General features: G+C 48.6%; 1 protein-coding gene across 1 annotated transcript; it reads left to right on the forward strand.

Annotated features, from left to right (window-relative positions):
* The first annotated feature begins 680 nt into the window (after nt 1-680).
* Nucleotides 681-106,217, forward strand: SYNDIG1 (synapse differentiation inducing 1). The gene is made up of 3 exons (XM_069496266.1): nt 681-1,183; nt 36,383-36,520; nt 106,027-106,217. The coding sequence occupies exons 1-3, from the start codon at nt 704-706 to the stop codon at nt 106,183-106,185; spliced, it is 777 nt and encodes a 258-aa protein (XP_069352367.1). The 5' UTR covers nt 681-703; the 3' UTR covers nt 106,186-106,217.
* The last annotated feature ends 37,962 nt before the right edge of the window (nt 106,218-144,179 follow it).

A 144,179-nucleotide genomic window follows, 5' to 3' on the forward strand; every position in this document is an offset into this window, starting at 1 on the left:
TTCAGTAGGTGCAGGTGGGACTGAAGATTCTGCATTTCTGACAAGCACCCGGGTGGTCCTCAGCACTGCGCTGGGGGCAGGCTGTAGGCCACCCTGAGAGACCTAAACTGTGTCTGTCTCGAGATGCCTTGCTGTGGGGTTCACATTTGAGACCTGACAGCTCAAGGGGATCATCACTAATTAGGGATTATTCTGATCACATGATTTCCTGCTTGAATGAATAGCCCAGTACTTGGGAAGAGTCAGTCTCAGATCACAGATTTGCAGTCTCATTTCCCTGTGGGCAAGTCGGATGCTAATGTGATTGGGTTCACCCCTGGGCTACAGGGTGGCTGCTGGCAATCAGGTTCCTCTAGGGCTGCAATGGATCCAATTCCTGCAGAGGCTCCTTCCTTTGGAAGCAGGAACTGTATAACATGCAGGTAATCAATTGCTGGCTTACTCTGGCTGGCCACCCCGACAGCCTTTTTAAAAGTCACAGAATAGGTGGGACTGCACATCACCTGACTCCCCCAGCTGCTGTGCATCTCGGTTGACTAGTACGATCTGAAACAATACGGGTCTGGGTGATTAGCACATTTTTTTCCAAATGTGATTTTCTTGTCTCATCTCTGTTTCCTCCTCCTCCAGCAGAAATGGGCCCCATGAGGCCAGTGTGACTTACGAGTCCAGCCCGCCAGCCTGAGCCCAGCCTGGGAGGACCATGGATGGCATCATTGAACAGAAGAGCGTGCTGGTGCACAGTAAAATCAGCGATGCTGGCAAGAGGAACGGCTTAATTAACACCAGAAACTTCATGGCCGAGAGCAGGGATGGTCTGGTGTCCGTTTACCCAACGCCCCAGTACCAGAGCCACCGGGTGGTGGCCAGTGCAGTGCCGGCTGTCCTGGACAGCAGCAGGAATGAGCCCGTGCAGCAGCTTCTGGACCCCAACACCCTGCAGCAGTCGGTGCAGCCCCACTCCCGGCCCAACATCTTCCTGTACTCAGAGGGCCTGCTGCGCTCCTGGGGCGATGGCGTGGCCGCCGACTGCTGCGAGACCACCTTCATCGAGGACCGGTCCCCCACCAAAGACAGCCTGGAGTACCCCGACGGGAAGTTCATTGACCTCTCGGCTGATGACATCAAAATCCACACCCTGTCCTATGACGTGGAGGAGGAGGAGGAGTTCCAGGAGCTGGAGGTCAGCAGCCTTCTGGGAATGGGCGGTGGGGATTCCAGGGCTAGGGGGACAACTCATGAGCGCCCGGCGAAAGTTAGGGAGTGAAACTAGTGTGCACAGAAACTGAAGGCGTTCAAGTGCCCTTCCCTGCTGAGTGTCTGTGGAAGGTGGAGCAGTGGAGAAAGATTAGATGAACAGCAGTGACCCTGGTCAGAGATGACCCGAGGTGATGGCCGTCGGAGGGGCCTGCAGGCGGCAGCACTGATGAGCCCGCTGGGGGTCCTTGCTGTCCATCACCCTGTGAGAGGGAGAGGCCGTGGACAAACGTGAGCAAGATGAGAGGGACACCGATCCCAGAGCCACAGAGGCTGGAAATGTGTGTGTGGGGACAGTCTGGGAAGTATTTCTGCTGTCACATGTGGGCTCCTTGATTTTTGCATTCCAGAGTTTCTACTGAGAGGTTATAGGTTCTTGGTAGAGCTAAACCTTGCTGGAAGAAATAGTAGACATTGATAGTCTAAAGGGAAGAGGAGTTAAATTGCTAGATGAATCATTTCTTCCGTGGACTGGCGAGCAGGTAAGGGCATTTGAACTGCATTCCCAGAAATGTGCATATTGGACATGGTGTGACAGGGCACAGCAGTTGCCGAGTGTGCAGCACGTGTGACCCTTCAGAGCAGCAATTGGCCAGAGGGCGAGAGCCACTGCTCAGGGGCATCAGCCCTCGCCTGCAGAGTCATCCCACTGCAGTGAGGGTAGAAGGTGCTCCCCCCGGACGGAGTGGCAGAGAGGGACAGGCCAGCCCTTCCACCAGTTTGGTAGGGCAGGAAACTATGGAGCGGGTCTGACCTCCAGGAGGCCATGTGGTCAAAGGGAAGGGGTGTTTGTTTCTGGCTAAGTAGGGAGAACATTTTTGTAGGTGGTGGGAAGATGTTCAGAGCAGAGGATCCAGGGTCCTGGGGAGGAGACGGGCCGCTAGCAGTCCTGGAGGGCTGGCCTTTCGGAAGTCAGCTTGCGCTTGCCTGAGACAGAAGAGGGGTGGGGGAGGAAATGAGGGGTTCATGTTGGCTGAGGTCAGCATGGTGGGGGGACTTAGGGGCATGAGCAGATTGGAGACAGCTCAGAGCCATGACTTGGAGGAAGTGATGATTCTAGAAGACTCCTGGAGGAACTTTCAAGCAGCATTGTTAGTTTGAGAATTTAGTCTGACTGGGGCTCCATGACTTTCCCCAGCAATGTGGGGCCATCGTAGCAGCTGAGGCTCTCTTGGCGGGGTGTGCTCTGGAGGGGGAAGAGGCAGGAGGAAGCAAGAGGGAGGAGGTTGGGAGCAGAATCAGACCCCACAGGGAAACCACAAGGGCATGACGGGCCAAGGAGACCAGCAGGTCAGGCCTGGAGATACCAGCGAGGACCCAACACAGCTGCAGGGAGACAGCTTTAGTCGGGAAGAGATTCAGAAATGGTAAACTCAGATGTCAGAGCAGCGCCAACCAGTGGAGCCCATGGAGCCCAACTGGCGGTGGGTGGGGAGTTGTTGGCAGGGAAAGGGCCCAGGACCTGAGACACCCAGACATCTGAGGAGGCCCTCACAACCCAGATGGCACCTGTGAGGGGTGCACACTTATGCTCTGGCTGGGGGAAGTGGGAGGGTGCTTTGGCTTCTGTTCCGAAGCCTCTGTTAAGTGTCTACTGTTTTCTGAGATCTGAGGGTTTTGCTGAAAGCAGAAGTATAAATGCTGTCTGACCTGTATGAAGTTAGGGAGGCAGAAGAATGAAAATGCATTTTTGGCCTCACACAGGAGTTATGAGGACTGAATGCCCAGTTTGTTCTGAAAGCATCCAAAAGACGGGATGGGGCTCTGAGCTCTATGTGGAGGGTCAGAAGTTCATTGCAGAGGCAGGACCCACCCCCTCTGCATCTTGAGGATTAGGAAAGGAGGCTTGTGGGGCAGTGGCAGGAGAACTCCAGTGCAGGAGGACATGGGAGCCACAGAGGCAGCCGACCTGGAAACTCTGCAGGGAAAATAACTGGTTAGAAATGCTACGACCCCTCCCCCTGCAGATGGCGGACAGGGTGGGGGAGACATGACCGAGAGGGAAGTGGGGTCCCATCACCGAGGATCTTGTGAGCCACCTAAGGGAGACGGGACATAGGCAGGGTCACAAACGCAGACACCTGCAAGATGGGAAGGGCTCCAGTGAAAGAGTCAGGAAGGTGCCCGGAGGAGGGTGGACTTAGCACCTGGAGAGCCCAGGCCCCACCAGACCTGTCGTCCTCTCTGGTCCAGCATGGCGTGGGCCGTGCTGCTAGGCATGCTGAATGGATTTGTTAGAGTATCTGAGAGTCAGAATGCTCCCAAATTTAATTCACAAGACAATCCAGAGTGAATAGGGTGTTACATGGAAGAATTGGGAACTGCGGGCGGCAGGCCTTGACCACGGGAACCATGGAGGGGTTTCAGGCGGGAGGGCTGTGGTCAGACCTGCGTCTTCAGAAGCTGCCCTGGCCAAGGGTGGGATGGAGATGGAGGGGAGATGGAGGCAGTAGAGGGCATGGGGCTAAGACCACACTCGATGCACCCCCTACCCCCATTGGGGGCCTGTCAGATGAGTTTGGGACATTAGAAGGGGGACAAAATACCTAAAAAGTGAAATTTGCTATTGATTGGAGATGAGGAGAGAAGAGTGGCAAGGAAGGAGTCAGAGGCGTCCCCAAGCCCCCAGGTGGCCAAACTGGCCAGCAGAGGATTTTCAGCTTTGTTGTGAGTTTTTGGCAAATCAGCTCCAATATATAATAAGCCCCAGCAATAGCTGAATATCTCCATAATTCCTTTCTTGCTGTGTGGGTTTTATCCCCCTCATTATACCCCACACTTTCCTTGAACAGCTACGCTATGTCGGGGTCAGTGGGAGATGACCAGGTGATCAGCACGTCTTCTTGGTCCTCAGTTAACTTCCCTCCTGTTGCTGTACAATGAATGGACTGTACTCAAAAGAATTCTGTTACTCTTTCTTTGAGATTTGCATGGGTTTCTGATTAACCTTGCACATGAACACAACCGATATTTAAATGCAATTTTTTTATTCCTAGTATGTCCAAAAATCTACATTTTTGGCAATTACTGAATCCATTTCATTGCAACCACTTTTCCCATAATGACCTCAGCAGGGAGATGCACGTTTTGGAACTCTACAAACGTCTGAAATCTGCTCAGAACAATCAATACCTTAAATTAAAGTTAGGAGGTAGTGGAGGTGGAGACAGACTCGTCTATCCTGGTGGGTTCAAGGCTTTGACAGGTGGTGCAGACTCCCAGGGAGGTGGGCTCTCCCACCCAATCTTGTTCCTCTGTGCTAGCAACAGCAGTGTTGGCACAGCAGAAACAATTCTTTTAATAATACAGCAGCAGGAATCTTTATTTATAATAATAGAACCTATTCTACATTCATATTTTTGTAGTGACTTTTGATTGTAATAGTAAGATAGAGCATGTTAGCATTTATATTTTGGCCAGAAAAGGTACTTCCCAATAACATTAATGGAACAGCAAGTTGTTTAAAAAATAAGCCGCTTCTTAGGCACTTAGCGAGACTTTCTGGTGGACATCCAAGGAGCTCACCACACCAAGAAATGGCTCCTCCCACAGCCTCTGAGGAGCAAAGATAAAGACACAGTGTGGCTGCTGCCATTCCTACAATGCTGTTTAGGACACCAGTGGAGGATTTCAGGGGGTCACCAGGAGCGGTTAATTTGGTCCTTTGGGAATTCTATGAAAACAAAGATATTTTCTCAGAAACATTCTTACAGTATTGCCATGGTGATTTTTATTCTATTTTTTTGTTTGTTTTTGTAAATGAAGAAAAACTAATGACTGACTAGAAGTGTCCTTGTACAAAATGTAACTGTTCTATGGTTTACTCTTTTTTCCATTCTATTAAATAATAAAGGAGCATGTATCAGTCAGCATTCACTGCATAACAAATTGCCCCAAAATGCAGAGGTTTTAGTACAATAACTCTATTTAGCTCAGGATTCTGAGGGTCACCAAGTGGCACTGGGCTCAGCTGTATGCTTGTTCTGCTGGCCTCACCCGGGCTCAGCATTTGTCCGTAGTTAGCTGCCGACGGGTGAGGCAGCCCTGCTAGAGGGTGTTCGCTGGCTGTTGGCTGCAGTGACAGAGGTGACTGCATTGCCCAGCAGGCTGGCCCAGGCTTCGTCACATGGCAGCCATGCTGGGATCCCAAGAGCAGCAGAGAAGGTGAGTCCTACTGTATAAGGCATTGCAAGTCTTGGCCTGTGTCCTGCATGTTATCGTCTTACTGGCTAAAGCAAGTCGCAGGGCCAAGCCCAGAGCCAGTGTGGAAGGGACTACCTGGGGGAACAGTATAGGAAAGCGACAGCAAATCGGGTGCCAATACTACTACCAAGAACAAAAAAGTGTAGACTCTGGCATAATTTTTTTTAAAAGATCATGTAATTAGACAGAGTGACAACAGCCATGATCGTATTATTACTAAAACAAAAACAGTACATATTGATCTGGAACTCTTTCCAGAAGGCAGTTCCACTTCAGAAAAGGAAAAAAAAAAAAATGTGATTTTAATGTCTTTAGGAATTCTACAGCTTCACTTGGTCTGTAGCAAATCGATACTGTTTTCTGAACTTGCCCTGGTTAGGAGCAGGCCCCTCTCGCTGGAGCTCCTGTCTGCCGGGTGGCCCGGCCAGCCCCTGCCCCGTCACACCGCCAGGGGAGCCTCATCCCTGGCATTTAAGCAGACTTGCCAGATCCACAGAGGTTTTGCTCACCTGGCACGCGTCTTTGCAAGAGCATATGGAGTTTTCAGTTTGCCTTGGCGGTTGTGGTGGTAACATGAACAGGTTCTGTAGCTACGTTTGAGAATATTTATGGAAGGGCCGCAAGTGTTCAGCAGGTGTTGATGATTTGTCCTGCTCCACCTTAAATCACTGAGTGGAGCGGGTTGTGGCTTGATGTCAGACAGGAGGATCTAGGGGGACCTCTGAGGGCTCTGCAGGAGCTCAGAGGTGACACTCATTATCAAGTGTTACTGTGCCCAGTGTGACTACACAGGCACCCACAGGGGTGCCTGTAGGACACTCTGGGTGGTGATAATTGGGCCTGGTGTCCCGTGGCCCAGGGCCTCCTCTCTGGTATGACCACTGCTTCATCCAATTCCCAGCCAGGAGCTAAAAACTGCAGCCTCCAGGAACACCAACAGCAGGAAACCACCTCCCCTTTTCACACAAATAAACTCAAACAGAGAGATCTCAGGGACAAATGATAAAGCAGTTCTCAAAATACACAATTTGAGTTTAAAGGTATGAAATCAAGTGGCTGGAGTCCACGCTCGAGGCCCGACAGCCCTCCTGCTGTTAGAGATGATGACCGGATGTGGAAAGGCACATTATTGCCCACTTACTTGTGACAGTGCAAAACCTTTTAGACCCAGAGCACATGGACTGTCATTTCTGAGAAACAGTGCCCACGAGGGCCGAGCCTGTCCTTCACTGAAGGAAGAAAGGGGAAGGGAAACCTGTGTTATGGAGCACCTTCTCTGCTGGGCGCTCCGCGTGCATTTTGCCATCTATCTGATCCTCAGGACGCTGGGGACAGGTGATGTCACTGTCCTCTTCCTGCATGGGGGGCACTGAGCTTGGGCTGTTTCCAAGATCACACAGTTGGCTTTGCTGGCAGCCCTTGGATCTGAGACAGGCCCGCTGACTTTAGACTCTTGTCTCCTAATGACAATGCTGTTCTTCCTACATTAGGGGGAAAATTACAGTCCACAAACAAAACACGGAGAGACAGAGCTAGGATCGTCCCAGGTCACTTTACCTCTGTGAATGCTCAGCTAGGCCTCTCCAAGACCTTGGAGTCTGTCTTCCCATTTACAAACTTGAAACCTGTTGGAGGACATAGAATTTTATAACCTCAATGTAGCACTTACATGTGCTTCATTCATAAATATGGAAAAAGGAGTAGCGGGGGGGGGGGGGGGGGACTCTCTACATTTGAAGAAAACCCAAAAGCATGAATGAGACAGAACAAGTAGAGAACAATTGACCCAGAGGAAACAGAAATAATTCAGAAAATAGTAGACAGCATTTTGAAAATTATTTTTAGTATTCCCAGAGAATTTGGGAGGCTGATTTGGGTTGGAGGGATTTTTTGGTTTTTGTTTTGTTTATTTGTTTGTTCATCTCATTGCAGTGGCTTGAATCTCAAATACAATGTTGAGTAGAAGTGGAGTCAGTGAACATCTTTATTTTGCTCCCAATCTTGGGGAAACATTTAGGCTTTCATGAATAAGTATGATGTCAGCTATGCTGTTTTTTAGACACTCTTAATCAGGTGTAGGATGTTCCCTTTACTCACTGCTTCATTGAACAGTTTGCTTTTAATCAAAAATGGGTGTTCAATTTGCCAGATGGCTTTTTTCTATTTCTATTTAGGTTATCATGTGTGGTATATATATATATATGTTTTTTTCCTTTATTCTTTTGTCCTTTAATGATATATATATATTACAGTAACTGCTTTGCAGATATTAAACTATCCTTGCATTTGGGGATAAATCCCACTTTGTAATGGTATGCAGTCCTCTTTAAATGTTGCTAGGTTTGATTTTCTAGTAATTTGCTAAGAATTTTTATGTCTGTGTCCATGAGGGATATTGATCTGTGGTTTATCCTTCTTGTGATATCTTTTCCTGGCCTTGGTATCAGGGTAACATTGGCCTCATAGTGAGACACAGAACTAGCAGGTACTGCATTAGGAACAGCTTTGGGCATTGCTTTGGGCATTGCTGCTGCACTGCCTTACTGAGTCAGGAAGACTTAAAGTTTCAAATTGCCCAGATCAAAACAGGAGGGAGGGAGGGCAAGTTCCAACTGGTTAGAACCAAGATGGTGGAGGAACACCACCCCTTTCATGAATGTGCCTCCCCTTGTTTAGCCTATAATTAAATCATAGCTTAAATAGAAAGGCAGCAGAAACCGGAGGCGGTTCTCTTATGCAGAGAGAGCTAGCCTCTACTCTGTCTGTGGAGTAGATTTTCTGTAGTTTCTTAATAAATCTCACTCTCACTGTACACCGTAGGCTCACTCCTGCACTCTTTCTCGCTCAAAGCCAAGGACCCACTTAGACTTCAAGTGGCTCCTAGCATTGGAAATCACTTTTCTGTGTCAGTAGAATAAGTTAGAAACTGTTCCCCCTGTTATTTTCTGAACAATTCTGTGTGGTATTGGTACGACTTCTTTTGAAGTATTTGTTAGAAGTCACCAGTGAAGCTGTCTCTGCCTGGGCTCTTTGTGGGAAGATTTTCAATTACTGAACTAATTATGTTACTTTAGTGTTGTAACTCTGTTGTTTTAAAGAAAATCTGAAGATGTTTCTTTATTCTTGACTCAGTTTTAGTAATTCGTGACCATCTTATCTAAATTATCTAAATTGTTGGCATAAAATTGTTCATAATATTCTGTTTAAATCCTTTTACTTTCTATACGGTTGGTAATAATGTCTCCTCTTTCATGCCTAATTTTGGTAATTTGAACTTTTCTATTTCTTCCTTGGTCAGTCTTCGCTAAAAGTTTATCAATTTTGTTGATCTTTTCAAATAGTTGACTTCTGGTTCTATGATATTTTTTTCCCCATTGTTTTTTCAGTTTTCAATTTCATTAATTTTTACTCAGCTATTTGATATTCTTCCATTTCCTTTTGCTTAAATTTGCTCTTCTTAATCTAATTTCTTTAGGTGAGAACTGGGATTGAGGTTTGTTTCTTTTATAATACATGTGTTCAAAGTTGTAACTTTCTCTCAAACACTGTTTAACTGTGTCCTATAAATTTTGATATGTTGTGTCTTCATTTTCATTTAGTTCAAAGTATTTTTATATCCATTGTGATTACTTATTTTACTACTGAATTCTTTATTAATGTGTTGTTTAATTTCCAGATATTCAGGGATTTCCCACATTTTTGCTATCATTTATTCCTAATTAAATCTAATTACAGAGAAGGACATATTTTGTATTATTTATCTTTTACATTGATTGACACTTGATAGTGGCCCAGTATATGATCTGTCACGTGGGAAGAATGAGTATTCTTCCATCATGTGAAGTGTCTTATAGACGTTCGTTAGGCCAGGGTGGTTAATCGTACATATCTTTTGTCCTTGCTCTTTATCTGCCTAGTTGTTCAATCAAGAGTGGAGCATTGGAAATATTCACTTTTGTGGAATTGTCTATTTCTCCTTTCAGTTTTTTCAGTTCTTGCTTCATGTATTTTTGGATTCCATTGTTGTGTGTATATTTATAATTGTTACATCTTGCTTAACTATTAACCTTTTTATTATGAAGTTTCCCTCCTGTGTCTAATACTATTTCTTGTCTTAAGTTCCATTTGGTCTGCTATTAATATAGCTGCTGCACTTTCTTATTATTACTGTTTGCATGATATATCATTTTCTATCTTTTTGCTTAGAATTTATTTTTGTCTCTGAATTTAAAGTGTGTCTCTTGTAGAAAGCATGTAGTTGAATCTTGTTTTTTTAAATTAAGTCTTATAGTCTCTGTCTTTTGATTGAAGTATTTAGTTCATTTGCATTAATGTATTTTTTATATGGTTGGAATTACGTCTGCCATTTTGATTTTTGTTTTCTACATGTTTCTTGGTTTTGTTGTTATTGCTTCTGTTTCTTCTTACTGCCTTTTTCTATGTTAAATAAATATGTGTAGGGTACTGTTTTAATTTCCCTGTTGGTATTTTACTATATTTTTTGTTATTTTCTCAGCAGCGTCTCTGCAGATTACAATAAGGATCTTAATTTATTCAGTTTACTTGAAATTAGAACTAAATTTATTCTAGTAAAAGATAGATATAGAAACTATGCTCCCATATAGCTCCATTTTCTCTCTCCTTTTTTGCTCTTATTGTCATGTATATATTTCATACATATGTTATCTATCCAACAATACTGTTATAATTATTGACTTATATAATTGTCTTTTAAGAATTATAAGAGAACAAGAGAAAAATATACTTATATAGCAGTATGTAGTTACCTTCCCTCTTATTTACTGTTTCTAGTGTTCTCTCTCTCTCTCCCTGTGAATTCAAATTACCATCTGATGTTGTTCACTTTCAGCCTGAAGACTTCTTTTACTGTTTCTTGTAAGACAGGTCTGCCAGGAACAGATTCTCTCAGTCTTTATTTGCTGAGAATGTCTTTGTTTTACCCTTGTTGGTTTTGTTGGACATGGAGTTCTTGTTTGACAGTTGTTTTGTTCATTTTGGATGCCTCACTCTGTTGCCTCCTAGCCTGTATTGTTTCTGCTTCTTAGGAAAAGTTAGACATCAGTTGTACTGATGTTTTCCTGATCAAGATGAATCTTTTTTTTTTTCCTCTTATTTCTTTCAAGATTGTCATTGTCTTTAAACAATTTGATTGACATGTCTTGATGTGGGCCTTGTAGTATTTTTTTCTATTTGGGGTTCATCAAGCTCCTTGAATGTGCAGATATTTCCCTTCATATTTGGGAAGCTTTGGACCATTATTTCTTCAACATTTTTTTTTCCTTTTCTCTCCTCTCCTTCTTGAACTACCAATGCAAATACGTTGCAAAACATCCCACAGATATTTTGTTATGATCATTTTCCGTTAACATTTTTCTTTCTGTTCTTCAGGTTGGATAATTGAGCTGTCTTTCAGAAACATGGTTCTTCTGTCATGGCAAATCTGCTATTGAGATCCTCTTGTGAATTTCCATTTCAGATTATACTTTCAATTCTATAATTTCTGTCCAGTTAGTTTTTATGGGGTTTCTGTGCCTTTATTGATATTATTTTGAATCATTGTCATTGTGTTTTCCTTTTGTTATCAAATATGGTTTAGTCTATGAACATATTTGTAACAACATACTGAAGTCTTTTTCTGCTAAATCCAACATCTGTGTCCATTCAGAGTAAGACAGTTTCTATTGACTGCTTTTTTTTTTTCTGAGTATTGGTCATATGTTCCTGTTTTTTCACTTGGCTTTTATTTTTTGTTCTGGATAAAAACTAGATAAGACATTTTTAATAATATATTGTAACAACTTGGGATTCTGACTTTTTCCTCTGAGATCATTATGATTGTTACACAGTCTTTTATTGTTGTTGTTGTTGTTGTTTTGGGTTTTTTGTTTTATTTCATTTTTGTTTTCTTGGTGACTTATCTGGACCAAATATGTAGATTCTTTCTCCTCTATAGTATTCAGCCCCTCATGGAGCTCCTTAGTTTTGTTTTGTTTTTAACCCTTATTTTTATTGTTAAGCCTGACTTCCTGGGTCTACATGGCTTAGAGACCAGCCAGTTAGTTGTTGGTCAAAGGCTGAGCTCAAATAGTAGATTAGGTTTCCACTCTCTGCCAACAGATTGGTTTGTGGTTTGCGGAATGCATTCGAAGTTCAGGCAATTTTCACGCCTGCTCCACCTCCTACTGTCTATCTGGCTCTCTCCTGCCTTCTCTGTGCATTTTTGTTCCCACCAGGTCAGCCAGGGATGTGAGGAGAGCTTACCCAGTCCCTCTGTGGTTCTCTTATCTCTGGGGGCTCCCTGTTAAGTTCCTGGGTTATACTCTAGTTTGCTGTTTGATCCAACCAGGACTGTAGTCTTAGGCTGGGAGAGCTGCAAGCTGTTCCCGTTAGTAGCAGGGCACAGGTTTTCCACCCTCTGTCCCCAGTTAGTTCAGCCTCTTCCATTAGTGAAGCCCCTTGTGTCTATGGCTAGCCCCATTCTAGTAGCAGTACTTCATGTACTGCTTCAGCTTGGAGCTGCCCAGGGCAACAACACTACAGATGCCCACTCTACTTACTTGAGATTCAGCAGTTTTTTATAAACACTTTTTAATGTATAGTTGGCCATTAATCGGTTTGAGAGCCTGGATATGGCTGTTTTTGACAATTTTGTTCAGTTGTTCCTTGAGGACAGGATTTGTCTACTTCCTGACTGCCCTACAAGGAGTCTTGCCAGGATATTACCTGAAGTGATGGACATGCATTTCCCAGCACACACTAGATATGGACAAAGAATATGTTGATTCCCACAGATAGCTTGTGGTTAAGAATTTTAATCAAATTAATTATCTGTAAATAATATATATACTTGCATATGGCAGTAGAAATTACTCATTTCTCTCTCTTGAACAGTTTGTAAATAGAGAAATATATTTAGAATATCCCAGTTTCCTTCAGATCTATGTGTGGATCACTCACGTAAGGGGAACAGTTTTACCTCTTTATACATATATCTCATTTTGTGTGGCCCAAACTACAGCAAACACCTTATTGTGTGAAGAGCCACTGCTTGAGTAACATTGGCTCCTCCAGAAATTACATTTACTTTCATGAAATAAATATTTGTCATCATTGAGGACATGCCAAATACTCAAAGTCTCCAAAGAAAAATTCAAAAATATTTTGTGAAATACAAACATGACCATGACTGGTGTGGTAGAATGACATCTAATGTTTTAATTTTCTGTATGGAATATAACTTGTGTTGAAAGGTATAACTTAAGGCATGTTTCTCAAAAAATAAAAATCGATGTCTTTACAGTATCATCTTACATGTTCTCATCGTGCTCGTGTGAAAGGCATGTGCAGTGTGGTCACTGGATGGGAAGGGGAGAGTGGATGGCAAGTCCGCCTGTCGTAACAGTGCAGATCATTCCTCATATTCCTCTGAAGTACTTTTTGATGAGTAAAGGGGTGAGGGCATCGAACCAAATGTGTATGCTAAAGAAAGAAAAGCCTTTTTAATTCTTCAAACTTGTTGTAGCTTCTGTGCCACTAGTCAAAATAGTGGGTGAGTAGAGAGACCTGTTATGTCTGTGACTGCCTTAATAAAGGGAACCATTGCCAGAGAATTGAATCTTTTGTCATTGTAAGGCTATAATTATCGTAATGGAATCTGGCTTTCCTATATTTACATGTAGCTGTGAGCTAAATACTTTCTGACATGAGTAATGGTGACAAATGTAGTTTGAATAACAATGAAGAGAAGGCCCATAACTTTGAGGAATCTCTTCCATACTCAGTTTTGAAGAAATACTAGTTAAATTTTGATTCTAACTCAAATTGTAGTTTCATAAAGTCTCCCCAAACTTGGCTGAAGGCCCTCGTGCCTCAAAAATACTCACTTAAACAAAATTCAATACGAATAAAAATATCCTTTCGAGTCTCCAGTAGATTTGCTCAATGACTTATTAAAACCTCTCTCTTCATGGCTTTGCCACTGTCTTTAGCACTTTGGTAGCTCTATAATATGTGTATAAAGCATATTTCTTCAAAGCTTAGCCTAAGGCCTTGGGAATTCCATTCTACTTGACCAATGTTGATTAAAAAATTATCTCCTACTTATCATATTATCATATTGCAAGAAAAAAAATGATAAACATTAAAATTAAAGAGAAAGGAACACATTCTTTGAATTCAAGATATTGGTGATGACGACGTATTGCTTTAAAGGGGTAACGAGAAACAAAGTCTTCACAGTACCTTCCAGTTCAGATATCTAGTGATCATGCCACTGGGAACAAGGACAGAATGCATCATTGAAATCCAAAGATGAGCCCAACTTTTATTTTAACCAATATTCTTCTTTTTTTTTTTTCTGTAGCAAATCATTTCCTAAAACCATTTAAGAAACCACATCAAAAACATAGGTGTTCTGGGGTGCATGATGAAGCTTGCATAGAAAGAAGCTGTAGCAGGTGGTAGCCACACAGATCTAGTGACTCTCAGTGTGCTGGGCTTCACAAAGTTAGATTTCCGGAACAGTAAAAGGGGCATTTTATTTGTTCAAGAGTGTGTTCCTGTTGACATCACTAGAAGGGTGAGGGACACTCTGTCCTTGAGGATCAAGAGCAAACACATGGATCTTCAGCGGAACCTGGTAAAATGGTACAGGTGATCGGTGCTTCCATTCATTTAGAAAAGAGAGACGTGGGTGGGGGTAAGAGGGAGGCCCTCACTGGGTGATTCCTGTCTGGGCTCATCTTTCGTGTAGAATGTTGTCATTCTCACACAGAGAAATGACGAATAACTGCTACCTGGGCCTTCCTAGGAGTTGGAGCTGGCTGAAGATCCCAGGAAGAAAAGCCATTTTCCTCCTGGATAATGGAATTCACGTTGTGTCCCACGTATCAGTCCCCAGTGGAACACTAGACTGTGTTATGAAAAATAGCCTCTGTCCACTTTAAGAAAATAAATCTTCAGAACAAGAGGTACATGCTGTTGTTTGGTGGTGTTAATTGAAAAATGTCCCCTTGGTGTGGTTAATCTAAATCTTCAGTAAGTTTTTATTGTACCTCAAACTCATTTGTAGGCAAAAAGTAAGCCAGCCTACAGTGGTGCCATATGTTAGAGGACAAATAATTAGAAATCTCACCTTTGGAAAGGTGAGAACCACCAGGGATATGGTGGAAGTCTGTGTCCCCATAAAACAAATAGAATATGTGAAGGAAGAGAACATTCCTCAGAGTTAAAAGGAGTATATTTAGAAGCAGAGCACATAGCTCGGAATCTTATAACCTTACATAAGACATTACCCATAGAGGCCTAGACTGTAAAATATAGATTCAAGAATGATTCAGCAGAGACAACAGTAGTGCTTCAAGGAGGCCCAGTTGGGAGGGGCTGGTGTGGGGACCAGATGGGGCACCTGTACCTCGAGGTCCAGTCACAGAAGGCAGCCGTCCTCCAGCAGTCTGCCCACTGCTCTGCAGGCCCGGGCCGGTGGAACTTGGGTGTGTGCTCCAGTGGGGTAGGTTGTATGGGTTTCCCTCTCATGCTTCCTCTAGAAAACAGAGGAGCAGGCAAGCCATTGGGGTCGATTAGTCAGTTGTGTCTCTTCCTCTGGCACTTTTGCTTTTTCCTTTTTAAAATCCCATCAGGTAGCAGATCTCCAAACAGCTCCATAAAACCCAGATTCCCTGAGGGTGACCCCAGGGGCACTGCAGCCTCTTTCTACTTCACAACCACCATGTGGGCTTTGTCACCGCAGGGCCTTCCGAATGCCTGGAATGTTCTTTCCTGTGCCCTTTGCTTGGCTGGCTTATTGTCACCATCCAGGTACCCATTTAAATACCATTATTTATGTGTTTGTTCATTTATTTGTTTATTTTCTGCCTTGTCTGACACATCTGTCTTGGGCCACATTTCCCAGAAGCAGACACTGACATGAGCACTCAGGAGCAAGGGGTTTGCTAACAACACGCTCCCAGGATGGACCAGCAAGTGAGCGTGGTAAGTCAAGCAAGGGATGATTTCAGGCAGAGTTCCACAGAGGGGACCTCAGCCTGATCCTGCAGGAGAGTGTAGGTTGTGGCCGTGATGGCCCAAGGCCCTCTGCAGCCACCAGGAGCTGTACAGGTAGTAATTCACAGGTGGGTAGCTCACAGGTACAGGTAGGTCACAGGTGGTAATTCACAGGTACAGGTAGGTCACAGGTGGTAATTCACAGGTGGTAATTCACAGGTACAGGTAGGTCACAGGTAATTCACAGGTGGTAGTTCACAGGTACAGGTAGGTCACAAGTAATTCACAGGTGGTAGTTCACAGGTACAGGTAGGTCACAGGTGGTAATTCACAGGTACAGGTAGGTCACAGCTAATTCACAGGTGGTAGTTCACAGGTACAGGTAGGTCACAAGTAATTCACAGGTGGTAGTTCACAGGTATAGGTAGGTCACAGGGAAGTAAGGGACAGAGACATAAACTCCTAGATACATCTCCAGTTCTTAGCCCAGAGCTCGGCAGGCATACAGTAAGCACATAATTAATATTTGTGCCAATTCATCTAAGGAATAAACAAAACTATCAGAGAACTCCAAGCTAAATTTCGTAAGTTTTTTCTTTTAATGGAAATGAAGCCAAACTCTGTGTGAGTGCCCTAGTACCTTGAGAGTCTTCTCAGTGAGAATCTTAGGTGACCTTGACTTTGTTTAGTAAAGGGCTTTAAAAAGTCACCTATGTCCAAGGCAAGAAGCAGAAATGGAACTCGGCCTCCTGGTGCACAGCTGGCTCCTCAGGGCCTTGGCAGTAGCACCTGTGTGTCTCCTTGTCTCGGGGTAACAGGGTCAACGACACATTTTAAATTGCTCCCAGCAACATCCTGCACTGCGTTGAAACCCAAGAGAAGATTGTGTTTTCCACAAACCACAAAACAAACACAGACTCCAAGTAAGGAATAAAAAGAAAGCAGGACATGAATATTACGAATGACACGCCGTTGGTAGTTTATTAACAAAAGAAATTCCCCAGTCATTCGAGCCAGAGCACTCTTGTCTGTGAGCTGTGAAGTAGGCAGAGCAGAAGACAAGCTGGAGCAGCTGGAAGGGGTGGAGGGGGTGGCCGGGTGGGCACCGCTCTCTCCCGGGCCTGCCCTCGGCCAGAGCCCGCATGCTCAGCCTTGGCCATGTCCTCCCTGCCTCTCTTATTAAACACATTGATGCAGTGGGTGTACCCCAAACCAGTTAGGTCAAGATCTCTGGGGTCAGTATTTTTCTTAAAGCCCTGCAGGTGATTCTGGTGTAAGCACCATGTGTCTAGGCGGTAGTGCCGTGATCTTGATCGAGACCAGCTGTTCTGAAGCAGTCGGCTTGTTGTATAAAGAGCTGGGCCTGTTCTGAATGAATTTGGATGCAGTCACCAACCCTTGCACAAGGCTCTAAACTCATGGTGCTCACCAGAAAGTTACAGCCCCACAAATCCCAGAGGTTAAAGCCAGACAACACCCACCTGTTTGACTAACTCAGTGACTCCTGGATTAATGTGACCCTGATCCTTTTTGTTTCAAAATGCCACTTATGGTGACTTCGTGAAGCAGTGTGTCACAGAGCAGACTTTGGGCAACACTCCTGGCCTAGCCGTTCACAAGCTGGCGGTTGGATGCTGGAGAGGAGGAGGGAGCAAAGCGCCTGGTGACAGCTGCACCAGTGACCCTGGAAGGACCTTGCCTCACATCACAGGAGTAAAGCCACATGTGTGCAGGCTTGGGCCCCCGTCACATGTAGAAGTCTGTCCTGTCTTTGGGCACCATGCAGGGCCTGAAGGCAGCTAACGATCCCAGCACTGGTGCAGCCTGGAAGGATGGAGCCTGAACTCAGAACGGAGGACAAAGGACGCTGTGAACAGCTGGTCCAATAGTTCATAGTCCTCCTCCTCCATGTCATTTGTTTGCTGAAGGGGAGGCTCGACAGAAAGGTGAGGGGACCCTGAAGTGCCCTGGGGGAGAGACTCTCAGCACGAAGGCACCATCCCCAGGACCCCGCACCAGCATGCACGGGAGTCCCCTGGCTCTGGTTAAAGTGTAGGTCCAGTGGCAGGCAGGTGGCCAGAGTCTGGGTTCCTCACAGCTGCCAGGGGACCCCTCCCTGAGCAGTGAGGACATGGACCTTCCCCACAAGGGGTCCAGAAGGCGTGTTCTTTGTCCACTTCAGGGACAGAGGAGTATGAGACTGAGCTTTGCTGGGATCGTTGTTCTCCTCTAGTGACATGGCTCTGCCCCTCATAGCCGCTTGGAAACCCCGGAGCCACACCTGCCCTCCTCTAAGGATGGCTCTTACAGGCTAAGACAACCCTCACGTCTGCACTTCCCGCACAAGGGTGCCTTGCCCTGGACAACACACTCCCAACCTCTCCACTGTCTCCCACTGGACAGCATCCTACTCTCCTTGCCCTCCCAGTGGCTCTGGATCCCTCTTGAAATGAATCCAGAGATGCTCTGACCTGTGAGAAGCAGAGTGCAGCCTCCTGCCTCCTCCTTTCTGGGTACTTCCGCCATGATCTCAGCCTCCGAGCACTGCCCCTCCCTCTCCTCTGTGGTCTCCCTGGTAGCCAGGCTCCTTCCACAATGGGAGGGCGGGGCAGGGAGCCACACCCACTTCATGCTGGTGGGGGGTGCGGTGTTGGGTACAAAGCAGGGTTGCAATCTCTGCACCATCTCTGTGCTTCTGGGAATGCAGCACCTGGTCCAGTTTTATGGAAGAAGTAGGTGAGATCCTTGCACAGCAGCTGCTGGAGACATGTGCTTTATTTTTGCTCCGGGCAGTGACCTAGAAGAAATAAATGTACTCGTAAAAGGGATTTGGTTCTTTCCTTGGTGAACAGAATGGGCCATTTGTTCCGGCTGGAATTGTCCCCTTGTAACAGCCCCATCTGCCTGTCATTAGCCTGGCAGGGGGAGAGGTGTGAGAGCATCAGAGTCCCAGGACTGGGGGTCATGGGATGCTGTCTCTGCAGTGGCGGGCACGTACTGTCCTGATAATTTCCATGGATGGGAAGTGGGAGACAGGATTTTCAACGCATGACGGATAAGGAATTCCTGTTTTTCCACAAGCATTCAAAATATGCTCTCAGGGGTCAAAGGCAAAAGGCAGTCACAGCATTTGGTGTTAAGGGCTGAGAAAAGACGGTGCGCAGAATTTTCTTAAAATCCTTTTTCAGAAGATTTGCTTCAGTGTAAATGTGTTCACCTGAACAGAAGGTGGTCCTCTACCTCTTCTTAGAGATGTCATGAGTCTCCATCTCCACTCATGCTCTGGGGTTCTCCGAGGTGGTGCAGGCCTGTAACTACTTCTGAAGACCTGAGCAGCTTTGTAGGGCATGGCAGAATTCACATTTGCTAGCTCGTCACAAACCTACCTGTCAGGAGATGGAAAGTGCATGTGTCCTGCAAGAGCCCAAGTGACGTGGTACCTACTGGTGTCAGAAACATAACCTACAGAAATTATCATTCAGGAGCTGCTGCAGTTTCTACAACCTGACACCTATTCCCCTCCCTTACCTTTGACTATGATGTGACCACAGGAGGAGAATTTCTATATGGAGCAAAAAGAAAGGCAAGAAGAAAATATTTGACATTCAGGCAGTGTGTGACAGGAGAGTGATGCATGTGTCTACGTCTAATGCTTTTCCTAGCTGGGAGGTGTTGGCATCCCTCTTTTATAAACGAGGAATCTGAGATTCCAACCAGTGGTTTTCCATCTTATCTGCATGTTAGAATCACGTTTAAAACTTAGAATCGCAAATAAAATCACTGAGAAAGTTTCTGATGCCCAGAGCATCAGAGACGGGGCATGAGGAGGCTTGAAGTGAGTCCCGAGGTACAGCCCACCCAAGGACATTGGTGACTTGCCTGAGGGTCTCCCAGCTAAGAAGGGACAGACCAAACCTTAACTCCAAATCTGCAATTGTGACTAGTCTGTATCTTAAGGTCACGTGGATCCAAATTATCTAAATCAGAACCAAGAACCCCCAGGTTTCTATTAAAAACCGGTTTTGTAAATATTACCCTAGAAAAAAGTGCCAACCACTATTGAACCCCTGTTAATGATGTGCATGCTGAAGGGTTTAGGGGTGTGTACTGATGTCTGCAGCTCACTTGGAAATGCATCCAGGAAAGTAAGAGGAAGTGATGGGTGGACAGGAGGATGAACAGATGGGCAGATAATGATAAAGTCAGTGTGGTAAAGATGCCAATAGTAGAATCTAAGAGATGGATACATGAGCATTTGCCATATAATTGTTTTAACGGGTCTGTGTGTTTTATCCATTTGAAGTGTGTGTTGATGCAAGGAATGAAACAGGTGTCATCTCTGCACCATTTATTGACTAATCTATTTTAATTTATTGCTTAAAAATTATCATAAACCAATTCCAGTGTTGTATTTGATAATATTATAGAGTTTATAAGGACAGGCAAAAGTATTCTTCTAGTGGAGTTAATTTACTGAACAAATGTATAGCAATACTGCCCTGAAAAAGAAATGGACTATCACATTTGCTTGGAAAATACATAACATTGAAACTTTTGGAAGAAAACATAGAAAATCTCTGTAACCTATAGTTAGGTGAAGAGTTCTTAGATACAACATCAGAAATATAATTCACAAAAGGAAGAATAGATAAATGTGACTTTATTAAGATTAAAACCTTTTGCTCTGCAAAAGACACTGTCAAGATGATGAAAAGACAAGTACAGACTGGGAGGAGAATATTTGTAAATCACATATCTCACAGAGAATTTGTATCTGGCATATGTGGGGGGAAAAATCTCTAAATTGTGAGAAATTAAATAATCTGGTTTAAAAATGGGCAAAAGATTTGAATAGACCCTTCATCAAAAAGAATATGTAAATGGAAAATAAGCACACAAAAATATATTTGCCATCAGTTATCAGGGAAATGCAGAATAAAGCCGTGATTAGATACCACTACACACCTTAGAGTGGCCAAAATCCCAAAACCTGACAACACCAAGCGTTGGTGTGGGCGCAGGGCGGCCAGAACTCTCCTGTGCCGCCGATGGGAATGGAAAATGGAACGGCCGCTCTGGAAAACAGTTTGTCTGTTTCTCATAAAGTTAAACAGGCACCACATGACCCAGCAATCCCATGCCTGGGTGTTTACGCTCAGGAAATAAAACTCCACAGTCACCCAAAAATCTATATGTATGTGTCCATAGCATTTATTTTTAATAACCAGAACTGGAAATGCAAATGCCCTTCATCTGTGGATGCACGAATAACACATGATGGTACTTTTTTACCACGAAATGTCACTCAAGCAAAAGGGGAATGAACTACTGATACACCCAGCAACCTGAATGAACCCCAAGGGGATTGTGCCGAGTGGAAACGGTCAGTCTCAAAAGGCTGCATACTGTATGCTTCCACTCCTATGACATTCCTGAAAAGACAAAACTGCTACAACAGTTAGGACAACAGTGGTTGCCAGGAGTTAAGGATGGGGGGAGGGTGAGACTATAAAGAGGTAAACTGAGGCCACGTTTTGGAGGTGATGGAATCCTTCTGATTGCTGTGTGGTTCCATGAATCTATATATGCAACAAAATCCATGAAACTCTACACTGCAAACACACACACAAGAGTGAGTCACGGATAAGCTGGTGAGATCTGATTAAGGTCTGTAGTTAGAAGTGTAGCACCAATGTCACTTTCTGGGATTTGATCATTGTACCAGGTTATGTAAGAGGAAGGCAAGGGTACATGGGAACTCTGTTCTATCTTTGCAGTTTCTACAGGAACTCTGTTCTATTTTTGAAATTTTTATGTAAGTCTAAAATTATTTCAAAGTGTGTATATATATATATACACACACATAATATTTCAAAGTATATATATACATACACTTTGAAATCATTTATACATATATACATTGTATAAAGTCATATTTAATGAATTTTAATATTTTTTATATAGTCTTCAAGCTGTAACTAAAAATATAATTTAAATACATGCTTTCCTTTCAATAAAGCAGAACATTTCAGAACAGTAAAGAAAAAAAGTGAATTAGCGATTTTTAAAAGTGGTTGATATCCAACCCCGGCCTGGCCCTTGATACATAACCAGAAGTTTACTGTAATTGGATTTACACAGAGGCAACCTTCCAGGTGTGTGGGGGGGCTGTGTCAACAGTGAGGGGCTCAGAGAGACTGGGCAGGAGGTTTCTGGAACCATCCGAACATAGGACTGTCCTTTTCCCACGCCTTGGGCAGTTGGCGGTTCTCCTCAGTGCAGGGATGGAAGATGTAGATTCAAGGCTCTCCAACTGCACAGGGCTGGTGACTTTGGCCACTGTCTGGAACTTTGAGAGGGTGGAGGAGACATTGGGCTGGTCAGGTGGGGGACCCACACTCTTCCCACTCTGGAACAGGACAGACACGGTTCTCACTCAAGCCAAAGAGGCTTCTGGTGCCCTAGACTGGAGGGCAGGGTTGGGCAGGATATGGGCATACTTTGATTAAGTGTCTGGCTTCTTGTTTGAGATATAATAAACTAAACTTTGATTTGAAATTGGACATTTCATATTTAATGACCTAATCTATAATTCGCAACCTTTCGTGTCCCATCTGTGCTGTCTACTCCATAGTCACAAAGATATTCTCCTATAGTAGAGATGGCCACTGGCCTCTTGGTGGAAGGGACGCAGTGGTGCTCACCTGTGCCCCTCCTGCAGCATCTGGAATAATTCCTGGCACTTACAAGGGGCCCAGAAACCATTAGTTGGGTAGATGAATGGTGTGGACAGATGGATGTCAGGTTCCTTCGAGCTTGCCCTTTGTTCCTGGGAGGGGCATTCTACCAGGCTCCTTCACCTCTCAGCCCACATTGTCATCCTTGTCATTCTGGAGTTTTCCCCATTGTTCTGCTGTGAGGTCCTTCCAGCTCTGAGCAGTGGGTCTGCTCAGCTTTTGAGGTTGGGCATCCTGTGAGTAGCATTGCTGTGGCACAGTGAGCCGTCCTCTACCAGGTCCGCCCGGAGCCATTTGCCACGTGGGCACAGTTTGCCGTGGTCACTCTGTGGCCTGGTCCTTTGAGAAGGTGCCTCTGACTACACAGGGTCCCCATTCTGGGTGGGGAGGCCAGAGCTGCCTTCGGCTTGTTTGGCTCAAACACACCTCTGTGAAGTGTTTGACATGCGTGTTCCTTTGGGCAGGCATGTGATACTGAACACCACTGAGCAGCATCTCTGTGAAGACATGAAAACAACAAAGGTGATGATGAAATGCTAAATTGCACTGTTAAATGAATTATTCATGTATCATAAAAAGTATATTCAATATTTTTTCATTTTTTCCAGTAATGCTCACGGTATTTCCTTCCATTAGAGCACAATCGATGAGAGAAAAAATTGTACCCAATGCTTAATCCCCAATGGAAAAAAAAATTCAATTTAAAGTATAATTTTTCTGCTAAAATGGCACACTTGTGACTTTTTTTTTTTTTTTTACTTTTTATTCATTTATTTTTCTCTGGATAACAAGTAATTTATTCTAGATAGATGGCAATTTTTTCTTTCATATTAGGGAACAGCCATGACTTCAGCAAATGTTTTTAGTCAGGACTCTTTTAAATTTATAAATGGACACTAATATTTTTTCTTTTTATTGTGAATAATTTCAAACTTACAGAAAAGTTGTAAGAACTCCCATGTACCCTTTACCCAGACCACCAATACTAAATATTTTGCCAATGTGACTTTTTATTTTTTAAGTAATTTCAGACTTACAGAAATGTTGCAAGAACAGTACAGAGAATTCCTGTATACTTGTCTCCAGTTTCCCTCAATCTTAAGAGTTTACTATTCTTTCTTTATCATTCTCACTACTGATACGCATATTTTTTCTAAGCTACTGGCAAGTAAGTTACAGGCATGAAGTTCTTCTACCCCTAAATGAATCATATATTAATATATTTTCTAAAAGCAAGTTCAGTTATAAAAGTCAGGAAATTAACATTGTTACAGTACTATCATTTACTCTATAGCCCTTATTCAGATTTTTCCAGTTCTTTCAATATTGTCCTTTACAGCAAAAAGAAAAGCAATTCAGGTCCAGGATCCAATTCGGGATCCCACATTGCATTTTCTTGTCACACCTGTTTAGTCTTCTTTGATCTGGAGCACTCCCTCTGTCTTTCCTTGTTTGTTGTGACCTTGATGATTTTGCAGAGTGCAGGTCAGTTATTTTGTAGGCCATCTGTCAATTTGGGTTTGTCTGATGACTCCTTGTGATTGGATTCAGGTTACTGCATTTTTGAGAGAAACCCCACGGAAGGGACTGTGTCCTTCCAGTGCGTTGTATCAGGAGACTCATGTCTATTTGCTCCACTGCTGGTGATGGTGACTCTGATCACTTGTTTTGGTGTCTGCCATATTTCTCACTGGCCGAGTGACCATGTTGCTTTGTAATTAACCAGTATCTTGTGGGGAGGTACTGTGAGACTGTGTAAAAATGCTGTTTTTCATTAGTCATTACCTACTAGTTTTAGCATTCATTGACAAATGTCTAACCCATAGTTCATTCTATGTTTATTAGTTGACATTCCACTATGGGGAAGAGCATTCCCTTCTCCTATACTTATTTTTTACCCTTTTATCACTTTATCAGGTTAGATCATTAATTCTTCTTTGTTCAGAAGGTTATTGTTAGTATTTATTGTGCTTTTATTGTGATGTTGACCTTGTTCCAGATTTGACAGCAAGAGCTCCTTCGAGTTGGCTTCTGTGTCCTTTGTAGTGCATCATTCTTTAATCGTTTTTTATTATCATTTCCTGGTACAGCAAGGTGTTCCAGGTGCATCTTTTTTTAAAAGAAAATTTATTTTTAATTATGAGTACATAATAGTTGTGTATATTTATAGGGTGTATGTGATGCTCTGATACAGGCATACAATGTGTACTGATCAAATCAGGATAATTGGGGTATCCATCACCTCAAGTATTTATCGTTTCTTTGTGTTAGGAACATTCCACCTCCACTCTTTTAGTTATTTTAAAGTATACCTTGACTTATTGTTGACTAAAATCACTTTATTGTGCTATCAAATACTGTTCACTCTATCTATCTAACTATATTTTTGTACCCATTAACCACCTCCACTTTATCCCCCCTCCCCACTACCCTTCCCAGCCTCTGATAACCATCATTCTACTCTCTGTCTCCATGAGATCAATTGTTTTTAATATTTAGCTCCCACATATGAGTGAGAATAGGTGAGATTTGTCTTCCTATGCTTGGCTTATTTCACTTAACATAATGTTCTCCATTTCTATCCATGTTGTTGGGAATGGCAGGATCTCGTTGTTTTTCATGGTGGAATAATATTCCATTTTGCATGTGTACCACAATGTCTTTATCCATTCGTCCGTTGATGGACACTTAGGTTCATTCCAAATCTTGGCTATTGTGAACAGTGCTGAAATAAACATGGGAGTACAGGTATCTTTTCAATATACTGATTTCCCTTCTTTTGGATATATACCTAGCAGTGGGATTGCTGGGTCATATGGTAGTTCTATTTTTAGTTTTTTTGAGGACCCTCCATACTGTTCTCCATAGTGGCTGCACTAATTTACATTCCCACCAACAGTGTAAGAGGGTTCCCCTTTCTTCACATCCTCACTAGCATTTATTATTGGCTGTCATTTTGATAAAAGCCATTTTAACTAGATTGAGATGATTTCTCATTGTAGTTTTTATTTGTATTTTTCTGCTGACTAATGATGTTGAACATTTTTTCATATACCTGGTGGCCAGTTGTATGTCTTCTTTTGAGAAATGTCTATTCAGATCTTTTGACCATTTTTTAATCATATTATTTGATTTTTTTCCTATTGAGCTGTTGGAGCTCCTTATATATTCTAGTTTTTAATCCCTTGTCAGACGGGTAGTTTGCAAATATTTTCTCCCATTTGATGGGTTGTCTCTTCACTTTGTTGATTGTTTCCTTTGCTTTATAGAAGCTTTGTGGCTTGCTGTGATCTCATTTGTCCAGTTTTGCTTTGGTTGACCATGCTTTGGGGGTGTTACTCAAGAAGTCCTTGCCCAGCCCAGTGTCCTGAATCATTCCCCCGTCAGTGTTTTCTTTGACTAGTTTCAGGTCTTAGATTTAAGTCTTTAATCCATTTTGATTTGATTTTTGTGTATGTCAAGATATAAGGGTCTGGTTTCAGTCTCCTGCACATGGACATCCAGTTTTCCCAGCACCACTTACTGAAGAGACTGTCCTTTCCCCACTGTATGTTCTTTGCACCTTTGTCAAAGATAAGTTCACTACAGATGTGTGGATTTATTTCTGGGTTCTCTATTCTGTTCTGTTGGTCTGTGTGTCTATTTTTATGCCAGTACCATGCTGTTTTGTTTCCAGGTGCATCTTGTACATTGCCAGCCTCAGCCTTGAAAGCAGCCATTTCTCTAGAGCTCTGGTTCCTTTCCTTGGAGAATGGTCTTTAGAAAACAAGATCTGTGTGCGAGGTGTGCTCATTGCAGCTTGGAGGGGGTCACAGTTTCTAGGTGGGGAAATGCATGCATACTTAAATGTACATAAATATATCTATGTAACAACATATGCATATACATCTATGCATATATATTTTCTATCTATAGAAGTGATACCTATCTGTGTTCAGTTCCAATCCAGTCAGTTCATGTTGCTCACTCTCCTTAAGCAGCATTGCCTTCCGTTGTGTGGATGGGTCACGGTTTATTTAACTACTCTCCCTTGAATGAACATTTAGGTTGTTTCCAGTGTTTTGCAATTATCCGTAATGCTGCAGTGAATAACCTTGTGCACATGTATTTTTATGTTTTCAGGATAAGTTACTAGAACAGAGACTGCAGACCCCCCAAAAAAACCCCACGTCTGTAATTTTGTCACATGTTGACAAATTTGCTTTCTAAAAGTTGTACCATTTACATTCCTATCACCCTGTTTCCCTCCAGTCTCAGTAATAGTATGGTTAATTTTTGACAACTTGATAGGTGAGAATCATACCTTGGTCTGGTTTTCAGTTTCCTTTCTCTAAGAACAAGTGAGGTCAGGCATCATTTCCACCTGGACTCAGATGAGGCGAGCAGAGCACCTGGGGCATGAAATTTAAGGAAGAGCTCAGGCTCCAGTGCCAGCTGTGCACCTGCCTGTTCTGAGTGAGACAGACCATAATGAAGAAGGCGGGACTGTGAGTAGGCGTCCTCATTTCCCTTTTACCTTTAAGCCACTCCAAATCCATGGTGCTAAAACTGGCCTGGGCTTTGCATCTGGAAACTGCAAAAAACACAGTGGGTTATGTGCTGAGTTCTTCAGGCAAACATAACATAAACTGGAGGTAATATGATCTAAAAGGACAGTCATCACCTGAGGCAATAATATATTGTACATAGCTTTTTTTGTTCAGAGAATCACCCATGCAAATAATGCAGATTTTAAGCAAGGATGCACATTTAGTAACTGGATCAACAGTTAATGGTAACTGGACAGTCAGTTGTGAAACCAGCTTCTCTGGGTTGGTCATAAAAGGCTGAGTCCCTATTTATTTCCCAATCGCTTAGGTTGATGTGGAATACGCTCTGGTTTTCTCAAGCAGTGAGAAGTGGTGGGTATAAGCAGGCACCACCCTGCTCCACCTGTGCCATGCTTTCCTACTGTCCGTAGCCCTTGTGTGTGCGGAGCTCACTCCCGACCCGGGGCCTTTGCACACATCCCTTTACTGAGCAAGGGGCCACCAGACAGGGGTCTCAATTTCTTCATAAAACCTGAAGTCCAGTGTACAACACAATTATATCCAAGCTACAAAAATAAAAACATATGAATGGGAAAAAAAAACAGTATTGTCAGCAACATACGTTGATTGCCTACCATGCCCTGGTCACTTTGACCTGAATCATACAATGATCTTTATGCCAAGTCTTAGAAAGCTTTGGCCAGTTCTGTCTTTGAAACGGCATTTGTGTGTATTCTTTGCACCATTTATCTGGCAGTGTGATGAGGTTTCTTATCCTGCCTGACCACGCTCCTCACGTCTCCATCTTCTCGCTCCCTCAGACGTTCCCCGAGTATGGTGATCTTGTTCCACATAGGGTTGCCCTGAGTGAAGTGTTGGGGTGTCCAGCACCCCCACTTTCTCCACAGGCTCTGCAGCAGGTGCCCCCACACTCTCTCAGGTATGAATTGCAGGAGAAACCCCCTGAGCCCGGCTTTGCCTACCTGAGGATTTTCTCTGAGGATCTGAAGTCTGCCCTGCAAAGGGTGGGAGAATCTTTGCCCCCAGGAGACGTCCTCACTGATGACTGATGGAGGTGGTTTATGTCAGTGGGATGACTCCCTGTGGTCCCCAGAAGGTGCAGCCTCTTGGTGCCCACAGAGATTCCTGACTCGGCAGCACCTCTTTATTGGCTGTGTGTCCTGCCCTTCCCCTCAGCTCCCTACCTTCTTTCCCAAGATCACCTCCCAAGGAAACAATTGCACCTGAGCCCTTTACTCAAGATCTGCTTCTAGGGGAACCCAAACTAGGACAGGGCCCAAGGAATCATTTGCTAAAATTGCCTTCCCAGGGCACCTGAGCACTTCCAGACCACAGGAAGAACTTAGCCTGAGAGATCAAGTCGTAGAGGGACCTTCTTATACTAATCTAACTGTTGGATTAAATACCTATAGCCAGTTTGAAAACAGGTCTTAAATTAATGCAGGAATGTTGAATAACAGTCCTCTAATGCAGAGATCTCCAACCTATGGTGAGTTGTATAATTATTTCATTATATATTACAGTGTAACAATAATAGACATAAAGTGCACAATAAATGCAATGAGCTTGAATCATCTCAGAAGCATCCCTGTGAGGAGGATGCTCTGTGGCCAGCACGTGCTCTGGCGCAGGCTTCGGAAATTGGAAGAAAAGGGGCGTGGCAGCAGGCAGGTGAGACGTGCTCTTTATTGTCAGGGGGATACAGCAGTGGCGAAAAAGCATGGCTGAGAACATGGCGAGAGCTTATATATGGATCTGAACCGTAGTGGCAACACGCCATGGGAAAGTGTGATCACATAGGTTCACATAGGACATGACACCTTGGTTACATGAGTATCCTGACTCATGCCTCCCCGGAAGGCCGGCTAGCCAAGGGGCCAGGTCAGGAAAACCACTGTGGCAGTCATCTTAGTTTGGCCTAAGAAACCTATTGCCTGTACAAATGCAATTTCCCTTACAATCCCTCATCCATGGTCCGTGGAAAAATTATCTTCCATTTTCGAAATGGTCCGTGGTGCCAAAAAGGTACCTGCTGCCAGATAATGATATGTCTTATCACACTCCACCTTCACAAACAAAGACAAAGCAGGAGCTACACACACGGGTGAATCTTCATGGATTTTGATTCATTTGGCTCCTGCTTCTAGAAGATTACAGACTCCTCGGGCCACAACCATCCTTAGATGTTAATTAGATACTTGTCAGTGGAGAAATGCCTTTGCACTTTGCCCAGGATAAGTAACCGTTTACCATTTATTGACAGCTGCCCTGTATGAATGGACACCTGTCCCCAGAGCACTGTTGACAGGGCCAGGGAAGCCTTGGTTGTGCAACCCCAGCCTCAATCACGTGCTTGTGGTGAGTTTGGTGTCTGACAAAGGTGGATGCCGAACGCAGCCCTGCAGGGTTCTTCCCTAGAGTTGCCTTCTGGGAGCTACTGCCTGCCCGAAAGGGCTGAATGCTTTTCAAAGGGAATTCAAATCTCCCACGAATCATGTCTGTTGGGAATATAGTCTTTATGGGGATATGGTAGGAGCTAAGACCTAAAGTAGCCACCACAAAGGAGTAAAACAAAATTTGAAGAAATGGAACAAGGAGCACTTTTCCTAGAGGTGCTCCACAAAGGGGTGTGTGTTTAGTTTTTATAGTTCCACTTATCCACCCTGAACACTAGTTTATTCCCTCAGACGCTGTTTACACATAAACTATTTCAAGTATTTCCCTCTTTCAAATATAAATCCCTCTCAAATCATCCACTCAGGCCCCAGAATGAAACTGGGAGCCTCCAATAGAGAAAAGCAAGTGTTCATAACCACTGAGGGTTGCCAAACCATGTGTGCCTTATGGATAAGATATACCCCAAATTGTGGACAATGGGAACTTTATCTGACTTGTTCTAGGACTTTGAAAACATTTGCATTATATTTGATTTCCCTTGTGAGTTAACTTCATTTTTTCCTCTGTCTTTAGAAAAGTTTCATATTTTATGCACGTAATTGGATTATCATTGTCTAAAAATACCTCACTCCTCAAGGAATATAAAATGATTTAGGAATAGTGGACTAGATATTACCAGGAGGGAAAAAAATGTTTACTTTTGAGTGATTCATCAACTTGCTCATCTTTAAAGTTTACTTATTTCTTTGCTTTAGCTGAGAGCCATTCCTTTTATAAAAGATTGCCTGGAAACCCAACATGTAAAACAGGGAAAGGCTGAGCTGTTTGGGTCTAGGCAGGTTTGGGGACTCAGAGCTATTCAAGCCCCTCCCACCCCAGGCCCTAAAGAGCACAGTGGAAAGCCACCACATTGACTACAGCTGGGGATGTTCCTCTCATTCCGTGACAAATGGCATTAAGACCTGGATTGTCATGTCCTCTGTGACGTCCTCCAAGATGCAAAAGGAGACCAACCAGTTACACCAGACCCACTACGGGTGTCCCAAGGGCATCTTTTCCCCGTTTTCAGGAACATGGGCTGCATAGATCCTTGCTACTATACCAAAAATCAAACATGTTGCATTTAGAAATACATATTTATTATGAAATCTGGTGTTTTCATTGGTTGAATCATCTGATTCATGAAGAGTTGATTAACAAAGAATAACCAAATCCCCAGATTTTAGGAATTGGAATAGAGAGTGAAGTAAAGTTGACATTTTACATTAAATGTAAAGTAAATGTAATGTCAAATTTACATTAAATTTGACATTATTGGAGTGAAATAAATTTGAAAGTTTACCAATACTGCACCTGATTTTGCCCTTTTGGGGGATGACTCAGCGCTCTAGTTTGGGGCTGATGACTGTTGAGTGTTTCTGTTGTAGCTGCTTTGGGCTGTTTCAGTGTGTGATGGGGCAGAGCTGACCTGTGTGTCCCCAGCATCACAAACCAGGAAGAGGCTGGGGGCCCAGCCAGGCCTGGCCCCAGAGCTGCTTTGCCCCTGCATGGCCACTCCTGAGCTGTGAACTCACACGTCCTTCTCTGAGCACTGGGCACAGATGGGATGGCAGTAACAGACATGGACTTGGGATTCTTTATGGGATCGTCTCTACTCATGGGTGGAGAGTACCAATTGTCCCAGTGCCTAGAATACCCCACAACCCTGCTACCTCGCCACCCCCTCTCTCTTCTCTCTTCCCTTCCCAATTCCCTTCCAGCAACTCCCCACTCCCAAACCCCCCACCCCACCCAACAGATGTCCCTGGGGATTCCCAGATCCTCAATTCTTTTAGGAAAGCCATGCAGCTCCTCCCACCTTTCCCCATTCTCCACCTGACCCTCCAAATGTGACAACATGCTCAGCAGACAGGCTCTTTAAAAGGAGGCAATTTCAGTTTTAAAGTAGGGGGGTTTTGTTGGGTTGCTTTTGCTTTTATCACACCAGTATGTGAAATAGCCTCTATCCACAAGAAAACTAACAGCTAGTAGGAGAAACTAAAAGTATATGTACCCAAGATGATTAGTAAAAAATTTAGGGCAGTGTATGTTCACCTACTAAAATATGGCTTTGCAGTATTCTGTGTTATTGAGCCACGAGATCTCCACACAGCTGTGTATCTGGAAGCCATGTGTGCATCACTCACAGTGGGTCCTCACGAGACCTTGGTGGTTTTCATGTGATCTGATTTCCAGTAAAGGAGAGACTGGCGGGACCTAAGATGTTGGGGAGGTTTGCTGCAGGGAGGAAGGGAGAAGGATTTGGCTGAGCACAGAAGGGATCACGTCTCCCGCAGCCAGACAGCCCACAGAAAACCCCCAAGTGGACCCAAGTGGGCCCCTGGGGCTGCCCCGATGGTGCAGGTGTGGGGAGATGGTGCAGGTCTGGCCCCACAAGGTCTTCATGGCTCAGAACCCAGGCCTTGCCCACGGGGCTCCCTAAGAGTTATTTCCTCTCGAGTAGTAGAAGGTCTTGCCTGGAGGCACCAAAGGCAGCCAACTCCACTTCTACACTCCTCGGATGTGGACAGAGGGGGTCTCACTCCATGCTGGCTGCCAAGAGCAGAATGTTGGTGTGCCTCCCACGGGCACAGGAGGCTTGAGCTGCATCCACTGCTTGCAGCCGCACCAGGTGTTACCCTTGGTTCTGCTCCTCCACTGTTCTGGAGCCACACAAGTAGCACAACCTACCTGGCCAAGTCATCATTCTCACCCCAGCTCAAACCCAGGCCCCTCCTGGTGGTCTCGCCTAGTGGACGGTGAAGGTGCTTGTCTCGGAGAGCACAGGACAGACTTTCAAGGCTGAGGGGGGGAGCAGAGGTCAGGCAGCCGGGCTGAATGCAGTGTACTGTGGGCAACGATAACCCCAGATGAAGGTGAATGTGCTGGTGACCCCTGTGTACTCTGCACACATTCTGGAGGCTTTGTCGCTTTAGTTAATTAGTGTTGTTCGTGTTGGCTAAGGCCACAGGTGAATTGCTGTGCATTCATTCAACAAACGTGCATTGGGTCCTACTGTGTGCCAGGCACTGTTTGGGTACTTGCACACAGCTGTGAACAAAACGTGCACAGATTTCTGCCCTGGGGGTGCTGATGGGAAGGGGGTCAGGCGGTAAACAAGCCAGTACTACCTGGGGTGCAGAGGCGAGGCCCCTGGCAGGCAAGGGATGGGGGTGCTGGAAGGCGGTGGCAATCTTGGAGTGTAGGGAGGACTCTGTGGAGAGGCGGCATCGAGCAAAAGCCCAGAATGAGGTGTGGAAGCGACTCTCATGTGTATCTGGGGGAAGAGTCCCTGGCTGGCGGGACAGCAAGTGGCAGACACGGGGCACATCCAGCACACGGGAGGAACAGCAGACAGCTGCCTGTGCGTGGAAGAGAGTGAGGCCAGAGTCAGTGGGGTCAGAGCCCATGGGGCAGTGTATTCCAACAGGACTTTCTGAGATGATGGAAATGCTGTCCCGTGTGATAGACACTAAGCACCGAGGTGGCTCCTGAGCACTTGCAATGTGGTGGTGCGACTGAGGATCCAGTTGTTGGTTGTGTTTAATTTTAAGTAACGTAAGTTTCAATAGCCCTGGGTGGCCAGTGGCTGCGCTGCTCCTCAGCGCAGACTTGGCCAGTGGGGAAGGCTCCTTGAGGACCACGTGTGAGATGCTCGCCGGCATCAGTGCGCAAAGAGAGGCCAGGGGTGAGGGCAGCTCGAGGCCCAGAGCCTGCTGGCAGGACCCTGAGTGAGACCCAAGGATGCAGCCGAGCCCAACTTGGCATCCCTAAAGCAGGCACCGCCCACCTTGCTCACGGAGCTGCAGCGCATGTCCAGCATGTGATGTGCAAACACTTAGCGCCCGACACTGTGATTACTTTGTTCAAATATCCCGAGGAAGCAAAACCCAAGGGAACTGAGAGCCGGCTCTGTACATGGAGGTGATGAAAATGGCAGCCACTCGGGGCAGTGGGTGGGCCAGCAGGGCACTGGCCGAAGACTCCCTCCTCCCTCTGCCCTCACTTCTTCCTCCAAGGGTCAGCTCAAAGGGTGGACCTCCGCACGAATTGCAGACGCCTTTGGAAGGCTGTCAGCCTGCAGATGTGCCAATTAAATGACCCATGAGGAGGATCTTTAAAAACAGCTGCTGTGCACGATGAGTCTTCCTTGGTGCTGGTGGTTGTATCTTTTCTCCACGTGGTGTGTTGGTATCTACGTAGCCTCTCCCCGGCCGGCTCCTCTCCTATACCCCTGTGGCACGGCAGGGTGCCCACGGCCCCTGTGCCCACGAAGCACTCGCTGAGGGAAAATGAATGAATAAGGAGCCAGGAGGTTTCTGTCTGCCCTGTGCTTTGTGTGAGTTTTGAAAATCTATTTCAATCACAATTGACTAAATATTTTGGTGCCATGGAGCCACAACTTTGCAATTTACAGAGTGTGGTTCCTTTATGCTTCCAAATTAAGATATGTGAAGATTTTGGGGGTGTGCCCTGAAACCTAATTCTTTACTTCTTGAGGACTGTGGTGTAATTCCACAGCAGTTTCCAAAGACGGAAGTCGACACAACGTGTCTGCGTGTGCCGGGACAGCAGTTCAGAGAGTGGTGACTGACTGATCCGGGAGAAGTCACTGCCACTGGCCTCTCTGTCTTACCTTAAAACAGATCAACTAAGAAGCAAAGTCATCAGAATGCTTGGGTGGGGAGAAGAGGAGGAAGACCCCTTGTCTCTGGACTAGACGGAGTGAAGACGGTGGGTCTGTGTATAGCAAGATCATCTGCGTGCACACTGCACACGGCACAGGCTTGGAAGGGGCAGCCAGTCACGCAGAAGCAATTCTAGACTCCAGAGGCCACGAACTGGGCGGCTTTGTGATTTGACAAGTGTTTTAACCCTCAGAGCCTCTGCTTTGTCCTTTGTAAAATGGAAATGACAATAAAAATAGTAATAACACCTATTTCCAGAGAATCCAGTGAGCTTAGTTATATAAAACTTAGTTACATAAAACTCTTTGTAAACAAAGAAACAAAAAAAGAAACTAAACTCTAAAACATAGACAGGCAGATCTGTCCCTTGTATACGAGGCTGTCCATCCCAACGTTGTGACCAATGTTGCTGGGCAACGTCGCTCGGTGGCTCCTACAGTCGGGGTCTGAGCTGAGGGCTGGGAAAAACGCTGTCCGCCTGCCTGCCTCTCTGCCTCTCTGCGGGGTCTTTGCACGCGGGTGGGTGTGTCACAGATGGGACCTCCCGAGTGCCCTTTTCTGCAGCTCAGCTGTTCCAACCTGAGTCCCCGACACCCCAAAGCCACATTTTCTGTGAGGCGTGTGAAGACTGAACGCCGCACATCCTTCCTGCAGATCCAGTGGCGGGGAGGCACGTGTGCACCTGGGTAGCCTGGCCCCCGCGTCTCCCGTGAATTATGCATCCCTGTGGGCCGCTCCGTTTTCCTTCCCTGGTAGCCATAATGATGATAATTTTCATTTCCCTTCACTGTTCTGGAGACCGTGTGGAGGACGGTGCGCAGAGTAGGGAGAATAGAACTTTCACAGGCGCGGCTCTGTGGACGGCGCCTTGTGGCCCCAGACGCACGGAGGAGCCGCCACAGCAGCTGCAGTGACTTGGCAGGCGGTGCCGGGAGGGGAGACGAGGCAGGGAGCTCAGACCCCTGCCCCACAGGCCTGTCTGTGTGTGGTGGGTGGACAGAGGGTCCAGCTTCCACCCAGGGCCACCTGGAGAAGGCCTTGCTTGCATTTGACTGAGCCCATCAAAACTGGCCCATTTTCCTTGGTCGCCAGACAAAAGCAGAGTCCTCCCAGGAGTGTTCCTTGTCTCACTGCAACCCCGAGGCCATCTGTGCGATGATTAGAGGCTGGTTGGCAGTTTTATGTGCATTTAATTAGCAAAGACAGGAAAGCACACTTGGGGATCTCCTCAGCGTGTTTGTGAGCAGGAGCCTCTGGGGGTCTCAGGTGCCTGTGGCGGGGGCTGGGCAGGCCCATATCCACGCAGGCGTTGCCCTCACAGGGCGCACCCACCTTTGTTTTTGTCTGGCACCTCAGGTGACCGCCTCCTTCCAAAGCCACGTGCGGAAGTGGCCAGCCTCACCTCGCACCACGGCGTGTTCCCAAGTGTCTCCCGCCCACACCAGGAGCTGGTGTTTAGCAGCTCCGGCAGCTGGCAAAGGGAGTTAGGGAGCCGATGACCCTCCTTCAAGAAGAAAGGCACCATTTGTTTTTTGGGAAACCGTATCTGGAGTAAGATAGGACTCCATCCTTGTATAATAAGCGCATAGAAATAGAGTGACTCCGGTTTGGGGACGAGCCAGCGTGCGCGTACCGTGTTTTGATGAGGAAAGACAGTCGCGCTGGGAGCCCCACCACGTGGGATAAGCGGGTGGAAAACTTCCTCTGCACTGGAGCTCCCGGGGCGGGGGAGCCTCAGAGGCCCCAGCCATTTGGCGTCCCCGGGCACTGTGCCCCCCGTGGGAGGTCCGGGCCGTGGTTCTCACTGCCAGGTGAATGTTGGAATCACCTGAGCAGCTGTTTAGAAACTCCTGTGCTCAGTTCCCCAGCCCCCAACACGGGCCCCTCCTCCATCAGAGCCCCCAGGAGGTTTCCAGTCAGGCTGGGGACAAGCCCGTCTTTGTGACCGGACCACACAGCTCGGTCTCAAGGCAGCTTACAAAGCAGTCGTGGGTTCGGAGTCAGAGGACAGGACAAAAGGGGATTCAGGGGACAGTGTTCTTCCATCCACACCAGCCCTGCCTCGTCTTGTAAACTAGTGGGGAGTCTCGGATAAAAAGTAAAGTCCTTGTGGGGTCTATACGCCTTCTGAAATCCCCACTCCCTCTTGGCTAGATCTACCTTTATCCCTAACATCCGGGCACTCAGTGCCCACATATCTTAGAAATAATTGGTTTCTGTAGGATTTTATCTACTGGGGAGTGACCCAAGAACCCTGTGCATAGGATATTTTTTCTTTTTGTCCTTGGTAAGGGTTTCCTTGAGAAAATCCTTTTTGTGAGGCTGTACACTTGCAGCGATGACAATGACACTCACAGTATCAGCAACCGCGGCTGCCTTCCCAGAAGGCCTGCTCCAGCCAGGTGCCATGCCCCCGTCCCTGGCATCCCTAGAATGATTCCGTAGTAATCTTCTCTCCTCTCCTGCCCTGTCCGTGTCCCTCCTGCAGAGCGACTACTCCAGTGACACTGAGAGTGAGGACAACTTCCTCATGATGCCGCCGCGGGACCACCTGGGCCTCAGCGTCTTCTCCATGCTTTGCTGCTTCTGGCCCTTGGGCATCGCGGCCTTCTACTTGTCCCACGAGGTAAGGCCCCTGCCGGGCGGTGGCACACGCGTGGCGGTGTTGTTGCAGGCCCAGGAGGCAGAGAGCCGGGGAAGCCTGTTTAGCTCCTGCTGGGGGGATGGGGGCTCACATGTGAGCATTTGGAAGACGGGTCAGGAGGACTTGGGGTGCCCTGGGGGGCCGGGTGGGGCCGTGCAGGCTGCCTCATCTCAGACGTGGCTCTGTGCTCGCAGAGGCAGGACTGAGTTCCGGCGTGACAGGAGCAGGCGTCCACTCGGTGGAAGGCAGGTGACCTTCACCCAGGCCCTGGCGTCAGACCAGCCGGGCCAGCCCCGTGCTGGGAGCACCATGCCCGGGTCGAGAATGTGGAACTCGCTGAGAGAGGAGGAGCCTTGTTAAAGGCTCATTCCTGCAAAACAGATGCCAGTCGTGCACCAGTCGGTGTGTGCCCATTCCGGATGAATGCCCTGCCCGTGGGAATGGCACGTCTCAGAGTGTCACTGTGACTGCCCTCCCCAGTCAGACTTCTAAAGGTTTTGAATCCCAGCTCTTTTTCACTACAAAGCATGCTGTTTGTTGGCGCCTCATGGAACCCAGGTTTTGAAAAGATTTGAAAGACTTTTCTCTAGCAAATGAAGAGCATTCATTCAGAAATCAGCTATGTTCCTATGTTTATTAATCAAAGACAGACATTTATACTTGCCAGTTAAAGCCTGAGCTTACAGCATCGCCACACCCACTCTGTCATCCCAACCAAAGCAGGAGGGCGAGTATGGCCCCCGGGGGGTGTTCTCAGGCAAGCCATAGACCCCTCAGGGCATGTGCAGTTCCCCCCAGCTTCTGGGGTTCTGGGACCAAGACTGCAAACAGCTGACCCCGACAGGTCCTTTGTCTGAATAGCTTCCTGGCTCAGCCCAGCAGTATCCTCTCCCCTGTGTCTGTATTGCGTGGCTTTGTAGGGTTGGTGGGAGGAGAATCCACCCCTGCCCTTGTGTGCTTTTCTGCTTCCCACCTGCACATCCTGAGTGGTGACTGGCCCCCTTCCTGGGAGTCCCAGGAAGAGCAGGGGAGAGTGATGCGTGGGCTGTGGCTCCCCAAGGGCAAGTGCTTCTCAGCAGGGACACGAGAGACCAAGAAGCCCTTACAGACGAGAGTGGTGGGAGGGACAGGTGGGGCCCTGCTCTGCCGTGGGCTGTGGTCCTGGAACAGAGGTGATGGGGACACCCTCCACTGGAGCTGGGCCAAGCAGCTGTTCTGGGCCCAGCTTTGGCCTCCAAAGTCTGTGTGAGCTTCTCTTTTGTGAAGTTGTCTCATGAATGTTACAGACCCCTTGCCCTGGTGGCACGAGCACTGGGTAGACAGCCAGCGCCCCCAGTCTGTCCGGTGCTGGCAGGACCTGGGGGCTGTGGGCTGCAGGCAGGGCTGGGGGAACCCTGGCTCCAGGCCAAGGCTGTGGAGGCTGCATGTGCTGTGGACTGGGACATGCAGGGATCTGGAGAGGAGGGCGTGGCTGGCTGCCCACCGTGGACAGAGCCTGCCCACCTGTGTAAAACCACACTCCAATGCTGCAAACAGGCGAGAGTGATCAGCTAGGAAAGGGGAGGTCAGACCACAGAGCAGAGAGCCGGGTCCTCCCACAGCGTGGGCATCGATGACTTTTCCCAGGAGCTGAAGAGGTGACATCAAACGTGCCCCCAAAGCCTCCCTCCTGCACCCCAGCCCTGCGTCCTCTCTGCATAGAGAAGAATGGGGCAATCTCGCCTTCCTGGGGCCCAGCTGCTGAGATAAGCTCTTCCCTCCCTGGCAGGGGGAGCACCTTCAACGCTGGAGCTGTATTTTGAATTTTAGAACAGGACTGATACTTTTATCTTGGATTCCACTGGAAGAGGTGCTGCCTGCTCACAGAGACGAGGGTGTGCATCTTGTGAACCAGCTGGCAGGGTACAGGGTGGTCGGGAGAGCCCTGGAAAAGTGGCGGGGGCTACAGGGAGAGGCTGCCTGTCCTCTGTCAGCAACACACCGAGGACACGTCATGTCCAAAAGATTGTAATTAAAACAGAAATCGAGGCTACGATCGCAGGGACTGGCATTTAGAGTCTCTTTCTCAGAAAGCGATTTTATCCTATCACAGTAAGAGCCTCTTAGACTTGGGTCTGATGACTCATAACGTTTAATACCTTAGATGGTAAAGGGCATTTTTATTGTCTGCTTAGCAGCAAATGTGAAACGCAGTTTCTGTAGGGTTTCTGATCACGTTTTTGGGAGCCGCAGCTCAGACATTTTTGTGGAGTGTAGGGACCGTCTTCACTGTTGTCCTAAGAGAGGGACTCCCGGGGCCACGGCCAGTCGTTTCCCTTTTCCTTGTGCCTTGAGAATAGATTTGAGCGGGACTGTGGCAGAGTCCAGGTGCTGACATTTTTATGAAAGTATCTATGGAGGGGAGTCCCCTTCCCAGGGCCTGCACCCACATCCTCTCCAAGTCCGAGCTCACGTTCCCAGGCAGCCCCCTTTGCAGTCTGCAGCAGTGGCACTGCCGGGTCCCGCTGCAGGTCCGGGAGGCGAGCAGCCCTGCGCACGGTGTTTCAACTGGTCATGAAATCACTGTGCTTTGTGCTCCCAGCCCACACTGCACACTCCCCAGCAGCCACAGGAGCAGACAGAATAGAACACACGCACTCTGAGATCCTCGCGCTAAATTCAATCGGTGCTTTCCTAGGCGAGGCCAGCTGGGAGTGCCACCCGGGGTTGGAGAGAGGAGAGGCTGGAGGCCGTCTCTGGGGGACCTGCAGGCTGTGGCCTGGGCCTCCTGTGCCCTGAGGCGTTGGCGTGGGAGGTGACACAACAGGGCAAGGAGTGCGGGCGGAGGAAGCCGAGGCTGTCCAGGCCCCCGGTGCTATTCACAAGGACAGCTCTGACATGAAACTGTGACTTTTGGAGTTTTCTTCCTTTTATCATAGATCACATGATGCAGTGTGCTCACTGACAATTAGGCTGTGTGTGCTCATTGTCAAAATAGCACCTCAGTTCAGACCAAGGAACATATGAAGCCACTCCAGAAAAACCCAACCCGTGGGGGTGTGATTACACGGGGCAGCAGTGGAAACAATTAACAACATTCCTGGAATTATGAGCCCCGAATATGTTTGTTCTGTCCTCTCCTAGCTAGGTGCCCTTCAGCAGGCGGCTCCCCTGTGCCTCGGTTTCCTGACCCACAGGATGGTCTTAAAATGATTCCCAGGGGATGGGATCCTGAGGCTTAGAGACGTGGGGCAGGTAGAAGTTCCAGGAGATTCCTGGCAAGGAGCGGTGCTGGCTGCACACCGCAGGAAACCTGAGTGGCCCGTGCCCGCGGGTCCAGGGGCAAATGGACACCTGGGAGGAGACTGCTGTCCTTTTCTCCAACAGAGCTCACTAATCCTAAAAAGGTGCTCCTTAAGCGGCAGTAACAGCAGTAAAAAAAAGTGTTAGCAAGGTGGGTAACATTTGCAGAGCACTTTCCCCACGCCAGGTCCTACGTTCAAGCTGTGCACCCTTGCTTCTGGGTTGTGGTCCTCAACCAGCAGTGCCGTCATCCCCTGGGCACTTGCTAGAAATGCACATTTTCTGGCCCCACTGCAGACCTGCTCAATCAGTCTCTGGGGTCCCAGGAATCTGCATTTTAGGGAGCCCTCCAGCTGGTTCTGAGTATGAGTAATGCTGTTGCACACACATGACCTGGTAAGAACTCGGGCAGGGTGCTGTAATTGGGTTCCGTGAGGTTGAGGGATGTGCCTAAAGCCAGGCTGGTTAGCAGTAGGTCTGGCTCGCCGGCCGCCCTCTCTGGGCAGGCAGCTGGGTTGGCCCTGAGCCGCGATGAAGGACTCAGAGTGGGGGCAGATGAGTGTAGCATGTTGTTCACAACTTCATTTTTCCCCAGCCATGTTAACTGTTTGACCCAGCTCCCAATGCAAGCATGTTTTGTAAACCAGTTTACAGAGAGGAAGATGTGGGCGTGTACAACTTTGGTGGTGCGGTTCCACCTGGGAGCTGGTACTTCCGAATGGTGCCGAAGCTAGAAACGAATCCCTTACTCTGCCGAGTGACTGCTGTAAGCTAGTTAATGTGCACATTTTATCTTATTTAATCTTTGCCATGAATCTGGAAGGTGGAAAATTATTATCTCCATTTCATAGATTAAGAAAACCTGAAGTTTCAAGGAATTAAGTAATTTACAGAAGTCACAGAGGTAGCAAGTATGGGTATATGAGACAAATGCTAATATTTGTGATCCTTAAAACCAAATTTTCTGCAATATAACTTTGACTTTTATCTGTTTGTAAATAGAGCCACAATCCTTGCTTCTAATCCACTGTCCCCCACCCCTGGGAGAGCCTGGAGAGGGTGGTCGTGGAGGAAGGGAAGCCCATTCTGAACACGACGTGCCTTTGCCCTCACCCTTCACTGGATCCCGTGTGACAGGTGGCAGCCACACACTAAAGTGGGAGCCCTGCCCTAGGGGGCCAGGGCCTGCACCTGCGCTGAGCAGGCCCGAGGTTACATGTGCTCAGTCTGCTGACAGAAGTCTTTGCATTCAAGCATTTTTTTATGTCTTGATCTAATTTCATTTCATAAAATGTTTCTTGCCTTTACTAACTGCAACATTATAACAATAATTAAATGAGAAAAGAGTATTAAGAACCAGATTATGAATTTTATGAATAGTACCAGCAAAGCGAATTGGGCAAATTGTGGAGAAAAAAATGGAATCTCCTTATGGTACTGAAAATCTAGAAGAACAAGAGTCCAGCCTAGCTGATAGCTGTGCTCCTGGAAATCCATTCATTTACCCACCGTCGATTGAGTACTGCCCTGTGCCAGGCCCTGCTCTGGGTGGCAGGGGGGCAGCAGTGAACAAAACGGACAAAAGCCCCCTTCACAGAGCTGCTGTTCTAGTGCAGAGAGCCAGGCCATAAACAAAGGAAAACTACCGGTAGAATGTCCAATAGCCAGAAGTATAAGGGAGAGAAATAAAGTTGGAAACGTATATAAGATCGCGGAGCTGGGTGGCGGCATTTTCAATAGGCTAATCATGGGAGGGCCGGCCGAGAGGAGGACATTTCCTGATAAGACCCCAGGCCCAGCCAGGGATCCCCTGGGGAAGAGCTGCCAGCAGCAGGGCAGGCAGTGCAAAGGCCCCGAGCTGGAAGCACACCTGGGGCTGGCGCGAGGCCGTGTGGCTGAGGCAGGTGACCACTGGTGTGGAGTAGGGAAGAGGGGAGGCACCGAGGCAGGGGCGGGTGGGGCAGACCCCATGGGACCCTTCAGGCTGTAACAGTGGGCCGGGCTTTCACTTGGGAGTTTGAGCAGAGGGGAGGCACCTCGCCGTGGCTGTCTGGGGAGCCCGTAGGGGCAGGGCAGAGGCAAGACAGTGGCTTGGAGGCTGCTATGGTCATCCGGGAGTGACTGTGGCCATCTGGGCTGCAGTCACTGCTGGGAGTTTAACAGGAAGCAGGAGACATGAGACATCTTTTGGAAGAGTGACCAGGCTTGGCGACGTTGTGAGAGGACGAGAGGAGGGAGGGCGGCACTGCAAGATGGGTTTCCAGCGCCGGGTGTACATCGGCAGCGGGAGCCTCCATTGGCCTCCGAGTGGCCCCTCTGGCTGGGCAGGAGCTGGACGTGCGTGTTTGGGGCTCGGAGAGGTCTGGCCATGGGTAGGAGCGTAAGGCGAGAGCTGGGCGTTGGCCACCAGCTGGGCATGAGGGCCAGTGGGAGCACTGAGGAGTGGCTGGGGGCTGCACAGGAGGCCACAGCCCCGGGCAGGCCCCAGGGAGGAGCTGCACCGCTGGGCGCTGGGAGGCAGCACTGAGAGGGGGCCTGGAGGGATGTGGGGTGCTGAGCTGTTCCCTTTTTGACCTGGCTGCTGGCTGCTGGCTGCACACGCGTGGAAACTCACTGAGCTCCACACTTACGAACTTCAACTAAAATGTTTAAAAACATGCGGGAAGAGAGTAGTTGGATATGGAATATCTAGTTATCTCGTTTGAAGAGTTTCGCTGTAAATAGAGAAGTGGAGTGGTATTCGATGAGGTGATGTCAAGAGCATTTGGTTTTGGTATATCTTTTTTAAAGTGGGAAAAATTAGAGCATGTTTGTATGTGATAAAAATGACCCAACAGAGAGTGAAAAATCCACGTTGTGAAATACAAAGGAAAGGGAAGATGAGAGGGAAATTGGGGGCAGTAAAAAGCTGTCCCCCGCCCCCCATGAAATGAGCATGTTGCACACACGCTTGGCCTCACTCACTTCTTTTTTTTTTTTTTTTTTTTTTTTTTTTTTTGTTTTTCTTTTTTTTTTTTATTTAATTTTACAGAATCAAAGAGTCTAACAGTATATCTTGTTAGATACAGTATGTCCTCATAATGTATACATTATTTCTTGTACAATGATATGAAATAATATGGGAAATATTCATGATAAATTATTAAGTGAACAGTGCAAGTTAAAAACAATAGTTTCATATTTTTTTCCCCACCCCCCCTTTCCCGAGTCAGCACCTTCAAGTGTTACCACTCCCCAAACGGTGCGCAATGCACTCATTGTGTAGGCATACCCCCATCCCCTCCCCCACCCCCCACCTCAGTCTGATGTCCAATTGGTGTCGTTTCCAGATTTGTATTTAGGTGATGATCAAGGAAACCAATTTTCTGGTGAGTACATGTGATGCTTGTTTTTCCATTCTTGGGATACTTCACTTAATATAATGGGTTCCAACTCTCTCCAGGAGAACCATAGAGATGTTGTATCTTCATCATTCCTTATAGCTGAGTAGTATTCCATGGTATACATATACCACAGTTTACTAATACAATCATGTATTGATGGGCATTTGGGTTGTTTCCACATCTTTGCTATTGTGAATTGTGCTGCTATAAACATTTGGGTACACGTGCCTTTGTTACAGAATGACCTTTTTTCCTTTGGGTATATGCCCAGTAATGGGATTGCTGGGTCAAATGGCAGGTCTACTTGAATCTGTTTAAGATACCTCCATAATGCTTTCCACAGAGGTTGCACTAGTTTGCAGTCCCACCAGCAGTGTATTAGTGTTCCTGTCTCTCCACACCCACGCCAACATGTGTTGTTTTGGGTTTTTTTGATAAAGGCCATTCTCACTGGGGTTAAGTGATATCTCATTGTGGTTTTGATTTGCATTTCCCTGATGATTAGAGATGTTGAACACTTTTTCATATGTTTGTTAGCCATTTTTATATCTTCTTTTGAAAAATTTCTATTCATGTCCTTTGCCCACTTTTTGATAGGGTTGCTTGATTTTTTCTTGCTGATTTTCCTGAGTTCTAAATAGATTCTTGTTATCAGTCCTTTATCTGATGTGTAGTACGCAAAAATTTTTTCCCATTCTGTAGGTGGTCTGTTTATTCTCTGGACTGTTTCTTTGGCTGTGCAGAAGCTTTTTAATTTAATCATGTCCCATTCATTTATTTTTGTTGCTGCTGTGATTGCCTTGGGGGTCTTCTTCATAAATTCTTTGCCTAGGCCAATGTCTGTAAGAGTCTTTCCTACATTTTCTTCTAGAATTCTGATTGTATCACGCCTAAGGTTTAAGTCTGTTATCCACCGTGATTTGATTTTTGTGAGAGGTGAAAGCTGTGGGTCCTGTTTCAGTCTTCTACAAGTGGCTAACCAATTCTCCCAGCACCATTTGTTGAATAGGGATTCTTGTCCCCAGAGTATATTCTTTCCCGCTTTGTCGAAAATTAGGTGACTATATGAGGATGATTCTATATTTGGATTTTCTGTTGTGTTCCACTGGTCTGTGTCCCTGCACTTGTGCCAATACCAGGCTGTTTTAAGAACCACGGCCTTGTAGTATAGTTTGAGGTCTGGCAAATTAATACCTCCCATTTTGTTTTTGTTGCTTAAAATTGCTTTTGCTATACGGGGTCTTCTTTGATTCCATACAAAGTGTATAATTATTTTCTCTATGTCTGTAAAGAATGATGTTGGTAATTTAATAGGGATTGCATTGAATCTGTAGATCACTTTGGGTAGTATAGACATTTTAACAATGTTGATTCTTCCGATCCACGAGCATGGTATATTTTTCCATCTATTTGCAAGTTCTGCTATTTCTTTTCTCAGTGTTTCATAGTTTTCCTTATAGAGGTCCTTTACCTCTTTAGTTAGATATATACCTAGATATTTTATTTTCTTTGTTGCTATTTTGAAGGGTATTGAGTCTTTAATTTGGTTTTCCGATTGACTGTTATTGGCATATATAAATGCCTCTGATTTGTGTATATTAATTTTGTAGCCTGAGACTTTGCTGTATTCGTTAATCAATTCCAGGAGTCTCTTGGTTGAATCCTGGGGGTTTTCCAGATATAACATCATATCATCAGCAAAAAGTGAGAGTTTGATCTCTTCCTTCCCTATTTGGACTCCCTTGATTCTGCTCTCTTGCCTGATAGCTCTCGCAAGGACTTCCAATACTATGTTGAAAAGTAATGGAGACAATGGGCAGCCCTGTCTGGTTCCAGTTCTAAGTGGGAGTGCTTTCAGTTTTTCCCCATTCAGTATGATGTTGGCTGTGGGTTTGTCATATATGGCTTGTATCATTTTTAGGTAGGTTCCATCAATGCCTATTTTGTTAAGCGTTTTTATCATAAAAGGGTGTTGAATTTTGTCAAATGCTTTTTCTGCATCTAATGAGAGTATCATATGGTTTTTGTTTTTGCTTCTATTTATGTGGTGAATTACATTTATAGATTTACGTATGTTGAACCACCCCTGCATCTCGGGGATGAAGCCCACTTGGTCGTGGTGGATTAATTTTTTGATAAGTACTTGGATTCGATTTGCTAGTATTTTATTGAAAATTTTTGCATCTATATTCATGAGGGAAATTGGTCTGTAGTTCTCTATTTTTGTTGTGTCTTTTCCAGGTTTTGGTATTAATGTTATATTGGCTTGGTAGAACGTGTTGGGGAGAACTCCATCCTTCTCAATATTGGAGAATAGTTTATGTAGGATGGGCACCAGTTCTTCTTTGTATGTATGGTAAAATTCAGGTGTGAACCCATCTGGACCAGGGCTTTTCTTTTTGGGAAGGTTTTTTATTGCTGTTTCGATTTCAGTTCTTGATATTGGTCTGTTCAGGTACTCTATTTCTTCCTGGCTGAGCCTGGGAAGACTATGTGTTTCTAAAAATTTGTCCATTTCCTCCACGTTCTCCAGTTTGTGTGCATAAAGATTTTTGTAGAATTCATAGATGATATCTTGTATCTCTGTAGCATCGGTTGTGATTTCTCCTTTCATGTTCCTAATGGAGGTTATTAGAGATTTTACTTTTGTGCTCTTGGTTAGTCTAGACAGAGGTGTGTCTATTTTGTTTATCTTTTCAAAGAACCAACTTTTTGTTTTATTAATTTCCCTTATAGTTTCTTTGTTGTCCTTTTCATTTAGTTCTGATTTGATCTTAGTAATTTCTCGCCTTCTGCTGGGTTTGGGGTCGTTCTGTTCTTCTTTCTCCAGTTCTTTGAGTCTATTCGTTAGGTTGTCTATTTGCATGTTTTCTGTCTTTTTGATATAGGCATTTATGGATATGAATTTTCCTCTCAGGACTGCTTTAGCTGCATCCCATAGATTTTGATAAGTTGTATCTCCATTGTCATTTAATTCAAAGAAATTTTTGATTTCCATCTTGATTTCTTCTTTTATAGAATAATTATTCAGGAGAAGGTTATTTAGCTTCCATGACTTTGAGTAAGAGTGAGGGTTTCTGTTTGTGATCATTGTTACTTTTATTCCGCTGTGATCTGAGAAGATGCATGGTATAATTTCTATTTTTTTGAATTTTTGAAGACATGATTTATGTCCTAGGACATGGTCAATCTTAGAGAATGTCCCGTGAGCTGATGAGAAGAATGTATATTCTGTGGACTTTGGGTAGAATGTCCTATAGATGTCAGCCATGCCCATTTGTTCTAGCATTCTATTGAGGTCCATTATGTCTTTGTTTATTTTCTGTTTAGAGGATCTGTCCTGTACTGTCAGTGGGGTGTTAAAGTCTCCAGCTATTACAGTATTGTTATCTATCATTTGGTTGAGATCTAGTAGGGTTTGCTTTATGAATCTAGGTGCACCTAGGTTGGGTGCATATATATTGAGTATAGTCATGGCTTCTTGATGAATTGTGCCTTTAATCAGTATGTAGTAGCCATCTTTGTCTTTTATTATTTTTGTTGGTTTGAAAGCTAAGTTATTGGAAATTAAGATTGCCACACCAGCTTTCTTTTGGTTACCATTTGCTTGAAATATCGATTTCCATCCTTTTATTTTCAGTCTAAATGCATCTTTGCAGGTTAGGTGAGTTTCTTGAAGACAGCAGATACTTGGATTGTATTTTTTTATCCATTGGGCCAGTCTATGTCTCTTGAGCGGGGAGTTCAAGCCATTCACATTTATTGAGAAAACTGATAGGTGAGACAGTTTTTTGTTCAGCTTGTTGGGTCGAACTTCATTGTGATGTTTTCTCTCCTGGGCCATTGTGGTATCTGGAATTTCATCTTTAGCTCTTGAGTAGTTTTACATTCGTGGATCTTTCTTGTGCTGATCCGTGTATAATTCTCTTTTGAGTACTTCTTGGAGGGCTGGTCTTGTCTTGGTGAATTCCCTCAACCTTTGTTTATCTGAGAATGTCTTGATTTCTCCTTCGTATAGAAAACTTAGCTTAGCTGGGTACAAGATTCTAGGCTGGGCATTATTCTGTTTCAGAAGCGTGAAAATGGGGCCCCAACCTCTTCTTGCTTGTAAGGTTTCAGCTGAGAAATCTGGCGTAATTCTGATGGGTTTTCCTTTGTAAGTTACTTGTTTCTTTCTCCTTACAGCTCGGAGAAGTGACTCTTTAGTGGATATTTTGGTCAGCCTGATGACTACGTGGCGTGGTGTTTTCTTATTTGCTATGAATCTCCCAGGGGTCCTTTGAGCTTCTTGAATCTGTATGTCTAGAGTATTGGCAAGGCCTGGAAAATTTTCCTCGATTATGTTTTCAAATAGCTTGTCCAACCTTTGCTTGTTATCTTCTTCACCCTCAGGAATGCCAATAACTCTCAAGTTAGGTTTCTTCACATAATCCCACATTTCTTGAAGACTCAGATCATTTCTCTTACTTTTTCGATCTATCTCTGTGACTGACTTATTTAGTTGGAAGGAGTTATCTTCAATTTCTGAGATTCTTTCCTCTGTTTGATCTACCCTGCTCTTGAGACTTTCCACAGTGTTTTGTAGCTCTCTGAGTGAATTCTTCACTTCTAGGAGTTCAGTTTGGTTTTTCTTCAATATTTCAATTTCTTTAGTGAATTTTTCCTCCAAATCCTGTATTTTTTTTTGTGTTTTCCTTGTGTTGTTTATCCATTGATTCTTGTATATTATTCAGCTTGTTTATAATCCATAATTGGAATTCTTCCTGTGACATGTTGGTGTTTTGAGTCTGGTTTGTGTCAAATGGTTGGGAGCTGGTATTTCTCTTTGGGGATGAGCTTTCCATTTGATTCTTTTTGCTCTCCGTGTTTTTTCGCTGGGCCCTTCCCATCTAGATTTGTCGTTGGATCTTTACTTATAGGTTTAGTCTGGTTAACAGGACTCTTTGTGCTCTATTCTTAGGCTGTGAAACAGTCTAGGTATGTTGCTTCTTTTGGCAAGAGGGGGAGACTGTTGTGTATTGTTCAGAGATTTTTCTGTTTCCGTTGGGGGACTGCTTCCGATGGGTCCAATCCTAGAGGATTGGAGTGATCCAGGACCGCTTTGGTGAGTTAGGACACTGTGTTGTGGTCTTTCAGAAGGCAGGCAGGGTCCACACTAATAGTAGACCGAAATTCTCTTTGTTTGTTTGTTTCCCTTTGGTTCTTCCTCTATAGGGGAAGTTTCTGACTCTATCTGCCGGCAAGATACTAGCTATGGGGAGGGGACGGTGACTTTGCTTGCTCAGCGCCCCAGTTGCTGTAGCTCCCACGGGCAAAAGTCTGTCTTGGCCCAATGTCCCCAGGGATCAGGTTCCACACTCTCGCTTCTGGAGAAGTATTCAGTGTTTACACTTGGGCAGGGATCCTATATAAGGTCCGTGGACCAGGGGAGAGGGCCGTCCAGGGAGCCTCTTGGTACCCTATTGCTCCGCAGTGACTTGGCTGTGGGCCCTAGAGTGGCAATTGCGTGCCCGCAGATCTCCGGCCCTGGGGGTGACTACTCAGGATCCAGTATGTACCAGAGCCAGGGACCTGGCCCGTTCCGAAGCTCACCGTGGGTCCCCAGTTAGAAGGCGAAAAGAGAGGAGAAAGAGAAGAGAAAAAAAAAGAAAAAAGAAAAAAGAAAAGGAAAGAAAGAAAAGAAAGAGGAGAAAACGAAAGAGAAAAGAAAAAAAAGAAGAAAAAGAAACAAAGAAAAAGAAAAAAGAAAAAAAAAGAAAAAAAGAAAAGAAACGCAAAAAGCCAAACCAAAAAACGCCAACAAAAATGAACAAAAACAAACTACATAGCACTTCACCACACCGCAAGGCAGAAAGATACACAAATCTGAAGTATATAATTCAGCGACTCAATGTTTTTTTGTTTGTTTGTTTGTTTTACGCCTTAGCACAGCTCTGCCCCTTCACTTCCGCTCGGCTGGGTCCGGAGCGGCCATTAGATGTTTTTGTTTTTACGCCTTAGCACAGCTCCGCCCCTTCACGCCCGCCCGGCTGGGTCCCGGGCGGTTTCGCAGTGGATTTCAAGATGGCGTCTGCGCGCCCGCACAGCTCCGAGGGTGGTGGGGATCCAACCTCCGCGCTCAAAAAGGCGCGGCAGCCAGAGGCCCAGAGGGCAAAGGTGCCCGCCGAGGCTGTCCGCCGCCGGAAAAAAAAAGAAAAAGAAAAGAAAAGGAAAGAAAAAAAAAGAAAAAACCCCAAAAAAACAAAAACACAAACACAAACAAACAAAACCCAGAAGAAATTTACCAAGAATAAAATATACAGTTCGGCGAGCCTATTCTTCTTGTTCGTGTTTTTTTTTGCCTTAGCGCAGCTCTGCCCCTTCACCCCGAGCGCGGCCCCGGCATATCCCGCACTCCTGGCGTTGGTTCAGAGACCAGCGGAGGGCGCCGGGCAGAGACAGCCGCTCGGCACTTTATGGCTCCCGAGCGGTTTCGCCCTCGCTTTCAAGATGGCGCCTGCAGAGCTCCGGGGCTGGAGGAGACCGGCTCCTCGGCAGGCAGAGACCACCACTGCCCGGGGGCTGGCGAGCAAGGACGCGCACCAGGGGGTCACCGGCTGGAGAACCGCCGAAAAAGGCAGCACGGGCAGAAAGAGCCGCTGGGCACTTTTTGGCTCCCGAGCGGTTTTGCCTTCGCTTTCAAGATGGCGCCTGCCGAGCTCTGGGGCTGGAGGGGGCCGGCTCCCCGGCAGGCGGAGACCGCCACTGCTCAGGGGCTGGCGAGCAAGGACGCGCACCGGGGGGTCACCGGCTGGAGAACCGCCGAAAAAGGCAGCACGGGCAGAAAGAGCCGCTGGGCACTTTTTGACTCCCGAGCGGTTTTGCCTTCGCTTTCAAGATGGCGCCTGCCAAGCTCCGGGGCTGGAGGAGACCGGCTCCCCGGCAGGCAGAGACCGCCACTGCCCAGGGGCTGGCCAGCAAGGACACGCACCGGGGGTGACCGGCTGGAGAACTGCCGAAAAAGGCAGCACGGGCAGAAAGAGCCGCTGGGCACTTTTTGGCTCCCGAGCCGTTTCGCTCTCGCTTTCAAGATGGCGCCTGCCAAGCTCCGGGGCTGGAGGGGACCGGCTCCCCGGCAGGCAGAGACCGCCAGTGCCCAGGGGCTGGCCAGCAAGGACACGCACCGGGGGTGACCGGCTGGAGAACTGCCGAAAAAGGCAGCACGGGGTACAACGCTATTTGCTGTCCGGGAGTCTTTTGTGTTTTTCTGCCCTGGGGCAGATCCGTCCTTCCTCGCCAAGCGCTGTCTCAGCTGAGATCCCCCAGGTTCTAAGGTAATTTCTCAAAAAAGCCTCCTGTCTCCAATGCGCCACGTATCCCTCAGTGATTCTGCGCTGGCCTGGGTCAGGGCTCTGTTCAATTGGGAGCGGAGGGCAAGCCGCTTTCCCGAGAGGCTGCACCCGCCCCGGCTGGGGGCGGGTGTATCCGACCCGCGCTCCGCTGGCTAGTGTCTGTCCCGAGTTCCTAATATTCGTTCACCTCAGACCTCACTCGCTCTGTTTGTCCCACGCTGATTCTCCGTGGATTCACACCGCTGTTCCTGTGTGGGAGCGGTCTTCTAGCGTTGTGGCAGGTCCGGATCGATGCCTTCCTTCCCGGGAGCGCAGATTCAGGCCGTCACCACCACTCCGCCATCTTTGATCCATCCTCACTCACTTCTTGCAGCAGGTGCAGGTCAGGGAGGAGGCCCAGAGAGGTCACATAGCTGGTCCCCAGTCGTGTTTCTGGGGCAGAGCCGGGATCCCGTCCCCCAGCATCACCGCCCACCCCTGGGCTGACACTTGGTGATTACTCAGTGACTAATTGCACCAGATAGTGCCCAAGTGTTAGGAGAAACCACTGTCTTGTTATAGACATCACAGATCTCCATATAGGGAAGAACTACTGAAGTCTAAAATCCTTTGCCCAGGCTTCCAGTGAAATAACAGCCGGAATTGTAGTCTGTCCTTCCCCGTCGGACTTCATTAAAACTGGATCATACTAAATTGTGGGAGGGAGCCAGGCACTCCAAGTAATGACGTCTACCAAAGGTCCTTATCGTTTCTCCTGAATTTGATGTTCTCCAGCAGAATAGAAACATAAGTCAGGCACAGGCTATCCCTTACTCCCGCTGAGTAAGAGGCTCTGCAAATTCTCAGAGGTGGAGGGAAACAGTTATGGGATCTGGGTGTGAAAACCTGTCACTCAGGTAAGCCCTGGTAGAACACAAGCGAGATCATCATTGTTCCAAAGGGAATTAAATATTTCCTTTCTCAGCCTTTACTCTGGATGTTTATTCTAAGTCTATGGCTTGTGGGTAGGATTCTTGTCAGTAGTTTCAGCCCATTTCCCAGAAGGAACCCAAACATTCCTGTAACCACCGTCAAGACATCGCTCAGAGAGAAGGGAGACCTGGACTCCTCCCGGAGGACCCAGTGATGCCACGTGTTGGATTTTGCTTCCATGATTGTGTCCTGGAGCCGCCATGCTTCCACAGGGGTGTCAAAATTGGGATTGGCATGATCTGTCCCATCTTTCAGTTTTTTAATATGAAAGAACAATCTGATTTGTCCTTGGTACAAGGATAAAACATGAAGCTGGTAAGATAACCTGCAAATAGAGAGAGGAAATCACTCCGGACTTCGCCTCATTGCCTGGACTTCTGACCTCCTGAAGCTGGGAGAGCTCAGAATTTTTGTTTGTTTTGCCAAGAGCTCCTTTGAGAGATAATTAAATGAGAAACCTCCCAACTTTTTCTTGGTCTCCCCACAGGGGTGTTTTACCTACATGTGGTTTCTCAACCTCACTCCCCTGGATCCCCCGCCTCCATGTTCAGAATGGCTCAGCGGTCAGCGCCAGACATGCGAGTTCTGGGTCTTCTGTCTCCTCCCAGCCCCTTACAGATTAGTTCTGCTGCCGTGTCCCTGTTTAGTCTCACCAGACTCAATGGATGTCACTGGTCGAAAGGCACCCTCGCTGTGCAGGGTTTGTGGCCAGCACAGGTGGGGAAGGGGTGCACACCCCTTGCTGCTGGGATGCAGAGAGCCTCAGGGTGCCATGCAGGGGGGTGCGTGCAGGGTCTGGGTGTACCGAAGGCCATCTGACCCCTTCTTCCTGAATTTCCTCCTGCTCCCTTCCTTCGCCACATCACTCTCCCCTGTCCTCTTCCAGAACACATTGGGAGGAGCACCCCAACCGCTCCCCAGGAGACAGGTGGTGGGTGTCCATGTGCATTTGTCTGCACGGGAGAGTGCAACTTGGCAGGGAAGAAATAGTGGGGAAGAGATTCTGGTGTCACGTTATGGAAAGGGCTGCATGTGCTTTTCCGTGTTCCTGCTTCCCGGGGTTGGGGGGGCTGCCTCATTCTATTGTAAGTCTGTTGCCTGAAGAACTACAGTTATTAAAGACAATAGCATTTCTCCCAAAATACCCATTTTAGCCTGAATCTGGAGGGGATGCTGAGGCTGGGAGGAGGCCGCAGTTATGCAGTCACCCAGTGAGTCCTTGGTGGGTCAGGGTTTGGACTCAGGCTTTTCCTGGGGGCTCTGAGAGACGCCCACCATGGCAGCAGTGTGATGCACTCAGTATGGTGAGCCCTGGGTGGAAAGATGTACGGGCCTCCCCACCCGACTGGGCTCCCTGGATCACAGAGCCTGCCTCGGGGCCGTAGTGCTAAGGCCTTATTTTGAGGTGCAATCCCAGTCCAACAGAAGTGCGGGGAAGGGGAAGAAGGGAAGGAAGAAAGCAGTAGCGGACGGCACACAGGCTGGTGGCCACCCAGGGCCTCTCTGGACAGGCTTTCCTGGAACAGCAGAGGCTGGACTGGAGGGTGAAGTGGTAGCCCAGCTCGTAGCGCCCCATTGTCAAGTTTGCCCCACCGGGAATTAACTCCTGTACGCTTGCAAGTTGCAGCACCTGCGTCCTCCAGAGCCGCAGTGCAAGCCAGAAGCCAGGACCCCCAGTGGTGCAGTGATGTGGCCTGCTGGGAGCTGGTCGTTGGAGAGGCCGGCGCAGAGCAGGCAGTCATGAGCTGGGGAGATGGTGAGGCCAGGGGACACTGCAGCACAGGGACAGGTCTGATGTTTCTCCCCCAAAGCAAAGGTGCTGACTGAGCAGGGGCAGCCCTGTAACTCCCTGAGAGCCCCAGTGCCCTCATCGGGAAGTGTGGTGAATGCCCCTCCTCCTAGGACTCGGGAGGGTTAAAACCACAGCACAGAGACGCGTTCTGGTCTGGATCAGACCTTACGTCAGGCACCACTTTGAGTTCTGTAATAAGCTGACATCAAGCCCTTGTTCAGAATGCAGCCTGTGTTAGCCAAATTGGAGCCCACTTTGGAGAGGGTGATGCTCAGGAGACAGCCCTGTTTTGAGGGCAGCAGGGTTCTCGTGGCGTGGGCAGCAAGCTCTCCGTGGCCCTGGCTCCTGTGGAGGGGGCCCTGCCAAGCCCAGGGCTGCTGCAGCACCCTGGGTGCGGGGTGAAGGGCTCACCTTCACGCGTCCGTGAAACAAGAACGGCAGTAATAGTGTTGCTCTGAATACCAACTCAGCAAGGTGCAAAGTGCTTTATATGCACAATTGCACCTAATTCCCACAGCAGCCCCGTGAAATTGGTACTGGTATTATCACCATTTTACACATGATAAATTTTACAAATTACAATCCAGGGTCTGTGCTGTTTTTAAATCCTTCAGATATACCCAGGGCTACTGTTTCAGAACAAATTTGAAGTGGATTTTATTTCATCCTCAGGCCTGGCAAGTGAGGAAGACAGTGCCCAGCAAGGTTGTTTAACTTATCCAGGAACACACAGCAGGTTAGCTGCCCTGCAGGACTGGGGGCCACAGGGGTGCAGTTGTAAGGAAACCCAGAGGTACCTTCTGTGGGTGCTCCTGTTTGGCTCCTAGAGATTCTATACCATCTCATTCGTGATCACATTTTCTTCTCAGTTTCCTGTTTTGGTTTGGGTTTGCTACTTTTCCCAGGGAAACATTTTTTATTAATTATTCATCACTTATTCCCCATTTATACTTCCAACAAAGGGTCAGTTTTGTGGCTTCAAAAATTATACTACAGTATGTATTTGTTGGAAGAATTAGTCATATGATTTCTTTTATACATCTTCATTTTTAAAATGTTGACCTTTCCAGATACGAGATATGTTATTTTTTGTTCTTGAACGTGTGAAGAAAGGAAAAGGGGCTTGGAGAAAATCACCCCAGCTCGAGGCAGGGGGTGGTTTTCTCCTCTTTTCTACATGTGTCTCCGTGTTTATTTGCTTATTTTAGCACCATTAATGTGAACAGGATTGTCAGACCTTTCCTAGTTGGAAAATAACACTCAGAACAGTACACAAATGTAATATTAATTTAACAAATTATTTTAAAGCGTGCAGCCAAGTAACCATTGCCCAGATCAAGAACACCCCTGTGTCCCCAGGGTAGAAGGACAAGCTCCTCCTTGCTGTCCTTCCCCTTATCCTAACCCCTGTCACCCCTGTCACCACCTCAGTGACAGCCTCCACAGGACTCACCTCCTTGCATGTCTTTATTCTTTTAATACCGAAATTTGCTTCCCTAAACCTTCAGGTCTTTATCTCTACTGCACTTGCAGAAGCCATGCTGAATATGGACGGGGCATCCTTATCTCGTCTCCTGTCTCTAAGGGGAAATTCCCAACATTTCACCAAGTCGGATCTTTCGATACCTTACTTTTAAATCATGAATGGATGTTGGATTTACAAAAAGCTTTTTGTGCAAATGAAAAAAATTACATGAGTGTTTTCCTTTAATCTACTAATGTGGTCCAGTGCACTGACAGCTTGGAAAATGTTAAGCCAACCTTGCATTCACAGAATAAACACTAAGTGGTCACAGCTTTTGTATGTTGCTGAATTTGTGCGCCTCTGTTTTACTTGAGATGTTTGCATCTGAATTCATGAGAGAGATTGATCTATGTTATCCTTTGTGGTAATTTCTTCAGTAAGTTTTGATATCAATGCTATTTGTGAAGAGTTCCCTTTTTATTCTATTCTCTGCACGTCTATTTAAAACCCAAAATTATCTCCTTTTTAAATCTTTGGTAGCACTGACTGGGGGAGTTCTTTGAGCCTGGAGCTTTCTTCATGGGAAGATTTTAAATTAATGATTTAATTTCTTTAATATTGATAAGTCTAATTAGGTTTTCTATTGCTTCTTATATCAGTTTTGGCAAGCTATGTTTTTCTAGAATTTTGTCAGTTTCATCCAAATCATCAATTTTATTAATCTCTTCCAAATATGAGGTTGGGCCTTTCTTATCTTCCTTTTTGGATATGGATGGATAGATGGGCAGATAGGCAGACAGACAGATAAAGATACCTCCCAAAAGACAATGTTGTTCCTGTTTTATATTGTCAGTATTTATTTGTATAAACCACATACTCCACTTACTTTGGTCCTTATTCCTTCCTGCACCTTTGACCTTCCAGCTTGAATAATCCCCTATCTGCTTAAAGACTATCCTTTCGCATTTCCTTTAGGATAAATCTGCTGGTGGTAAATTCTCTCTGTTTTATGTTATTGGAAATGTCTTTTTATCGCTGTATCCTTGCAGGGTGTTCGCTAGGTGTAGAATTAGGGTTGACGGTTTCCTCTCTAGTTGTGTCTCAACCCCTGCCATACCCATTCACTGAGTTATAATATTGCTTTTTGTGCATTTACCAGTTCTGGAGTATCCATGTTTCTTCTTTTTTAGATCTATAATGCTTTTTATATGTTCCAATTACCTACCAAGATTTTCGAGCTTTGTTTTATTTCCTTGAACATAGTAAACAGAGGTGTTCTATGGTCTCTGCTGGAATAATTACAATATCTGTGATCCCTGTAAGTCTGGTTTTTTGTTGTTTCTCCTTGTTCTCACTCATGGTATATTTTCTTAGATATTATTGATTGTATGCTGGTCATTGTTTTTGAAAAAGTATTCATAGTAACATTTTAAAAATTAAGATGATGCTATCTTCCTTCAGATGAGCTCTTTCTTTGCTTTTTCCAGGACATGGGACACAAAAATTTTAGGATCACCTTAGTTTACGCTCAAGTTTTGAATTAATGCAAAGCTGGGCTATAATCCATGAGAGGGCTGGCATACTTCTGTTTCACTTTTTCTCCTGTGGTTTATCTCTTTAATGTTCTGCACTATGGCAAGGGCTGATTTACCAGGATTTCCCTCTTTGATGTGCTCTGAGCCCCAGATTGGATTCCCACCGCCCCACAAAGTAACCACAAACCCACCCTCTCAGGCACCTCTTCTGGATCAGGAAACAGCAGGGCAAAGGTGGCACCATGTGGCTGGTTCATCCTTCTGGAATCTCATCCTCATCCTGGTCTTGGCCTGATAATCCTTCATGTCCCTGTGTCCTTGATGCTTGTTAAAATACTCTCTAACATTTCTTTAAGGTTTCCTAGCTGTCTTCTACAGAAGGGTTACAAGTCTGACGATATCAGAAGCCAAAACCTGCACTTTTCTGTTTCCTTAATTGTTTATACAGAGAATATATTTCTTTTATAATAGAAATATTTTTAATTAGAAATTTGAATGCTTGGTTGAGGGATTTAGATTATCTATTACTTGCATTCCCATTTCTTCAGGTGCTAACTGAAACTTGAATGGGCTGTTTGCACTGTGTGAGCAACCAGTGCACACCACTGAGGCTGACGAGGCATGTGAGGTGGGACACAGCCCATATATGCCTCATTCAAACGCAGAGGAAGAAATAATCCCCATTTAAATGCTATAAAGAACCAGTGAGCACGGAATCTGGAATATGGCACGTTGTAGGTGCTCAGTCAATGCTGGTTGCGTTTGCGTCTGATGCAAAAGCCTGCACACCCATGTTGTGCTTGGTCACTCCATAGAGATGAAATAAATGCAGTATCACCAAAGCATGTCCAGAGTTGGGAGGGGCTGGCCATGGCTAAGATCAAATCATGGCACCAAATACTCTGGGCACATGCCTTCTGCAGGGCTCTGAGTGACTTTCCCTAACGCACCGGGGACCTCTGGGAGGCAGACTCGGTCCCAGGCCTCCAGGCTCTTCCACTGAGCAGAGAGGCGCTGCTGTCGGTCCTGGGTGAGGGCTGCTCACAGGAGATGTTAATTCCCTTGCCTTTCTGGTGCCTTCCTGGCTCATTCCTGCATCACAGGTAGAAACAATGAAGACACAGCTGTCCTGAGTAGGATGCGGCCTCAGAGAGGAAGCAAATCACAGGATTTAAACTGTATGCAGCAGGAGGGAGGGATGGACATAGGCCTGGGCAGGCAGGGAGGGCCAGAGAGCCCTGAGTGTGGGACTAGGGTCTGTCCACTGCAGAGCATTTAAAGCCGGGAGTATCGCATTGAAAGCAGAACATCATGAAGAGGAGTCAGAAAGTAGCGCAGGGAAATAGTATGTTCTAAAATCGAGCCCTCCTTAGACCAGAAAATGAGCAGACACATCCTCAGGCAACCGTGGACATCCGCTGCACAAGCTTGGGCTCGCTGGAGAGAGCTGGGGTAAGAACACCTGCAGAGAGACCCAGGACAACTCACCCCCCCATCACCCCCGACCCAGAGTATAGTTACGGGAAACCTCTGCCTGAAATGATCATTGAACTGGGACTTTCGCAAACATCTGCAGCAAAATGCTCTGGGTGTTTTCAGAAGCTGTCACCTGTCCGTTTTTCTACATTTATCTCACCAAAACAAACCAGCATTTTCATGTTCTCCTTCTAAACCTTGTCACAGAGACAGACTTGAAATGATCGTTATTTTTTATCAAAGTCATGTGCTTAGAATATGCACATTATATAAAACGAGAACCTATGTAGTCTACACATCAGATGTTGTTCCTCATCATCAACAGGTGTTGGAGACAATGTTCTATGTACCCCACCATCTCCCTACTTTGTCCTCAAGTTCATTATTTTGAATGTCCCCAGATTTATAGTAAATCAAATCCCATCCAATGAATACATCTGTTAGGCACTGGCAGATTCAGAATTAGCACAAGATCTAACCTTCCCATTGAGAGTCCTAGCTCATCCAAGGTAACAGGCAGGTTGCTGGAGGTCATCTGGGTAAGGACATGAAACCTGTGTTGGGGTCGTGGAGACAGTCCCGGAAAAGGATGTCACCCAGGAAGGAAAATGCTACCAAGGGATGGATGGGTGGGGAAGACTTGGAACAAGCCCCCTGGGCCTCCCTAGGTGAGTGACATGTAAATTAAAGTTTCAGGGAGGGCTGCAAGAGCCCAGCCAGACACAAGAATAACGTTGGCTTTGCAGATGCATGGATTGAAAACTATAGCTGGAGGGATGGCCCCAATGTACCGCCTGGATATATTTTACCTTGTACCAGGGAAGTGTGAACTGGCAGCTCGGCCGGCCATCCTCACGTGGCACCTTTCCTCCTCTCCCTCCCTCCCGCACTCCTCCGCTCCTCCTCCACCGCTATCTCTGTCTCCATATGCACACTTAATATGCTGATTGTGGCGTCTGAGAGTTGTTTTGCGACTTCTGGGTTTAAACAGTTCCGTATAAATATTAATGATCCGGTGCAGCCAAGACAAATCGGAGTTCTTATCTGTTTTTTTTCCTCTTGAATCCATCTGCAGTTAGTTACTGCTTCTGACTTGTTTTGGTGTACAAATGAACAAATACATCATGTCTGCTTTGTTCCCTGCAGTGTATTGGATGGGTCATTTTTTCAGTTATAGGTGATGTGTTGTCTCAGTAATTAGTATCTTGATTTTGTGATTATTTGTCCATAGCAGAGACAATGTTGCTTGTCCAAGGGCAGAGTCCATGCAACGTCGGCAACATTGGGAATCTAGGGTTGAAGTCACAGTGAATTAAATTGTACGTTCTCCCCTCTGGACTTTGACTCACCTTTAATTACATTTCCAGTGTGTGATCATTTTTCTTTAAATGATGCAACTGAAGCTTTTAGAATATAGCACGCCTCCAAAGCAGAATGGTTCACTTGTTTCGTTTGTATCTCTTTCAAGATTGAGGCCTCTGTACAGGTCCTGCAGCACCGTGGAGGTGCAATGCCAGGAGCTCCTGGTTTTATGAAGTGGCCCTTGGCTTCTGGCCACTCTCTGTGGCCATTGCTATGAATGCAAGTCCAGCCTGGCCAGAGCCTGGGATGTACACTAAGCCAGGAATGCCCTGGTTGATCACGGAGGCACCAAAGCAGGTGTCTCTGGCACAGCCTCAGACAGCCTTGAGCCAGTCTCAGGGCTCCACTTGCTTTGCATCAGGTGAGACTGTGGGGCTGTGGTCAGTGGGCTGTCCCTGCCATCTGAGCGGAGAATGGTCCGGGGACTGACCCGTCTTGCCTTGAGCAATAGCTCAGGAACGGTTGTCTCTGGGAAACTTTATTTCCCTGAACCTAATAGATATTATATGTAGCAGATAATTACCCCAAAATGTACTTTTGTCACAAAGTATTAGATTCTTTTGACCTTGTGCTACATTTTAATACCAAAAGCATGCATTCCATTTTAAGGTAAAACCTTATGCTATAATTGAATATTAAAGTTATTATAAATTAGTAAATGGTTTATAAGTAAAAAGAAAACAAATTTAAAATGAATTAAAAGTGTCTACCTAGATGCTGATTCAGATGGATTTAGGGAACATGCTGCAGCCCATGTAATCCCTACTTTAAGGGTGTTAAGGAAAAGTGACGGAGAGTTTAGGCTCTGTGCTGAGAGCGAGGCACACACCCAGGTCGTTCCAGGAATCCCACTCCTGGGGATGTATAGGGGACGTAGAGGGACAGGGGCTGAAGGGTGCATAGTCGTGCTTGTCAGACACAGGGCCCTGGAGGAATGATCACCCTGGACTGATTCTGACCCTGAAAGCAGACAGGGGTGGGCAGGACAGGAAGCCGATCTGCGAGGGAGCTTCCGTGGTTCTTCGTTCTGACGTTCCTCGGGGCAGTTGAGGGAGAGCTGTCAAAAGGGAGTTTGAAATACGGGGTTTGCAAGAGTCATGCGCCCTGCAAATGTACTTCCTTCCATTCGTTTGGGCTTGTCTGTTTAGTGTCAATTGCCTGGTGGACATTTCCTTCGGAAATTTCGTCTTTTCTGGGCTGAAGAGAGCCCAGTTGAGCTGCTGCATGGCACTGTGCAGCCCAGGGCTCAGTCCTCGATTCCTGGGTTCGCCTCGGGCCACTGCAGTGGACACTGAGGCTGCAAGAGTCTTGGCTGATGACTGACGTCACTTCCTCCTGCTGCTCACCTGCGACTGGCCCTCCTCAGGAGAGAGGAGTCGCTGTGGCCATGTCCACCAGCCTCGAGGAAGGCCCACAGGGGACAGGATAGCCACAGGGATGTGGAAGCCACCCTGCTCTCTCCTTGGCACACTGGACTCTGGGATTGGCCACACTTGGAGAGCCTTTTATTAGTACTAATTACCTTCTGCCTGGTTTATAGAGCTTTTCAGGTGTACCCCATTTGAAGAAAATCTAATGATTTTTTAAAAATCCAAATATTTACAATGGGTAAATCAAAGGCAGTTATTTGTATCCCGATACCTGAATGTAACGTTAGTGCATTAACATAGGCCCTGCAAATTCATTTTAAGTATATTTCAACTATAGGTTTATAGAGAAGTCTATTTTAGACAGTTTTCCAGGATGAGTTCCTTTTATGAAGTAGGATATCAGCACTTTCAAACATCCTGCGCAGTTAAACCCTCTGTCTCAGTTATTGAATTTTAGTGTTTCCTTCTAGGTGCATACCTAGTAAAAGACATTTTAATTATAAAGATAAGGTCTATCAATATTTTCTAGAATATAAGCCCACCACAAATAATGCATAAGCAATTTAAAAATTTGGCCATATAATCTTCTAAATAAAATCTTGAGAGTGGCAGTTCATCACCCACCAACTGATCCACTTCAAAGGAAAGTACTTTGCTAGGTGCTGAAACTACAGGACTCCCCCCCCCCCACGCACACACACACTGGATCTTATGTACATAGGAAAATGAAACACGTGCACATGACAAGATAATTGGAAGGAAAATATAGGAAATTATATTTCCAATATTCTATTTCCTATATTAATATTATGTTTCCTATAGTATATTTCTCCTCCCAAGGATGAGACAATAATTAAAAGGTGATAGAAACCGTGCATAAGGCAGTAAGTACCTCCCAGACCACCAGATGACTGTCGGGAAAGATGGGGCTGAGAAGGGGTGTAGGCAGGGCATACAGCGTGAGTGATGTTGATAATGTATGCCCCACTCTCTTTGCCAACTCCTGCATCTTTGAATTAAAGCTGAGACGAGGTAATGTTCAGAAAAATAGCATAGAGTCCTGCTTAGCTTGGAGAACAGTGATTTCATGTGTCTCGGCTCACACGAATGTTGGTACAAGAAGAGTGGTGGTGGATAGGTGAGTCATGGGTTCATCAGCACATTGTAGATTCTCAGGGGACTCCAGGGCTATTTTAGGTGCATCTCTGATGTTTTGATCTTGGCGTTGATGGAAGGCAGCCACGTCTTTCTCACTGTCCAAGACCCCTTGGGCTCCGTGACCCATCAGGCATCTGCACGTGTGCACTTTAAAGGTGCTTATGACATTACCAGCTATACCTCTGCTGCAAGAACTGGCACAGCAAGAAGACAGGACCCACTACTCTAGAGATGGCTGTTCTTGGCAGCGTCCCTCTTTTCTTGCCTTCTTGCTTAGCTTTAGCATTTTTTGGCACTTTGAAAGTTATATGAATCCCAGATGCAGAACATAGCAAGCACTGAATTGAGAGCTGAAAAAATTACCTTGAGCACGTGGTTTGACATGGGCAGTGTACGCGTTATGCTTCTTGCTTTCATTTCTTTCTTTTGTCCTTTTAGACTGGGAACTCTTTATTTTTAAGCCATCCAGACTGTGTATAAAGAACTAAAGGGTCTTTGATGCACAGCTGTGGGATTGTTTGCGTTGGTCTATATCTTCGTCTGTCTAAGCTTTGCATCGTGGCAACATCCAGATACTTGCAGGGCAGAGTGTAGTGAGTCCCGGACTCAGCTGGGAGCTTGCAGAAGTAGCTGCAGGGACACCTTGCAAGTAATCCAGAGATGAATGAGGAAGCAACATGACTGCAGATTGCTCAGGGGACTTGGAAAAATCACGATGTGCAGGCAGAGAGAGGTGTCTTTAGAGCTGGTCCTGCACTGGGTTATAGCACATTGAAAGAGTGAGTTTCTGAACAGCAGAACTCAGCTGTTCACGGGAGCAGTGACCTCCGTGGGCCCTCCACATCCCCGAACCCGGCACAACTGTGGTTCCCAGAAAGCTCCATGGTTTGAGACCACTTGAACTTTCATATCTCAGTTCACTGCAAGACCCAGCCTCCACGTGGACAGTGTCACCCCTCAGGAGCCCGCTCCACCCAAACTGATTTTGCAATTTTCAGACAAGCCCAAACCCTAGACCTTTCTCGTCATCCCCATTCTGCCATTACCCCCCAGCCTCCTGCCACCCACAAGGTCCCCACCCCCTCCCACACTCACCACAGAGCACCACCACCACATGGGGCCTCTGGCAATCTCTTCTTGGTCATCAGCGTAGCCACAGGAGCTTCCAGGTCATCCCAGGATGGGCACCAAAGACACCAAGAACAGACCAATACTTGGTGCTCATCCAGGGATCCTAAATGCCAGTGAAAATGTGGAATCACAGTTCTTTCCCAGTTAACCTTAGACTGACCCGGTGAGTGGAGAGATGGCATATCTTGAGATCCTATCCCCAAGCTCAGTTTTAAAATAATTCTCTGCATTTCTGTGATAGCTTTGAGTAATTTTGGCCTGGTCTTTATGGGTGTATAAAGTCCTTTGCATTTTATATTTAGAAATGTCATACAGAGTTTGAAACTCAAAATGGATCTTCTAAGTGACAAATCTTCATTCCAGAGCTACCTGTGGCCACGTTAGGATTCGCGATCAGCCCACCACGGGCACTTAGGAGCATGTTTATGCACGTAGCCCTGCGCACAAGGGCACAAGCGCTGATGCACAAGGGCACAAGCGCTGATCAGCCAGACCAAATGTGACATCCCCACCTCTGGTTCCACAGCAGGGGTCCTGCATCTCGCACAGCACCCTCAGAAGCAGCTCAGATTTATGCATCGCCTGATTGCTCGGGTCCTTAAGTTAGTTTTCAGGTAATTGGGAAGGTATCCTGCAAGTAACGCTCACAGCAGGGCATGATTTATTATGCATGAATGTAGAATCATGAGAAAGAGAATTTCCCCCAATCAGCCGGAGTGCTGATGAGCCGACTCTGGAGGGAGGCCAAGCGCTTCATGAAGCCATGACCTCCCGCCTGGACGGTGCTGTGTGCCTGCTCAGGTGCCTGTAGGTGCTCTTTGCCCAGCATCGTGCTTGTGGCTTCCCAGGGAGGGGGAGATGTGTCCACAGGATGAAGCCACTTGAATCACCTTTGTCTTCTAGGGAAGGTTTGTGTCTTCCTTGAGGGTCCTTTTGCCTGGCTGCAGTTACAGGAAATGGGGTGGACTGTCATCTTGTGTCCTTAGTCAGAGGGCCATTTTCTGTCATGGGTGGGCTCCCAGCACAATTCCTGGAGGATTCTCCAGAATCTGCCCCTGTATCCGAGCCTTGTGATGGGCAGGATATTAGTGCTGCCTCCGAGTGTTGCCTTTATTTCTGTGGCTGGAACTACCGTCTGCCCACAGGCAAGGCTCCAGACCGCTGCCCTGATGCCCAGGGCTCCCTCCCCCATCCCCACCACATTCTCTAGGTTGTGAATCCCGAACATCCTCTCTCCCCAGTGGCTACTGTCACTGCTCTTCTCTCCAACCCTACCACACAGACTGGAGCAGACTGGGGCAGCACCCACTGAAGATTTGCACAGCACCCGCTGGGCTGCAGAGTTGACTCAGAGCACCTTTGCTGGAGGTTAGGGCCCTCGAGATTGTACTCAGGGCTCTGCTTCCGGCAGCCCCTCTTGCCCACAGCTGGGCTGACCTGCTTGCAGGGTTGGGTGTGGCCACACTCCCCCGGAACTCCTCTGCCATCTGTGCCCTAGTGTGCCCTTGCCACCCCCACCTCCCATGGCCTCACCCCCACACCACCTACCCAAGAGTCCTTTCTCCGCCCCTGCTGGGGGCCCGCCCACCCTGCAAGCTGCCCCTTCCTCCATAGCAGTCCAAGCTGGCTGCCCTCTACCAGGCCCTTCCTCTGAGACACAAGACCCCCAGCCTCACACGGGTGGCCTCCTCAAGGGAAATCCCTGCTCCTTTCTTCTGTTTCATCCCCTGGCACCAATCTCACACACGGGTGGGGAGCGTCTCTGGGCTCAAGGATTACAGGGAATCGGGCCAGACCTCTCCTGCTGTCTGTGTCAGACATAGATTCCTAAGAATGGGATAACCTTGTAATTGGGGTTTTCCGAAATAAAATACAAGGAGCACACAAAGCCCGCACTGCTGCCTTGTAATTGCACATCTTAATGAGAGTGTTCTTGATTTATCCAGTTCCATTGCATAACTGTGCTAACGGTGACATAACCACCTATTGGCAGTAGCAAGAAAAATACTGCCCCAGTGAATTCCTAGGGATGAAGTGGCATTAATTTATCTGTCAAATTCTCTGAGTGTGTGCTTGGTTAAATGCAGATAATTCATCTTCATTCTTTGCATAAGAGCCTTTGGTGAGAAAGGCCAATTCTTTCTGAAAATTCTTTATTAATCTTCCTGACCACTTAGGAGCATGGAGGCCACAAAGTGACTCTATATATTCACCTGAGAGTGGGCCTTTCTCCAAATAATAGTTTTCGTTACATAGCAGCTGTCTGGCCCTAGTTGAAGGGGATGGGGAGGTGATGTCTGTAATTTTTGGATAGGACTTAACCCTTTGATGCCGGAATAGAGATCAGGTGCCCCAGCTCCCATGTCTAAATGGGAGTATTGTGACAGGCCCTGCTAACGTAAGCACCGCGGTGCCCTTGTCTCAGAGCAGGAGAGGAAAGAAGCATGCACCATTATGCATGATACGTGGCGTCCCAAGCCATAAAACTAAAGAATGGCTTTGGCAGCAGGACTTAAAACAGATCTTGACACAACCTTTCATTAACCTGCAAAAGGATTAATTTTATTTCCCAGTAACTTAACAGAATTCAAAAGCTAGGGGAAAAGGCTTAGAGAAAGCAGAGGCAACCTTCGGTAAGTTTCTAAATATATCTTAACTCAGAAATATCCCCCCTCACTCCCAGCAAAGAGTTGTCATCGCTCTTCATCATCAAAGTGCATGTATGGAGGGCTCCAGCTCTGGGTGGTCCATGAACAGGTGAAGTTAGAGTCAAGATCTCAGGGTCTGGGGAGGCTCCCTGACCCAGACACATCTCTGCTGGCCCCTCGGGGGCAGAGACTTGTCACCCGAGGGCATCCACCCTAGCAATGGGACACATCCCCACATGTCCACCTTAGCCGTATCCCATGGTCTCCTGAGCACATCCCTGTGCCGGGCACCGTGTTGAGTGTTTCACGAGCTTTGTCACAGGTGTCCCTCCTCAATTCTGGATGAGTTGGGGAAGAAGGCTTTCCAGACAAGGAAACTGAGTCCCAGGGAGATGGCCCCACAGCCATAAAGGGGTGAGAGCAGGACGCAGAGGCAGGCTGGAGATCTGGCTCAGGGCAGACACTCTCAACATGGCTAAACTGAATTTCTGCAAGGCAAACCAGAGGACACCAGAGCTCCCTGTTACTCCACTAAAGCATCTGGATGCTTCTTTCTTTATTTTGAGACTTTATCTTGAGGCTAGATATTTCAACATTGGCATGATTAAAATATAATGCTTGGAAAAATCGGTTGTAAACAAATTTCTAATTGGCTATCACGGAGCATTTAATTGACAAAGGTGATGCAAAGTTTAACCACAGATATTTGCTTCTCCGCTGTTGTTGCTGTTGTTAATGTCACCATCACTGTCCTGGTGGGTGCTAAATATTTCACAAAAGTGAGCGGTCCCACTGGGGTAGTTAGCATATGTTTCTTTCTTGCTCTGGCTAAGACTCTTAGGACTACGTTGAATAGAAGTGGTGACAATGGGCATCCTTGTCTTGTTCCAGTTCTTAGTGGAAATGTCTTCAGCTTTTCCCCGTTCAGTATGATGTTGGCTGTGGGTTTACAAAGAGGAAGCATCTCAACAGGGTGGGCTAAGCCAGGCCCCCCAGCTCATCTGCTGGCCACTGATTGCCCAAGGAGAGCTGAGAGCGGCCCTGGGAGGGCAGTCCTGGAACGTGTCTGGGAGACAGCGCCAGGCCTCCTGGGAACTGCAGGGCTCAGCCCGTCTCCTTCTCTTGCCAGGGTCATTTCTGACTGGGCGAATTATGTTCCTAGCAGCCTTTTATTCTGCCAACCCACAAAGCCCCTGAGCAGAAAAAGACATCATCCCAACAGCAGTTTCATTACCTTTATATTTTACTCTCATCTTTTGAAGCTGGAAAAAGATGTTCCGTATTAAAATGTTCCTTCCCGCCGTGCATAAAGCTAATGTCCTCCACATAATAAAGCTAATGGAATATTTTACACAGTGCAAATAGCCGCAGTGACCTTTTCTTCTTTCTGGAACAGTCTTTCATTTTTTTCTATCTTACGTCTTCCTCTGCACCTTATTCTATTTTTTTTTTTTTTTTTTTTTTTTTTGCATTTCAAATATCAAACTCATATAACCAAATGACCAGGACATCTTCCAAGATTAGTGCTTCCTTAATTGAAGCAACAAGAAAACTGCCGTCAGATAATACAGAGGGAAACAAATGCGCTCATTTTCCTCCAGTTACAGCCTCTGCAAAACCTCACATGCCTGTATAGGAAGAGTCAGATTTGCCGGCTCCACTGGGGACAGGCTTTGGCTCCTGTAACAGCCAAAAGGGTTGGATGGAGCTGTGGTCTTGGATTCATCGTCTTGTTTCATGCTGGAAAAGTGGAAAAGTCTGTGTTAAGCCTGTGGGTCTGACTGAGTGGAACCCTCAGATGAACCTGACCATGATCAGGTCACAAGGATCCTTTAAACAGGATACGTGAGAAGGACCTGGACTGGCCAGGTGGGGTGTCTGCCTGGGCTCCACGGCCCTTACCGCATCTCCTCTGAAGAGCGAGGCCCAGGGCATCCCACCTCGCGTCCGGCAGTCACTGTCAGTGAGGTCTGTTCTCATTGAATGTTTCTGTTACGAAAGGAGCTGGAAGGCGGCCAGGCCCTTGTACAGCAGTGATCAATGCCCAGCAAGTAGGAGGTGGTAAGAGAAACAGGACAGAGATGGCCTGTTCAGGCCTTTACACCCAATGCAAGGGGACTCTCCAGGAGGACTTTGTCTGAAAGGGGTGGGACACACGGAAGCACAGAGTTCAGAATGCCCTGTCACTGATTCATTCCCCAGCCAAAAAGGAACTTTTCTCCCAGAGATTTTGCTTGTTCCTTGCAGTGGAGAAGAGGGGACAGGAATATTGAGGCTTCCAAAAGGAGCAGTCACGTGGTCAAAGAGCAGAGAGGAAGTTTGATGGACCCACAACACCTCTCAAATAGACGAGTCCAGGTGTGTTCCCTGCCCTCTACCGTCCTCATGCTCCTGAAACATGATCCTCAGGGAGCGGGTATTTACGTGGCATATACAGGAGCATGCTTTTGCATGCAGACACACACGCACATACGCACATAGATAGTTCAAGAACCTTGCCCATGCATTATATTTATTTTTAATGTTTATAATTCAGGTAAACTTAGTGTTACCACTGTGTCATAGGGTAGCTCCAACTGTCTACACTATTTTCATTATCTTATTAGACTATAAAGCTCCATGTTAAAAGGGAGGTCATCTCATAGATAGTGACTAGAATATACATTATCCCAGACCCCATGTGGCATGGCCCAGCCCAGCTCTCTTGATGAGATCAGAGTTGTGTGTCTTCCAGTTGAGCAGCACTGAAGGAGAAGAGAAGGACTGATGCCAAGACTTCGGGGTCCAGAGCCTGCATGAGACAAGGCACATTGTCAAGCTTTGCACAAAGGGAAACTGAGGCCCTGAGAGTTTAAATATGGACCCAAATACACCAACTAAGCTCTGGCCTCCACGCAGAGCTTCCCTAAGACTCTGCAGGAGGAGGTAAATTTGACTTCAGGGTAATCTTCTACCATTTTCTGCAAACTTCCAGCCATAATCTGTGTGATTCTTATTGGTTTTACAGGGAAAGTGTTTTATGTGTTACACCTGCTCCCAGTTTTCTGATAAACCTCAATAATTTATTTAGGACACTGATTTGGTTATTGCTGCAAAACAAACCACCTCATACTTAGAGGAACAAACAACCTGTCATTATGCTCACGGTTTCTGTGGTCAGGAGTTTGGAGGATGGAGTGGGGAGTGGGGATGGTTCATCTCTGCTCCATGATGTCTGGGACCTCAGCTAGAAGGACCCAAGGTTGAGGGTGCCTTCACTCTCATGTGTGGCAATTAGCACTTGCTGTCGGCTGGGACTTGCACAGACTTTCCACAGGAGGACCCATTCCATCACCTTTCTACGCTGTCTCTGCAAGTGGGCTTATTTGAGCTTCCTCACAACATGGCAGGTGGGTTCCCAGAGCAAATGTCCCAAGTTATCAAGTTCAAACATAAGACCTTGCTATGATCCAGCCTGCAAACAGATAGAGGCATTCATTGGAGAAAACATAGATGCCACAGCTTTAGAAAAGTATAAGGGATGGGAAATATTGCAGCAGCCATTTGGGGAATATATAATCTGCCACAGCTGCATTTCCAAGGATGAAAGAAAATTACACACACAACATATTTGTATCATTAGGTTCATAGGAAAATGAGTAGTGGCAGAACAACTTTCTTTCCTAAATACTTTATTCAAAAATAAAATATCAAATTAGCAAAACCTCTGAGACCTAAAATGTCTTCTGGTTTATGACTTCATGGCATTGCTACAGCAAGAGGTCAAGGGCATTCTTTCCCAAATGCTATCATACCCATCAAATGCACATTGATGTGATAAACATATTGCCTGGTAAAGACAGAAGGGCTGAGAATCTTGTGAATCTTCAATGGGAAAAGCCAACAGCATTATTTTGGTAAGTTTAAATGATAGCATTAAATATTTTAAGGGACTTTAAAAAATTATCTAGCATGTTCCCTCAAAATCTGCAGCCTGATACCATCTATATGTATGTATAGGGAAAGATTAGAAACTGTCTTAACAAAAGAGAGCAACCTTAAAGCATTTGCTAATCTTCAACATACATCTCATTTGCTATTCTAAAAGCAAAGTGCTGGGAAAGCTTATCATATTTACTTTTGCTACTTAAGTGAATAATTTATTGCATCAAGTGCATTGCACTTTGAAGGTTTGGGTTGGCCGCCTTAGCACATGGTTAACACCCATTAGGCATACTCTTTTGTTAAGTGGCCATTTACAAAATGTATCATCTCAGATTTGCTGAAATACTGTATTTCCATGTCAGCACCCTGCTTATTATTTTTATTTTTTTTTATTTCAGCATATTATGGGGGTACAAAAGTTTAGGTTATATTATTCCCCCTGCCCCCCGGAATCAGAGCTTCAAACGTGTCCATCCCCTAGACAGTGCACATCGCACTCCAAATAACTCTTTTTCCATTTGGTCCCAAGCCCCTTTGCTGACGTGTCTGCTGGATCTCATTACTTCCTCTGCGCTCATACCTGAAGCAGGGTTGTCTCTATCCAGCACGCTTTTGATAGGGTGAAAACTCCACCTTGGAGAAGAGATAGAAAGATTTTGAAGTCATACTTTTTTCTGGAGTGCACCTCAGGCCCACTGTACACTCCAAAGAATGAGACTTCATCAGAAGATCGGAGAACATCCCCCCTGCCTCGTGCCCTACCACCATGTGAATGAGCCTCCAGTGTGATAACCATGGATCGAGCTGGGAGAAGGGCAAGACACATACTCTGATGGAGTGGCAGGACATAGGGAAGCCCTAAAGCCAAGGGGTGGGGAGTGGGGGAGGGGCACAAATAAAAACATTAGAGAAATTAGAAGCTTCTGGTACCTAAATCTACACCAAACATCAAATGTGCTCCAACTCCTGGCCAAATTAATGTAAATTCTCATACTAAAGGATTATATACCTCAATATCTTCTGCCATATACCAGATGTCTATCTTTCAACCAAATATTGCAAGACGTGCCAAAAGTCAAGAAAAGATTGACGAGACAAAGCAGTCTTCAGAACCAAACTGAAATATGACTCACATGTTGGAATTATCCAACAGGGAATTTAAAACAACTATGATTGGTATGTTAAAGGCTGTAATTGAAAAATAGACAACATACAAGAACATGGATAATGTCAGCGGAGAGATGAAAAGAAATGCCAGAAATAAAAAGCAGTAACAGCAATGAAGAATGTTTTTGTTGGGCTTATATGTAGACTTGATAACGGCTAAGGGAAGAATTGGTGAACTTGAAGACAAGTCAAAAGAAATGACCCAAACTAAAACACAAAGAGAAAAAAGAGTGGAGAGCAAAACAGAACAAAACGAGAAGTCCAAGAACTGTGGGGCAATATGAATATGTGTACCATATGTGAAGTTGGAATACCAGAATAAAGAAGAAATAATGGCCAAGAGTTTTCTAACATGAGCCATAGACACCAAACCACACAGAACATCAAACAGAATTAGAACAAAAACATAAACAAACAAGCAAACAAAAGAAACCTAGATATATCATTTATAAACTATAGAAAATTGAATACAAAGAGAAAATCTTGAAGATGTCTGAAAGAGGGGAGTATTTTACCTACAGAGAAACAAAGATAAAAATTACAGCAGATTTCTCATCAGAAACTATGCACCTAATAATGGAATTGAGTGCAATCTTTAAAGATCTGGAGGAATAAACAAATAAACAAAAAACCACAAAACTGCCAACCTAGAATCAAATACCCTTCAAAAGTTAAGGATAAATAAAAACTGCCTAAGACAACTGAGGGAATTCATTGCCGGCAGGTCTGAAGTATGTAAGAAATGTTAAAGAAATTCTTCAGACTGAATGAAAATGATATAGGTCAGAAAGTTGGGTCTACATAAAGAGAGGAAGAACAAAAAAAGGAATAAATAGAAGTGAAATATAATCTTTTATTTTTCTTATTCTTAATTTATCTAAAAGATAACTATCTTTTTAAAGCAATAATGGTAACACTACATTCAGTGATTATAGCTTATGTAAAAGTGAAAAGTGCCAAAAGCATCCCAAGTAATGAGATGGGCTCTGGAAATATTCTGTTGTGAGGTACCTTATTTGAAGGTAGACTTCGCTTAGTTTAAAATGTATACTATAAACCCTGGGCAACCACTGAACTATACATAAGAAAAAGAAGTATAAATAATAAGTCAGTAGAAGAGAGAAAATGGAATCATATAAAATGTTCAATTAAAACCAGAGAAGTCTGGAAAACAGGTAAAAAGAAATAGAGAACAAATGCAACAGATATAAAAAGAGGGTAGCCACAGCCATTAATCTGACTATATCAGTCATCAGTTATACATGGGTAATCTCACTGCACTAGTTAAAAAGTTAGAGATTGTTTGGGTAAAAAAAAAATGAGACCCAGATATATGCTATTTATAAGAAACCTACTTTAACTATAAAGACACAGATGTATTAAAAGTAAAGGGACGGAAAAAGTGTTCTATGCTAACACCGATCAAAATAAAGCTGGAGTAGCTATATTAATTTCAAACAAAACTGACGTCAAACAAAGAAGATTACCGGGGTAAAGAGGTGCGTTGCATAACAAAAAAGGAGTCAATTCTCCAAGAAGATATAACAATCCTAAATATATATGTTCCTAACCAGAGAGTCAAAATACAAAACAAAAACTGACAGAACTGAAAGAAGAAAGAGAAACAGTGGTAGGTAGTTGGAGACTTCCACACCCATCTGTCAGTAATTGACCGGTCAAATAGGCAAAGAATTAGTAAAGATGTGAATCAGAAAAGACCTGAACAGCACTATCAGTCACCTTGACCTCACTGACATTAAAGAAAACATTCCATCCGACAGCTGAATACACATTCTTCCCAAGTACACATGAAACAGTCACAAGATGGGCCATATTCTGAGTCCCAAAACAATCCTTAAAGATTAAAAAGAGTAGAAAAACATAACAAAGTATATGGTAGACCACAAAGGAACTGAAATAGCAATCAATAACAGAAAGATACCTGGATATTTCTCAAATATCTGGAACTTTAAAAAAACGCTTCAGAATAACCCATGGGTCCAAGAATAAATCTCAAGGAAAAAAGGAAAGAAAATCACCAAAATCAAATGTCAGTTCTTTGAAAAGATTGGAAAAGAAACATCAATAAAATCTGAAGAGCTCAATACAATTAAAAACCTTCAGCCTGGCTAACCAGGAGCTAAAGAGACAACCCAAGGAATAAAAGAGGGGTCGTCACTCCTGATCTCTGAAAGCAGAAAAGAATGGGGAAAACAGCTCTATACCTGCAGATTCAACAAGAGATGAAATTGACCAATTCTTCGAAAATGCAAACTGCCAAAACTCACCCAACGAGCAATGAATAACCTGAGTTGTCCTGCATCTATGAAAACAGCTGTTCTCAGTCCTGTCTGCATGTGGAATCATCTGGAAAACTTTAAAGTCATTCATGCTGGGGTCCCACTCCTGGAGATTTTTACATAACCAGTCTTGGTTGCAGCCTGGGTTTAAAACTCCCTCCTGATTCTGATGCCCAGCCAAACTGATCATGCTGCAGCCTCTACGTTCTGACGTCCTCTGAGCAAAGGATGTTTTCCCATACTTAAGGAGACTTTCTCATGGGGTATGTTTCAGTAGCTAAAAAACAAGAATTCTTCTCCAATGTGACTGCTACTGACACTGGTTTGATGGCCAGTTTTACAAATGTCAATCAATCAATTCTCAGCAAAATGACAATGGACCAAACTACGAGGGAATGCTTTGTGGGTTTGTGTTTGACTATATAGTCTCACTGTCACACTGAGGACCCCTGAAAGAAGGGGCCTCCTCTTCAGCACTCATAACCCTGCCCTCGAGCTACAGAATTGAGTGTTCACAGTTGCATGGCAGAGATCATCTTGAGAACAAGATGGTGATAAAAAATTGAAGAGTAAGCTCTCTCGGCCGTGGCAGTATCTTTAAATCTTTTATTCATGTCTTTGGTGCGCAGTGTGGATGTTAAATCATTTTTGATCATTTGTACTTACGGCACTCAGAACGGTCCCCAGCTAGGACTGAGCGATCCAAGCCGAGGACAGCGGATGCTGGCGAGTTGCCAGCACAGTGCACTCTTGGGGCATCCACAACCTGCTCAGCCCCGACTTCCTTATGTAAGAATTCTGGAAGAAATAGAAGGCGAGTCAAAAGCTTTCCGGAACTGCCCAAGCCTGTATGTTGTTGGGTTGACCCTCTTCCAAAGTGAGCCAGGGATACCCCGAGGACTTGGGCATGTGGAGTAAAGCACTTATCTGTGGCTGCAGCCCTGACGTCTTCTGGCCCCTGCCTGCTACTCTGCTTGTTCCTCCCCTGGTGCAGTTATTGGCGTGTGGGCCACCCACTAGGGTTGCCTCTCTCAAGGGCTCATGGCTCTATAGCAGAGAAAATGAATAGATTTCCCAGGGAAGAACGGTCATTATTACTTACTGGAGGAAGGAAGGGCGTGGATCCCGAGTAGAATGTGCACATCAGGAAAGGCTGTATAAATGCACAGTGATATGCATGACTCCTCTAAGTGGTGATGCCTCCCTAGAGCTCGAGATTTCAGTGCTTTGGCATTTTCTTTGCCTCACTGAATGAAAACACATTGTGAGTGACGGCAGGGTCAGCAGAACCCTCAGGGAGGGGTGTCTGGCTGCAGCCAAGCTGGGCATCCCCCTGAGACACCCTGCTCCACCCTATCCCTTCTGCTGAGCGCACCTCTCCAGGGCTCTGTCACGGTCATGATGAGCTGATCCTCCACCTGCGGCCAGTCTTGCTGGAACAGAGGGAAGACCAGCCTCAGCTTCCCAGCCCCCAGCTGTGGGGCTTGGGCTGGAGGGAGGGTGAGCCAGGTTTGTATTCTCTCCACAGCCCCCCTGTGGATTCTGAGATCTAGACCCTGAAAGGCAAGAAGACAATGACCTTGAGGGTGTAGTGGTGCTCACAAGAAAGGCAGACACTGCTCTGCACCTCAGGGATGCTCCTGGGGTCTAGAACTCACTCCAGCATGGCTGGCTCACAGGAACCCTGAGATGGGGACCACAAATGCATGGTATGGATGGAGAAGTTGAGCCTGGTGACCTCAGTGACTCGCCCCAGGCCACATGACTAGACAGTCTCTGGCACAGCATCTGCTCACATGGCCTATTGCTCATGCCCAGGGAGCTCAGACACTGGGCATTGGGCCACGGGTCGGGCTAGTCCAAGGTGATCCATAAAGGCCTGCCTGAATCGGAACCAGGGCATGCACCAAAGAGAGGTTTAAGTGTCATTCACTAGAGATACACAGCTCCTATCGAGTTGGTAAGGAAAGCTCTGCAAGCTCTGAGAAAATTGCTGTGGAATTTAGAGATTTAGAAGACAAATAAGGCCGGGCACAGTGGCTCACGCCTGTAATCCTAGCACTCTGGGAGACCGAGGGGGGCGGATCCTGTGAGCTCAGGAGTTCGAGACCAGCCTGAGCAAGAGCAAGACCCCGTCTCTACTAAAAAATAATAGAAAGAAATTAGCTGGACAACTAAAATACATATATATATATGTGTGTGTGTATATATATATATATATATATATATATAAAATTAGCCAGGCATGGTGGCGCATGCCTGTAGTCCCAGCTACTCAGGAGGCTGAGGCAGGAGGATCGCTTGAGCCCAGGAGTTTGAGGTTGCTGTGAGCTAGGCTGATGCCATGGCACTCTAGCCCAGGCAACAGAAAGACTCTGTCTCAAAAAAAAAAAAAAAAAAAAAAAGAAGACAAATAAGCCTCCGAGCAAGACCCCATGGGGATGAAGCTGTACTAGCCACAGCTACTCTGTCTGTGCTGACGTGAAACTCCTTGCAGGTGGCTTCGTTTCAGGCAGAACGGGAGCCGTGCTTGAGCACTGGTGCTGGCGCTCCGCTGATACGCTGCCCATGGAACGTGTGGGTGAGAAGGGCGGCCCTGGCCTGCTGAGGGCAGGCTCAGGAGCCCACCCGCTCCTCTGTCACAGACGTGGACATGTTTGCTCCCCCCCTGACGCCAAAACGTCCTCCCAGGAGCGAGGTAGGCTTCCCTCAGTGAGGCACTCGGCACCATCCTGGGACAGAGAAGTTCCTACGTGGAAGTTCTTGTGCAAGAGAATCGATAACAATGCCTTTGACTTTGGGGCCTTTCAAAAAGTCATGGCACCTTTTAAAGTAACACTATGCCACAGAGAAAGTGAAATACGAAGAGGAAAGGAGGGAGGGAAGGAGAAAGGAAACTGATAGGAAGAAAAACGAGGTGCACAGAGACAGGCTTTGCCATTCATCGAGCTCGGGCACGTTCAGCAGCTCTGTTGCGTCAACGCCACACGTATGTGCTGAAGAAAGGAAGCTCACCGCGGTCTGTGCCATGTTGTGCAGCAGGAACAGTGGCAATCGGGGCCTTCCATGTATTTATACAGCACTGAGCCTTCAAAACAGAGAGTGACTTGCAAAGCTAACTATGGCATGCTGCCAGCGAGGAGAATTGAGTGGAATGCGGGTTTTGCAAAATCATTTTTCAGCACCATTGCCAGGGAGGGTTGGGTGAATGTGAGGAGCCCAGGCGACCTCTGGGAGCTGAGATAGTATCGGCTGCCGAGGTAGACACTGGACTGCTGAGAGACACAGGCAAGTGACCGTGTCTTTCCCGCTCCTCACCAGATACTCTGCTGGCACTTGGGACCTTCTGCACTTTGAGGCCATGCACAGATGCCTGGAGTCAACCTGGGTCACGAGCCCAGCCCTGCGTGGACCAGCTGTGTGTTGCACAGGCCAGACTTCCTCTGCGGGAGATGCCACTGGGGGTGATGATACACCAAGAGTGCCGGCAACTCAGTAATACACAGAGACCTGAGTGGTTCACAAAGGAAGTATATGAAGATCAGGAAACAAGAGGCGGCATCCATACTCGTGCATCATCAGGAGAGTGCAAATGAAGGCCACGTGAAGTGCCACTGCACAGCCACTGGGACGGTTCCTATTAAACTTGCTGATGCCGCAGAGTGTAGGCAGGGACGTGCAGGACTGGGACTCCCACTCACTGCTGGTGGGAGCATAAAATGCTGCAGTGACGCTAGAAAATGGTCTGACATTTTCTTATAAATATATACATATATCTCCCTCTTTCCCACCTAGATATTTGCCTAAGAGAAATGAACCTGTGTGTCTACAAAAAGAGCTGCACAAGATTATTCATAGCAGCTTTATTCATCATGGCCCCAAACTGGAAGCACCCCAGGAGAATGGAGAAACACCCAGAAAGGATCTAAAGGATCCTTAGAATCCTGAAAGGTTTGCCAGGCAGGTCAGCATGGCTGGGTGGGCCTGAGCCCTCAGATTCAAAGACTATAGATTCCTTATGTGGCTGCAGCAATGCAACGCCCATGACCCTGAGGTCTTGGATCCTGGAAGCTCTTGTGCTTCTTCATTCAGGACAGATCGTACCTGCATGCATTGTCCACCTGGTCACTGTTGGGCTATCCGTGCCCAGAATCCTACCTCTCTGCCATTGCTTCTCTACAAGTACCCCTGAGTTATGGAATTTCCCATCTAGAAGGCAGGTGATTCTGAAGCAATCAGTGTTGATATTAATAAACACAAATAGAAATTAAGGCAAAAACCATAAGAGTGATAAGAGAGAAATTCTGTAAAGATGGAAGACAGGAAGCTCTAGCAGTGACTCAGATCTGGAAGAGTAGTTAGCTCAGCCACTGCTGTGGAATAAGGGTGAATGTTTTTAACTGAGGAGGTGACAGATCCCTGTGCTACTGTTGTCTAGGAGCGATGATGGGAAATATATATTGCCCCTAAAGACCCACCTGCGGAGCCTCTACTTTGTCTGAGAAGCACAAGGAAAACCATGGGAATCACAGACGAGGCCGTGGCTCAGGTGGCTTCAGAGGTACGGCTGCGAACCGGGCCTGATCAGTCGGCAGGCCAGCAGGAGTGGCGGAGAGGTTAAGCTGTGGTGGGTAGAGGAGCAGCAAAGGGCCACTGGGGAGCGTGGGAAGGCCACGTCAGCCACAGCCCACACACCTGCAGACACGATGGCCTCGGTGGCTAGTCCCGAAAATACCACCAACAGCCACACGTCCCAGGACTGTCAATCTCAGATTCAACATTTCTTGATCTTGAAGGAATTTACCAAAACTTACATTTTCACAGAAAGGCAAGACTTCTACATTTAAAATAAGGAAGAACATTGTTGGTTTATTGGGAGTATATTGGGAAGGACCTCAGGAGTGTAACTTCATGACGTAAGATCTGCTTTGGCATCTGGATATTAAAAAGTCTCAGCTGGAAACAAAACAGATCATCATAATAGCACAAAAGGCCTAATGATTCCTCTTGCCTGTTGTACCGCTCTTGCCAAAAAAATGTGCAAAACCATATCCTGTGCGGCCAGTCTTATGTTCAATGACCCTTCAAAGGGTTGTGATAAAATAGGCTTCTTTGGCTGTTTCTATACTCCCCCATCATCACCTCGCTGTCCGTTTTTCATAGTGGATTTTCAGGGCTGATGATTTCTGAAGCTAAGGACCCAACATTTTGAGAAGAGCTTAGATTGCTCAGAGTTACATCAACCAGGACTCTCAAAAACTGTGGGCACAAGGCCAGTGCTGTCCAGTGGAGCGTGTCCCTGTGCTCTCGTCCTCTGTCTGCAGACGGTGGCCCTCTGACTAGACCTTCACCTCCCAAGTGCATTCCCGCCGGAATGGGCTGCCGGCCAGGGCTGGGAGGGGAGGGCCGTGAGGAGCGTGACAGTCAGTTCATTTAAAACCTTTCCAGTCATGGAAAGAATCCCTTGCTGCTGGGATTTAGCACCTAATTTCATTATAACACCAGTGGAAACATGCACCTCTGGGGAAAGCAGGCTGCATCATTTCAATGGGATTTTATCAACTCGGCCCCGGGGCCACGCAGGTCCCCCTTCTCTCGTTCTCTGTGGGGAGTCCAGGTAACCAGACGATGCTGCCTGCCGGGGTGCAGGGGTGCAGCGAAAGCCCAGCAGGAAGCGCCGTTACCCTGCAGGTGTTTCGGGAAAGAGGACTCTAAGCAGTCGTTACCTTGCAAGGAAGAGCCACACGGGCTTCCAGACACGGGGGTCTCAGAAAACGTTTTTCTTTCTTCTGGAATAAATTTGTGAGAACCCAAAACAGAACTCGAAAGAAGCTGTGGTAAAACCCTGAAATTAAAAAAAAAAAAAGGAAAGAAACTGTGATATTGTATGAAGGCCCTGAAGGTCACTGCCATGGATTATGTGACGTTGTCTTTCCTTTTGGGTCAATAAAGTTACCATTGTCGGCTTCCACAGCACAGAGCAGTCCTCCCCGTGGTTCCCAGTGGTTCTCATCCCCCCAAGAAAGAGGCTACAGGCGGGTTGTGTGTAATGTGAGCCTGACACGGTGGCGAGCTCACTGCCGTCCCAAATACTCAGCGAGGAGCTGTGCCAGGAAGTGTTCCCGCCCGTCAGAACTCACCGCTGGACCCAGAGTGTCCTCGCCCTGCTAATCTGAGCAGATGTTGCGGCCCTATGTGCAAACATAGGGTGGCAACCCCACTGGCTGCATGTCCACCTCTGGCTGCCCACCCCGAAGCTCTGCCACCTTGCCGGCGCCTTCCTTCGCCGCTCACACGCACCCCCACATAAAGCCCACACCGGAGCGTGTGACAGCCACGGTGCCGCACCTGGTTCATGAGTGCCTGGCAGGGTCCCCAGCACCCAGCACGGGAGCAGCTCAGAGGGGAGCTTGGAAAGAAACGTGGATCAGTGTCCAGCTGGTCACCAGAGACCTCACGGGCACGGAGGGGAATTTTCCAGATAACTTTGTTGAGCCTCTTTAAGTCGGCCCCCTTTTAATTCTTATTTATCATTCCAGATGAAATTACAGAATTCAATTTGATGTTCCTGTTTTACTGTTGACAGTGTGGTTCTCAAAGTGCGGTTCGCTGGACCAGCAGTGTCAGCAGCATCTGGGAACTTCCTAGAAATGTCGATTCTTGGGCCCCCACCCTCCAGACCTGCCGATTCAGAAAGTCTGGGATGGGACCCAGCGATCTGTGTGTCAGCAAGCCCAGCCGCAGATGCCGGTGCGGCTCACATCTGAGACCCCCTGGAGTGAAAAGCATGCTGAAGTCAGCCTTTGTTGTGAACCCTGGTGCCCAGGGGAGGACGTGGTTCAGGTTATTGGGGGTGTGGGTCAGAGTGCATGACACCACTGCACCAGGCCCCCCGCCCTGCGCTGTCAGCTCTCGTCACCACCTGGTACCTTGCATCCTCCCACATCCCCACACTCTGTCCCCACACCTTCCTTTAATTATCAATGAGCACATAGACACACATCTACCTGTATTCATTCGTTGCCTTTTCAAACTATACAAGTAGCACAGCCCCATAGTAAGTAGAAGGAGGAGGAAGAGAATGGAGAAAGGATAGAAAGCGAACTTGACTTCCTTGCCCCTTTCCCAAAGCCACCCCTCCATGGGGACCTCCTCTTTCTGTGCATTTATGAACATATGTGTCTCTCCCGTGCTCATTACCAGCCATATGGTAATTTAAAGTTCCTTCTACCCAGAGCAACTTTTTCCTCACCTCCTTTCCCTTGCTCCCTCCCTTCACTCCAACAACCTCTTCCCTGTGAAAACCAGTGATGTTAGAGAGATGGAAAGATTGGGCCTGCAAAGACAATTTTCCAACTCAGAGAGGCCTGTCCTCAGAGAGCCCACCTGGCCGTAGGATCCTCTTCATGGACCCTCTTGCTAACCTGGCAACTCCAGCAAAGTGTGGGCTCCCTCAACTTCTGCCACAGGGAGAGCCCCTCGAATGCTGATATTTCTAGATGTGCTACACATCAAGTCATTAAAGTCCTAAATTTCAAATCAAAGAAAGAAAAGAGCAAATGCTCCCGAAACAAACAAGCAAAGAGCAGAACAGACACACTGGCAGCAGCTGGTGTTCGATGGTCCAGCACTGGAGGGTGTGCAGGTTCACCAGGAGCAGCGGGTGCCGGCACGGGCAGAGCCGGTGGGCTGCAGCTCTCTGCCCACCAAGCTGGCTGGTGTAGACCACCCTGGTTTTCTTTGAGACCCCACCCCCACCCCAGAACACCTCTCAACTCCCTGTAGACTCCTGTAGTTGGGACTCCTTGGATGCAACCCAGGACTGTCAGAAACTTCTTAGAAACTGCTGAGGTCCCCAGGGTCTTTGACCGCGGCCACAGCTAATTAATGGCCAAGCTGGGACTGACACACAGTTATCCAAGTGTCTGACAAAGTGCTCCTTCCAGACATTGCTTAGCATCCCTTCGCCTCACGTGATCCTAAAAGCCGGAGGTGAGCGGCTCCCCCAAGCAACGCCGGCACTGCTCGCCCCTCACGTGCAGAGGAGAAGCAGCCAGCACAGGCCACACTGCCGACCGGTCCCAAAGCTGAGTGCAGTGACAGCACATGGCTGGGAGGGACGGAAAAACCACAAAAGATGCCACAGGTGTGAAATTGGATTTTTAAAAGAAGGAAGGGCAACTGACAAGGGTGCAAATATGTTATGAACAGCAATATGGTTTAAGGTAAAAATAGAATTTGTGTTTTTAAATGTGCCACTGAATGAATATCTATGGATGTGATTCTACTGAAAACAAACCAACAAACAGAAAACGGAATGGTCATTGTCAAGGTAAATGGTCCATTAAACGTGAAAGCAGAGGCTGGGCCCTGACTGAAAAGGCTGTCCATGCCCCTTAAGCATGTGGTGGCGTCACCGTCCAGGTTCACAGAGTGAGCTCAATGCGCTGTTTGTGCCATGGACACCGGGCAGCCGGGAACGTCGGTGATCAGAGCTGGGCACTCGGGACATGCACTGAGATGCTCCTGCCTGGACCTGAAGCAGCCCCCCTGGACCTGCCTGCCAGGGCGGTGGGTGCAGCTGACGTCAGTGGGTGGGAGTGACAGCCATGGGAGCCTGGGGAGCACAGTTGAGGAGGCGGCGTCATCATGGCAAGACCAAGAAAGGCTGCGCAGTTGTAACAGAGTGCGGCGAGCGTCTGAAAGGCGGAGGCAGGAGAGATTCCCCCAGAGCAGCCGAAATGCCTTCCTGTGCGAGGTGAGAGGTGGCCAGGGAGAATGTGACCAGGCTTGGGGTATGGCTGCCAGGTGTCCAGTGAGGGACGTGCATCCCAACAAGGCACGAGCCAGACCCGTGTGCCCTCCGGCTCAAACGCTACTGGGTGCTTCGTGTGTGACAGTGACAGTGAGGGCTTATCAGCCTGCGGGGATGACGCTCCCTGCTGCTGCGGGTCAGAACCCAGCCAGGACAGTTGGGTCAAGGCGTGTTCCCTCCACACACGGGCCTGGAGAGCAGAACCCAGAATCCTAAGAGCGTTCCAGCGCCTCCAGGGCTGGGCAGGCGGTTTGGTGCCCCGCACCCTGGCTGCCTTGTCTGGTGGTGGGTACCCCAGCGGCACTCTGGACACTTACGCTCAGAGAAATGAATTGAGGTGGCCTGACGCTGACCAGGACGAACTGGCACCTGCAGTATCAACTTGTTTTTTTGTTGTTACCACCATTCAAATTGTGGACGTTGTGATAAACTAAAAAAAAAAAAACAGTTCAGAAAAACTTCAGAAACAACTATTTAATACATTTAAGAGTTTAGCCTGTTTCCTTCCAGCCTTTTTTTTTCTATGCATTATTCTCTAAATAGGCAAGATTAAATTTTAAAATCTGCCTTTTTGAAACCAGTATCAGGAGCATTTTTCATGTAATTGACGTGCCTCGTAAGCATGTCTGTGGCCACCTAATATCTCACCATGTGGATACAACATGACTACTTTGCTATCCACATTTTAAAAGCATTTAGATTTTCCCCCAACTTTCCAGTCTAATAAATAACACTGCATTTTTTTTCATTTTCATACTTAAATCTTTATTAGTCTTTACTCTAGTTTCTTTAAAAAAACGTGTTTTTCTTAAATTCATTGCAGCACTATAATTTATGGTTATCGAGTGACCCTGTTGTGGGGAAGATCTTTTAAAACAAATGTGTTTTGCTTTATTATGTATTTTATTTTCTGTGAAATGGACTGAAAGGAGGAGATTTCACGTGAGAGCAAGAGAACTAACGTGTCATCCATGATATAGCAAACTTGAGAAAGTTTGTTATGCATTAAAACAAACCAGAGTTCTAGGGGGCACATCTGCAGATAACATGGACCCACACATTCTGTAGAGGCACCAAACTAGCAACCTGACAGCCCTGGTGCCAAACAGCCACCACCCATGTGTCAGGGAGGATGTGCACACGCAGGAGCACCCACATGCGTGGACGGGGGTAGCCTGCACGCACACAGCTGGTCATTCCACACTGCCCATTCGTTTGGGTTGCTAAGAATTTCTCTTTATCCCCAATGGGTATTTAAAGAGAAAGGTCTACTCTTCCTCTGCTAGCTCTCAGAATCTTAACTCTTCTCCCTGTTTATTTGCAGGAAAGTGGGACTTTTGCCTAGAAAATGAGAATGATGACAGTAGTTTCCATTCATGAGCACCTATTATGGTCCAGGAGTCAGAAGCTATTACTCACCAGCTATGTGATCTTGGATAATGTTCACTTCACTAAACCTTAACTCCACATTTTTAAGGTGGCAGTAATGGTTTCACATGCAGGCATGTTTAGGGGATGGTGTCTGCAAGTTACATTGAAATGCACTTTTTAAAAAGATGGGTTGATGGATGGAGAGGGAGTTGGTTGGATGAACAGATACATAATATAGCAAAATGCTAGTGGTAAACCAAGGTGATGAGTATATGGGTGTTCACTGTAGGTTCTTTTTTCTGTTTTCGAAAGTTTTCATAAAACATTGTTGGGGAAAACAGTATTGATACGTGGTGTTGTGGAAGGGAGGCAATGAGACAGTGTTGGTGTCCTATGGACACAGAGCCATAAGTCAATGTGTTACTATTGCTATTTGTCATAACAACCAAAAAGATAGGTATAGTAACTATTTTAAGGAGCCAAATAAAAATAGATACTCAGATAAAATGCAACAGGCTGAACTAGCTCACATCTGTGCTCCTCTTGAGCTGGGGGGCCTTTCCCAACGTTGCGCCCCTCCTGCTCCCACCGGGACTCAAGGACGGAGCGCAGGATGTGGACCATGTTTGTATAGTCCCAGCTGCTGGTCTTCCACCTTATCCCATCCCATACCCTGACTTTTTTTAAATAAACTTTTTATTTTAGGACAGTTTTAGATTGAATGAAAATTTACAAAGACAGTCCACAGAGTTCCCCTGTATCCCTTACTTGGTTTCCCTTTTTCTTAACATCTTATGACGTAACACATGTGCACAGTTAATCAACCACTGTTAATACATCCCCATCAGCCACAGTCCGTACTTTATTCAGATTCCTAATTTACCTAATGTCGTTTTTCTCTTCCAAGGTCTCCCAAAATACCATTTGGCATTTCCTAGTCACATCTCCTTAAGCTCTTGTCTGCGACAGTTTCTCAAGCTTTCCTCATTTTGATGGCCTTGACGGGTTTCAGGCACACTGGGTGTATTATAGGATGCCCCTCTACTGGGATCTGTTGATGTTTTTGTCACGATTAGACTGCGGTCATAGGTTTTGAGGAGGAGGACCTCAGAGGTAAAGTGCCATTCTCATCAGTCACATGGAGGATACATACCGTCATTACAACTGTCACTGCGGACGTTAATTCAGCTTGACCACCTGGCCAACGTAGTGTTTGTCAGGTTTCCCCACTGCAGAATTACTCTCCTCCCCCGTCCATGCTGTGCCCTGGTGGGAAGTCATTGCACAGCCCAGGATTAAGGGGTAGGGGTTACACTTTGCCTCCTGGAGGGCAGAGCACTTAGATAAACTTTTGTGGAATTCATCTGTATGGGAGATTTGTCTCTTGTCCCCCATTGATTCATCCAGTCATGTATTTAAATCAGTATAAACTCTTGGATATTTGTTTTATACTTTGCTTTATAATCCAGAACTACATTATTTGTTTTGCTGCTTTGGCCATCGGGAGCACTTTCAGATTGGCTCCTGGTCCACTTGGCATCTTCTTCTTTTTGAAGCATTTCCTTACTTTTTTGCACTACAAGATGCTGCTCCAGGTTCATCTTGTATGTCTCCTGCCCACGTCCTGGAGTCAGCTGTTTCCCCATGAAGCCCTCGTTCCTTTTGTTGGAGGCTGATATTAGAACCAAGGTCTGGACACTGGGTGTGCTTGCTGCTACTGGGCCCTCATTGATTCTAGGCTCTCTCGGTAACAGAGCTGGGAAATAAAGATGTGTATAAATGCATATACTCACACCATTACTAGTTCTATATGTATTTCTACATGTTTCCATATGCAGAAATATTTCTGTATGTTTAATTATTGATATGTATATCCATCTGTATATGCTAAACATGGGTTTGTGCCGATGCCTCCCATGCTAACGCTTACCACACTTCTCTGCAGCCTGCTGCCCTTGCTCCTCTGTGCCCTCCCACACCAACAGTGAGAGCCCTGGCTCCGCCCATCCACTACATCCACTAGCCACTTACTTACTCTTTGAATTCCAGTATAAATGTATAGTGGTGTCAGATCTGTTAACCTGTGTATTCACAGGAAGTGACTATCAACTAGAGCACAGTGCTTATGTGCAGTTCTTTTTGCCTTTGCTCCGACAGTCTGCTCTCATTCCTATAGAGGGCACCACCCTTCCCCCTTACTCCCTTCAGGGAGGCTGTTTCAGAAATTTGTAATATAGTTAGCTTCATCTGTCATGATCTGCATTCCCTCCTGGCACCCTCTGGCCTAATCAGTTTTTATTATTATTTGTGTACATTAAGATCCACTCTTTATGCTGTGGTCTCCCGTGGGTTTTGACAAATGTGTGATGCCACGTGTTCACCGTGACAGTGTCCTGCAGAATAGTTTCACAGATACCCTGGCTTTCAGCAAGAAGAAATACAGCTTTCTTGAAAGAGCCTTAGAAAATGTGGTTTCCAACCTGCTTATGTGATGCTGACTTCTCCCTTTTGCCCCACAACTCCTCCCCAGATTTCTCAGCAAAACAGATATTTCATCAAAAATAGAAAATTGAGTCCTTATGGTGATCAGCCCTTGCAGCTTCATATATTTTGAGATGCAAAAATTAGACTTTCTGTGCCCAAGGAGAATCGCATGGACTAGCTACATGCAGACACCAAGACATTACTCCCAGGGAACACAGAAGGGAATTCAATGGATGGTTCCAGACTCAGGATACCACAGATTCCAAACACACTTTGATTTAGGTGTGTGATTATGAGCAAGTTAATCTACTCTACTAAACCTCCATGTACATCCATTAAGTGGGACCATTGTTAATCCTCAGCCCTCTGTTGCTCATAGATGATAAGGCAGAGGTAATTAAAATGAAGGTTAAAATGTTTTACTCACTGTGGCAAATTGTGCTTTCCAAAGATGGCCACAGCATGGCTCTCCTGCAATGTGACCTCACCCCTTCTTCATCGAGAGGCAGAATTCCATTCTCTTCTTGACTCTGGGATGCACTGCGTGCCTTGCTTGTCACTTTTCCAGTGGATTGCAGGAAAAAGAGTTCCTTGAGGCTATGCTGCTTCAGCCTTGTTCGCTGGGATACTCACTCTTGGTGTTCTGAGCTGCCATGTAGGAATTTCCTCTCCCTGAGCCTCCATGCTCTGGGGACACCCAGGCCACATGGAGAGGCCACTTGTAGGTGCTGCAGTCAACAATCTCTGAGTCATGTCAGCCCAGGCACCAGGTATCTGAGAGAAGCCAGGTTGGACCTCCACCCCCCGCTGAGTACCACTGAGGAGCAGAAGAATCCCCCTAGCCAAGCCCCACCTGAATTCCTGATGCCCAGAATTCATGAGCAGCCAGTGGTGGTGATTCTAAGCCCTGGAGGTACTTAGCTACAGAATGACAGCTCACCAGAACCCTCGCGACTGTGTCCGAGGCACTGTTCTAGGGGCTTACAGATATTAATACTTTCATATTCTGAAAGGCCCTGTGACACAGGGACTGTCATCCTCAGTTTACAGATGACAATGAAGCACATAGAGGGGAAGAACTTTGTTGAAAGTGACACTACTGTGAAGCGATGGATTTGAGATCCATCAGTCTGACTCTGGAGAAATGCTCTTACCCTAGGCCATATGCCCTCACAAGTGCTTGGGAGGGACGTTGGGAAGGATACAGAGAAATTGGAGTTCCCCAAGTTCCCCACCACAGCTCTGGGATCCAGCCCTGGCCAGATGGAAGGGGCCGCGTCACCGCTGCTCTCCTGGTTGGTGCACGGAGCTGAGCCTCCTGTTAGAATGAGGAGCCAAATTGTCTTTAAGGATCTTGCCACATTTCCAGGCAAAATGCCCTTCTTAATTACTTTTTTCATAATTATTTCAACTGAAAGCATCTGCACCCCGTTGGGTTTAGATCATCTGAGTAGGAATACTGCCCGTTTACCCAAAACATGAGATGAGGAGACCAAATAGCCGGCTTTGTAGCCATTAGCTGAGAGCCCACGCTGTCGGGCAGGGTGCTGCTGGTTGAAGTGGCACCATCTGTTCCGGCGGCTGCAGCTCCCACTGAAATTGCTAAGCAAGGAAAACCGACACAGGGCTCCAGAGAAAACAAGGAGAGAAGAAGGTGCAGGGGAAAGACCACCCCAGTGTGTGAGGTCAGCTCCCAGCCTTGAGCCTCTGTGCAAACCACTCTGGACCGGCAGAAGATCCTACCACCTCCACCCTGCTGGCCACAGGCCCCTCCTGGGCTGAGTGAGGCAGAGGCTGGCACAGCACCAGTCTATGTGGCCACCATCTAGTTTATATTGTACTCACAGGCTGAAATGCTCAGCAAATCCACGTGTGATATCATCTCAACAGTCCTAGGAGCCAGAATACTCAGACTGGTTCTCCCTTCCCAACCCAGGAGCTGCGGTGAGAACCCCTGGTGCTGACCAGCTCCAGCAACGGCTTGTAGGAATGGAAGCACCTCCCTCACCTGGAGGGATGCCAGGCTTGCGGTTCACCTGGAGATTCTCTCATACAACTTTGTCTCGAGTGGAGCTGCCTTTATCCACCTGGAGAGAAGGCAGCAGAACATGCACTTGCCCAAGCAGCCCTCACGTACACATCTGAGCACCTCTTCAGCCACATTGGATGTCAGCGTGGAGACCGGCCCTTTTGAACCCAGCGTCTTGTTTTGAAGCCCCAAATGCTGTTCTGAGGAACCCATGTGTGTCTCTCCAATGCCCAGAGGAGCTCAGACAGCAGGGAACATGCACACACTGCATAACCCTCCGGCAGCATGCTGTGTACTCCATGGCATGGTTTTCCAGTTACTGCTCCTGTGGGTTAGGGAACTGCTACAATTTATATTTTTGTCTCCAAACCTCATGTTGAAATTTGATCCCCAATGTGGTGATGTTGGGAGGTGGGGCTGGTGGGAGGAGTTTGGGTCATGTGGGCAGATCCCTCCTGAATACATTAATGCCCTCCCTCCATTAGGTTCCCTCTGAGTTGGTTTTTAACCAGAGCCTGCACCCCCACCACACGATCTCTGTGTACTTGCTGGCTCCCTTCTATCTCCAGCAGTGACTTAAAGCAGCCTGAGTTCCTCATCAGAGGCAGCTGCCCAGTCTTGAACTTTCCAGCCTACAGAATCATGAGCCAAATAAACCTCTTTTCTTAATAAACTGCCCAGGCTCAGTTATTCTGTTTTAGCAACAAAAAACAGGCCAAGACAGAGACCCTAACTTATGCTTTTGAATCTTATTCTTTTCAGTCCAGTAAAAGGAAATTGCTTCTCTTTGCTTTTATTCATTCCAAACAAGCAGCTTCTTGCTAGCTTGCATCCAATAGTGGGCACTTCTTTAGCAGCTCTAATAAGGCTGTCCCTGTAGGCACATTCATGAGTCTGCCTTTTGCTCCCAGGCAGGGGACCCAGGGGGACTACACGGTGGAGGAGTTTGTGCGCACAGGCAGAGCAAATGACAGCACTTTCCTGATGGCATGAAACCTGCTCACCTGAGCTGACTTGGGGCGATGTATGCAGCAGAATCGAAGGGAATCTGTCTGTCCTGCATACATATGGCATCAAGTAATGCTTCAGAGGAAAGGTTCTTCTGGGGCATGCCTTCATAGGAGCTTTCCTTTCCATATTGATCACCTCAGTAGAAAAAGGAAAAACAGTACTATAGGAACATCCTCTTTGAGACAAACTCTTTCTTTGGGGAGGGGACTGCTGGATGTCCCAAAGTGTGGCACAGGGATGTGGGCTTACAGGCATCTTTGAGGAAGAAGAGGCACTTGTCAGCTCAGGGTTGAAATGTCAGGATGCCCCTCCAGTGGCCACTCTCAAGAAATCAGGGGGAGCAGTGGCACCTTGGCACATTTCAGAAACTATCCCAGTTGACACAGCCAGTGAAACTGGAACCTGCTTCCCAAAGGGAAGTGCCGTTTTTCATCTCAAGCTCAAGAAATGGGTGTTTTATTCTAGTAATTAGGGAGTCCTGTGAAAGGTTTGCAAAAGAGTAGGAAGTGTGTGTTAGTCAGATTGGGCTGCCATAACAAGATACAGCCTGGGTGACTTAGACAACAGCACCTATTTCTCACAGGAGGCAGGAGTCCGCGATCCAAGTGCCAGCACAGTCGGGGGCAGGAGGGTCCTCATCCAGGCTTCAGACATCCACCTTCTCCCTGTGTTTGCAGAGTTCCTGTCTCCTCCTCTTCATAGAAGGGCATCAGTCCCATTGGGGGTGTGGCCTCATGACCTCATCCAAGCCCAGTGATCTCATAAAGGCCCCACCTCCTAACACCATCACAATGGGGGCGAGGTGGTTAGGGCTTTAACATATGGACTGGGGGTGGACAAACCTTCACCCATGGCTGTTGGGCTCACAGGCCTCTGAGGAAGAAAGAAGCAAAGTCAACTTACCTGAAGTCTCCTCTCTTGCAGTGGACACTCTTCCTTTTAAGAGAGGAGGTTTGTGATTTGCAGCAGTTGCCCCGCAGGGTGTGTCCTGGTGTTACCGAGGATCTGAGGACACACAGAGCACATTGTCCCTTCCCGGTGGTATCTGCTGTGACCACCCACCTTCCTTTCCCCGGGCTGTAGAATGGATTCTCAGGCCCAATTTCTTCTTTCCCACTATATCATCACATGTTTAGGGTTAGTTCAGGTCAGGAATTCTTACAACAGGAAAACAAAAACAAACTTGAGGCCCCTGAAGGAGTGGAACTGGGAGGTGCACACCCCCAGCTGGCAGTCTCTGCAGCCAATCAGGAGGCCGGGAGGCTCCCAGGAAGAGGCCAGTTGGGCCAGGAGTGAGCCCAGCACCAATCCAGCATGGGCCGCTCCCAGCTGCAGACACAAAACCATTTTAGGAAGTTCAGATCCAACTCTTTGCGAAGCAAGCTGTGCTAGAAGGAGGAGTTGAATGTTAGAAATGAGCATCTAAGCTGAGTTGGGCCACACCAGGGCCAAGCTGCGGGAGCCTCTGTGTCAACAGTCGGCATTGTGATGCGCATCGCTGGTGGGGGCCAGCACCCCAGAGCACATCATGCCTATCACCTTATCAGCATGCTGCTGGAATCCATGTTGGGATAGGTACTGATTCACTCAAGTGTTGGGATATAACTAAAAAATAAGAACCGGTGAAAATCCTGTGTTAGTTAAAGGACTGTTGTTTAGTATCATCCATGTGGAAGGTGCTATGTAGTGCTGAAGACAAAAAGGTGACTTCTGTTCCCTAGGGGATTATAGGCTAGGGGGAACCCAACCTTCATTTAGTAAATGTCATAAATGGAAAAGTCACAGCTCTGTGAAAGCATGGCGCAGGGAAGCGTCACCCAAACCGGGGGCCAGGGGAGCCCTCCCTGGGTACTGAATAATTGTGCTGAGGTGGGCAGGGCCCTTGTAGGCTGAGGGTAAGCCCCAGGGAGATGCGCCCAGCAAGGGTGCAGACAAGAGCAGGAACAGAGAGGGAGGTGAGCCCACCCTGGGTAGGTCTTAGAGGGCCCCGTTATGGATGGGATGTTTCTGAGGGGCTGTTTTAAGAAGAAAGAGGGGAAAGGAGTGTGGGTGGGAGATCACGTGATGCCTATTTTTAAGATGTGTTCCGTTCTTCTTCCAGACTAGCCAGCCTGAAGGGCAGCAGATAGAAGCCTGTGGCTTAGTCAAAGATAGTATCAGTGAAACAGAAGGAAATCTAAATTAAGGGCTTTTGGGCAAAACTGCCCATCCCTTAGGATCTCTTAAGATCGCTGGACATGTGAGTAATGAGGAAGACTGGCCTCACTGGTGACGGGGGAGGGGGCAGTGGCCAGGAGGGATGCTGGCAAGTTCGGATTTGAGGTTACCTTTGAGATATCCAGGTGAAGATACCAAGTTGTGCATGTGAGTTGTAAAACCAGAAGTTTCCTATAGATGGGTGGTAGTCAAAGCTATGTGTGTTGACAAGATGGCCAAGAGTTAAAACAGCAAAACAGGGATATGAAGGGCTTAGAACTCAGCCTTTTGCTGATTCTTCAAGCCCGCGCACTGTGCATTCAGATTATTTATTCTGTTCAGGACTTGGTGAACTACTTTGGTCTGAAGACTCACGTCTGTCTTCCTGTTGGACAGTCCCCAGCAGTTACCACTTTGGATATTGCCCCTACCCCATTCTCTCCATTCTCTCCTTCTGGGATCCCTATTGGTTGTATGTTGGATCTTCTCTTTCTGTGAGCACCGTCCTTGTGATTTTCTTTGCCTACCTGCTGTTTCCCTTATATCTGTCTTGCAGCATACAAATGCTGTCTTCAGTTGCACCTAACCAATGTGCTGTGTAATTCATATCTTGGGTTTTTATTACAAGTACCCTATACTCTTCACTTCTGACAATTTTAGCTGTGGAATTTTCCAAATGTGATTTTTTTTTTTCATTTTTCAATGTGGTCTCTTGTTCACTATAGATTTCTATTCCTTCTTAATCACTTAAATTATTTCAATTATTTTAATCTCTTTGAGAATGTTGTCAAATTTTACATAGAACTCTCTCTACAACAATCTCAAAGACATTAAAATAGAATTGTTTTGGAGTAATTCAATTCTGGAAGTACTAGTTCTATTTTGGGTGGAATATCAGCTGACCACCCTCTTGTGTTGTTCCCTCTCCTGCAGTTTATAGTTTTCTATTGTGGCTCCATCTAGGTGTAGGATTATTTTTTATTTCCTACTGGAAACCCATGAGCTGTAGCTTATGAAATTGTCATCATTCATAGAGACCATCTTTGTGTTTTCTTCGGCTTCAGTGCTGAATCCATTTACATTTTGTTTTCTCAGCAGTATTCCTGCACTGGGCATAGATAAAAATTTAGGGCCCACACCTATGCTTGGCCTGGCCCTGAGGTTTCCATTGCTCACTCAAGGTCCAGTACAGACACAAAGCTCACTCTCTGGTTTCTCAAGGCTGTGGGGGAAGTTTCTAGCCTCCTTTCCTGGAAAGAACACTCTTTGGGGCTGTGGTATTTATGCATAGGTTCTACCCTGACCAAAGACCATGTGCTCTCTCCCTTCAAGTCATTAGAAACTGAGCCACAGCTCCCCAGACCTGTCTCCTGGGAGTGAATTGCCCGTGGGCTGCCTGGGTTCTGTGCCTTCCCAGCTGGAGGAATCACCTGTCATCCCAGTTTGCCATCTCGCTGGGATGCAAGACTTATTTATCACCTTTCATGGATGAATGCCAGTAATAGTACCAAAGGAAAAGATTAGAAAATGCAAGCAAAACTGTAATTCAGAAGTAGGTAGCTGTTCCTTCCTATGGCACACACTCACCTTTGGTACATTCTCTGCAACAGAGAGATGGTAGGTGGAGATTTCATGGGCAGGAGAGGGCCACCAAACAGCTCCTCAGGTTACCCAGGCCCCGTGGTCGCCGTTACCCACTACACCAGAATTTGGGAGCTCGAGGAACAGCAAAGACACTGGATGTGGTTCAGAGAAGCTAGTTCCGTGCCCAGACCCTTACTAACCCTGCGCCCCCATGTCTGTTCCTCACACATTCCCAGCCTCCATGTGGTCCCAGACTGGAATACGTCATCCCGACCAGCCCCCAAGGCTGTTGTCAAGGTGAACCGGCTGGGAAGTAGCATTCATACAAGGCTGCATCTACCTTCCAGGAGACATCATGTTTACAAACAGAAAGTTGCAAGTTTTCCAGCTGCACTAGAAAGAAATGATTTATCCAATTTGTGCTGAGCCCTCTCGGCCATATCTGCCTGTCCTTCCTTAGTCCCCCAGGAGCGTGTCTCACTGCGACACCACCTGTGTGGTCTCCTGCGTTCGGGCACCACCCGACATCATCCCTGGCTTCACTGTGTGTGTGGACAGCGCCACCGAGCCACGCGAAACAAAGTGTTTGGGGGAACATCGTCTCCATTCTTTTATTTTTTCTGTAACTTGAATTACAGAAGATTCAACTCTGTGTTGTGTACAGATTCTCCAGCTGAGGAAAACGTCCAGCCCTTGACCATAAGCTTGAGTGTCAGAATTCAAAAAGCTCGCCGCACCTACCCAGCTGGGGTCACTGTCCTCCTTGGGATGCTGCTGTCAGCTCCAATCATTTGCAGCAAATATTGAAATTGACTGTTTCGTAACATGACAACAAATACACATTCCTGGAAAGTGCAGCACATCTCGTACCTCTTAAAGCTCACTGTCGCCCCCAGGGCCGTGAGCTGTGAGAACTCGCTGCTCTTGGACGGGCAATGATTCTTTATTTCTTGCCCTTGATAGTCATATTTCCGTTTGTTTTGATTAGTGTTCCCTCATCACTTTCGCTTCCTTGTGTTTGTTCACAGGTGTTTACTCAGACGGCCAACACTCTTGAACTCTCCTGTTTGCCTCCCTGCAGAGAGGCTGACTGTGAGCGTCACTGCTGCCAGGGCTGTGCCCAAACTGCATCTTGGGCCCATGGCTACGGGCTGCACTGACTGTAGGGAAAGGCCACAGAAATGTCACAAATGTCTCTCTTGGTCAAGAGCAAGAGACTGTGGGTTAATTGGTGGCAAAGGAAGAACAATGAACACGTGTGAACCAAGCATAAGATGAAATCAAAAAAGCATATCTCTGATAAGCATATCTCTGATAAGCATTTCTCTGTTATTTTGCCATGTATTAAAAGCAAAGGAAATTTACTTAGCTGCAAAAATTATTCTACAAGTCTAATACAGAATGAGCTAGGGATGCTGCTTCCCAGGCAAAGCCACCTCTGCTGGGCCATCGGGGTGGAAGTGGAGTCCCTGGTGGAGAGCGGTTGCCACAGCAGTAGATGCAAGGTGGCCCCATGTCCCGAGACATGACTCCCTTGGTGTCCTCCCCCTTGAGTCTGGGCTGGTCCCCCTGACTCACTTGTAACCAGTGGGACACAGCAGGAGTGACGTTTGCATCCTCTGTGGCTGGTGGCAATGAGAAACTCGCAGCTTCTGCCTGGGTGTCCTGGAGCACTCACGCAGAGCCCGGAGCTGCCACACAAGACGTTCAAGCACCAGTGACCACCATGCTGGGGAGGCTGAGGCACCAGGTATGACTAAAGCCGTCTTGGACCCTCCTGAGTAGCCCAGCTGCCAGCTGAACCTCAAGGGACCCTAAGTAATGCCATGCGGAGTAGGAGAATTGCCCAGCCAGCCTGATCTGGACCCCTGACCAGAAGTCATGGGATAGATAAGATGGTGTCATTCGAACCTCCAAGCTTTGCAGTGGTTTGTTGCACAGCAGCAGGTGATTAGAACAGCCAGCTGTCCCCACAGAGATGCGGCACTGGAGAACGACGCTTGAGCAGGTAGCCCAGTCCTCAGGTTGCATCCGAAGAACGAGGGATTGATGGCAAAGCCAGGCAGAGTCCTAGGAAGGGGAAAACATTAACAAGCGGGGCTCCTGCCCTCAAGCAAGATGAGAGAGGAGGTCAAAGAGACGCCGCATCCCCAGCCTCTGCTCAGAGCTGACTTCTCCTGGAAGCTCCTCCGTTGGTGTTCAGCCCTGGGATTCACCCCTGTTCCTAGGCTGCCTGACGGAGGTGTGTCCCCTGAGCTCCTGGCTCTGACCCCTCCCACACCACGGAAACCACAAGCCAGAGGGGACATCAGAGGCAATTTCTGACTGTGTCCTATCCTGGGGCCTGTCCAGCCCTCAGCGAGCTCACGGTTGGCTGTAACTGCAGTAAGTTTAGCGGTTTCTTTGGTAATCCCAAGTGGCCTGGTGTGATTTATCAGGCAGCTTATGGGGGTGTGGCAATAATGGAAACATCACAAAGCAGTTGGTTAAGACACAGAACAGGTGACACCAGTGCCACACGCATATGACATTGGCACTCACAGTTCTTATTGCCAGGACTGCAGCTCTGCCGGAAGGCTGTCTCTGCTCTCGGCAGAGTGCCCGGCCATGGAAGGGGGAGGCCAGGAATGTGGGGCAGTCAAGGCCCAGGGGCAGCCCGCAAGCAATGGTGGAGGGAACTGGAGCCAAGTACTTCTGATTCCTGCCCCTGATGGGGGCACCTTGGAACACTCCTCCAGATGGTTGCAGTGGGACGAACACAACTGTGCCCTGCAAACTGACCCACCCTGTGCCGGCTCCCCAGCCTCCCTGCCTCACCTGTCTGCCTTCTCAACAGCACCTCCTGGTATCACCTCCAAGCAAGCTGCTGGCCCTGTATCCTCATCCTAGGCTCCGCACTGGGGGGCCAACCTAAGCTGGGACAACAGAACAAAGGGATCGACTGCCAGAGACACATGGCAGCCTGAACGTGTGCATTATCTCAGCTCCTTCCTAAAAACTTTATTAAAATTATGGCCATAGAATAAAAACTATAAAACCATGAAGGAAAAAGAGAATGGACACAGAGCAATGGGGAACAAAGATGTCAGCACGATTTGGAAGACGTCAGCAGACGGAGGAGTGGAGATTGTGCAGTGCGTCTGGGTTTGAAAGTCGTCCGTGAAAATGCTGGTGGGAACCAGCCAGTCCATCCATCGTCGCCACGCAGACGCAGGGCTTGGGAGCTCCAGGTCCAGGCGAGATGCGTGGAAGGCATCAACCTGAGATCTGGAGATTTTTTTAAGATTTTGTTATCAGTAAACCACCCAGTTCCAGCTCCCGTCACCAGGGCTCAGCCACAGGCGTGTCTTCATTCCGGTGGAAGAGCAGGTGTGGCATCTCCAGCCACAGCAATGCCAGGCACAAGAGGGGTGGGAGGGAGATGCCTGACCCAGCCCAGTGGGTGGTGAGCAGTGAGGCCCGGCCTCCACTACACAGCGCCTAGAGCCCCGCACGCCCCCAAGCTCTTGCCCCCACACAGAGTTTGGGGGATTTGTCCCTGGAGAAACTGAATGTCCCTAAATTAGTCTTCTGGGGCTGCCATAACAAAATACCACAGACTGAGTGACTTAAACAACAGAAATTTCTTTCTCACCATTCTGGAGGCTGGAAATCTAAGATCAGGGTGTCTTGATTTCAAGGGTTTGTTTCTTCGGGGGCCTGTCTCTGGGCCACCACATGGCTGCCTTGCATCTTCACAGGGTCCCCCCTCTGTGTGTGACTGTGTCCTAATGTCCTCTTCTTGTAAGAACATCAGTCCACTCTAAGAGCTCCATTTAAACTTAATTGCCTCTCTAAAGAGTCCTCTCCAAACACAGTCCCATTCTGAGGTACTGGGGTGCGTATGAATTTTGGAGGAACACAGTTCAGCTTATAAACATTCTCCAAAGATCAATAGATGCTGTTGTGCTGAAGCCAAAAAAATTAAGAAGACGGCCTGCTGCCTAATCAACATTAGGAAATCTCACCAATCAGCACCATATTTGCATAATTGGCCTTTTGGTGCTCTTGAGTGTTAAATAACAACAGCCACGCTGACTGTGAGAAAGCTCTGCCATGACAGCACTGAGACCTGAGCAAATGCAGGAGGGTAAGGGGGGACCTGCATGGAGAGACAGTGCAAGAAGCAGAAAGTGTCTTTCCAAAAATCTATATCATTAATATTTTCAGAGATACAAGGAATAAAATGAACTTTCTTAAGCAAAATCAGAAAGTTTATGAGAAAGCAAAAGTGAGAGAACAAAAAAAGTTCTTGAAAATTAAATAACATTATACCCCAAATCAAATCCCATAGAAGGCTTGGAGGGTGGTTGAATAAATCCCCCATAAGTTGTAACAAAAGGAAAGAGATGTAGATGATGAAGAAAGAAGGAAAGAAAGGAAGGAAGAAACAAACAAACAGTTGGAGAATTAATTCAGAGACAAGTTCTTTTAAATCAACATTTTAGAACACCTGGGATAAGGGGGCTTCCCTAAAGGCTTCTAAAGAGAAGGAAAGGTCACAGCAGTGAAGAGGGTATGAGGATGATGCTAAACTGTTGACAGTATTGAAAACAAGAGGAGTCTGGGGCAAGGCCTTCAGAAATCCAAGGAAAAATTATTTCCAATGTGGAATTCTATACCTAGCCAAACTGTCAGTCAAGTGTGGTGGTAGAACATGGTCATTTACAGACATGCAAAATCTCAAAAGCATACCACCCATGCACTGATTCTCAGGAGTTTCAGCCACATGTGTTTGAGGGATAAGTCTTCCTGAGATAGGCCTGAGGCCTAGGAAACAAAAACTGTAACACAGAAAGAAAGCAAAAGGAATTCCCAAGATTGGGCACCAAAGAGCAATCAATTTCAACTGGAGCAGAGTGACAAGAGACCCTAGGAGTGTGAAATGCAGGAAATAAGAAGGAATTGGTAGATTATCTGATATGTTTGATTATATCCTCAAATATTGTGTTGAGAGGGTGTTGATGGACGTAGCAAAGACAGAGGATAAGTCCATGGAACAGATGAAAAACTATAGGAATTGAGGCTAGGGGAAAGAAACATGAAGCAGTGCACTTGGCTCAGCCGTGACCAGCATGTACGTGGTCAAAATAATGGCTTGACTAAGTGTGGTGACCGTGTAGGAGGGTGGGGGAAGGGAGGGCTTGCAATGGGAGGGCTTGTAAGAAAGCTAACTAGTTAGTGATAAATAGTTGACAATAGGTCAAGAAATTTTAAAAATTATAACTTCTTGAGAAAGAAATGAATAGCAGACGGATCCCCTAACAAAGTTAAAACTATGTCTTTGGGAAAGGATCTCAGAGGTAGGGAGGTGCCCAAGACGTTGCTGCTGGCATTTTACTTTATAAACCTTTTGGTGTCGTTTGTTTTTTAGACTCCTGTGTACATACTGCTTTGATTGTGAAAACTATTGAAAAGACTGAATATGTGCATCCCCTATCAGCAGTTCCACTCCTAGCTATACAGCCAGCAAAAATAAGTCTATATGCTCATCAAAAAAAAAAAACCTAGAATGTTCATAGCAGCCGTATCTTAAGAGCCAAAAACTAGAAACTTTCCAAATGCGTTTTGTGCAGGAGAATGAACAGATAAACTGCAGTCTGTTCCTGCAGCAGGACACTAGAGAGTGCGCGGACTGTCACTGCACACAGCAGGGGTGAGTCTCACAGGGAGTGTGGAGGGAGCCTGGCCCAGGCGTGATTTACAGGATCTGCAGGCTCTGTTGGCAGGACGCTCCGAGGCAGGTGAAGCCGATCTGGGAGCTGTGAGTCAGGATAGTGGGCACTGCAGGGGGACCACAGCAAGGGGCAGAGGCAGGCCTGCGGGGCTGTACACACTGTTCTTGGTGCCAGCGCTGGGTCCATGGGCGGGTGCACATTGTGGAGAGTCACCAAGCTGTGCATTGAGGAACTGTGCACTTGCTCTAGGAGTGTTACACTTGGTATAAAATTTTATATATATAGTATATGTAATACATATTGAAAATATGTATTCTCTACAATGTATATAAACAACTTTTTTTTTAAAAGAAGGACAGACACAGGGAACACCATTATGCAAATGTGTGGCCATTTACTGCTATTCAGATCTGAGGACTGGGAATGGTGACAATTGTCAGTTCTTCTGATTCCAGCTCTAATTCCGATTTAATAATGGAACTTCTTATGATCTTATGATCACTATTGTTCCTTAACAACCTGCCTTGTGGATACCTGTGATGCCCCAAAGAGAGGGGGTGCTGGCCAGACCTGGGGGTACAGTGCCGGCACCGAGGAGCGTGGGCTGCTGGTGCGGCCGGGCCGCCCTCCCGGGCAGCAGAGGTGAGCAGGCAGACGGCAGCAGGAGGCAGGACTGAGCCAAGGCACCCAGACAAGGACAGCCGCTTGGGCCAGAGCACAAGAGCCCCTCACCCTTCCCCAGGGACTCCTGTCTCTGCTTTGGTTTCTCCTGAGTTCCCTGTGCCCACGCGGGAGCTGTGCCAGCCCCACAGCCCCCGCCCTCGCGCGCAAACCAAGCCTGAGTCCGGAGGAGCCTCAGCAGGCTGCTCTCCAGCACGTGGGAGAGGGGCCGATAGAGCTGGAGGAAGCCCCGCCAGGAACGCTGCTCACAAGGTTTGGTGGCTTCTCCATCCCCTGTGGAGAATGGGGGAGGATGGGGTGGTGGTCACGGCACTCTGTCCCACAGTAACCTGGCACAGTGGCCCTTGTTCCCCTTGGTATCCACAGTGTTGTCACTGTGTTCTCTGTACATTGAGATCCACAGATGGGGCTGGCCTGGAGGACAGGGACGCTCAGATGTCTCCCTGGGAAGGCCCCGCCCCTGGGTGCAGCACTCCATCCCAGCAGGGGGTAGGGTTGGCTTGGTGCCAGGCCCAGGTGGCGCTCTAGGCATCAACTGGTGTTTGAGTTGGGTTTTAACCAAACACAGTTGGTACATTTGGTTTCATAAGTTGTCTCCTCTCCGCCATTTGGACCTAACTAACAACAGAAGATTTATTTTTTTAATGACTTAAAATAGAAGACTTGCTAAAAGGGTGGGGGTGGGGATGTCATCAGAATATACCTGGGCCTAAATATAATCCAAGTAGGAAAGAAACATGGCATGCGTGTTGGGGTTTGAGTGTGACCATTTGCCCCGGCGAACCTTCCGTCCCGTGGTTTGCATTTAGGTGACCCTGCTGTTGCCATTCAGAATATTAGGCTAAGTCTGCCGCTTTCTCGAACACAACTCTAGAACCTTGTCAGTGCGTGGCCAATGTCAGGTGGTAATAAATAATGGAAATAACCTTTACAATAATGCAAAGAAATGTAATCCAGCCAGACAGCTATTGGTAGTAGAAGAAATACGAGCCATAATGTATCGAGAGTTATAAATTTCCAGAGAAATGGTTCGGGAGGCAGCGTCTTGCAGAAGCCCTGGTGGCAGGTGTCCAGGGATGGCACTGACTGCGGAGGTGCCCCCATCTGTGCCTGGACCCGGCTGCTCCCCACAAATGGAGCATGGAAACATCTGGCCTTGCCCCTAAAAATAGCGACTGTAGGAAAACCAAAAAAGCAGGGATATATATCCCTTGAAGAAAATTGTGATTTTTCCAAAACTTCAAACAATAGTGGGTAACTTCCTGCCAAAGGAGATGAAGACGTTGGCAAAAGCTTGTTGGAAACTCACTCTAGAGCTAAGAGAAGTGGGCCCGTGGTTCCTGGCCCCTCTGAGAAAGCCCAGAGCTGGGCACTTCGGACTATCTCTGGGTCATCTCAGGAAGGGGAGGTGTCACACAGCAGGAGGGTGGAACACAGTGTAGAGGACCGGGCCTTGGGGTCACTGAGACCTGGAGTCCCTGACAGTGAGTGCACTTCCCTGTGACAGACCCCAAACCTGCTTCCCCGCAGATTCCCAAGGGCTCCCCCCTCCCCTGCTCACCCAGTTCCCTTCACCTTGCAGCGGTTTCATTATCTCCACCCTGACATTGAACCAGATGTGGGCACGGCCCCTCCTCTTTGATTCCCTGCATGTGAGGTAAATTCACGAAAGGCGTGGATGTGTGGAGCCGGCCTCTCCGAGGCTGGTAAAGCCCCCGCAGTGCGCAGCCTGGCAGACGCCTCAAACTTCCATTTCAGGCATTTTCCCTTCTTTTGGTTCATCCCACCATGGGGTCTTCCTGGGGGGGGTCCTCGGCCATGTCTTCTCCAGATCTGCGCTTTCCAATGTGGACAGCTATGTGTAGCATTTACATTTAAATTCAATAATTAAAAATAGATAATATTAAAATTCAGTTCCACAGTGAAAGGAGCTGGGTTCCCAGTGCCCCATGGCCACAGGTGGGTGGCACAGATGTGAAGCGTCTCCGTCCTCCAGAAGGTTCTGCACAGCTGTGATGTGGACCTTCCCTCCCCAGCTTCTGCCCATTTCCTTGGCTCCTCTTTCCCTCTCTTCGTAGATTACCTGAGAATCTGCAATCCACCCCCCCCCCCCGTCACGCACAGCATGGCATCCTACCCGAGCCACAGAGCCAGTGCTCTGGGCGTTCAGCACAGCCATGGGACTTCTCGTTAACAGGTGTCACTGCCCATAGAATGGACAGTGCTATAACTACTTCCTCTTTGGACAACACCTGGTTTAGATCTTTGTGGTTAGTTGTAGATCCTGCATCAGACCAGTAGCTGTCAGCACGGGGCCTGCCTCCAAGGGGCTCTGCCCGTAGTGGGAAGGCTTCTGGCCAGAGTGTGCTGCTCTTGGGGGCTCTGAGGGAGGCGGGGCTGCCGGCCGCTGTGACGATGTGATGTGCATTGAATGAAGGTGCACCAGGCCCTGTCCAGGCACCTGCCATGTACAGGATGCAGACCTGGGTCCTATGTCTGGATGGCGTGCCCACGTCCAGACAGAGAGGCACATGCAACCGCTCCATGGTGTCCTGCGCCCCGGGATGGAGGCCTCGGGCCTCAGAGGAGGGAACCGTCCCCTCAGCAAAGTGGCAAGTAGGGCTCCCACAAAGACACAATAGATGGAAGTATCGTAATGTAAAGAGGGGTTGCAGCGGTGACAAATGACAGCAAGGCCACTGCAGACACAATCAGAGCAAACAGAACCTGAGGGAAAGACAAGCGAAGCCGGGAAAGGGGCGCCTGGCCCACGCCTTCCCTGGACAAATGGCATTTGCATCTAAATTTAGAGGAGAAATTAGCAGCCCTTTTCCTTTTCTCTGACTTTCCTTCTCTGGTTTGGATATCAAGATTTTACTGGTTTCATAAAATGAATTTCTCTATTCTCTGTCGATAGTTCTTATCTATTCATTTAATTCTTGGTAGACTTCATTTCTAAAATTATCTTGGGGCACAAGAGCAGATTTTTTAAATTGTGCTTTCTTCAAGTTACCGGCGCTCCCCACAGGTATCAGTGGCCCATCTCTGCGCCAGCAGAGATGTTGGTACTGGGTATAAGCCAACGCCTTGTGTCCGAGGTTTATCCCATTACCATTGCAGGGCACTGAGATTGTTTGTCGTTTTTAATATTGTTGGCATTTGGCTGGTTGCCAGTCTGGGGCCATTATGAGTAATATTGCTGTGCACATTCTTGTAGACGTCTTTGGTGAACACATGAACAATCTCTGTTGGGTGTGTGCCAGGAGTGGAATCGTCACACAACGTACCTGTATGGTCAGCTGTGAGAAACCCTGATGGCTTCCCCAGGGGGAGGGGCAAATTTCCCCATTTACCTGCCACCAGGAGTGTATGGGAATGTTGGTTTTGCCACATTCTCACCAGCCACTCCAGGGGCCGGGTGTACAGCGCTGTTCTGAGCTGTTCTCGGCGGGGCACCCTCCTTCCGCTGTGACTTTCATCTGTGAGCTGAAACACCCCTCTGAGGAGCCTTCACGATACAGAAATCACATCTTCGGCTCCCCAGAGCCCCTGTCCCCACTCCCCTGCCCCCACTCCCCTGCCAGCATAGGTGCCGGTACCCCGTGCTGCTCCGGACTTCACCAACCACCTGCACTTGCTGTTTTCTGACAAAGGCCCCAAAATGAAAGTGACAAACTTCACTCGTGACCTGCTGGCAAAAGGGCAGGGAAGGAAAAGCCCAGCCACAGCAGAGAAGCATCCCAGCCCAAGGGGCAAGCAGGCAGCGGCTCTCCTACAGCAGGCTCAGGACAGATGCTGATGTCACGTCACGTGAGCCTGTGAGTGTGTGTGCCGCTGTGCAGGATGGAGGGCTGTCTGCGGACGGGGCCAGTGGGGTTGGCTGGTGCCACACACCGTCACCCCCTTTCATCTGTCTGGGGTGGCAGAGGTAGAACCAAGAGAAAGCCACCTGTCAGTGCCCACAGAGGTGCAGCCTCTTCGCCACAGCCCATGAGTGTGACATGCCATGCTGCGGGGGAGGGAGCCACAGCAGGCACCACGGGGTGACATGACCGGGATTGATTTTAGCAAGTCCCAGGAAACCCCTGTCTTGGGCAACCTGGACGGTGGCCATGCTAGCCACAGCCTTGCCTACACGTTGGAATTGCCTGGGAGGGGGCAGCCAGCCTCAGGAGTTTGCAGAGCGCCCCAGGCGGTTTGAATGTGCAGCCAGGTCTGCGAAGCTCTGCTGCAAAGTTGAGTGAGCGGCCGGGTGGTGCTGTCTGGGGCTGGGCTTCTTGGTGAGCTTGCTGAACGCTTCCTCTTGCCCCATGAGTGGCATGTAGGTAGGTTTAGATTCCTGATTAGGACAAACAAACATCTTCTCAGGACAGCCAAGAAGCCCCTGTAATGTCCTCCTGCCACAGGAGATGTCTGTTGGTTCTGCTCCGTCGTGTCCCTAAGGCGGGGGCGGTGGGGGGGGGAGGTGGGGAGCAGTGGGGACATGGCTGCCCAGAGTGTCCAGCCAGCTCAGCAGACCCGTCTTCACATCGAAACACACTTACGTGCAAAGTCCTGCCCTCGGCAACAGGGTTCATCAGCCGGCCCTCCGGATAGCAAGAAACTTGTCAAGGAGCCAGGAGCTTTAGTGCAGAAACTGTCAGGTGGGCAAAATTTCTTCCAGTCCGCACCCTCTCAGTGGGAGGCACAAGCAGTTTTGTAGCCACAATTAAACGTTTTGCATGGAGTCACCTTTGTCAGGCCACAGTGTCTGTTCCGTGCAATGTAAATGACATCTCTGCCTCGTGGGAGCTGAGACCCCTGGAGCTCTCCCTTCCGTGACATGCAGAGGCTGAGCAGCGTTGCTGAAAAGCAGCCTGTTGTTACGGCTTTATCTGTTTGCTGCTTTCAACATGTCTCCACCCATGGGGCCCCGCACATGCCACCTTTCCTAGGTCTCTTGGAACAGTTGCCCTGGAACCAAACATATAAAAATGCAGATCAAATTCCCCCGATGTGGAGAATGAGAGTAAAGAAGCTAACGTGATTGTCAAGCCGTTGTGTCGGCTCTGGGCACGAGAGCCCCAGCGCGGTATGTGCTCAGGACCCACAGAGCTGGGCTCAAGAGACTGCCCAGTGCCACCGCCTTCCTCCTGAACGCCCGGGGGACCGGGGTGCATGAGAGTTAGTTACTGAGTTTCTACTGTTCCCTCGGGGCACTAGCCAGGCTCCAGGGAGACCACAGGGGACAAGGGAGACGTGGGCCCTGCCTAGAAGCGCTTACAACCGAGCAGAGAAGGTCGTTACTCAGATGTGTGAACCCTGCTGAGACGGGGAGGCCGAGGGGTCAGGGATGCCGCAGGCAGGTGCCCGCCACCATGTCCTCTCCACACCCCTTTGCACAGCAGACCCTGCTGAGGCTGTGACCACAGCGGGGACAGCCACAAAGCTGTGATTCTCATGAGCGCTGGCGTTTGGAGTCACCACTGAGGATGGGCAATTACAGTAAATTATGTCACAGGGCGTTGCAGGGTTGGGGAGCGCTGCTAGACAAAGCGAGAGTCGGCTAATTATGGCATAATTAATTAATTACTGTTGTCCTAGGAGGCTTCCCATTTTGCGTTCCCTTAGCTCTGTTTCCTGAAAAATTGCTCATGGTGAGCTCCCAACTCCGTTCTGAGGCAAAAAGTAGAGAGAGGGAAAAAAATAAAATCTATACTTTAAGACCCAGAAGTTGAGAGAACGAGGGGGAGGCAGAGCAGCAGCCCGGGGCCTTCTCACCGGCGTGAGTCTCCAAAACTCATGAGACCCGGGTGGGAGGTGACACTCACTTCCTGAATTATCTCTGAGCTTCATGTCCATTGCAAAGGTCCCGGTGTTGTTCAGTTTCAGTGAACCCCATGCGACTCCCCTACTTGTCTATAAAATGTAGAAATGTCACTGATGACATGTGGAAATGGGCCCAGTGAAGACCTGGCTTTCTGGAGATGGCCCATGAGAGTGAGTTAGGACCTTCTGCCTGGGGTGTGGGCTCTGCCTTTGGCCTGGCCACAGAGGGTCAACCCGCCCAGCATCCCACGAGGCTCCCAGGGATCTCAGCTTTGGTGGCACCCCCCCCATGCGCTGGATGAGCACATGGGGGGTTCCTCCGTGCTGGTTACAGCAGAATGGCATGGGGTCCCCCACTCCCATGCCAAGGAGGACAAACAGCAGCAGGAGCCACCAACCCCACCACCTGGGGCCAAGCAGCAGGACAGGTAGCACCCAGGGCACGATGCTCCTGATGCTGGTGCAAAGGTTCCACAGTCGGTGCCAGCTCTGTGCCCTTCTCAGCTTCCCTGCTGGGCCCAGGGTGACCCCTGCAGTTCAGGAGCATCATACCCACTTCCCAAAGCAAGAGGAGGAGGAGGGCTGAGCCATCTGATGGGTCCCATATCTTATCAGCAGAACAAAAACACCCCAGAATGACCCAGGAGACATCGACCGAGGTCGCCTGAGCCACATGCCATCCCCAGCCACAGAGGAGGCGGGAGACACCAGTGTGGCATTTCCGTTCTCACTGTGGAGAGGGACAGTGACCAGAGGGTTGGGACTGGGATGTTGGGTTTGCCACAAAAACCCATTCAGCAACAGCGTCCAAACCTCCGTGGGTTCCTCACGACCCCGAGAATCTAAATTATTTTAAACCAACACCTCGTTGTGTGATTGAACACTCAGAAATGTGGGTATTGGTCTTACATGGAAGATTTTATTGGTGATGAATTTTACTGACTCTGACTGTGGCGTGGGTGGGACACGGTCAGGAACTGAAGGAGGCCCTGGCCGCGGGAGGGCTCGCCGGCTGGGGATGATGTCTCATTGCCCTGCAAGGAATGCAAAGATCCCAGCCCAGCGTTTCCTCTCTGGGCAATGAGAGCTCTCATTTCCTTCCCCGTACGCCTGCCGGGTAGTGGAGATGCAATGGTAAGTGTGAACATGCTTTAGAAAGTTAGGTATTATTCTGACAAACAAAACACTGTTCTTGGGTAGAAAGTGGCACTGGAGATACTTAGCCCATCCCCTAGAGATGGGTGTCAGAGACCCCAGACCCCACCCTGGTGGAACTCCGATGGGCAACTCCCAGCCCTTGCTATGTGGGGAGGCAGCTGCAGGCCCCTGCCCTACACCCCTTCCTTGCAGTGGTCCTCGGTCATAGCCGGGGGCGTGTGCAACTTCACCTTCGGCCTTGGCAAGGCTTTTTTGGAACCTGAAGCCATAGACAAGCCCTCCACCCACTGCTTGTTCTGACTCGCTCACCTTGACTTCCTTCTTCTCCAACTCTGCAGACTAACAAAGCCGTGGCCAAGGGGGACTTGCACCAGGCCAGCACCAGCTCCCGGCGGGCCCTGTTCCTGGCAGTGCTGTCCATCACCATTGGGACCGGCGTCTACGTGGGCGTGGCAGTGGCCCTCATCGCCTACCTCTCCAAGAACAACCACCTGTGAGCTTCCCTTGGGTGCAGAGCAGAAGCACCGGGCTGGGCGTGGGTGCAGAAGCCGAGGCGCTGGCCCGGGCAGACCCCGCATGATGCTGTACAGAACAGATGATTGCCAAGCAATGCCAGGAAGCCCTGGGATTTTCTACCATGGATCTCTTTTGTTTTTACCCTCTAGTTTCATTTTCACAGCACTGTGTAGAGCACCAGACAGACGGGCACTGCTAACCCTTCCAAAGGCAAGCTCCAAAGATCCTGACCCGCGAGGCTGTCTCTGGATGGATTCTGGTGGATTAACAGCAATGCGGCTCTCTGCAGTGCCCAAATGCCACCGCATTAGCAATATACAAACACCAAAAAATGCATTTATTTTTTATGGAATACAGTGCAATAGGCAGAGGGCAAGGGACACGTCAGTCTTCTGTCTGTGGCCCTGCTTGACTCCTTGTGTCCTTCTGGTCCACGCACCTTCCCTGCAGGAAGAGAAGGGGGCCCTGGTCTGCAGACTGGCCTGGCCTGAGAATGCAGGGCCAGGGACCCTGCCACGGGACCCGCCAGCTCCACCCCTTCATGCCGCCCAGTCCAGGAGCACCGGGCCTCCCCCAGAACATGTCCACACTCAACAGCTACCCCGCAGCAATACGCAATCCTGGGACCTCGTCAATCTAGGATGGGGAGACGGGCCGCAGCCCCCCGCGAGACTCCTCCAGAATGAGCCCCATGGTTGCTCCAGAAATCCCAGGCAGCGGAGCCGTGGGCGCCCTCAGCGTGGAGACACCAGGGTGCTTCTCCAGTGACCGCCCTGGCGGACGCTCACCTGGTGATGAGCAGTGACACTCGTGACCTGGAATTGAGATGGGCCTTACTCTGTCGACTCAATGAATAGCTATTTTCTTGTCATTTTTTTAAGTGCAACTCTTGCTTCCTGCTGCTTAAGTTATCAGACGTATGCTGAGGAATAAGTAATCACAGACATTTTAATACCATTTCATTGCTGTTTTATGAGTGTTCATTACTTAACAAAAATTATCTTTTAGCTTTTTTGCTTAAGACTTTTCTTTCTGATTAATGGCCGTTGTGGGGTTTCAGTTATTCTTTTCACTTGTGGTTTAAGTAACTGCGGAGCCGCCAGGCCTAGCTGCTAAAACAGCAGGGGGGCCTCAAGAGCCACCGCGGCCCTGGAGGCTTCGTGTCCACCCGAACTCCATGAATAAATCCCCTCGGTGGACACAGAGACCCTCTCTCTAGGACAGCGATGTCACCCCTGGCACTCAAACAATTCCTGATGCCTGGCTCTCAGGCCCAAAAATCCTGACTTGCTTGGTCAGGTGTGCAGCCTGGTGCGTGCAGTGTGTCACAGAGGTTGAGGACCGTTGTCCTGGCACAAGGACTGCAGGTTGGATCCCCCCTCCCCCACCACTCTCCCCATTGACCTTGAGCATTTAATATTCTGAGAATTATTAGCACTGTCTTCCTGAGTCGAATCCGAGATCCATCTAGTGTTTGTCTCTCACGGATGGTCCAAAACATACTCTCAGACCTTAACCCTAAGATGGATATATGGAAGCCCAACATCCCTGGGAGAGTCAGCGTCACCTGGCCATAGAGAGCATGGGTTTGAGGTCAAACCAGCCTGGATTTGAATCCAGTTGTGCTATTTTCTAGCTGTGTGATCTTGGATAAATGTCTATGCCTCTCTGAACCTCACTCTAGGAGAGGATAATCAATAAGGCCAGTAGGATTGCTAGGGGATATGCAGTGCCTGGCACGGGCAGGTGGCTATGGTTGCTGTCAGTGTCTCTGGGCAGGTCGTCCCACAGCTAATCTGTGTCTTTCCATCTTTCAGCCCAGTCACTCAGGGTTTATTCATCATGAGCCATTATGCAAAATATTTGTCCTGAAATGATCCATTTTCTGTTTGAGGGTTGCATGTCTCTGGATTTGATGAGGAAGTAGAATCAATCTGCACATCCTCACCCATCAGCTCCATTGTCACTGTCACAGTCGCCCTGAGCCAGGCCCTGTGTGCCACACACCTTACCTCCTACAAGGCCACCTGCCCATCTTGTTCCAGCCTTTGCAGATGGAAGAACCTCAGTTTCCAGGGGTTCAGCCCTCTCTGGACTTTCTCGAGCTCTTCTGAGTCTTTCTCAAGGCCGGCACCATGACCACCTGTGGTATTTGCCTGAGTGGTCACAGGTGTGAGTGGTCACAGGTGTGCCAAGGGGCAGGGCCAAGGGGCAGGGCCAAGGGAAGGCAGGTGTGGAGCCCAGCAGCTCACCTGGTGGGTGGGCACAGTGCGTAACAGTCCCACCACTGGCTTGGCCTTAGTGGTGGGGGCGGTGGTTGACTGTCACCTTCAGTGGCTCTGTTGGTGACTGCTGTGCAGCAGAGCCATCATCTAGGCATGCTGGGGTGACTGCGTCTCCCTGGACTGCATCATCATGTGAGGCCCACCATTGACCAAGCGCAGCCTTGCACAGCTCTGCACGGGCGTTTGGACTTGTTACCTCCACTCGTCCTCCCAACACCCCCAGCAGGGAGGTGAGAAACCAAACTCCAGAGCAGGGGGCTCACGTGGCACTGCTCAGACAGCCAGATACACAGTGAGGACAGAGACACAGGTACACACCCCCAGCCCCCTCCCCACCAGGTGACAAAGGGCCACCATGCACCCTCTTTCTGCCCCTTTGAAAGGCTTCTCTTCTCCATAAACACTCTTCCTCCAGCCATGGTGTTGACACACAGACCCAGACACAGCAGCGGTTTCCCCAGGTCCTAGTCAAGCTGCACCCTCACCCTGACTGCCACTGGCGTCCTGTTATACCTTCCCACCTCTGCTGTTTTACTAAGCAAGAAAAACTGCGTTTTAGCCAAGATCACGTTGTTGGCGGGTCCGGACTCGCAGGGATTTGCAAAGGGTGTCTTGGTCTATATTTTGCAGCCTGTCTCTGCCAGCAGGTGGTGGGAGCAATCTGGGGAGACAGACGGGGAGGCCTGAGGCCACTTGCATGGAAAAGGACATCTTGACAAAGGCGCTTAGGATGTATCTCAGTCCCCACAAATGGTCCCCTCCCACATCCGTAGAGATGTCCCTGGTGTACCTGTCACTGAGAATCCTCTCCATCCCTGCTTCACTCGGCATCCCTGACTGCACCAGGCATCCCCCTCACCAGGGGTCCCCATCTCACCAGGGGTCCCCATCTCACCAGGGGTCCCCATCTCACCAGGGGTCCCCATCTCACCAGGTGTTCTTTTGTCACCAGGTGTCCCCACCTCACCAGGCGTCCTCACCTTACCAGGCGTCCTCACCTTACCGGGTGCCCCCAGTGTCGGCAGGTGCCCCCACCTGACGGGATAGCGCAGCTGCCACAGGGAACTACAGTGAGTCCTGAGAACCCGGTGGGGAGGCCACGTGGCTGTTCCCTGTGCTGTCGGGACACAGCCCCACAGACAGCAGGACCCGCCTCCCAGAGCTGGGCCGGGGCATCGCTCAGGCCCTCTGCAGGTGCCAGAGGCCATGCTGCACCCTGAGCAACCCCTGGGTGTGAATGACCTGTGGAGCAATCTTCCCGTTTGCCACCTGCCGCTTCCGCTCCCGGTGCAAAGGCCGAATGGTCCCGAAGCTGAGGCCGTGGCCTGTGCCGGGGCCTGGCCGCTGAGATTTTAGAGTGTCTCCTCGAGGCCCCCCGTGGACGGGCTGACGTGCCAGCCCTCACAAGGACAGTTTCCTTCTTCTCTCCCCACTCCAAGTCCCCCCACATCAGTTGCCGTTGGTGTTGACATCTGTTGACCCAATTTGCCAGCAAGCCATTAAGTGTCGGTTCACTTAATGGGTCAGGCTGACCTCTCGGACAGCGTACTGTCCCCTCTGCCGTCTAGAGATCTCCTGGTGCCCGTGCGTTGAGGTGACGGTGCTGGGGGTGCATTGGAAGGGGTACGAGGCTGTGGCTGTGATTTCCCACCCCACCCCCACCCCTTGACCTCCTGAAAGCTCCTCCCTGCTGCTCATTCAGAACGAGCTCGGCCCACACTCGCCTGCAGGTGCTGCTGCCCTTCGGAAAGCAGTGGTGGGCGCTAAACCCACAGACAGCCGGGCTGCAAACCAGCGTGTGCGTGGAGCAGTGAACGTGTCAGGAGCCCCACAGCAGGGGATCGGAGCTCCCTGCAGGGCGAGGGCAGAAGGCTGGGGAGCTGCTGACCTCGCATTTAAGGCACGCAGACCCCAGCGTTCAGGGTGGCAGTGGCACTGCAGGAGTGGGGATGGGGCTCGGGGACGATGAGAAAGGCACCAACAGCTGCCCCACACACCAGGGAACCGGACAGCTGGGAGTGGAGCTCCGTGCAGGTGGGTGTAGCAGGCTGACTCCCCGGCAGGGGAAGGCCTGGGGGGCTCCAGGGATTTGCCCACCTCTACCAGGTGGAGAAGCAGTGAGGCAGGACGGGAGGGACAGGTGGGGGCGGGGCAGAAGGTGGGGGCCTCGGGCAGAAACAGCCAGTGAGTGGGGCTGGTCTGGGCTTTGCAAACCCAAACAACGGTGACTGGAGCAGTTCAGGCCACAAGGGAACCTGTGTTTGCTTGAGCTGAAAGGTGACAGATGGCCTCTGCCCCAGGAGGAAAGTCAGAGGTTCTTTCTTTTGGCTTTTGTTGCTGCTGCTGCCGTGGTTTGTTTCATTTCATTTTTGAAAACCCATGGAGTAGGGCAGATTTCTTGCAGAAAGCCTTGGAAGGCCAGAAGACAGTGGTGTGCAGGGGCCTGAGTCACCAGTGTGGCCCCGCCTCGGGGACACTACCCCTCAGTTACTCCCGGATGCCGCAGTGGGGCTGCTTCCCACGCTGGCCTGAGGCTGGCACTGGGCCTGCTAGGCACAGTTGACAGCGTCTTTGGTCCCTTCTGTCCAGCGGAGGCCCCAGATCCCCCACAAGTGCCCGTGGCCGCACCTGCCGGAGGCCCCATGGAGGGAGTGAGGGCTGCCTGGAGCGGCTCCGCGCCCGCTGTGGTGAGGTCTCGGGGAGCCTGTGCGCTCGCTCAAACGCTCCGGCACAGCTGGCGCATCCACTGCCAGGCCTTCAGGTCATGGCGTGAAAGCCACTGGTCAAGAGTGACAAGGACAGTGTCTTTGTCCTGACTCTGACCAAACCCTCCCTGACTTTCATTGTGCGCAACTCCATTGCCTCACGCACATCTACACGCACCACATCGTGTGCAAACGTCACAACCGAGACCCAGGCCACCAGATCCCAGACTTAGAGCTTTCTCCTCCTCTGAGGTCCAGGATCAGCTCCGTGCCAGCCCTGGCCATCGGGCACCACTGCCCTGTGCCACTGCAGCCATCCCTGCCTTGCAGGGGTGGCCATGGCAGGTCCAGGCTCCAGGCTGGAAGACAGCTGTCCCTTCAGCTGAGTTCTGCCACCAGTCTCCTCTGTCACCCAGAAGCCCTTTGCTCTGGGGGACACAGAATGAGCCCGGGGCTGCACTTACCCAGGACAGGGGAATCAGCACCTGGTGTGACACAGGCTGCAAAGACTGGAAACAAGGCTCTCCGTGAGACGCCAGCTAAGTGCTGGTGTGTCGCCCCTGCACCCCTACTGCCTCTGGGGGACTGTGCTTCGCTTTTCACTGAAATCAGGTCGTTTTGGCCCAGTTTGAATATAGAAAGAGAGAGCAATGAGATACCTGTGTGTCTATGAGAGAGAACGTCACAAAATCCCAGCATCGGCACCACCACGTCGGACTCCAAGCCATTCTCACCAAGGTGTCAGCTAGGACACTTTGTGACACCCGAGTCCAACTCATGACTCCGACAAAAAATAAACATTGATTTGGTCTGTTGTCTGTCCACGCCAGAGACTCTATCTTTGGGTTCAAACTATTTTGTTAAACCAATCAAGATCTGTAGTTGGAACAAGATGGTGCTAGTTCCTCTCAGTCACCCGAACTGATGTCTCCATTCCCTGGATATGGTCCCAGCCCATTTTAAACCGTCTCTGTTTTTCTGTTTGAGTGGCCGAGGAAGCATCCTGCCGCGCAGAGAGAATGTGCTGAGAGTGGCTGGATCAGCTGGAGCGTGGATGGAGAGCTGGGAGGTCTGTCCCGCTCAGCCAGGAGGCAGGTCCTGCACCCACTCTCCCGAGAGGTCCCTGTGTGGTTGGCCACGGGAGAGGGCACTGTCTGGCCATGGTCCTTGGTGTAGAAGAGAGACCAGGCTCCCTTCAGTGTTCCTCACCCCTCCTTTTAGTCCATAATGGGGAAATGGGGAGGAATTCAGTGTGGAAGCCTCACAGTGAAATTCCCTCATTATTAATCCCAAAGAAAATCCAGCTGTTCAAGTGTCCTGAACCGACTCTCCATCTGGCATCCTATGGATTATTAAACAGCGGGTGTTTTAAAAAATAACACGTACCTTAAATTTGAGCGTGCATTGCAAACATCTCATCCCACGCTCGCTGCAGCCCTGGGCCACGTCTGAAACCAAGCTCAGGCGGCTGTTTTCTCCAACGTCCCCAGACAAACCTGGCTTTGGGCTCAGGCGAAGAGCACTGAGGCCAGTGCCCTGCCAACCACGCAGGGGCGGCTGCAGCTATCCCCGAGTCCGGTCTCGCCGAAACCCGGGCAGAGAGGGCACCTGGCTGTGTGCACCCAACTCGGAGCATGCCCTTAGGGTTTGTAGCAACAGGAAGGTTCGCACCGGGAGACTGGGGACATCAGGCTTCCTCTGAGTGTCCTGGCCTGCCGTGTGGCTTCCCCTGGAGCAGGTGCAGCCTTTCAGACAGGAAAGGGACCTGCCCCCAGCCCTCACCCCGGGGCTTCCCCTGGCATGGCACTCGTGTGAGTCCAATTCACAGGGAGTGGTGACCGCAGTGGTTGAGGCCAAAGGCATAAGGCCAGGGGGACGCAAAGCCAGAGGCCCGGGTGAGCCACCAAGTGCACAGGATAGAGGAGATCCGTCAGCAAATGGGATGCACAGCCAGGGACAGTCTTGTGCCCACCCCCGGGGGATATTGCCAAAGTCTGGAGACATTCTGAGCTGTCACAACTAGCCCTGTAGCGCAGAGAGGCCAGGGGTGCTGTTCCACATCCCACCGCGCACAGGACGGCCCACGGCAGAGGACTAGCCAGCCCCAGGCGTCAGCAGTGCTGAGAAACCCTGCTCTGCGTCATCTGTCTTGGTCATGCACGTGTTGTAAAGTGGCTCTGAGTTAGGCACCGCCCAGGTGGAGTAGCAGCTGGCCAGGTAAGCTTGGGATCCACTCGCAGACCTGTGAAAGGGGGTCACTGCCCACCCTTATCATGGCTCAGTTGAGAGAAGGGAGCAGGAACAAGGGAGCCACCCCTCCTCTGAGCCCTGGAAGAGGCCTGTGGGGTCAAAGGCCATTTCAGCTGCCCCCACAGCACCTCCACCTGCCTGTCCAAGCACAGGAATGATAAGATAATCACACTCTCACCTTGGGTATGCCCTCGGGCTTTGTGAAGGAAGCTTTCGTGGCCACTCAACCAGTGAGTCCCAAAGATGCCCTGATTCAGAAAGGGCCCACACGGGCTTGTCCAAGCCGGCCAGCTTGTGGTGAGGGGGAACGCAGGTCTCCTTCCCGGTGGCCTGGCTTTCTTCCCAGCTACTTCGCAGCAGGCGGGAGCCAGGGAGCTGGTCCCGCCAGGCGGGGTGCGTGCAGCGCCAGTGGCCTTGCCGTCGGGGCCACATGCTCTGCACACGAGAGCTCTGCTCAGGAACTCAGATCCACAGGGCCAGGGCCGTTCCCAGGAGGGATGGTCCTTCTGAACAAGGAGGGACAGGACCGCGTTTAAAGACTGAGGCTGGATGAGGTCCAGAGGGGGCCACGGGGAGGTGTGGGCTTTGATTTCATCCCCACAGGTGTTGCTGATCCATCCTGAGCCCTTCGACATCACTGTGAAACAGAACCAGAGGCGCTATGCAGCAGGGCGGCCCCTTCCACCTGGGCAGTGCAACGGCATTCGCTGAGCACCTACTGCATGCAAGAGCAACAGTGGGCCCTTGGGAGACAAGACAAGAGAGAGATGGGACCTGGGGAAGCACACAGCCTCCTGGACACAGCACAGGAGCTGAAGCCAAGGCGCAGGTCCCTGCGGGAGGGGAGGTGTGCCACAGGACTGGGGGCGGGTGAGGCCCTGGACCGCCGCGTCCCAGAGCGTGCGTTTGGCGGGGAGACTACTCAGGCTGCAGCAGCGACCTCGAAGAAGACTTGATCTCTCCTCCAGCTGCCTTCAGTCCTTTCAGATTCGTGGGAGATTCTTTCAGTTCTTACCCTCCCACCAACTGTTCACAAACGCCCCCTTGGCCCAATGTGCACATCCACAGTGCTCGTGCAGCATGGCCAGCGCAGTGGTGGAGATGGGGACACTCCCCAAGGCCAGCCTGCCTGGGTGATGGTCTCACTTCCCACAGGGGCCAATGAGCAGCCACAGCACTCTCACCCACTCACGCCGTCGGTCACTGTGAGCACCTGCCTGGGCCCAGCACCGCAGGGCAAGGGAGGCCCCCTTCCTGCCAGGCCAACAAGGGCACCGTGAAAGTAAATAGCTGGTGGCTGAGAATCCATCTGGTGTTCTCCCCGTCTGGTCCTGAGTCATGAATCATTCTACAACTAACGACCAGGTGACTATGACAATCAGGACAACAGAGGGTGTGGAAAGGGTCTCTGTGGTCCCTGAGCTCCTAGTGGGCGTCATCCCCTTAGAGTCACGGTCTTGGTGGTGCATAACCTCGTGATCTCTGAGTTCCGAGGGAAGACCAAGGCTCAGAGAGGTAAGGAATCCGTCCGGGGTCACACAGCTGATAAGAATCTGAGTTCTGCCTCAGATCTGAGTCCAAGACGAAGGCCTTAACTGCTGTGGACTGCGCCACCTCAGCACATGCTTTGTGTTGTAATTAGGTTTGTGTGGCACTAGTCCTCAAAAGAAGTGAAGGTGTGGCCTTTCTAGTTTTCCAGTGTTATCAAGTGTCAGATGTGAAGTCCTGGGACGAGGAGGCCTTGCCTGCTCCCTCCCCTGCCCTCTCAGGTGCCCTCCGCTTGCTTGGGTAGAATTGACCAGATTGTACTCTGAGCCTGGGAAAATCAAGCTCATGTCTGCACATCTACGGGGGTGAAGGTGGGGGGCCCTAGGGAAGCACGGACAGGCTGCTGGGGTGTCCAGGGCCAGCTGCACACCCAGCGTGCAGTAGGCACTGTCACACACCCCCTAAAGGTGAGTGTGGTTTTTAACATTCCCATTTTATAGACGGAGAAACTGAGGCTCAGAGACCCAGCACTTTGCCTGGGTGACAGAGCTGGTCCACAGCAGACCCTGGTCAGAGCTCAGATCTGTGCGGCTCCACCAAGAGGCTCATCTTCTCCCCGAAGCACCACTGTCTGTGCGTCAGTAAAGCAGCAGCCCCAGGCACCTCCCCAGAGCCCTGCCTGTGCCAGGGTGGGTGTGAGGGTGCACAGAGGGCAGGGACGCACTGGAGGAGTGAGACGCGCCCAGAACACACATGCAAGGCTGAAACCATGTGTCTGGAGTGTGCACATGTTCTCTTGCAGAGTCTGGCCTCTGCCGGTTTGCTCAGCGGCTGCCGCAAGCACAAGAGCCTGGGAGGCGCACACAGCCGCAGGGCGTCTCACTGTGCCGGAGCTCAATTCTAAGATCAGGTGCAGGCAGTGTTGGCTCCTCCGGGGCCTCTCTCCTCTGACTGCAGACGGCATCTCCTCCCTGAGTGCTGGATTAGGACCCACCCTAGTGATGTCATCTTAATTTTCTCCTTAAAGGACCTACTCCAGTCACGTTCTGAGATCGAGGGGTTAGGACTTGGGAGTTTTCGGGAAAACACAACTGAGCCCATACCACCACCCAAGCTCATGCATTTCCCACCCTGGCGACCTCCACCCTCTTGTCCAGATACACTGCCTGGAGTCCCCTGAGCCCCTCACCACCACCCGCTGCAGAGCTGCCCTCAGCCCCACCCACACCTGTCCACCTGTCTGTCACCTGTATCTGTGGGCCCCACGCCAAAGGGCGTGAGCTGCCCAGTGGGTGTTCAGCATCAGCCCCCCTTCTCCCTGCGGCCTTGGGGAGCCCAGCTGGCACCTGTGCCAGATCCAGACATGGCAGTGTCAGCTGAGCAGGGGACACCCTCTGGGACCCTGCAGGCAGAGGCGCTCCCTGGCTGAAGGCCACGCACTTCCCACCCCACCTGCCTTCAGCGCAGCCATGCCTGAGTCCTGAGAGACAGAGGGGCTCGCGTGAAATCCAGAGAGGCTGCCCCACTCCGCCCCGGGAGCCTTCTCGTGCATAGAGGAGACCCTGGAGAACTAGTATGCCTCAGGTCGTGGGAGGTGGAGGCCCGCCAGGACACAGGCCTCAGACCCCACGCAAGACGCCTGGCTGGATGCAGGGGACCCCCCGGTGGGATCAGAGGGGAGCACTGGGAGGACAGTGCTGGCTCAGAGCACATGGCCCTGCCTCTGGGGACTGCCAGAAATACTCGGCAGACAGATTGTCATGCCAATGACATCCCACCTGAACCTACCCGAGGGGAAGAGCCAGCAAAATCCGTTCAGCTACCATTACCACCACCCTTGCCCAAGACACAGAAGTTCTGCTTAGACAGCTGCCCCCTGCAAGGAGTGTGGCCACTGACTGCCATCAAGGTTGGAGCCACAGCCCCACGCCGCAGGGGCAGCCCGGCCTGGCACCCCCACGTGGCACGCTTGGCTCCAGAGCACCCAGAGCTTTGGATGTTCTGTGTTCTGATAGCTCCTGCTGCCTGATCCAGCCTCCCCTGTTCCTATGTCCCAGGTGCTACTCCCCCATGACCCTTCCTGCCCCCACCTCCGTATTGCTCCCCAGGAGCCCAGCCTGTGCCAGTCTCCGTCGCTGAGGTCTAGGGGAGTGAGATGTTAGGAAGGTGAAACCCAAAGAGGTGAAAAGATGTGCCCAGGATTCCCGAGCAGCTGCAGGCTGACCCACCTGACCTCCCCAACACAGTCCGTCTCGCAATGGACCAGGAAGTCCCTTCCACCCCTTCCTTTGGTCCCTTCGCATGGACTCCAGAGCCCTGTGGCTGAAGGCCCTTGCCAGCCCTGGGCTCCTGCCTCCGGGGCCCACAGTCTTCTCCACATTAGCCATCCGTCCTCTCCATCCCTCCCCGACACCAGAGGCTCCTGCTCTCAGAGGTACCTGCAGAGGGCTGTGAGGAAAGGTGAGCGTGTTGCTATGTGGCAGCTGCGATCTCTGTTTCCAACCCACACTGACTCATTTGGATGGAGACAAGTCAGACAGGCTTAGTGAATTTGCTCAGAATCCGCGGCACGGTGCAGACTTTTGTCCCTCTCCCTACAGAAGGGAGTAGGCCTGTGTGTGTTTGCCCAGGCCGCTATGAGCAGAACTATCGTGGAAGGGAGTTAATGTTTAGCTTAACTGTTTGCAGAGCCACAGTTTGAACAGTACCGAGGCAGTTGGTGCTGTTTTTCATTCTGTGATTCCCTGTACAATTAAACGTTCTCGATTTTCACTTGCCTCTCACGTGTGAAATGGCTCCTTCTGGACTAAAGCTCAGCTCCGCTGTTCTAGGAGCAGAACTGATTATGCTGGTGCAGCTGGGAAAACTCTCATTGCTTCTAAGTTATGCACCAAAGAGAAAAGTGGAACATATTTTAGTTTGAAAGTTAGAAAAACAAATTTGGCTTCTTGGAAAATGAAGGAGGCCCCACTCCCAGCTCCTGGGGAACGTGAAACGACAGAGCAGCTTTGGGCAAGCAGAGCGACCTGGGGTCAGCTTCCTGCACCTCTCCACAGCCCAGGAGCATTTTTGGCACCCTGGTCCCGCAATCCCAGGTGCAGACAGCCGCAGGGCTGTCCCCGTCGTCTCTGCCCACCCACTCCCCGCAAGTGCAGGCCTTCCCAGTAACCAGCTCTTAGCATCCATTCAGGGCCTTCCAGACTCAAACTTCCAGTAGAGATCTTGCATTGTGTCCTGTTCATATTTGGTAAGACTAAGTTTTTGTACCTCTAAGGAGCACCCTGGGCTCAGAATTGCCTGGAATGTTTTGAATCAGGTCAACTCAGAATCCTGCCAACAGCATCCTGCCAGGCAGTGGGCATTTGACGGCGCAAGCACACGGCCTCTGATGCAGTGAGAGCCACTCATGGCCCATCGGCAGCCCTTGGCCACATCCTGCCCATCTTTCGAGGCCAGCCAAGGCCCACCTTCTCCAGAAAGCCCTCCAGGCCCACGGCCCCAGCCCACTGGAGCCCTGCCTGAGCCTGTAACGTTGCAGAGCCTGTAACATTGGCCCACCTGCCGCTCATTCTAGCAGGCGGGTGTGCAGGGCTGGCTCCTCCCCACTCACCCAATACATCCGTCTGCAGACCTGCTCGGCGTTGAAGCTGCTCAGTGCTGGGTGCTCAAGGTAGTCAGGCACACAAAGGCTTTCGTGGGGACAGAAAATGACCATACGAACCAACAGCCAATGAAATAACTGCAGAGAATGGGAGGTCATGAAGAAACAGGCTGCGAGAGGAGGGGTGTGGCCAGGCTTAGGGGTGCAAGCAGAGATGGTCAGGCTGACCTTCAGATGCCCCGAAGCTGGCTCAGGGGCCATTGACACAAAAGCCCTGGAACGGTGAGAGGCTCAGCCCCTGCCCCCAGCATGCCAGCATGCATCAGGGTGGGGATGTCACCCAGATGTGGCCGAGGCCAACTCAAGCCTGCTGCTCTGTGACATCATGTCCTTTGTCCAAGGCTGACAGCCACGCCCAGTCCTGACAAAGTCCTGCACAGACCTCATTGCCCACGTCACTGTTTCTGTGTCCGTCAGCAGAGGCTCTGGGAGGCTCGCGCAGACAGAGATGTGGAATTTAGGATGGCCAGGATGGCAGTGAGTTCAGGTGGTCGCACCAGCATGGTGACAGAGTCACCCTGAGAATGACAACTGATGTAGGTGAGGAAGAGGATGGGACGGGGGACTTAATGAGATCTCATGTTCTGGAGACGCAGCTCAGCCAGGGCGTGGTTTACAAAGAGCATAAAGTGACAACCTCATGTGATCAATATTACCTTCGTAATTCTGTCATGTAAAATGTAAAAATTCTGTTAAAAAAGCAATGAAATATAAGAGAATTACCTTTTTTAATTGCTGTCAGTCACCAGTGTGCCGGATTCTGGGTGACAGCCCTGCACGGGGCTGCACTCTGGCCTCACGTGCGCAGCAGCGGTGCAGCCTGCGGCACACGGAGGGCCCCGTCCCACAAGGGGGTCCTCCCGGCGCTTCCCTGCAGCCCCACTGCAGCAAATCCGTAAAGACTCCGTCTGGCTGGCCTGTCACGTCAGTCATTACTATTTTGTCTGCTACATACGGTGCATGGGTCTTCCAACTGTCCCTTAGCCGTTCTTTCTGTAGGGCTGCCAGCTACTTCTTTATTCTTCCTTGAGAATATTGAAGGAAACGTCACCGGGCAGGGACTCAGCAACCCCTTTCACTCCCAAGTCAATGTCAGGAAACTTTCAAATCACTCATGCGTTCTTTCCATGCGTTTGCTTCGAGTGCACTGATGTCTTTCAGGCCCGACTGCATCTGTTGCCTCTGGATAAATGCTCATTGATTGAGGCTCCTATTTAAACAGTGTCCCTATGGCCAGCCCTGTCTCCAAAGCCTTCTGTTTCTTTGCATTCGGGGACTGCAGGTCGGTTAAATACCTTTAAGATGGTGCTCTGCCGTAATGTCTAGAGTGAAGCGGAGCAAAGGCCTTCATTAAATGTTTGCTGATTTTAATTAAACTGAATTTGCAATTTTATGCATAGCCCACCCTCTCCATGTGAGTGATGTGCTAAGCGTGTTCAAACCCAGATGAGAGGCCCTATTACAGCAAGTAAGAGCTAGGGGCTGAGGAGTGAAGGTCGTGGTCTTCGTGATGAGGAACTGAGTGAGATGTCTTTGCGTCACCAGTTAGGGGAACTGATGTCCCAGTGACACTTTCTATCGTCCTCCTGAGGACAGCTGGCTGCTTGGGCCAGCATCCTCTGCTCAGGGTGTTGTGGGGAGAGCACCCATGTTCTGGGGCACCTTAGGGTCCTGCCTGTGCCCTGGATTTTCAGAGCTTGGACTCTGGTTCCTTCCACCCCCCACGCCTGATTACAAATGAAGTAAACTTATTCTAAATTCTAAGACTACTAGGAAGGGACTTCTGGTTTTGGCTACAGAGGCAGCCCCTTCAGCAATCTGTGTGGCTCCCTGGCAAAGTCTGCCACTGTGAAAGTGATCCTGCCATGACCAAAGGAGGCTTTGAAGTGGGCACCTTATGCTCTCTCTTTCTGATGCGCACACATCAGGGGAGAATATTTAACACAACTGTGGAAGAGGGTGGAGGAGATGGGACCACCGTGTGGTGAGATCGATGTCCTGCCGTCATATGTGGACGCTGCCAATGACCCCAGAGTCACACCTCGCAAGTGTACACATGGAAACAAAGCTGCTGATGGTGACAGTTACCACTGGAACACCCCTCACCGTGCAACAGACATCTTCCCGGGCGCCCCTCATGTTCCCTGGGGCCCGATTTTGCAGGGCTGTCTCCAGGTGTTTGCTGAGCTGGAGCAGTAATGAGGGGGTGGCTCTGACCTCCCCCTGCTTTTCAGTTGATCTGGCCTTGCAACCAGTTTGTTCCTTCACTTTACTCTGGTTTGGGGTTTTAACTCTTATTTTTTTTTTTTTTTTTTTTTTCAATAAATGACTCAGAAGTGAATGTCTGCCTGAAGCCCAGAAGCAAACTGACATCCTCTCTCTGTCTGTCTCTCTGTCTCTCGCTCTCTCTGTCTCTTTCACACAGGCACACATGACGCACATACACACACAACAACAAGGCTACACACACACACACATACACACACAATAACAAGGTTACACACATGGCTGTCACAATTCTGCTTAACAGCCTCCCACAGTGTCTGCAGGAGGACAGAGCCCCTCCTCGGCCTCAGCACACCCACACCCCCAGCCTACGCCACCTGGCCACCTGATCTCTCCCAGACATACTTCAACTTCAGGAATGCCACACTGGCTCTTGTGTTTTCTGACTCGCCAGGGGCCTGAAGCAGTAGCCATGCCAGGGAGAGACAGAGAGCTCCTGGAGGTTGGGGACACAGGGCCCGGGAGGCTGTATTCCAGAGGTCCTCACTTGCTGGGGTTGACAAGATGTCCTGGCTTGATCAGCACCACACTGAATTTTTGTCGTTCTTTGTCTGGTGGACATGTGTTCTGGGGACAGGCAAAAGGCTAGGAGATCAGCAAGCAGCAAGAGGCAACCTGTGAAGTGCCTCTCTGGACTTTGTAAATTACCGCAGTTAGGGGTCCCACCCAGAACTGGAGATTCAGCTCGTCGGTGAGCCTTCGCAGTGTGTGTGCAGCTCAGGGTGAAGGAAAAGGCCCAGGAGAAGCTGCTGCCACCCACCCCAGTGTCCTGCTCCGCGGCTTCAGCAGGAGCTCAGGGCCTGCACCTGCTCCCCTCAGAGCACGAGTCTGGGGCCTCCTGTGGGCAGGGGGTGGGGGCAGTGTCTGTACATGGAACTGAAATCCCAACCGGGGCTCCCCAGGAGGCCCCTCTGGCCACACCTCTGCCCTCTCCCCCTGGGCTTGCGGATCCCCCAGCGTGGCATGCCCCGTTCTGCCCATTCCCCAGCCATCCCCCACAGCCCCCAGCACCCACAGCCCCCAGCACCCACAGTTATATTGGAGGTGGGCACATCCCCAAAGGCCCAGGTAAATGCAGACCCCTCATGAACCTGCCTCTAGACTCAGGACTCCTCTTGCCCTCTGTGCCCAGGCCGTGTGGGTCTTCATCCATCCATTTCATCACAGCGTTTATTGCAAAGCCACCACCATCAGGCTGCTCAGGGGACCCTGTGTGCTGAGAACCAGTGGACAGCCGCTGCATACGGCTGTAAAACACAGCAGTGAGCAACAGACACACTTCACAGGAGATGTATGTTGTGACCCATTTAGATCTGGTTCAAGGGAAGAAAAACTGAACGGTAAGGAGGCAAACACAGGGGATGAGATAATGAAGATCTGGACAGCCAAGGTCGTGGCTCTCCCCAGGGAGGGCGGGGTGGGGACAGCCAGCAGAGGGTGCCTGGGGCCTGCAGTGTCCCATTTCTGAGGCTTGGTAGGGCACATGGGTGCTTCCTGCTGTTCTTAACCTGTGCACACGTTACACGTGTGGCTCATATGTAGGATATGGCTCATCATTTTTTTTTATGCCAAAGATTTACTATCTGCTGGGTTTGAGGATTAAAATATTAAGAAGACAAAGCCCTGTGCTCAAGGACTTGCTGTCTCCATGTCTTTTAATTTCAGTGTAATGAAGCTGCTCCAATCACAGGCTCAGGGTTAGCAGACTCGGCCTGGAATCCTGCCGCCCACGCGCTCTCGTGGTTTGGAACATCTCCAAGCCTCACTTTCCTCATCTTTACCGTGGGGGGCAGGTCGCCTGGCACAGAAGTGCTCTGAGGATTAAATGAGGTGACACGGGTGACGGGCTAGTCATAGGGCTCTCACTGACCAGCAGTGACAGTCGCTGCCACTGGTGTCGTTACGATTACTAATTCAGCCCCCATCGTGGTCCTTGGCACGACTGTAACTCCCTCGGTATGGCAAGATTTTTTGGGGAACAGGTTTATTTTCCTCAGCATTAGTTATCTGAGAAACAGCGTAATTGTTATACGTATCTATTTAAATCTGATTAAATGTGATCCTCTCAAGAAATTCCCTTGTGAAGTAGGCAAGGGGGTACTTCTAAAAAAATTTACAAGTAGGGAAAGTGAGGCCCAGAGATGCCAAATGGAGGTTCCTCTCAGTAGACAGGGTGGTTCCTGTTCTAACACAGGAACAGAAACCCAAAGGCTGCTCTCTGCATCTGAGAATTTAACCACAAATCTAAAAAGAAACGGGTTCAAAGGTTCAGAGGAGGAAGCCCAGCCACCGACGCCCACTAGCCCTGAAAGCAGACTGACCGGTCAGCATCACTTGTGACCTCAGAGTCTCCGGAAAGGGGAACTGGAGACACCTGCTTCACTTAGATGATTGTTTAAGAAATCAAAAGGAAAAATCTCCTTGGAGGTGCTTTGCTTCCTCCTTTAATCTCCGAGAAAAAGTATCCTCATTGCAACTAAAGTAGAAAGGAGCAAACTTCTCAGCAATGTCTGTCCCAGAGATAAGCATCATGTTTGACTTTACCGTGCAATGAAGAAATGGGCAAAGGGGCCACGTGGCGGTGGCTGTGTCAGCATCCTCCAACGCGGCTCTGTCGGGCGGCCTGGGCACTGCAGCCCCCAGAGCGATTGTGAGTGTGACAGAGGGGAATGGAAATGGAAATGGCATTTTCACTCACTCTTTCATGTGGTTATTGGTGAGATAAAACCAGAAACCAAACGTGTTAAACTGTTTTCATTCCCTGATAACAAGACTTCTCCACATGCAAGTTGCCAGTGTTGACGCCAAAGGTAGCAGCGTCCATGCCCCTGCCCACGTTCCTCCAAGGCTGAAGGAGCCGACCCTCGACTCCGCCTCTGCAAGGGTGGAGGACTGGCCGGCCACAGGCCCAGGGAGGAGGGGATCAGGGGACAAGCGCCCAGCTCTTCCCGGGTGGAGCCTCTGCAGGCTCCTTCCCCTTTCCCATCTTGCTTCTCCCTCCCTCAACAGTGCTCCCTCCTCCACACCCAAACAAAGCACTGGCCCCCAGGTCCTTGCCTGGGCTCTGCTGGGTGGGCAGCCTGCTGCACCCGCCTTCCCTCCCTCTGCTGTCCAGTAGGAGGCGCTCTGGGCACGCCCCAAGGCCATCTCTGTTCATACCGCGGCCCCTCAGCCTGGTGAGGTCTGACCCCCAAACCCTGCTCGCATTCCTCTTCTCTTCAAGATTCGCCCGCTCCCCTCAGTGGGCAGCGGGAGCTCCTGCCCCTGAGTCCCCACGGAAGCCACAGGCCGTCCCGACCTCACACCTCGTCTCTGGGCGGTGCAGGGCTCGGCTCGGACTGCCCAGGCTCCCATCCCGCCTCTGCCTCTGACGAGCCTCCTGGCCCAGCGCCCCGTGGCTACGACAGGCATGATGCCTGCTGCTGGGATTACCGTGCGCCTCGCATGCGTCCTTTCCAGTGCACACTTCTAGGAGTTTTGACACATGTGCGCTGACGTGGAACCAGCACAGTCAAGACACAGCCGTCTCCCCACTCCCACAATCCCCACGTGTCCCTGGTAGTCACCATTGACCCATAGCCAGTGGCGGCCACTGACCCCCCCTCCACGGCCGTAGCTCTGCCTTTTCCAGAGCGCCCTGTGAGGGGTCACGGGAGTCTGCCTGCCGCCCCCGGCCTAATGCCTGCTGCTCAGAGCGGCAGTAGCTCGCTCCTCTGTATTGCTGAGCAGTGGTCACAGCGCAGATGCGGCAGTTTGTCTATCCATTCGCCACCTGAAGAACATCTGCACTGTTTTCAGTTTGGGGTGACTATGAATAAAGCTGCTATGAACAGTGCATTTGGGTTTTTGTGGGAACATAAGTTTCCATTTCATTTAGACAAATTCCCAGGAGTGGGGCTGTTGACACCTCACTGACTGACGTCCATCCTTCCCTGTCCCGCTTCCTCAGTTTCTCATGTGCACTGCTGAGACCACTGTACCCAGGCCGTGGCTCAGACCCCCAACCTAAGACAGCACGTGGCTGTCAGGGCCGTGAGGCTGTGCTGTGCGTGGGGATGGGGCAGATAAACCCCGTGCAAAGCCCAGACTCGTGATTTCCCAGGCAAAAGGAGAAGTCCCGAGTCCCAGCAGACGGCCAGCTGTCTGCCGCAGCCCTGACATTTTGCATGGAGAAATTCTCACCTAACCCTGGACTTCTAATGGAGAGAGAGAGTGGTCCTGTCACTCTTAATTTGCCATGGCTTTTTTTTTTTTTCATTTTATTTATTTGGATAACACATGCTTGATACTAAAAAGATCCATAATTTAGGGAATGTGACAATTCCTGACAATGCCACCCACCATGATAACTTTCATTAACAGCTGTGCAAGCATGCCCAGATGTTTTCTGGGGAGAGAACATACCTGGAGAGAGATTTTTGCATTTTGAAGTAGTGAATAAATCAGACATTTTCTTCTTGTCCAATAGAGACCATCTCTATCATGGCAAAAGGCAATTTTGACGCCTGTGTCTCCTCCCTCTGCACTTTCCAAAATTCCTTATTCCATTAAAAAGGGGGGGAGGGTACAAAGAGGAACAAGAGTGTCTTTTATTTCTCAACATTATTCAAATAGATTATTTTCCTCAAATATAATCCTAAGGGGAAATTGCCCATTTCCGTGTTTGTGGAAAACCCATTTTCACAGACTGACTTTTTCCAGCATGTGTGGGATTTCCTGTCTTCAGGCCATCTCTGTCACCTACCTCCCCACAGTTTCAGGTAGCGAGCCCCACCCCCTTCCCGGGTGCACACAAGGAACATCCTATGCCTTGGCTTGGATCCAGCCCCCTGGCACCATTCTCTTCCTACCACCAGCAGTTTCCCTTTAAAAAACTTCGACAGGCACCCAGGGGACAACCCTGCTCCATGGTGGCCAGTGGTGCTGAGAGGAGACCCTAGGAAGGTTCTTGGAGCTGTTTCTGCAGCAGCCGAGCAGCTGCCACGGCGGAGCCCAGAGCTCAGCTGGCGTGGATCCAGCAGACCCGCCCAGAGGGTCAGGGCCCCCAGCTATAAACTGGAGTGATAACAGCACATTCCTCACAGGAGGATGGGGGGAGAGGGGTTAAATGAGATCCTGACTGTTAAGCATTGGCTTAATTTACATAAAAGGTGGTAAAAAAAAATATTAGCCATTATATTGGGGCAGATTAAACTTTCCTTTGAGACTTGGAGCCCAGGTGGGCTCTGCCTTATCAGGGGGCTGCAGAAGGCACATGGGGACGGGATCACTGTGCCCTGTCCAACAAAGGGCTCTAGGTGCGAGAGTGGGGCGGAAAGCTGCTGGACAGGACCACGACCGTCTCATGAATGTGTGCCAGGGAGGTTGCCATTCACGCGGCTGCGGGACCTGGAGGTCAGGAGGCTCCCCTGCTGCGCATGCGGATCCCGGTGCAGACATGGCAGGATCCTCCAGGAGCCGGCACGTGGAGGCCAGTGTGGGCAGCAAGCTCCCTGACACCAGGGCTCCTGGCTGTCCCCAGGCACCCTCCTTCCCACCCCCAAAAAGGGGGACTTTGCCTATATCATTAAATATTTGGTTAGTGAATGGAGACCCAGGGCCCAAAGGGCCTGCACTATGTGAGGAGTTGGGTGCCATTAGAATTCACATTTGTGGCACTTACAGGCCCTGCTGGAGTAGAAGCTCTTAGGTCACTCATCCATCTTGGGAAGCCAAAGTCACAGGCCGCTGCCCAACACTCCAGACCATTTCCAACCTCTGCAGCATGCAGAGTTTCTCTCAGATTGAAAAAACAGCCCTTCCAAAGACAAATTCAGTTTCTGTGGAGCAGAGGGTGGAGGGCCGTCAGCCAGGGACGAGGAGAGGCTGGTGTGGAGGAGCGAGCGGGGAGACCAGGGAAGAGACAGTTGAGCCAGCACAGCAGGGGAGCCCAGCGGGTGGGCAGAGAGAAGGGCCTTCCTGGCAGCGGCTCACAGGAGGAGCAGGAATGAGACTGTAGCTGCAGTCAAACCCCCATGGGTGTGTTGGGGCACAAGGAGGGGACACTAGTGCGGTCAGGAGGGGAGGCCAAGCCCACGATGGCCAGATTATTCCTGCCCTTTGCTGTGTGGCCACACAGGGCCTCTGCGTGGGCAGCTCGTGTTCCTCCATCCCCTGAGCCGGAATCCATGGTCCCAATCGTGGGGGCTGGGACTGCTGGGCCTACAGAACCTGTCACAAAATGCAGATCCCTGGGTCCCATCTTGTGTTTCTGAACTGGCATCTCCAGGGCTGGGGCCCAGGGATCTGTGTTTTAAAAACCCTAAGGTGATTCTAATGAGTGACCAGGTTTGGAAACTGCCAGAAGAAAAGCCTCCCAAGTCCCAAGGTTCTGGGGTTCTGGCTCCGGGGACACAAGCCCAACGCTCAGTCCCCGGCTGTCCTGAGAGAAATGACTGCCCGGCCCCCATCCCAGGACACCTTGGAAGTCTTCATGCTCAACCTCCACCTGCTGACTCCACAGCTGGGAGTCTGTAGCCCAAGGAGTTATTGCCGCCGTAAATTTAAAGAAATGAAGCATTTCAGAAGATAATTTTCTTTTTGAACCCCAGCCAGGCTTCCTCTGGAGAGAAGGCTGGAAATCCATGTTGACCCTGAGCGTGCATCCTTCCCTCCCTGCCTGCCACCACCGGCTGTGGCCTAACCAGCTCTCAGGACAAGCCGCTGCTTCCTGATTCCCTGGTAGCTCCTCCTGAGCCACTGGAGTCCCCTCCGAGGCAGTGTCACAGCAGAGTGGACTTCATTAATTCAAGCACTTGCTCAAGGACTCTGTCTCTCTCTTCACTGCCTTCCTTCTGTTTCTACTCTTTGGTTCTCATAAAAATTCCTTGCACAGCCAGCTTGATCCAGTTCCGCAGCCAGCATCAGGGTCACTAGCTGCTGCAGGGCTGAAAGTTGATGCAATCGGAAATGGTGCTCTATTGGCTGTGGCACAGTTCACTTCAGAGGGCAACTCAACGGCCATTCACTCTTACAGTGATTCATTCAACAAACATAACTGTGCAGCTGCCTCGTCCCGGGCACTGCGCCAGGCAGATTCTGCCAGAGAGGAAAAGGAGGCATGGAGGGTGCGTGAGTGTGCGTGAGTGAGCAGTGAGTGTGTGGCATGATTAAATATGAATTGTGTGATATATCATGAAACAAACTTGAATGGCTGTCCAGGCAGAAGGAGGTAGTTTCTGTGAAGGCTGCCTAGTGGAATGTTTTGTGGGAAAGCATTTCTGAAGGGCTCTGAGCAGCCCCCAAGGCAAAGAGGGGTCCACCAACCACAGGAGGCTCCATGTGTGCCCAAGCAGGAGGGGAACGGGGTGGTCAGGGGCCAGAGGCTGGAGCCTCGACCAGTCTGGGCACCACCAGCCCTCCAAGCTCAGCCATAACCACTAACCCTCATCCTCCCTGCGACATCCCATAGCTGGAACCAGGACCCTGGCATGTGGGTTGATGAAAACCTCATTAACTTGGTGCTGCACCTTGGAGGCGGGTGGCCTTTGCATTTGCTGAGCAGGTGGGGGCCGTGCAGTGGGGCTGGGGCAGCAGGGAGAGAGATCGTCCTGAATCACTGTCAGCTTGGGAAAGCGACAAGACCCTGAGAGGGCAGATGATGTGCTGGGGCGTCAGCAGGGACCAGGAAACGCTTCCAGTTTATATCCAGGTCTCCATTCAAACCCCGCTCTGCTTTGTGGGCAGCTCTCTGAGCTTCCTGCTTCCCCATCAGTGAAGCGGCATTACCAGTTCCTACCTAACAGGCAAAAAAGGAAAGAGAGACACAAGTCACAGGGCTGAGACCAAGCTTGTCAGCATCGGGCTCACCTATGACCATTTTCTTCTCTTCTTCCAGGGTGCCCAGCGGACTGCAGGGCAGCCGCCGCAGGCAGGAGTGGCCAGACGGGTTCTGGACAACAGGGTGCGAGCCAGGGAGCCCAGCCCTCTCCTAGTCAGGCCTTTTCACCGTCAGGCAGGAAAGCCACAAGGCTCCGAGAGGCCGGGTGACATGCTGGGGCATTGGAAGGGACCAAGAAAAGCTTCTGGGGAGAAGGCGGGGGCAGCCTTCACGGAGAAGCCAAGAAGGAGGTTGTGCCTCCTCCGCAGATGAGGACAAGGAACCCTGGAGCAGAGGAGCTGGGAGGGGGAGGGATCCCTGGAGGGGTCTGAGGATGGAGGAAAGCCCCCTGCCAGCCAGGAGCTCGCACTTTGGACTCTGCAAGGAATAAGAACAAACTCCCACACTGGAGACTTCGGATGTTTGGGGTCCTTTCGCTGCGGTAGCTAGCATTACCCCAAGGCAGACAGACACGGGCCACCGCAGAACTTCTCACAAGGCAAGCAGCGTCAGGGAGATCTGCCTGCCTGAGCAGGTGACGCCAGGGGACTCGGGGAGGAGAAAGGGCTGTGTCCAGGGACTTAGTCCAACTCCCAGCAAGTGCCTTGGGCGAGAAAAGCAACCCCCGAGCTCAGGGCTCTTCCTTAAGACACGCGGGTTCAGCCTAGACCCCTCCACCTGCACGAAGCAGCCGTTCTGTGCTCTGAAGAACTAACTTCCCGGAATAAACATCTGACCACATGTACACCGTGATCATCTAATATGATTAGGGCAAACAGTGCCACCGAGCCTAGTGGGGAGAAATCTGAAAAGCTGCAGGGAAGCCCAGATGATCACGTCTTGCTTTTTAGGGGAACAGGAGCAGCCGGGCAAGCGACATTAACCACACGACCCAGGCCCAGCTGTCGTCTTCCTCCTGAGAGCACCGGGCTTTCTGCCCCCTGCATGGCCTGGCCACGTCCACAGCTGATGCTGCCACATCGCACACCTGGGCTGGCTCCTGTGCAGTCCCTGGGTGGTGACACGAGCCAGGAAGACTCACTTCCATGTGGATCACCCCCTGCTCCCGGCTGTAACTGAGGACATGATGACGCCAGTGCAGGCAGCACTGCAGGGCAGGGGCTGGGGCGTGCTCTTCCCCGAGATGGCAACTGCTTAAACCCGGGCCAGAGACAGGAAGCACAGGCGCCCTGGGCCTGCTCTGCTCCTAAGCACGGCTCTGGAAGGGCTGGAGTCCCAGCTCAGCCACTAGCTGCTCGGTGACCTACAGCAAGTACTCACCAGCTCTGAGCCTGTCTCCTCACCTATAAAGTGGAGCTGATATCTGCTTCTCCTCCACAGGCTGCTGGGACACGGAGTGAGACCACACATGTCCCAATCCGGCACTGCCCAGGACCAACAGCACCCTCACCTGGCATGAGGCCTGGACGAGTCATAAATGAACTTGTGAGTCGCTGTTCCTCTGTAAACCTCTGTTTTCTTTTCTACCTAGTGGTGGAATAGGCTCTGTGTTGTTGCTAGGAGGAGTAGCCACAAAACCTACCAGGTCATTTACTGCCACTGTGGAGCCGTGGAACCCCCTGGTGACTCTCAGGATGTCTCAGGAGGAAGAGGTGCCCAGGGAACACGCAGCAGTGGCTGTAGGCGCCCAGTGCTCTGCACACACTGCCTGAGTTAGATGTCGGTGTAGCGGACTGACGTGAAGTACGAGGGCTCCCTGCCCACCAGAGCCCCGTGGCCATGGCAACCCTCACCAAGAGCTCCATCCAAGGATGATTAAGGAACATTTCAATTAACTGAGTCCAAACATCTCCTTTGTGCCGGCAGGGACATGGCCTGCACAGGCTTCTCTCCAAGCTCCTGCCGGGTGCTGGGTGTCGGGGGGCTGGCCCGCGGGCCAGGGCTTCTGGCTCTGCTCCCCAATCTGATGGAGCCTCATTTGCATCAACATGCACCTGCCCTCCCCTCCTGCCACTCGGCCTTCTGAGTGAGTGTCAGTATGTCCTCACCCACGCCGTCACTGCCTGGCTCATTCTGCTGCCACATTTCCTCCTTGACATCATCACGAGCAACAGTCACTGCTTTGTTTGAACCAAAATTATTTAGTGCTGTACAGAGTCCGTTCGAGTCACCTCAGCACATGTGGCACCCCGGAAGTTGGAACAAAAGCCCAGCCCCGAGGTGTCCGCAGACACTGCAGTGAGCCTGAGCGTGCAGGGACCCCGGTGGAGCCCAGGGCCTGGGGACCTGAAGGTGGCACGGAGGAGGGCGGGAGTGCTCCAGCCGTCCTGCAAACGCTCCCACTCTGCAGTGCGGTCTCGCGTGGGGAGCTGCCACGGCGGCTGCAGCAGAGCGGTCCTTGGTGGAGACGGTGGGTGAGGCCAGCAGCCCTGGTGGGGAGGGCGCCCTATCTGACTGGCCCCCCATAACGGGCACGGGCACAGCACAGCCCTTCCTTCCTCGGGGCCCCCAAACTGTGGCTTCTTCCCTCAGAGATCCATCCTGCTCTGGGTCTCAGCCACTTAAGCCTCCCTGCCACACCGCCTCTCAGCCCCCGCTGCCCTGCGGGCCCCGCCCCAGCCCCTGCTCTTCCCTTTCCTGAAGACACTGCTCAAGCTTCCATCCCCATTTCCACAGGCCCAGAGCACGTGGGCTCAGGAGTGCCCTCCCAGAGCCAGGGCTGAGTGCCAGCCGCTCAGACAGGGTCCATACGTGCCGCCATTTCCCATTCATTCCCCCCAAACTCCTGGTCCCCACCTTCCCTGGGGGCTGGAGTGGGGAGCACCCCTCACGACCCAGCCCCCGGCTCAGAGCCACATACCCTGCGCCCCTCCCAGGCAGGCTGCCAGGGCGGCCACGCTCGGCTGTGGATGGACAGGAGAGCCTCGGAGGCTGGGGAACCTGGCCAAGTGGGCAAGGCAGGTCCTGCCGCCAGCCCTTTGCCCATGCTCGTCTCGGGAGCCATGCAGCCCAAGCCCTGTGTGCAGAAAGTCACTGAGGGCTTCCAGGAGGAAGGGGCATGCGGGAGTCCTGAAGGCAGTGAGTGTGAGCAGTGGCGGGTGAGCGGGGGCTGCACTACCAGCTCTGGGAACTCCGGGAACCCCCCCAGGAGGCTGGAAGGCACAACCCCTCTCCCTGCTCTCGAGGCCCATCCACTGAGACCAGCAGACACTGAAGCAGCATATGAGCCCCTGCCCAGCCTCACCAGGGCAGAGAGGCCAGCCAGGCCCAGCCCCCAGCAAGTCAGCCCAAGTCACACCCACTGCTGGAGGCCCGGGCTCCTTGGTACCGGGCTAGGAGGCTGCCTTGGTTAAGGAAAGAGGTTACACTATATGACCAGGCCTGATACCCAGACCTTTGGCTAGGATGCTGGTGGCATTGTCCAGCCCTCCCTGATTTCTTTGTCCCCTGCCATTGGCTGAGCTCCTGCTCTGAATGATCTGATGAACCCAGAGCAGCATTGTGCTGTCTGTTGCCAAAATCCACGTCATCCGACACCTAGAGCCTCCTGCCATCTCAGTCTACCCCTGATACTGACAGGGCCTGGGTGGGCCAAGGACCCTGTGTGACACCCTGCAGTGGTGGGCTGCCAGCTTCTGGGGAACTGTGCTCCCTGGGACCGTCCCCAGTCTCAGTCTGTTCGGTTCCAGCAGATTCTCCCAGGCCAGTAACCTATGTCCCCGTGCGTCTAGCTTGCACTGCCCCCAAGGTCACCTTCATAAAGTGATGCCTGGACGATAAATTTCTACAGATGGCTGCACCAGGTTATGTCCATCTCCCGTTCTTCTCACAATGTGATTCTGACCTGCCTCCAGTAGAGTGGCGTCTACGAACTTAAGCGGACCTTGGTAGCTACTCCATCCAACAGACCTGGCAGAAGTTACACTACGTGGCTTTTGAGGCTAAGCCTTTTCTCTCTTGGGCCTGGTGCCTCTCGCAGCCCAGGGCTACCACGTGGGAGTGCAGCTGCTGACGTTGCCGTGCTGGACACCCCGTGGAGAGAGCACAAGGCACTCGGGGTGCCAGCTGGAGGAGCCCCACACGTCCTGGAGCAGAGACAGGCCATCCAGCTGACCCGAGAATGCAATAAATGTCGTCACGTAAAGCTGCTAAGGTTCGGGGTAGTTTGCTATGCAGCCATAGTGACTAAAACAATTTGTGTTTCTCCAAGGACATCTTTGTTCGGGCTTGTAGCCTATGGGAGGCCCTCGGCGGTGAGCGGAGATGTGATTATGGCCAAGTATTACATGAGAGGCAGCAGCAGCTCATTCCTCTTAGGTAGTTCTGTTTGACCTTGTTATTTCATGTCCCTTAATCCAAATGTAACTGAGGGTTTTTTCATGGGTCACCTTAGAGTCCTCAATTGTCAATAACAGCATAATGCTAAATATGCAAAATCTGAACTAGAAATGCACAGCATCCCATTTCCGGCTCGTAGCAGACAGTGGGAGCAGGCTTGCACATACGTACTCTCCCAGCAGAATCTTCTCGAAAAGGGGTTTGCCCCAGGGTGGTGCAGAGGCCAGCCCACCATGGCAGCCTAGCACAGGAGATACCGGGAGCCAGCACGTGCCTGGAACCCTGGGATCTCCAACTGCTCACCCCACAAGGACTTCTGGATTTGGGGTGTGTTTCCCAGAAGCAGCATGATCTGTGAAAGTGAGAAATGAGATGCAAAAGTTCTGCCCATAGGGATCGATCCAATGAAGGATACGTTAGTCACGGTGTGTCCGCTCACGGGTGCACCATCCGGCTGAGGCTACGTGGAATTGCGCCTCCAGAGAGCTGTCTGAGGCCAGCAGTTAGGGAAAGTTGAGGCTATAAAACGTCATGTCACCTTATGTTATATAGATATATCTAACTATATATGTTACTAAGAGAATAGTTGTAGCGAAGTATGTACTAAACCATTAATGATGATTCTCTCTGGACAGAATTATAGAGAACATTCTTCTTTTGATATAATGTATTTTTTTTAAAGCTAGGATTCTGAAAAGATATTAAAAGACTTTTAGAAAGAAAGTCTCTCTTGCATGGATACTTTTACAATAACACTGGGACTCTCAGGAGAGAGCAGGACTGCTGCTTTGCAGGGTCCTACCCCGCGGGGGCAGGGGATGGGGGAAGGGGCAGGGGCCAGGGCTGGTGGACACAGTGCTCGGGCCCTTCAGTCCCAGGACACCCTGACCAGAGCAGGGACACACTCTGTGACGTCCAACACATCATTACCAGGGAGAGGGGAGGATGGCACAGTGGGCACAGCTCATGCCTTCAATAACACAGTCCTGAGTTCGAATTGGGACTGGTCTTAATTTCAGTTCCTACAAAGCAGAGCCTGAGACAAAAGCATTTTAGCCAACACTTTCCCGGGAAATAAAGCCTCAAGGAAGCCAGCCTGAGGGGAAGGAAGGTGAGGCAGGGAAGCCGGGAGACCAGAAGCCAAAGCCCAGGGTGCATACCGGCTGGCAGCAGGTGGTGGGCTCGGGGGACTTCTTCAGGGAGCCAGCTGAGGATCCACTAAGTCTCGGACCCTTTTATGGAGCTCGGCAGGCACAGAGGAAAGAAGTCCTCATCATCATCTATCTATCCAGCTGTCCCGGGCAGCTGCCAGACAGACTAGATCCCAGGAAGTGTCTGTGCCCTCTGAGACGCCAGCCAGTGGAGCAGGTACACCCCGAGACAACACGGCCCCCGCCACTAGGTGGCGATGGCGCTCCCGAGAGAGACCTCTCTCGGTTCTGCAAGAGTGACGTAGGAGGAGCCAGGGGGTCTTCCTGGAGGAGACATCAGTACCTCAGGGCGGAAAACCAACACACCGGGCTCCATCACTGACCACACGGCCAATCGTGAGAGCAGGAGTTAAGTCTCAACATCCTACCTGCCTCGTGGGTTGTCGCCAGGGTGAGGCGAGGTCAGCGCTCCACATACTCCTAGCTGGTGGCGTTAGTATTGCCGTTAGCACGAGTATCTCTGCAGGGAAATGGCTTCGCACGTGCAGTGTCTGCCTCATACAGGCTCAAGAGAACCGAATGCTAAGTGTTCAGCAATTTGGGGAGCTGGTTGTTAAACTGTTGGTAACTTGCTGTCTGCAATAGTGGGAAGGTTTACACCACATACATCAGAAAATGCTACAAATCAAAGGGGTTTTTGGTGTTTTGTTTTCCTCCCAGATTGCTGGTTTACTAGCACATCGCTGCTCGGTGCCATCAAATGTTTTTATTTCTCAAATTAAATTAGAGAGGGTGGTCCTAGAACCACCTGCACCGTCTCCCTGGGGTGTCCTGTTAGCATGCGGGTCCTAGGGTCCCACCCCAGGCCTCCTGGAGTACAATGTCCATGGGTAAACCTGGGCGTCTGTGTTTGATCACAGGTGACAAGTTTTACGCACACGAACACCAAGGAAGCACTGACCCAGCCTTTCATGTACCCAGAGCCCAGCGGCTCAGAGACCCCTGAGCCCTCCACGGTTGTCCTCCTCCCCCAGTGCTTCTAGTCGCCTCTGTGGGGGAGGTGTTTTCCTTTTCACCTCCCTTTCTTGGCTAATCAAGCATAACTGCTCTGACAGTTAACAAAGAGTGCTGTTTACTGATTTGTTCTAAAGATGGCCACATTGGCCTAGTAACTTACTACTTTAAGCTTGAAATATATTATAAAAGGCACATACATATTTGGTATGTACGTGGCAGTGAGACTCCTTTTCAAGGTCTCCAGGGGAGCTCACAGACATCTCAGAGCACAGTTGTGTGTGCAGAAGGTCACAGCCCTCCCAGGGGGAGGTCCTTGGATGGCAGCTGGCATCTCTGGGGCTCACACACACAGACTCTCTGCTCTCTCATCCCGACAGGACGTCCCAAACTTTAACCTGCACGTGAAACACCTGCAAAGCTTATTAAAAGGCAGATCTGATTCGGCAGGTCTGGGGCAGGCCTGAGATTTTAGAAATTGTACAGCTCCGAGGGGCTGCTGATGCCGCTGGTCCCGGGAGGAGTAAGGATGGACGTTCCACATCACCCACCTGTGCATGGATAGTAAGGGCTCGGCCGCCACCAATCCCTTAGGTATTTATTTCTGGTGTCTGTTACCTTTTCTTCCAAGTGCGTCGCAGCTGGGGCCCCTGGACCTTGGTTTCACTTACTGATTGCTGCCTAGAAAAGCACTTGAAAACTTAGCTGATTAAACAACGAGAATGAATGCGAGCTGGGGTTCAGCTGGGCAATTCTAGGTAGTAGGTGCTCAGGCTGGGGCACCCGATATTCACAAGGCTAGAGGCTGACCAGACATGTGACCTCTCCCCCGTGATCGTCTCCCACTGGCTTGGGCTTCCTTGCAGCAAGGCAGCCCCAGCAAGGCAGCGAGTTCCCCCAGGGAGAGTTCCAATAGGCAGACCCCAATGTGGAAACATTCATCAAGTCTCGGCTTGCATCACGTCACAAGACCAAGCCCAGAGTCAATGGGGAAGGGACCTAAACAAGGGGGGACACCAGCAGTGTGGTCCACTGAGGCACAGATAGGACAGCCACAGCGTCTGACCCCCGATGCCTACGCTTGTGTATTCGTTTGTCCTTATCTAAAGAGCAATTCCCTTGGAAATTATTTCACCTAATAGCTCATTTGGGGGAGTCTTAGATCTTAGCTATTATCAGAAAACTGCCTTCTGAATTCAGCTTCATTAGAACATTTTGAAGGAAACAGTTCATTAGAAGTTCAGAAACACTCATTGTCATGCAAGACTTCCTTGCTTATTACATTGAAAATTAATTAATTCTTTTAGTCATATTTTTTAATGGAGGAGGAATTTAATTCTTTGAGTAATATGACAAATTTTTGCTAAAGACTGACAGTTGTGAGTATTAATCACTGTTATCATTTCAGAAACCATTCTCGCAGCCCAATTGTATTATTTCACAGTGAAGGAATGGGTTAGAATTGCCACTGGCAAAAAGAGAGTTTGGGACACAAAGCTAGGATTATTGTCATTACCAATAGGGTGACAAAGGGGTCAGGAGCTTCATCCACACCCTGGAAACTGTACCGTCCCACCCCCTGAGGCTGTTTCTGGAGCCAGGCAGCTGCAGCCCAGGGAGCAGCACTCTGCGCTCTGCGCATCATTGCCTCACTTTCCAAAGTCACTCCTGCGTCTGATATCTGGGGTGGTTTATAAGAAATAGGTAAAAGATCACTTTGGCATTTTCTTAAAATTCTTTTTGTCCACACGTTTTTCATGAAAACAACAAGAGCATGCTGGAAATGATCCGGATGTATCGAAGGGATATGCAATGAGAAATCAGTTTCTTCCCACCCCAGGTGCCGGGTGCCAATCCTTAGCATCCCAGAGACAGCGAGCCCAGTTTCCCGTGTGCCCAGAAAACATGAGCACATACAACCACGCATACATTTTTATACATGTAATATACAATTTTACCCCAATGACAGCACACCCTAAATGTGCTTATGCACTCCCTTGCCCTTGTTCCTTCAACTCAACAGAGCACCCAGGAGGTCTTTCCACATTAACACATGCATCACCCTCTTCCTCTTGATCGTCACCTCTGTCACCTGTGTGGCTTCTTTAGGAAAATTTGTTTCTCAGCTTCTGACATGGCCACTGATCTATTTAGGTTTGCTGGATCCTCTGGAATTAATTTTTTTGGTTTATATGTTCCTAGAAAATCATCCAGTTCATTTGAGTTTTCAAATGTATTTACATAAAGTTAAGCAATTTGAATTTGAATTTGAAATTCTTTGATTTTTCTCAGTATCTGGGGTTTCTTTCTTTGTAGGACATTGTCAACTGTCCTTTTCTTATGCCATCGATTTTATTGTGTGTCTGTGCACATTTACATACGTGCAGCATATGTGCGTGTGTGAGTTCGTGAGTGTGCACATCTATGGGTGTCTTCAAATCAGTGCTTGAGATTATTTACTTCTTCACATTCTCTGAATCAAATTCACCAATTTATGCTTTTATTGTACTTAATTTCTTAACTTGTCTTTCTATGGCTAACTTCATCTTTTTATCTTTGCCCAAGTGGAATGCTTAGTTTATTTTCCTGTACTCTTATGAACAAGATACCTATTGAAGGCTAACAGTTTTCATCTGAGCACAGCTTCAGCTACATGACATAATTTCTAGTATTTTCTAGATAGTTTTCAAAGTTGTTTTTATCACATCATGGTCAGAGAATGTGATGTTTGAATTTTTTTTTTTAAGAAAGGAAGAAAAAGTCATAAACATTTGATATTTATAGTGCTTTTCCTAATAGTCTAGCATATAGATAATTTTCATAAATGCTATATGAATGATTGAAAATAAGAGTCTTCTCTGTTTTCACTGTGAACCCTGCAGTTTCATCAGTTTCCATTCCTGACACTGATTACTTAGGCTGTCTTTCTTCTCTTCTTGATCAGTTTCACAGGCCATTATCAATTTTATTAATCTTTCAAGGAAACAACCTTTCATTTTTTTGATTATTTCTCTTATATGTCTGTTTTTTATTAGTTATTTCTATCTTAATTATTTGAAGCTTTTGCTTATTTTGGGTTGAATTTGCTTTTAAAAAATAATTTCTTGAAATGGATGTTTATATCATGAATTTCAGCCTTCTTTCCTAATATACGTCCTTAAGGCTATAAATTTTCCTCTAGGCACAGTTTTTGCTTCAATACACTAGTTTGAATATGTTATAAATTTTAAAGTATTAATTCTAAAATATTCTCTAATTCCTATCGTGATTTCTTCTTTTTCCATTGGTTATTTCAGAAGTAGTATATCAGTTAAGTTCCAAAAATGCGGGAATTTTCTAGTTGTTTTGTTATTGTTTGCTATCTTAATTTGACTGTTGTCACAGAACATACCCTGAATGATCTAAATCCTTTGAGATTTAGGGATATTTTGTGTGCCTCAGCATACAAATCATGTTAATGTTCAGTGTGCACTTGAATATCAACTATGTTCTGCACATGTTAGTTCAATGTCTGTACATATCGATCAGGTCAGGTTTCTTCATCTTGTTGTTTAAACCTTCTATTTTCCTACTAACTTTTTGTCTACTTACCACCTCAATAATTAAAAAGAGCATGTTAAAATCTCCCATCATATTGCATATCATGGATTTGTATATTTTTCCTTTTAGTTGTATCAACTTTTGTCCTATATTTTGAAGTTATATTATCAAGTACATATAAATTTAAAAGTATTACTTATCCTTTGTTTTTATTAAGTTCTTTATTATTACTAAATATTCTCCTTTGATAAAAGTTTTGAGCCTTAAATGTACATTATCTGATCTTAATATAACTATGAAGGATTTTTTCTAGTTATAGTTTTATTTATAACTTTCTATTCTTTTGCATTTAAACGTTTTCTTTCTCTATATTTAAGGTGGGATCTCTTGTAAGCGATATGTGCTTTATTTTCCTTATTCAACTTAATTCTTTGTCTTTTAATTAGAGAATTTATCCATTCATATTTAAAGAAATAATTGATATATTTGAGTTTAATCTACCATATTTGTAGTTTCTATATTTCCTATCCTTCCTATGTTTATTTGTTGCCTTTCTTTGGATTATTTTTATTATTCTACTTTTCCATTTTTATTAGTTTGATAGTTATATGTTCTTTTACTATGTTTGCTTAATGATTACCATAAAGTTTACAATATAATCATTATATTGTAAAAATCTCATATTTTTATTATTTACTCTCATGTTTTTATTATAATTTACTTTCTTATTTTTATTATTCTTTAGTCTCATATTTTATCATAAATCTCATATTTTTATTGTTTACTTTTTCCCAGAAAATGCTAAGAACTTGAATACTTTAATTCTATTTGCCATCTATGTTAATTTACTATATATTTTAATCCACATAAGACATTCTTAAACAGTCAATATTTATTGAAATTTTCATATATTAACTTATTTTTGTGTTCATTCCTGACCAAATTTATATTTCACTAGGATTATTTTTCTGTTCCATTTAATATTTATTTTATTGTGGGTGTACACTTGATTATTTCTCTCATTTGTGTATATTTCTGAGTGTATCTTTATTTTACATTCTTTTTTTTAATTTCAGCATATTATGGGGGTACAAAAGTTTAGGTTACGTATATTGCCCTTGCCCCCCACCCTGAGTCAGAGCTTCAAGCATGTCCCTCCCCTAGACAGTGCGCATTGCACTTATTATGTATGTATACACCCATCCCCTCCCCGCCCATCTGCCTGACACCTGATTAATGTTATTCCTGAATGTGCTCTTAGGTGTTGATCAGTGAAACCAATTTGATGGTGAGTACATGTGGTGCTTGTTTTTCCATTCTTGGGATACTTCACTTAGTAGAATGGGTTCATTTTTTAAAATTTTCCCTAAACATAGACTTCTAAGCTGAAAGTTATTTTCTTTCAGCACCTGGAAGATATCATTGTATTCTTTCCATTGCTTCTGTGGAAAAGTAAGACTAAAGCGTATCTTTTTTTCCTCTGGATACTTTAAAGATTTTTGTCTTAGCTTTACTATCATGTGCCTACATGTGGTTTTCTTTGTACTCAGAGTTTGTACCTCTTGGATCTGTGGTCCATGTCTTTAACCAGTTCTGCAAAGTTTTCAGTAATTATCTTTTTAAATATTACTTCTGTCTTATTTCTTGCTCCTCTCCTTTCAGACTCTAATTACACATATATTAAATCTTTCCTATATGTTCTGTATCTCTTAAGATCTTTTCTCTGTTTTTAATTCTTTTTTTCTTTCCATGCTTTAAACTACATATTTTCTTCAAATTTATCTTTCGGTTCACTAGCTTCCTCTTTAACTATGTCTAATCTGCTGTTAAACTCATCCATTGATGTCTTAATTTTGGTTATTGTTTATTTTCTGGTTGTAAAATTTGCATTTGATTCTTTATAGCTTCTGATTTTTTGCTAACAGTCTCACTCTGTTCTATTTTCTTTAATATATGAAGAAAACTTACTTTAAAGTCTGTATCTAATAACTCTAATATCTGGATCTCCCAGGAGTCTGTTTTTATTGCCTTTGGTTGGTGCTGTTGTTGTTATTATAGTTCATTCATATTGTCTTATTGTATGTTTAATTATTTTTATGAAACCCTCTACTTTTAGTTAGGACTCATGTTTGCGGAAGGATAGATGTGTGGTTGTTCTTCAGGTTCTGGCATATTTTAAAATATATTCTTTTGTTTTTATATCAAAATAATTTTTCAGGAATTTAATTCTTGAATTATTTTTTCTTTAACAAACTCAAACATGTTACTTTACTTGCTACTTGCATTCAGTACTGCTGTAGGAAAGGCAGAAACCAAACAAATTTCCCCATTTTGTTTGACTTGTATTTTCTATGAGAGACTCAGTAGTATTGTTTCTTTATGTTCAAATTCTGAAGCCTTTGCCAAGATGTTTCTTGGTGATACTCATTCTGTATCCATTTTTCCTAAGTTCTGGCATTCCTTTCCATTCTGTTCCCTCAGGCTGCTTTATTCTAGGACTACTTTCTTTTATTACATTTTAAACATTTTTTTCCCTTTCAACTTCCTAAATTCTTTTGTTCTCAACCACAATTTACATGGATATATAGTCAAATCACTCTTAATTAGTATTTTTTCACTAGTCATTTTTATCTCTTGGTTCTTTCTCTAGTGTGTTATCCACAGCCTTGGCCGTAGTTTTAGTACTGTCTTTTTTTACCCCTTGTGCTTCTACAGGGACTTTCATTTTTCTCATAGTTTCATTTTTTTTTTTAATTTTTAGTTCTTTTTTAAACTCACCCAGACCATTAGTATCTCCCTCTAGTGTCTTACCTCTCCTTTGCTTTCTAGCATATTTTTTGTTCTATTTTCTCTTACAACTTATGGCATCAGTACATATCCAGTAAAGAAAAACAAACTGTACTAGGTACCCTAACAGAAAGAAGTTAATATAAAATATTGTCAAGCAAGTATTGAAGGACCGAAAACGAAAAGGGAGAATGCTGAGATATCATGAAGATGAGTACTGGGAGTCACAGCCAGCCATGTCTAGGCCAGAGAAACAGAGTGAAGAGGCTGGAACACTAAAATATATAACGTTGGCAGAGAACCATCCTCAAACTAGAAACTAGACTCTGAGTAGAATTTGCCATTTGGTTAGTGCTGGTGTCCTCAGGCTTCAAAGAAGGGTCCCAAGATCTTATGACCCAGGTATCTGAGGATGGGACTGCTCAGCTGTGCTGGGACATCAGGTACTGAGAGGAGGAAACGGGGCCGAGACCCCAAAGGAGAGGGCACCGCTTGCTGGGAGCTGGTGTCCGACCTGAGTGGAAGTGGCCCACGGAGCTAAGGCCAAGACTCAAAGCAGAGGCAGTGCTTGGCTGGTCCTGGTACATCAGGAGCCCAGGGAGGGGTCTCGTGGAACTGGGCAGGGTCCCAGCTGAGTGTTGTCCGTGTCTCTCAATGGCATCGGGTCAGAACACTGTTCAGGAGATTCAGCGGCTGCACGGGAAGGAACTGCCCCCGCTAGGAGATGCTGGCAGGACCAGAGGGGCTTCAGGAAGGAAGGGGCAGGTCCCTTGTCCCACCTGCAGCTGTGATGCCTCCCTCTAACACTCTCTCTTGGCAGAGCCCAACGGGGAGCAGCTGACAGATCAGAAATGTGGCTGTGGGGTCCCAGCCCCATCCCAGAGTAGAGGTGAAGGGTGGGCATGCGACCAGAGGAGACCACTTCGCAGACAGTGCGCTTCTGAAGGAGCGTTTGTTCAAAATTCCCTTCTACCTACAGCGCAAGTTTCAGATTTGCGCCCCTCTTCAGCCTTGCTTGTTAAGCTCTTTCCTCCTGTGGGGTGGTATTGCTGCATTCATTCCTGGCTCCTTTCTGAATGGTACCCACTAAAGGGAAAGGTGAATGTCACGGAAGAAAAGGCACCAACAAGGGTAGAGAAGCATGCAAACCAAGTGTGTTTTTCATGGTGTGCTCACTTTGCTTTGCTTAGCTTTAGCGAATTTGATCAGCTGATGACTGTGCATACTCCCACTTTATCCTACCTGCTGCCATCTGCCTCTTGGAAAATGCTGGTTCTGTCCAGCCTCTCCCAGGCCGCGCCTCTCACCTGCTGCAACGCAGTGGGAAGGGCTGGGGCTGCTTCCAAGGTCCTTCCATGCCCCAGATATGGCAAGGGCGGGTGTCAGGACACTGGGCCTTCACCACCATCTCACTCATTTTTGAGAACACTGTCATGCTTGGGAGACCTGAGGGTTCACCTTTGTTTTGTGCTGGTTTTTTTCTTTCTGTCCAAATTTCACTTCATTTGCCAGCTGCTCTTCCCAGTATGTGGTTGAGGTAATGGCTTTTTTCTAATTTAGTTAAATGTGACGTTTTCTTCTCCATTTTTATGTTCCTTTTGGCTTTTTTTTTTTTTTTTCTTCTTGAGACAGGGTCTCTCTCTGTCACTCAGGCTATAGTGCAGTGGCATCATCATAGCTCACTGCAGCCTCAAACTCCTGGGCTCAAGCAATCCTCCTGCCTCAGCCTCCCGAGTAGCTGGAACTACAGGCATGCACCACCGTGCCCAGGTAATTTTTGTATTTTTTGTGGAGAAGGGGCCCTGCTATGTCACCCACGCTGGTCTCGAACTCCTGGCCTCAAGCAATCATCCCTCTTTGGCTTCCCAAAGTGCTGGGATTGCAGGCGTGAGCCACTGTGCCTGGCCCTTTGGCTATTTTTGTTGTTGGTGGTGTTGGTGGTGGTGGTGGTGGGTAATAGAGTATAAATAATATAATGATATTTTCAACTAGAAGGTGGAAAACTGGTATTGAAGCCGTGATTCAAAGTCCATTGTAATTAAATATTTTGAAAATAAGTGCAAGAAAAGACTGCTGTGTTTCTGTAATTTACTGCATTTCCTTTGTACTGCCTTGGCTCTGAGGAAGCTCAAAACAAAATATAAAGGTTAATTTTAGTAACTCTAGTTTTTATTTTAGCTCTCCAATGTGCTTCTTTTGAGTTTTTTTACAATGTAGCTATCTACTTGAAGTCTCTTTATATGCCACTTGAAGTCCTGCCTGAGAGCAGGTCAGGTATACTTGATAACTTTTAAAGTTCAATGGATCAATAATTATTTGAGATGTGGACATCATGCTATGATAAATAGCACCAGACATATCCCAAGAGGGGTCTCCTCACTGTTAATTGGGGGGTGCTCAGTAGAGCACTGGAAGCATTCTTGGCAGGGAACAGGCCAGGTGCTAGGGAAAGTGATGTCAGTGAGCTTCAGTTGTGTCCTTCCTCTGGTTGGCACCATGACAGCCAGTGCCACTTGCTGCACTGGGACTGCCACCTGTGGCTGGGGGTCCTCTGAAGGTCCATCAGTAACCCTGAGTGTCCCAGTCCTCCCTCGTAGAGTGAGAGTGGGTAACAGTATCTTCCTTGTAGGCTGTTGTGGGGAGATGTATAC

Source organism: Eulemur rufifrons, chromosome 20, assembly GCF_041146395.1.
Source record: "Eulemur rufifrons isolate Redbay chromosome 20, OSU_ERuf_1, whole genome shotgun sequence".
Lineage (NCBI taxonomy): Eukaryota > Metazoa > Chordata > Mammalia > Primates > Lemuridae > Eulemur > Eulemur rufifrons.

Coding starts and splice junctions, on each gene's coding strand:
- SYNDIG1 (XM_069496266.1), top strand. CDS start 704: ATGGATGGCATCATTGAACAGAAGAGCGTGCTGGTGCACAGTAAAATC. Junction 1,184..36,382: donor AGGAGTTCCAGGAGCTGGAG/GTCAGCAGCCTT, acceptor TCCCTCCTGCAG/AGCGACTACTCCAGTGACAC. Junction 36,521..106,026: donor CCTTCTACTTGTCCCACGAG/GTAAGGCCCCTG, acceptor CCAACTCTGCAG/ACTAACAAAGCCGTGGCCAA.